Below are 144,179 nucleotides of genomic sequence, written 5' to 3'. Positions count from 1 at the left end.
AGAATCCCAATGGGTGGAATTTCACCCCGTCTCCTCATTGACAGCCTCAGCTCCCATCGAGTTTGAAATCAAAGGACAGCCCGAAGATTACATCGATCTGAATAGCAGTTACTTGTACTTGAAAGTCAAAGTTGTCGATGAGGATAATTCGCCCCTAGAAAAGGATGAGATAATAGCTCCCGTCAACAATTTCATGCATTCCTTGTTTAGCGGAGTGGACTTGTACTTGAACAACAAACTGGTTAGCAGCAGCATGGATACTTACCCTTATCGAGCGTACCTGGAAAATCTCTTGACGTACGGAATAGATGCCAAGAACACTCATCTCAATGCCTGTGTGCTATGGGAAGCTGACGAAGCAGGCCAGTTTGAAAGATTCGAAACTGATGAAAGCAAAACACCAAACAATGATGGATTTATAGAACGAAGAAACAGAATCAAAGATGGACAGAGTTAGAACTAATGGATCGTTTGCATTTGGACATGTGGTTGCAAGAGAAGTATTTGCTGAACGGGGTGAATGTCCGCCTGAGACTGAATCGTAGCAGTGCCACTTTCCATTTGATAGGTAGTACCGCTTGCAAAACTGTCATCGAGGAAGCCAGGCTCTACGTACGACGCGTGGAAGTGTTACCTAAAGTGGGAAACGACATCAGTCAGACGTTGAGCAGAACGACCGCCAAGTATCCCATACGACGCGTGGAAGTGAAAACCTTCACCATTCCCAAGGGGCAACGATCCATGATCGAAGATCATCTGTTCCAAGGACAGTTACCCAAACGTTTGATCGTTGGTATCGTCGAGAATACAGCCTTCAACGGAGATTTGGGTAAAAATCCTTTCTACTTTCAACACTTTGGCGTGTCCAAGATCGAAGTCAGTCGCGATGGCAAGACCTTGTGTACCTGACCCTTTGAGCCTGACTTTGAGAAGAAGAATTACTTGAGATCGTACTTGTCCCTGTACGAAGCCACGGGACAGTTAGGAACCAACACCAGTCACGGCATTACGTACGACAATTATGCAGGAGGCTACGCTTTGTGGGCTTTCGATTTCACTCCTGACCAAGGCAGCGACGAGGGACATTTCCACCCTATAAAATCCGGCCAGATTCGTGTGGAAATTCAGTTTAAAGACCGAGTCCCTGATGAAACGGTGAACGTCATTCTGTATGCAGAATTCGATAATACCATAGAAATCAACAGTTTGAGAGAAGTCATTCTAGATTACTAGAAACCATGGAAGACTGTTATCGCTCTTTACCTAGTGGAGAAACTTTGGAGATGGAATGTGAGGAGACCGTGGAAAAAGAAGAAGTGATCATGATGAAGTCGAGATGGCCAGAACAAGAAGCCCATTTAGTCTCCTGTTTTGCCAAACACTTGGTCCAAAAAATAACGGAATTGATCAAGAAAAATTGCTATGGATGTCAAAACGATCATCCCAGTCAAATTCAACACGATAAATGCCTAATGTTAAGTCAAGAAGAAAAATTGGACGAGTATCTGGACGAAGCTTGGAGTCTCATCTCAAACAAAGACGTGTTGCACCAGTGGTATAAAGACTTGCGTGAACATTCTTGTCCACCATTAACCACTCAAGAGATCCATCGTATCGAAGCTCTCCTGAATCAGAGTGAGGAAACCGAACGAATAACCGTTTATTCGTCAGACATTTTCAAGCAAAAAGTCAGGATCGAATTGACGACTTATTATTACCTGTGAAGAAGAAGAAAAAAACACACACAAATCAATGGATACCTGGGAACTTTATTACCTTTTGAACCACAGTTCGTATACGGCTTCTTGGAATCCTGTCGTCTGTGCTAAAGATGAACTCCCTCATCGCAAACCTAAAGACCATCAAGCTTACGTGATCAAAACGGACGACAGTCATCTCCCAGGAACCCACTGGGTAGCCGTCTACTTTCCTCAAGAAGGATGTGTGGAATATTTCGATTCGTACGGATTGCCCCCTTTGGAAGACGATATCATCGACTTTATGAGAAGAAATGCTCAGACTACCCGATTCAATAACGTGAAATTACAAGGCACAGATTCCTTGGTGTGTGGACAGTACTGTGTGTATTTTCTGCATCATCGCAGCCTGGGTTATTCCTTAGAACATTTAGTGACTCATTTTGATCCTCGTTCTTTATCTAGAAACGATGTGAAAGTAGATCGATGGTTCTGTGACCATTATGCTTATCTTTTGTCTCAAGCTAGGAAACGTAGTGTCCATCAATGGCCTAATGATTTCCAACAGTGGAAATCACAATTTCATTCACAACGTTGTCAGCCCTGTTTAAAGTAGATTGTCAATTGAGAAAAAAATGTTTGTGATTTCAAAAAATTGTTTGATGTTATATTGTTGGATTATTGTTAAAAATGTTAGAGTTGTTGTTTAGTGTTAAGTGATTTTTGAATAAAAAATGTTGTGTTTTGAAAAAAATGACTCTGTCTTTTGTTTAGCTATAAGAATGTTGGATTGATGCTCTTTGATTTCTTACTATCCTTCTCATGGCACTCACTGAACGTTGCGACTCGAAAACCGTGTGGGGGATGTTTTCCTTCACGTCCACGCTTTGACTTTAAGAACCGGGGTTGTTTCCAGTCTAACCATCCATTGTCGACTCATCCTCCTACGAAGATGTGCTCCAAACTAGCTAAGCTCAACGAAGCCTACGTGAATTTGCATAGGGTCAGACACAGTCTGATACCGAAGCCAGAAGAAATAGAGAATGTGAGAATGTTAAAAATCACTGAAGACCTGATAGAAGAGCTCTTCAGAGAAGAAATGAACAGGGAGAAAGAAGAATGGACAGAGAAGTACAGACTTCAGAGACAGCAACAACAGCAGCAACAGCAGCAACAACAGCAACAGCAGCAGCAACCTGAAGCTGATAGAGGCTTTGTCGATTGCCGTATCGACACCAAAGAGTTCTTCTTCTCTTTCCGAAGAAGCAGACCTATCGCCAGAAAGTCTATCCTCAGAGGACATCGCATTCTTAGAAACTAAAAAAGAATGCCATAGCAAACAAAAAAACAGCCCTTTTCAGGGCTACCCCAATACTCTAGAAAAGAAATAACCATCCATTTGCCAATGTGTGTTGGTAGAGTAGAGTGAAAATAAACACTAACTCTTCTTTTAAAAAATGTGAGGGTATGTGTTTGTGTGTTTGTAAGTGCTCACGTACGTTGGTATGGATAGTAGATTAAAATGATGTTTGGTTTTTTTTGGCTGTTAGAGGTGTAGATTTGGGGGTTAGATTGGATTGCTTTGCATATGTAAATAGTCTATTGAAGTGATTTATAAAATAATTTAAAATAGTGATGAGTAGCATAAAAAAGTGAGTGAGTGTTTCTTTTAGGTCCGCGCGTTGTTGTTGTTTTTGGTCATGATCTAGGTAAGATCAATTTTATGTTTTTCAGGGGGATGTTTTCCATCACGTCCGCGCTTTCAGTATAAATTGAAACTCGCTCGGCAGTCTAGCTACCCTTGTTGATTGATCAACACCACCAGAAGAATGAACACCAGAATTGTGAAACTGTTAGAACTCCAGATGCACCTGGAATATGCCAGGCGCATACTAAATGAACTGGCCGCGGAGGCCATTGTCGAAGAAGCAAGAATGAAAGAGGAGGAGGAAAGAAGAAAAGAAGATGAGGAGAGAAGACAGAGGGAAGAGGAGGAAAAGAAACTAGGAGAGAGGATGTCGTACAATATTCCCGAGACAGAGGATTGGGGTGTTGAAGCGAATCATCCTCCCTCTGCGCTGCCCAGAAGAAAGGTGAAAGGAGACTGGGGAAGAAGATGCGTGTGTGGCGCCAGGCCAGGAAGGTGCAACCATTAGATAGGTGCATCTGGAGTTCAAAAAAACCAACAGCCCTTTTTAGGGCTACCCAATACTCTAGAAAAGAAATAACTATTAATTTGCCAGTGTGTGTAGGTAGAGTAGTGTGAATATAAACACTAACTCTTTATTGATAGTGAGAGTGTATGTGTTTGTGTGTTAGTGTTTGTGTTTGTAAACTACTCACGTAAGTTTGTGTGAATAGTAGATTATGGGTTTCTTTATTGTTTCTTAGCGTATGTGAAGAGTATAGTTTGGGTTTTATTATATGAAATGAGAAAGTAGGGGATGTTTTCCTTCACGTCCGCGCGTTGTTAGGTCATGATCTAGGTAAGATCAATTTTATGTTTTTTAGGGGATGTTTTCCATCACGTCCGCGCTTTCAGTATAAAACTAACAGTGTTGGTGATTGGAGCCCATTCTACGGAATAGGCAAACAAGAAGATGCCAGCAGCTTCAGCTTTATACAACGATCTTATGGGAAGTTGGTATTGGATGGTAGATGGATTGAGTGTAGCAGAAAGGGTTGAACAGGAATGGAGGTATGCAGTGACAAAAGACTTCGTCTCAAGACAAGTAACCAGCCTCCACTTATCCGTAAATATTGTAAAAGAAATGATAGAGGATGAGGAGAAGAGAATCAGAGGTTTAATTAACCCACCGTATGTGAAAGTGGGTAAGTTAAAAGAAGCAATAGATCATGTGACGAGTGCAAGGTGCTTTCTAGAAGACATTGCAGAATGGACAGATTGGTGTTTCGCGAAGTGGGGGTTAGAAAAACTTAAGAAAGCTGAAGAACTAATGAGGAATGTGCTGACCGAAGAGGTCAAGAAATCAAAGAAAAGTGGTCAAAGGAAAGAAAAGAAGAAGAAAATAGAAAAAAAAGGATGAACTAGAAAAACTGAACACAAACTGGATGAAAATCCAAGAGAAGTTCCGGGCCATGAGCCACCCGGACTGGATGCCGGAAACAGAAAAGAAGAAGAAAGGAATGATGGACAAAATAAGAGGATGGTGGAAGAAGTTAAGAAGTTAAAAGAAGAAGAAGAAGAAACACCCAAAGGCCCTTTTCAGGGCCAGCCATATTTCTCGAAAAGAGATAGCCTTTCAATTGCCTACCCCTTTTTTTAATTTTTTTAAAAAAAAAAATCCCATGTTAAATTCCCCTTGTACGTATATTGACCCACGATTTATTCCCATGTTAAATTCCCCTTGTACGTATATTAACCCACGATTTATTCCCATGTTAAATTCCCCTTGTACGTATATTGACCCACGATTTTTCGCCATGTTAAATTTCCCTTGTACGTATATGTTCCCAAGGGGGGTCTGTAATGCTAATTCCCATTGTACGTATAGTATCCACCTTAACTACTCCTAAAGTACATCCTCCTTTATAGTGACCAATATATAAGAAATAAAGCAACACATACACCGAGTTTCTTGATATGTGGAAGCCTGTAAAACTGACAGGATTATACAATTTTGGAGAGACAATAAATAAATAAATAAATAAATAAATCTATTTCTTTTTCTTCCTATTATTATTATTATTATTAGAAGAAGAAGAAGAAGAACAAGAACAAGAAGAAGAAAAGCAAGAACAAGAAGAAAATGAATTATCTAAACTGATATAATGGTATGGTGATGACAACAATGATGATAATGCTGCTAATGGTAATGATGATGAGCTGGAGGTTGCTTATTTTTTGCTTCAACATTATTTTTAACCTGATTGTATATATTATTTTCAACCTGATTGTATATATTTGTGATCATCTAAAAAAAACTGTTCTGCTAAAACACTTTTGGGAACCGATGAAAACTGGACTTAAATATTTGATGAAGATGTACAGTGCTTTTGTGGAATTGGTTTTTATATTTGTGTGTATGTGATACAATTACACAAACGTGTCAATTTTTTCTCTCTCACTTCCACAGATTATCACATCATCAGCTAAGGGTGATTTACCCTAACTACCTTATGTTTCATCGTCTAGGAATACACTACGATGATAATGTCCTACTTTAATTCTAAGTTTGAATCTCTTCTGACTAAAATGGAATATTTTAGTAGTAAACTAATATCGCTCATTCGTTTTATCTGATATTAAGTGGCATAACAAGGAGATCAAACCTGGGGTGGGTGGGGGTGGGGGTGGGCTCAACTGAGTTATAGGGCTTGACTTATATTTGGAAGCAAACGATTAAGAAACGTTGATTTTAGGTCTAATATGATGTCAGGAGAAGGAAGTAGATAATATAAACTTGCATGCAATAGTGTTGTAAAGAAGGGTTTGGGGTACGGACGGAGTGTTTGCTCCGTACGTTAGTGGCATTGGGGCACCAAAACCATGGATGGGTGCCAGAGGTGTTGTGGCGCCAAAAAACCCTTGGGCTATCATCGTCGTCCCGACGCCATTTACCTTTAGGACGCCAATGCTTGCATACAAAGTTAGAATGTATTTATGCTTTAAAACAAACATTGCTCTTGTGGCAGTGACAATATGTTACTTTTGACATGACATATAATTATTATTATTATTATTATTATTATTATTATTATTAATTTTGATGTTTTGTTCTTGTTGGCACTGCCAATGACATCAACGTAGAAAAGTGATAAAAAATGCATCGCTTCTGTAAAACAAGATTTTGAGAGTTCGAAACTCGCTGTGGCATCCCAATTTTTTTGCAAATACCTTTTTTTTTTTGCATTTCTTTCAAATTCGCTCATCCCAATTTTACTTTTTCAAATTTTTTATCTTGAAAATTAATGGCTTTTTTATATTGATACCCACATTTATCTTTCTATGTGTCAGGCTGTCAAACAAGAGGTCGCACTTTTTTAAACACCTTTTTGTATTTTTTAATTCAATTTTTGTTAAATTTGCTCATCCCATTATTATTATGTTTTTGTTTACTTTTTGAGATTTTTTTAATGTTGAAACAGGCAATTGAGCTAAGTACAAAACATACCAAATAGACACTACTTTAATCGATGGATATCAGGTAAAATCTAGCATTGGTCCAGCAGTCAGCAGAAAGCAGAAAGTACAAGCTTCGACCGTTCTATTGGAGAGAGAGAGAGAGAGAGAGAGAGAGAGAGAACGTCTTTACCCTAAGGGCTACGTGGTATCACTTACAAATCGCTGATGCTGTTTTTTTAATTTTAAATTCTCATAGAATCCATGGCCTTTCCTTGTTATTTTCATACATCATTTGCTAAATTGTGGGCTTATTCAAACATGATCTATGCTTCTTCTTCGCCATAAAACACTCCAAAGGAGGTAACTGTTTTTTGTTCACGTATTATTCTTTCAAAATATATGACTAAGTTCCCTCGGCCCCCCCCCCACCAATTTTCAATACGTTTGGAAAGGAGAGTTGTGTGTTTGAAGTACACTAAGAGTCGTGAATAAGGGATTCTAAGAAAAATGATATTCGATATCAAAGAGGAAATATAAAAGAAGAAAGAAAAGCACTAATATGTCGCTGCAAACTGGAATCAATAGCGGAAAAAGAATTGATAACATATAGACCTTTGACGAATAATGCGTATGCACGTAGGGCCGGTAATGTAAAATATACCAAAATTGACGGGAAACACATTTTTGGCTTAGTGTGTAAGGTCATTAAACATGGTAATTAATATTGGTCAAACAAAATCAAGATTTAATCTCTTTAGTTGATAGATCTAGCTTTGTTGAAGCCTAAGAAATTCGCGCAGTACAGGGCAGAACTTAAAAAAAAAAAATACACGCACATTCATTAATGTGGATAAAATCACTTTATGCTGATTGGAAAACACTGTTCTTGTTTATAAAATACGAAAAGAAACACTTACCTTTGCTTTGCTGTCCAGCTGTCGTCTGCAAAAATCTCAGCCGAATGCTGTAAATACGCCCGTCGATTATGTTTCGGCGTGCTGACATCATACGTCATAGATAACAGCGCCCCCCTGTGTTTGTTTGGATTTACGCTAGCTGATTTACACTTTGATCAGACCGTTTACATTCCATACATTTCATTTAATACCACATCATTTGGAATATGAGCTGATCATTCCATTCTGTTCTTCAGACCATTTCAACTAATGCCAGATCATTTGGAATCTGAATACATTATTTCCTTTGTTGGGTTAAATCATTTCATTCTAGGCTACATAATTTCATTTAATACTACGTCATTTGGAAGTAAATTTCATCAATCCGTTTTGTTCTTTAAATCATTTAATTTAATACCACATCATTTGGAATCTGAATTCATCATTTCATTTGTTGAGTTAAATCATTTCATTTCATACTTAGTAATTTCATTTAATAATATGTCATTTGGAAGCAGATTTCATCAATCCGTTTTGTTCTTTAAATCATTTTATTTAATACCAGATCATTTGGAATTTAAATTCATGATTTCATTTGTTGAGTTAAATCATTTCGTTTTAGACTACATCATTTTATTAAATAGCACGTCATTTGGAAGCATATATCATCATTCCGTTTTGTTCTTTAAATCATTTTATTTAATGCCAGATCATTTCATTTAACGCCATATCATTTGAAATCTGAATTCATTATTTCATTTTTGGGGTTCAATCATTTCATTTCAGGCTACATCATTTCATATCACACAACATCATTTGGAATCTGAATTCATCATTCAGTTTGATGGGTTAAATCATTTCATTTCACTCTACATCATTTCATTTAATACCACGTCATTTGAAATCTAAATGCATCATTCGGTTTTGTTCGTTAAATCATTTCATGTGACACCACATCATTTGGAATCTGGATTGATCATTTCATTTGCTAGGTTAAATCATTTGATTTCATACTAGATCATTTGATTAATGTAATTTTGGCGGCGACGGCTGCCCATAGAAAACCCGACTTATTACAATTTGAACCATACATTCATCATCATCATCATCATCATCACCCTCTCTCTCTCTCTCTCTCTCTCTCTCTCTCTCTCGTATTGCTGTACGAGGAGACAGTACAACGAGTTTCTGTCTCTAAATGGTCTAAAAGAGACAACTCAAAATGATGCTGCCCCGTGAACGAAAAAGAACAGATTTGTGTCCCATTCATAGTTTCTACAGTAACATCAGCTTCTCGCCGTCCTAGTAGTTGCTAGTTAGTCTGACAATATATTTGAGGTCATATTATTTCACTAATAAAAACACACAAATATAGGATATAAATAATTTAACAAAATTATTTCAACTATGGCTTTTATCCTCGAAAATGCACCAACCACATTACTGATTTAATATATCAACATATTTAATGATAGGCACGTGTAGCTACATACAAAATGCGCATATACATGCAAATTAGCTACATCAAACTGTGCATAAATGATTTTCTTGGTACTCTCCATATTGCAGCTTGCTGTGGTATTAATTTATCAATCTTTATAGACCAACATACTGTAGTAAAATAGAGTAGAGCGTAAATATTCTATATAAGGGACAAAACTCTACCAAAACTAGCTTTTAGATATATTTAATTATTTTGATTTATCTCCTTTTGACCATTTGTAGGAAATTGTCTTAAGATTAAATCAAGGAAGATGACCTCATTAAAGAACAATTCAAGCAATTATATACGTGTATGTGATAATATCCAGGGCCGTAAAAAGCGATCACGGGACCTGGGGTAAGAAACACCCTGTCCTCTCCAAGTTCGTGTTCAAAAAAAATTTTTCTTTTATAAAATTAAACACCTGTTCGGCCGGGGCCCCTTTACATCCCCGGTTGCACTCCCCACCTCCCTTTGTCTGCCCTGCATATTTTATTAAAGCTTTTACATAAAAACTGGACTGCTTAATTATGAAATATGTTCATTCTCAAAGTTAGGTGTGAAGATTTTAAATGAGCGATTAACGAATAATGACAAGGCTGTGTAAAAGGTTTGCGCTTCTTTAATGGGCGCGACATTGTCCTTTTTAGTTAGAATAAGAAATGCGATGAAATAATGTGTCTGCAATTAATTACAAATGAATTAAGTAACATAAAAAGAGATGAATTAAACTGATTTTCACCGTCTGTCCTGGCGATTCTAACCACCATATTTTAAATCTATATACTTCTTAACCAATACATACATGCAGGGGCGTACCTAATGTATTTGGCACCCGGGGCGGATCCTTCCTTAGGCACCACCACATTTTAAAATATAAACACAAAGAACAATATAATATGTTTGCAAGTAGGCTTTTAAACAGTACAGTGCTGTCATAAGCAAATTGGAAATAACTTTTACTTTGGCGAATTTGTCATTTGGTTTGAAAACTTGTACTGGTATTTTAACTCTCCCGATTGAAACCCGGTTTCTGGCTGTCGCCCGGAACGGACCGCCACCACCGCACCCCACTTAATACGCTACTACATATATGATACATAGACCGAAAGTATGTAAATATATATTTCGTCTACTCTCAATCATAATCTCATTCTTGCATATACTAGATTATAATTTATGCTTGGAACGAATCGCCGTTTATAAACACCTGTAATGAGTAAAAAATCATGTACAAACTAGTGACGTAAATTGTGCTTAAGTTGGTACAAATAATTAGTATTAAAATCAATTAAATCCAATCTTTGTATTATTTTAAAAAGAATTACAAAGGATAATTTTGGTGTGTACACAGAGATATAAACCGAAAACAAATATTTCAGGACACACGATACTAATTATATGGAAGAACTATGAAAGTCTAGAAATGGGTGGATTTTATACGGGTTTGGTGGTCCATAATTTGTTATGTGTTTAGACTCAAATAAACAGTAACCCAGAAAGAGTGAAAACAACAACCTTTTTAAAATTTAACAAATAATTTATTTTCCTGGAAAATTCTGTAAAAATGATCCACGAATTAAATTGCAAAAGTCTCTGTAATAAATGTTATAATAATTTCAAGTTCGAATCCTGATAGAAAATCCAAGATGGATGACGATGACGTATGTTGTAGTCAGTACTGTGCTTTCTACAGTTCCTTGTAGAAATACAAATAATGGCACTCCGGTGTTGTAGATCCAATTTAAAAACAAATCGACCGTTAATTTAGATAACCTAATTAAAATCCATATTAATTCGTCAATCTTTGTGTCAACTATCCAGATACCTCTGCGTATTGCATTATTCAACGCCCAGTCAGTAGGACCACTGGAAAAGCGCACAGAAATCGTTAATTTTATCAACGACCAGAATATTTACCTCTTTTTCCTGAAAGAAACATGGCTAAAAACATCAGACGATGAGCCCAAGTGTGCGGAAATAACACCCACTGGTTACTCCATCAATTCGTTCCCCCGTAATTCTCGCGGAGGTGGAATTGCTGTCATCACAAAGAACACCATGATAAAATGTTTTAACCACACCACAACATTCAATTTCGACCACACATCGTTTGAACTAGTCCAAACCATACTCACAATGGAGCAAAGGTCAGTCCATTTTTTCTGCATATACCGCCCTCCTCTTAGTAGGAAAAACAAGCTGGCTGACTCTCTCGTTTTGGAGCAGTTTCCGAATCTTCTGGACTATGGAAATTCCATAGGTGGCAACCTGGTTATTCTTGGAGATTTCAACTTTCACTTTGACTGTCCCGGAAACTCAAATACATCAAAACTCATAGATTCCATTAATGTTTTCAACCTTAAAACAGTCAGTTAACCTACCCACCCATAAGCACGGCCACATTTTAGACTGGATTCTTCATAGACCTGATGATAACATTCGACGGTCCTCCATGGTATCCCATGACCTTGCATCAGATCACCTCTGCATTATATGCCATCTTGACGTATCAGTCCCTAACCCTCCACCTTTATCTGCTACTAAGAGAAACCTCTGTATGATAAATAGAACCAAACTAATGCACGACATCCAAGCAAACCTAACAACTTGCTTACCTGCTACCGCAGAACAACTCGATAACTGCCTGCGTTCATTGCTTGACAAACATGCACCGGCTACCAACTGCAGAGTATCAATTCAAAAGTGTTCTCCATGGTATAGCAGTGTTAGGGACCAGCTTCGCACTGCTAAAAGAGACCGCCGTAAAGCCGAGAGGCTCTGGCTTTCCACCAGACTCACTATTTATAAGCAAATCTATGAAGCTGCTAAGAAGAATGTCACAAATATAGTCCATGCAGCGAAATCAGCCAACTACACTACTAAGATCTTGGAAAGTTGCAGCTGCAAAGAGCTCTTCGAGATTACTAACAAGCTAATGTCAAGGAACAAATCTACACCACTTCCAACTACCTTCTCTCCAGTCGACCTTCCGGACACGTTTGCAAATTTCTTCCATTAGAGATAAGCTTGACACCACAGTTTCAGTTGATTCGTCGTCACCATACAGTTGAGATACAGAATTTGAGCGGCAACCATTAGCAGCATTTGAACCTGTCTCTATGGATTTCGTACGTACAATCGTGATGAACAGTGCACCAAAGTCATGTGAACTTGATCCAATTCCAACATCACTGCTGCTTGGGTGTTAGATCCAGTATTGCCTTCACTAAGTGATGTTATTAATATCTCTCTCTCATCCGGGGAATTCCCATCATTTTTCAAATCTGCCATTGTAAAGCCTCTGCTGAAGAAACCAACACTAGACCATAACGATTTAAAGAACTACCGCCCAGTTTCTAATCTCCCATTCATATAAAAAATCTTAGAAAAGGTTGTTCTATCCCAGCTTGTATCTCATCTGAATTCAAACAGTCTTTTTAGCAATGTACAATCTGCATATCGCCCTTGTCACAGTACTGAAACTACTCTTCTAAAAGTAGTTAATGGCATTCTCTCTGCGTTGGATAGTGGAAAGATTACAGTCCTCATCTTCCTTGATTTGTCTGCAGCATTTGACACAATAGACCATGATATATTACTTCACCGTCTCCAGCATGCATTTGGCATTCATGATACAGCCTTACTGTGGTTCAAGTCCTTCTTGGTCGACAGGACACAAATTGTATCTGTAAATGGAGTACACTCCAGCCCAGTTGATCTATGTTGTGGTGTTCTACAGGGGTCTGTTCTTGGACCTGTTCTCTTCATTCTGCACACTTAGTCGCTCTCAAGGGTCATAGATTATTATCTAGTGTCTCACCAACTGTACGCTGATGACACCCAGATATACAAATCTAGCCACCCAACTGAAATTGATGCTATCATCCAAGGTGTAGAAAGGTGCATTTCTGATGTGAAATCATGGATGACATGTAACAAGCTGCAGATGAATGATAATAAAACTGAGGTCATTCTGATCACAACACAAAGACTTTCTCATTCACATCCTTTACCTCAAACAAACAATATCAGCAGCACCAACATTAAATTCACACAATCAGTACGAAACATAGGTGTTACTCTGGACAGTACTCTCACATTACACCAACATGTCATAAACATACGTAAGGCTACATATCTTGAGCTGAGACGCATCAGCTCAGTTCGCAAATATATTTCAGTTGATGCCACTAACACTTGTGTGTTCATTAGTACTTTCAAGACTTTACTATTGTAGCTCAGTTCTGTCTGGTTTATCTCGATATCTGCTCCAGAAACTTCCAACAGTTCAAAACACACCTGCTCGGATCATACTTAGAGTACCACGATCAGAGCACACCTCCCCGCTGCTCTGTACCCTACATTGGCTATCCATTCGATCCAGAATCAAACACAAAAATTGTTCTCTGTGCTACGTTTCACTGTCGGAATCTAGTCCAACATACCTATCCGACCTCACCCACGTGTATACACCAGCAAGATATTTACGCTCCTCTTCTGACAATCGTATACTCATTATTCCCACTATGAAAACAGTCATATGGACAGCGTTCTTTTGCATACCAGGGCCAGGAACGTGGAATGAATTGCCCACTGAACTTCGACACAAAGACACAGTGATCACATTCAAGAGGGCTCTCAAAACTCACTTATGTCGACTGCAAGAACAAACTTAAGGACCTAAAAATGTTTCCCACCTTAGCAGCAGGGAGGGCGAACAGGCTCTAATGGGTTCACCTGTATTTTCGCAAATTAAGACCTCCTGGAGGATCGCAAAAATCGTTTTAAAAAAATGCGCGATCGTCGGTGACGCGTTGAGAGCGTCGCCCTCCCTGCTGCTCTGAATAAATAATTGCTATACCAAATAATGGTACACTCGGAATCTTACAGAGCTAGACTAGCTAGAAAGCGAGAAAAAGGACTTAAAAAATATATCCCTGTAAAAGAGGATTTAAAAATAAAAGTGCAATCGCGGCAGGAAGCACAAGTTGAGTACGCAGCGAAAACGGAACAGTTGTTTAAACCTATTACCGCGGTTACTGGAGATGTTTGAACTGCTATCAGGGGACCTAAAAAGGAACCAGGTGAGAGACAAGAAAGTCTTATTCAAGTATTAAAAGAAACTGCTGAAAAAATGGCTGCGGTCCAGCCTCAACTTGAAGGTGCTGTCGGAGAACCAGAAATAGTAAAAAGGGGAGTTGATTTTAGGGAGAAATTTACTGAATCGGGTATAGCAACAATAGAAAAACAAACAGCTGAAAGTCGTGATGAACTAATCGAGTTTGGTACGTTTGGTAGTTATAATTCAAGAAAGGATTTGTTAAAATCCAACTATGTCAAAACTACAGGTAGTAATGAATGGATTGATTGGGTGTATAAAGTAAATAAAGATATTGATCGATTAAACACAACAAATTTGTCTTATCAGGCATATTTATCAGGAGTAGACAAATATTACATAATGATGCAGGAACAAAAAAAGAAAGAACGAGAAGCAACACTGGAAGAAAAAGAGAAAGAGCGAGAACAAAAGAAAAAAGAAAAAGAAGAGAAAAAAAGAAAAAACCTGATATTGTTGTTCTGCATAGTGTTTCTGCTACACCTGAAAAAAGAAAAAAGTGAGAAAAAAACAGGAGGAAGATTCCTCCTATCGACTTCCTCGGCCACTGCAGCAAACAGAGCAAGAACAGTTCTGGGGTGATTTACCAAAGAATCCCGCAGAGATGTTTAACGAACGTCCTATAAAAGATCTTCAAATGTATCCAATGCCTCGTTTGGTTACTATTGCTGAGAGATATGGGTATCAGTCTTTTTTAAAATCTGATTATTTTGGAAAAGTAACACGTGAGCAGTGGCCTGCTGCGGTATATTTTACTTCTAGAGGATTACCTGTTGACCCAAATGATCCCGATTACTTGAAATTTATGAAAAAAGTCGAAGAACAACAACAACCTACAAAAAAAAAATCCGGCAAGGGTTTAGGAAGTGGTTTTATTCCTTGTCCTGATAGTATCTTCAATGATGTTTTGAGGTTAGAAGTTCTCATAGGAGGAAAACGAGCTGGAAACAACTCACCAGAAATAATTAATGAAGCAGCAGATATCTGTCGGCGATTGTTTCAAGGTGGTGTCATGGATGCTGATATTTATCGAGAACTCGTTGATGAACTCGTTGATGATTATAGCGATTAAACAATAGTAAATAGCATAACATGGTCATATATAACAGACATACACCTGTGCAGATCAGAGCAGTAAACTCGCGGTTACCAATCTACAGAGCAGCTTACGGAGACGGACTTGGTGATGTAACTCAACGATTATTTGCAGGGTTAGCACCAAAATTGGGTCCTCTTGCAAAACAATTATCGATGAAAGCCATTAATATTGTTAGTGAAAAAGCTCCTGGTGCAATTGTTAGTGCTGCTGGTAAGGCGCTCTCGGCGTTCAAAGAAAGACTAGCACGGTTAATAAGACGAAAATCAGCACCGGTGAAATTACCGAGTACCGAAATTATGCCGGCGGATGTCAGTAAGGTAATAAATCAAGCTGCAAATCAAAAACTAGCAGCGTTAATAAACCAGGAATCTGACGCACAAAAAATATAACAGCAAATTTGATAGCAGGAAGTGGACTTCGTGTTCGACGAAGATAATCACCATTTGGAAATACGCGCAATAGTATAAAATGTTCAAGCGTATATCCGACACAGCATTTAACATAAATGAGCCGGTCGAGCGAGATTACTCAGTGCGTGATTATCAATTTTATTCCTATGATGCAAAAGAACCAAATCAACGAGGGCGTATCGAACTTCAAGTTCATGATACAAGTAGATATTTTCTACCTCATGAGGCTTTTATTGAAGTGGAAGGTAAACTTGTAAAGACGAATAATAATAACTACAATGCCAATGACCGAGTTGGTTTTGTCAATAATGGGATCATGGCATTATTTAGCAGCGCCACTTACATGATTGATGGAAAAAATATCGAATCAGTTCAAAGTGATGTTGATATTGCTACAACAATAGTTGGTCTAGCAAGATACTCTGACGATTACACAAGATCGGCTGGCCCATCAATGATGTTTGCTAAAGATATCACCGACAACGCTGACCATATTCAGTATACTATGAGACGACCAAAAAAAAATCTCTGCCGCTGCTGATGACGCAGATGTGGAGTCGGTAGTTGTAAGTGTTAATAACACTCAACGTAGGATTTGCAACACGCCGAGCAATGTTGTCAGAGCTCAGTAGGAATTTTTCATGTGCAATTCCACTAACCCATATCTTTGGATTTTGCAGGGATATTAGAGGGGTCCAGCCCGTGATCCCTGCAAAGCAATCGCGGTCATACTCAGTGATAAGGCAATGCTACTTGAAGGTGTTAGTGGCCGAATGAGACTCGTTGATGCACCAGTGGAAAACATGTAGTCGAAAACATGTAGACAATTAGATCAATCGCGTTTATTATAAAATGTCATATAGTCACGTTAATGTCACTTTGATAAAGAAATTACAATCGAAAAACGCAAAAGTATGTGGGGCGGCGATAACACTAAAAAACGATCAAACTGTTAATGGTGGTCCAAATAAGTTATCGCTGACTAAAACCCAACTAAAACACTTCAATAAAGCAAAGCAAGCAAAAACCGGAGTTCAACTTGATTTCGCTCCAAAAGCTATCAAGGATATGGTTAAAACCGGTGGTATATTTCCTCTTCTCGCAGCAATACCAGCACTGATAGCTGCTGCTGCCCCCGCAGTCGCTAAAGCAGCCTCGTTGGGAGCTGTTGGAACAGCTGCCGGAATGGCATTAAAGAAGGCAACTGGAAAAGGATACAAAAAAAGGACGGGGTCTAAGACTTCCAGGAACTCCGCCTTCATGGTACCCAAAACGGTTCTGATTAAACACAATGTGTTTTCACCGATGTCAAATTTTGATTTACTTGATGCAGTCAAACAATTAAAAATAAGAAATTTCAGAGGCGTCTTCATGCGAGATCAGTTACCACAACTACCGAATAATCCAGAAACAGGAATTATTAATCTCGATAACAGTAACGGTCCAGGAACTCACTGGGTTGCTTACGCGATCGATCCACGTGGAATTATCTATTTCGATTCGTATGCGTTAGCACCGCCAGTTGAAAATCTCAAATATACAAAAGACATCCCCCTGTCAAAGACAGGGACGAAAGTTTGGTATTCAACGCTACCAACACAAACACTGACCGATCCACCGATATGTGGCAGTGAGGTATTAAATGTTCTCGACGCGATACCAAAATCAACCAAACCGCCTCATAACGTCGTGCATGAGTATACCGCGAGTCAATTTAAACAGTTTCCTTTCAATTAATGGCTGATGTTTACGCAAGATCTCTTCTCAACAGAAAATTGAAGCGCACCGATATAGATTTATCAAAATATGCGACCAAAGATGAAATCGATAATCTTTTAAGCCTGACCGGGATAGACCCAGATGAGGTTGTTATTTTTCAGGACAGATACGGAAAACTAAAAACCAGCAATATCAAATGGAATGACATAGTTCGCAGGGTTCTTGGAGCTGTCCCGGATAACATTCCTGTGTTTACTGACAGCGGAAAAATCAGAGATTCAAGTATGTCGTTTACAACCATCAGAGACCAAATCGCAGCAAGTGTGACTAATCGCCTACAAAATACCGGTGACACAATGACAGGCGAACTCAACATGAACGGGAACAAAATAGTTGTTTTAAGAGATCCAACATCCGGCGAAGATGCTGCAACGAAAAAGTATGTAGACGTTAACTATGGCACCGTAGATAATAAATTATCCACGTTACGGGCTGAATACGACGTTCACGTAGGCGCGTTTTCAAGACTTCGTGAAAACTTTCAAAAATTAGAAGGATTCTTCGGCACTCCGCTCACCGTTAACATAAATCTTTCTGATATCAAAACCAACATAGACACGATCAAACAGACACAGCAAAATATCGTAGATGGAATTTCTGAAATTGTTAATAAAACCAGTTTGATTAAAATCCCATCTGGAGTTACTCCTGGGCATTTAAAAAACATAGTATACACGGTATCATCTGATTTCGCAACATGGTCTAAACAAAATAATACTATCAAATACACCGCAACAGTTCTTGGTGTGTATAGGTTTTCTGTGTTCAGTGCTGCAAAATTTGTGATTTTCACAAAATATTCCTGGCGACATTCCACCGATAAGTTTTCCAGGGTTGTGACTGTAAATAAATAGCGGAACCGAAGAGGAATTTATACTGGAAGCAGCCGATAAGACATTAAGCGCAACATCTTACTGGTGGTGTTTGGAATTTGTAGCTGAAACACCTAAATTGTTTACTGCGTAAGATAATAAATGACATCCTTAACAGCATCAACGACAACATTGGATGCGCAACAATATAGATACGATCAAGTACGCGAATGGCAATCAGAGTTAAAAACCCCTCATCGATAAATATAACCTAAAAGTAAAAAAATATAAACGACGAGCAGTCATCCTGGATGCGTTAGTGTACTCGGTACCGGAGTAGTATTATCAGCACTAACACCAGTAACAATTGTAGTAACAATCGTCTCTTCATCAACTGCCATCGCAGGGGTTTTTAATATAATCGCGAAAAAAATATCCTCGTACACGAGCACAAAATACCACGATTATGTCATACAACTAAACACAGCCACAGCCGCATACTCAAAATTATCGTCGTTGATATCATCAAGCATTGATGATACAACAATATCAGATTCCGAATTCGCGTTAATGGTTAAGATATACGAAGACTGCACTCGCCATTTAAAAACAACCAAGATAGATAGTGACAGAATTACTTCATCGAGCTCTGCTCGACATAATCGAAAATACAACCCCGAGAAGAATTTCGATGATAACGGTAAGTTCGACTAACCCTGAATTTAGTATTAATTTTCCAACTGCAATTCCCGTAAAAGAAATCGCACTAGCACAATTACGAGTATACCACAGTTGGCCCAATATCAGATCAAAATCGTTCGGTGGATTACCAGCGAATAATTCGTTCGTGTTTGCACATAAAAATAAACCCGATGGCACTCCCGGCTGGAACGTCATTGGGATACCAACCGGGTCTTATCAAATCGAAGAAATCAATGAGGAATTACAACGTCGAATAAAAAATATCACAGGAAAAGAATCCAAGATAGCAATAACTGTTCATGAACCAACTCTGTCTTCTACGATCGAAATAAGCACCCCAGACTACGCTGTGGATATATATCAGAGTTCGATCAGAACAGTATTAGGATGGCCTGAAATACCACCACCGGTACCATCGATACCACCAGAACCGAAAACGTCTGATTATATCACGGACAATAAGTCATACTACGAAATTAAACCAAAATATACACAACAACTTTTAGATAACCTAAAATATGCAACGTCTCGTAGTGATTTTAAATATTATTCCTCGAATGATATTTGGTGGGAGTTTGCTCTTTAAAATCTTCCGGGGGGAGGAAGTACAAATTGGGGTGTTAAAATGGATCGGATACTTGAAGGTTTTAAAGAAATTGATCAAGAGCATGAAACACAACTACAGCAATTACGACAGAGTTTCCAGGAGCATCTTTTCGATATAACACGTTCACGAAGCGAAATTATTAAACATATTGAGATAATAAATCAGCTTGTATCTGATATGGATTTTATTCACCAACGATTAATTCGGGCGATAGTGAGTATGTTGATGACAAATATAAATATAAACAACAGTTTTTAACTTTCTTTAGAATACGAGAACCAGATCTGCAGAATTTTAAATTTCCCTGGTATAATGCAGCCGAGTTAAGAAAATCCGTTACTGACCTCATATGATAAGTTTTTTGATGATACACTTGCTGCGTGGAGAAAAACACTGCCACCAGCAACTATTCTCCGACACAACAATGACATGGAAGGGACAGGCCGACATGTATCCCCGGAAATCGTAAATATAACCCCTGTGGTCGCGGTCAATCTTGTGTGTGATGTAATCGATGGCAGCTACAGCACGGACACAGCAGTATCAAATCAAGCCCAGCAAGGGTTTGTTCTTTATTCATTCACCCCGAAAGACCCACCTGGATATCTGATTGTGCAAGAGCCGATCAATCAGGTTTATCTGCAATGTTATAATCCACTGTTATCAAGAATAAATTTCAAACTAACAGACCAATCTAACCACCTTCTTGATTTAAGACACGAAACTCTACATATTAATCTGCTTGTGAAATCCTAAGGATTTTGTCTTAAGACTTTTATCCTAAGGATTTTCAATCTTCAAAAAAAAAAAAAATCCTGACAGTCAGGGTGTTTTACTATTGCTCAGAATTATAAGAAATTTATTTTTTACTGAAAAACTGTCAAATTTCTCAATTCGGAAGGGTAATATGCCTGTCAAAATCATGAAAATCGTCCGATTTTTTTACGCGGAAGGGTAATATGCTTTCTAAATCATGAAAATCGTCCGATTTGCTAATTCCGCAGGGTAATTACCCTACCAAAATCACGAAAAATCAGTATTTTTCATAAAGAATAAAATTTCTTATAACAAAAAAACTTTGATGATGTTGACGCTGACAGGGATTTTTTACTGAAAAATCGTCCATTTTGCTGATTCAGAGGAGCAATTACCCCTGCAGAATCATGAAAATCGACCGATTTGCTAATTCCGTAGGGTAATATGCCTGACAGAATCATGAAAATCGTCCGATTTGCTAATTCCGTAGGGGTAATATGCTTTCAAAATCATGAAATTCGTCCGATTTGCTAATTCTGCACAAATTCAGTAAAAAAAATATACCTGTGAAGAATTTTATTCCTGACAGACCCTGATTTCTAATTAAATCAAACGAGTATCATATATGTACCAGCACGTGAAAGTTTTTATTCACGACAAGCAAGCACTTGAAAAATACATCAAGAAGGTGTTTATGCAGTCCTCGGTCAGCACGGTTGATTTGGTTATTGATATGTTCGGTAATGAAGACTTTTTATTAACGCAGGAACAGTTAGATGAACTGCAGCAAAAACATATCTGTGTGATCACATGTGATAGAGATCAGATTTTAAAATTCGCGCACTCCTGCATTACACTTAGTCAACCTAAGAAAATATTATTTAACCCTGCAGATGCAAATGCAGATCCAGATGTAGATGATACAAGTGAAAATAACTTATCAGATTGATGCAGGTCAGATTGATATGGGTAAAAAAATGTGGGTAAAATATTTTTTTTCTGTGAGTACGAGACTTTTACTTTCCATTGCATTTCCACGTACCTGACTTCATTTCCCAGTAATCACCTTGATGTCATCAAGGGGATCTAACTCACGATCTGATATAATTTTTCTCAGCTGTCTTGCACGCGTACTAATTACCTTCCTGGCATCATAGTCTTCTGATAATGCCAATCTAATTTTTTCGATTGCAAGGGATAGGGGGGCAAATTCATCAAGTTGATGTTCTTGTATTGTAGCCAGTGATTTATCCAACGCTGTCTGGATTCTTTTTATAAATTTATACTGAGCAGGCAAAATATACCGACCTTCCAATTTAGCCTCATATAGTGCTTCAAAATCAGACATGCTTTTTTCAGGATTTAATTCATCAGATATATTAATTTTGTTTTCTTGTAATTTTTTAATAGCAACAATTACTTGGTTGATATTTTCGTAGTTCATATTTATATAATTATAAATTTAAAAGAAAAAAAAATCCATTTATGTCAACTCCTAGGTTGTATTATAACATCCTACCAAGTCCAGAAATGGTTTTACATTATACCGTGCCCCCTCCAAATTGCCAATCTGGCATTTTGGCAGGTTTGACGGGTAGTGTGGGACAGCACAAACATATATTTACACTATTTACAGTGCCCCCTCCAAATTGCCATATAGCGGGCGTGATGTTTCGTATTTCTTATCTTAAATATAATCGCAGAAAAAATGCAAATGAACCAAGAAACCAAACGAATTCAGTAAAATAAGTATATTGCTTGTGAAAAAAAAATTGTAAATAAACGATTACACCTGCCGTTATTAATAAAATCCTTTAACTTGTGTCATCTTGTCAGGGGAAGTAATTACAGATATTTACTTCCGTGTTAAGTAGCAACGGAGAATTGTTTACCTGTTGTAGTGTGTTTTGGTGTTAAGTAGCACGGAGAACCGTTTACTCGCTGTGGTGTGTTTCATTGTTATTTAACACGGAAAACCATTTACCTGTTGTAGTGTGTATACGATTCGTTACAATTGACGTTTTTGGTTGTTGCAAATTAGTTCTACTTTTCCCGCAGAGGACAATGACATGTGTTACGCAATTTTCTGAAATTCATGAGGAGGGAACTGATTGCATGACACATGCTTAACGGAGTTATCTCCCTTAAATGTATGTAAAAAAAAAAACAAAAAAAAAAACCTCGGATTGATCTAACAGTAATGAAAAACAATTTTTTGATTATGGTTTTTGGACAGGGCGGATTTGGTTATATTTTCTGCTACTTTCCATACTGAAGCGTGGCAAATATCAAAATACTTGCTAGCTGCATATATCGAATGAAATATTTTTGTTTCATTTGTCTTTAGATTTATAGATACAACGGTTTTGGCGCTATTATCATTGCAGTCAGTGTTTCTAAATTTACAATTTTCGCTCGGTGTGACGATTCTCAGATTGGATAAAGATTATTAAATTTATTATTATCTATATGATCGATCACAAAATCGTTTTCGATCACTCCGTGATAAACCTCGAATACAAATCGATGATAGAGATATTTTTTCTTCCCAGCGGTAAACATCAGATAGCCAGAATTAATAACAAAACCAACTGGTTTTTTTAACCTGCAATTTCTAATTTCACCATTACGTGACGCTTCGTAATTCTTGATGATGGGGTGTCGGGCAAATTCCTGGGTCATTATAATAATGTCATTTGTCTAATTTATATTTGTCTGAAAACTTAGTTATATAATCGCGCTCACATTTTAACATATCATTTTTTTTTTTTTTTTGTTATAATATCTTTTAAGTTCGCGGTATTGCTTACCCCCACAACCCGCGCATAATTGTGTTTTACCCCTGACTCCAATACCACGTTGCAGACATGGTATTGACCCTGAACACCCTCTTCGGATACTTTGGGAATGTTCTCCGCAGAATTCTTTTTTGCATGATTTGTTACAGACAGTCACAGACCCCAATTTGAACCACCTGCAATGGTTCATTATATATATATTTCTTATTTAAATGTTTGCCTTAAATATAATATGGAGAAGTTTGAGAGATTATCTGCAATCAAACCCAGGAAAGCTTCTAGATTTGATCTTGACAGACTAACCCCTGATTCGCGAAGGCGAGCCCTGACTGATCTGTTTGATATTATCAGAGATGCCAAAAAAGAATTTCGTAATGATGGAGCATCTCACGTGTGGTCCACATTCAAAATTATACCCGACACCGAAGGTGTCATTGATGAAGGCAATGTCGACTCTGTCAAAGACGCTACAATGAACGATGCGCGAGCAAAAATAATTATCGATTACCTCAATCAGAAATACCATTTCAGAATAAAGTTTATTGTGCGCTCGGATGATGATACTTGGATTATCCGTGACAAACGTGACCCTGTCCTTGCTGGTGGAAAAACCGCTCTGTTAAGTAAAGATTCCAAACCAGGAATGCTGACTGGGATTGACAGACCATATTACGCTCGAGCGTATCCTGTGACCGCGGTCATTTATGGAATTTATCCGATAAAGAAACCTAACATAAATGATCTCGCCCCGATGAGATTTCCAAAGCTGAATTGTGTAGCCGAGCGAGTAATAGAACATTTTAAAAATGCGAAGCGTGGAAACGGTTTAACTGATCTGCGACGTGAAAAAATAAACATATGGGCCGCGTCGGTTAAGGACACAGGAGCGTCAATAAACGATGTTGCTGAGTTATCAAGTAAATTAAAATTTCCAATGATAGTAAAAACATTAACGGGGGAGGTTTTATATGAATCAGATAGTAAAACAAGACGAGCGCCGATTGAAATTATTGACCATAACTCTCACGCTTGGACCAATGCAGTCACAATATTTCCACGAAATCGTGTTGTGAGATATTACTCGTCAGAGAGTTTTTGGAATTAAATGTTTGATGCTATCAGCCGAATAAGCAAAAACGACCCTGTGTCAGTGTGGTTGTTTAAAAGTTCCGAAGAAGGCAAGTGTGATCAATTTGTAAGACCTAACGGCGAATTATATCGTAAAAAATCTCTTCACGAAGAAATGAGAAAACTCGCACAGAAATATTCAGAAAATACTGAGCAGTTATTAACTAATTGTTTTACAGTCCCGTCAATTGCTGCCCATGCCGCGAGAGAAAAAAATTCATGGAGACCAACACACGCTGAGTTCCTTGAAGCTGTCCAGAATAGTACTATCGAATACGGACACGGCGGTTTGTGGAACACCAAGTATAATATCAGCGAGATGATTTCCGTGGACATGACCGCGTGTTCTCCTGGAAGTTTTCTTGGGATGGGCGAGTGTGCTGCATATTTTGCGAGATTTGGTCATCCTTGTCATGAGATGGTAAGAGGATCAATTAATGGTCCATTACCCGATTTTCCCTGACAGGATTTGCTCGTGTAACGTCGTTTGAATTCACTATGAATCTTCATCCGTGCTGTTATGTTTGGTTTGGCAGACATTTCTCGGAGAAACGTTGGGCGCCAATAGTGTTATTACGATATATGCTTGATAGTAAAATATTGATATCGTTGGTTGTCAGTGAAGCAATTATATCGTACCGAAAACAAACTTCGGTTTGGTTATCAACACCGGAGTGTATCAGTCTTGAAGAATGCAGACAGGAATATCCGGACCCGTCCACGGATATCATTGTTAATATTTTTAAGATTAAACTCAACAACAGTGAAAAAACAGCAAAAGATCTCGGTAGAAGAATAATCGGTAAATTTACTCAAGGTGGTGCATATGATCATAAACGGCATCACTCACGACTGATTATGGATGATGCAGAATTAGATTTTATAATTAATGATGCCACTGCGAGAGATATACTTTGTAATCGGGAAGACGCTTACTTGTCTGACGGAACAAAGTTGGATACAATTGTTAGTTACATCGAAGGAGAATCACCTCAGTACAACATTTAAGATCTTCAATGCTCGCTTATGTTTCTATAAATTTACTATCGCAAGTAAATAAATTTCCTGACACTGCAGTTAGAGTTGCAACGGATTCATTTTATATCGATAAAAAATATTCAGAATTACTGGCTTGTTTCACAAGCAATGATGAATCATGGAGTTCATGGAGAATAAAAAAGGAAATGTTACATTGTTATTGTGAATCCGCTGATATTGCGGTTAACGATAGTTATTGTAAATTAGAATTATCAGAAAGGTCGAATGCACCAACTGTGTACGATCCAGTATCCAGACACAAAACTGTTTATTTGAACGGGGCGGGAAGCCCTGGTAAGACAACTCGAGTGATTGAATTATTTCGTGGAAAATCTTCAGATATGATTGTGCTAACACCAACACACAGACTTGCCAGGGAGAAGAAACAACGAGGAGTCAATTCTAGTACTTATCACAGCTTTTTCAAATACATCGGTGGTGTGTGGACTTCAGATCGAATGGGAGAGAAATATATTCCAAAAGTTATTATCTGGGATGAAATATGTACGGTACCGTTAGAAACATTAAAAACATTTCTCGATTGGTTATTAACAAAAAATACAGCTGTGATAATGTGCGGCGATCACGGTCAGCCACCTCCGATTGTTGGACCATCTCCACACGATTGGTAAGAATTTTGCTGATTATTACGAAGTAGTGACTGATGATCATAGATCTCTCGATGCAGAATTAAAGGAATTTAAGAAATTAATCAGACTGCAACCGAATAAAATTCAGTGTGAAATTATACGCGAGGTGATTTCAGAAACTTCCTTGAACGACTTTTGGAAAACGTGGAAACCAAACGATTTGATAGTGGCAAGTAGAAAGGTAGTCAGAGACACACTTCAACGGCAGTTGTTTCAATTACACAAGAAAAAATTTCCAACAGTGCCAGTGCCATTGTGTTATAGACCAGCTGATACGCGGTTACAGAATATCAACATTGATATACCAGGACAGGCCGAGAAACAGAATTTAGTATTAAATGATGTTGTTACAGTTGATATCAATGTTGTTGAAGATGCACTGCGCGCTGATAAATCCCCGTGGACGCTAGGATACGCAATGACGATTCATTCATCTCAAGGACTAACTATCTCTGATACAGTTGTTTGGATCGTTGATGATCGTATCGAGTGGTCAAATTTAGTTTACTTGGCTGTATCCAGAGTCAGAAGAATATCTCAACTGCGAAAGATTGTCTTGGATGACTCAATGGCTGATGAAATTAATAATGAAAACAACAGTGACATAATCAGAAAAAAATTAGCTGGTTACTAACAAAGTGACAAAAATAATAATAGAGAATTTGACCTTGATGTTGAATTTATCATGACACTGAAACAACAGCAGAATAATCACTGTGCGAGCTGTAATTGTATGATGTTATGGCAGCATTCGGATAAACATTCAAGACAATTCACCGTAGATAGAAAAGATAATTGTCTTGGTCATACACGCGAAAATGTGATGCTGACCTGTCTTGAGTGTAATCGAAGTCGTGGTGCTGGCACCCTTGGTGCTAGTTAAGTGATTTGGGCGGTAATTGTGTATCCTCGGGAATTACTTGTAACACTGGTCAACAGTGAAATCATTACTGACTTGAAAAGGCCCTAATCTGTAGTATTTTGGTGTGCCGAACACGAATATAACCGTGAAAAATTTGTATTGGCTCTCGTTTTGAAGATATTCATATACCTCATTTTCTATGTTTCACTGTGTAAATTTCTCCAGTAGGACTGCAGCAACATCCGGAATAATGATGTAACATTGCATAATACCATCATGCTCACATCATCCACAGTTGATTGCATCATTTTCTGAGGCAATGCAATACTAATGCCATGCGGCTGCTGAAGTAAGTTGACGTCAGCAGTGTACTATACATGTGTAGGCCTATTATACTAATGCCAGGCGGCTGCTGAAGCTGACGTAAGCAGTGTACTATATAAAGCCCAATCAGATAGGTTCAGCATTTAAAATATTTTAGACGTTGTGCGAGACAGTTCAAGCTACTGTTACATAAAACTTATTATTTTATCCATTTACGTACAATAAAGAACAGTAATGCCTCGAAAGTGTGTTAATACCGCGGACAATTTTTGCTATATTTGTGGGGAAGTGACATTTGCCAACCAGAAGAAAAGTATCAATTCTCAAGTGAAGAAGGCATATCATCTTTACTTCGGATGCAAGGTTGGTGACCAAGACAAGCCTTGGGCTCCGCATATATGCTGTGCTACATGTACAACACAGCTTTCACAGTGGTTGAATTGCAAAAGGTCATCAATGCCGTTTGCAGTCCCAATGGTGTGGAGAGAGCCAAGCAACCACCTAAATGACTGTTACTTCTGCTTGGTTCCTCCTCTTTCCGGCGGAATAACGAAGCGAAAGAAGTCGAGAATAGTCTACCCAAACATTCCGTCTGCATTGAGACCAGTTCCACATGGTGAGGGACTTCCTATTCCAGAACCTCCAGCAGAATATTCTCTTGATTCATCTGACGAAGACAAAGGTGAGTCGACCTGTTCTTCTCCTGGTCCATCAGCATGCAGTGATCCAGATTTTCACTGTGGTGCATCATCAACCCCACACAGAATAACACAGGAAGAACTAAATGACCTGATTCGTGATTTGGACTTATCAAAGAACAAGGCAGAATTGCTAGGATCAAGACTCCAACAATGGAATCTTCTAGAAGAAGATGTCACAATTGCTGCATATCGAAAGCGCCACCAGCAATTGGAGCCTTTCTTCAGAAAGGAAAGTAATCTGATATTCTGTTCCGATATTGAGGGCCTCATGAATGCTTTAAAAATCACTCATGACCCACAAGAATGGAGACTATTTGTGGACTCTTCGAAACTGAGTCTCAAGGCTGTGCTTTTGCACAATGGAAACATTCTTCCATCTATTCCAGTAGCGTATGCTGTCCACATGAAAGAGACATACGATAACTTAAGGCAGCTACTGAATTCCATTGAGTATAACAAGTACAGCTGGCACCTCTGTGGTGATTTGAAGGTAGTTGCCCTTTTAATGGGACTGCAGCAAGGATATACAAAATACATGTGTTTCTTATGCGAGTGGGATAGCCGAGCAAGGGAAATGCACTACATGAGGAAGGAATGGACTCACAGGCAGAATGTAGCCATTGGAGAGAAGAATATCCAACACCCAGCTCTGGTTGAGGCTCAGAAAATCTTGCTACCACCCCTTCACATCAAACTAGGTTTGATGAAGAACTTCGTGAAAGCCATTGACCGGACTTTGCCAGCATTCCGATACCTGCATGAAAAATTCCCTCGACTCAGCGAAGCAAAGATTAAAGAGGGAGTTTTTGTGGGTCCTCAGATTCGAGAGCTTTTCAAAGATGACCGGTTCAACAACTTGCTGGAAGGTGACGCGAAACAAGCATGGAATGCTTTTCGCCTAGTTTCTACAAACTTCCTCGGAAATGTTAGGGCAGAAAACTATAAGGAACTAGTAGAAGACATGTTGATGAAGTATAAGAAACTTGGCTGCAATATGTCTCTAAAGATTCACTTCCTTCATTCCCATTTGGATTTCTTTCCTAGCAACTGTGGTATTGTTAGTGATGAACACGGCGAACGTTTTCATCAAGATATCGCAACAATGGAACAAAGATACCAGGGAAAATGGTCCACTACAATGCTGGCTGACTACTGCTGGACACTCCTCAGAGATGCTCCCGAACAGCTGTACAAGAGACAGGCGAAGAAATCTAAGATGTAGTCAATGACTTGATTTTTTATAGGTAGGCTATTACAGTTGACCTTTTACTATTGGAATGCATTTCGTTATGTAAACATTAATTTCTTGCAGATTACAAAAAAACTAGAGCCAATTTTGCAATTTGACTGTCATATTCGTGTTCAGCACATAAAAATTGATAAGAATTGACTAATTTTATTTCAGTAACATGACTTTTGTAAAAATTTGTTGTCCAGTGTAATTGTTCACGTGTAAACCCACGTTGAGGAGCAGTTGAATCCAGTCTGTAGATTGCAGGTCTACCAGTAGATCTAGTTATGTTAGATATCTTGTGTGTAGTGATACTCCAGATAGGATCAGTCGCTCTTTTTTTACCACCTTCAAGTTCACCTGGTTCATATAAATATCTCACAGTGACATCATCTAGTATCGGCTGTGTTAAAAAATCACGTCGTTGTGGTATATTTTTTTTTGGTAATTGCGTTAATAGGTTTCATGTTGGTTGTTCGAGTAATTTCATTATTTAATGCAGCTATCACGCTTGGTAATCTTGCGACCCATTCGCGTGATCTCTTGTCCTGAATGAATTCCTTCTCGTATTGATATCCAAATAACCGCTCAGCAAGTGTTCGATTAAATCGCTCAACAATTGCCTGATCACGATGAATTGCAGTATGCCCTCGTCTGATGGTAACGTTATGCTGTTTCATCAGTGATGATACTGCACCCTGAAATTCTTTGCCAGGATCAACTTGTAATAGATTTGGCCATCGTAGACCACCTCGTTGATACATTCGTTCAAAATCTTTGGCTACTTCAGATGCTGTTTTAGTCGTTAACGGTTCCGCATCTTTGTATCTACTTGCAACATCAACTACAGTTAACGCGTATTTGTATGTGTTTTGACGTCTTCGGATTTTAATGGTATCGTGTGGCAGAAATAATATATCAGCCTGGTGAACTTCATTTGGCACACTGGCATTGAAATGTGCAAAGTGAATTTGTTTAGGCGGTGGTTTGTAAATTTGCCATATTGCCTGTTTGGATAACCAATTTTTAGCAGTAAAGCGCGTAACTTTTTGCTGCTTCATCGAGTTTACTAATTGCTGCGCTACCCCTCCAATATCCTTTTGGGGAATAATAAATCGACTCCATTATAATTAATTACCAGCACCTAGCGCTAATTTACCTTTATTAACCAGCTAGCTAATTTTTCCTTGAGAGATTTATCAGTGATGGAATTTAACGCGTGAATTAATTTTACATCCGCTAGATGCCTATCTTGTAGATTTTTACTTTTATAAGCTACATCATGAGCATGACACGCCTTATCAATAGCGTTTATCGGATACTCACCTGATTTTGGTTGATCTTGGTCATCAAGTCTATATCAAGTCGGGTTCCAGGGCCGCAGTAACTATATCCTGGGAGGTGTTTTTCTCCTGGGTATTTAGCCCACGGAGTACCGGGTAGTTTTGTTAATTTTGCTGCAATATCACCCCCGTGTTGCTTTTTTTTTTAACTCGATTTTGACTTTGGCTTTGGCTTTGACTTTGACTTTGGTTTTGACTTTGGTTTTGGTTTTTCACCTGACTTGCCAGTGGAAATAAATTTAAATTTCTTTGTACCGCATCGTTCACACTTACCCGTAACAGCAGATCTATTATTTTTTGTTGTAATGGTTGTTAGATCACTTGTCGGAGTGCGCGCCCTACATTTCACACAATATAAATCCATATTCTTTTTATATATTTTCTAATGGAAATCACTGACTTTTCTGCTACAAAACGACGAGAACCAGTTAAGCATCACACAGCGCTACCAAATTTTGTTCGTATGATTATTATAGGTCCATCTGGAAGTGGCAAAACACAGTTGTTACTTAATTTAATAATGAAATGGATGAAATGTGATAAATTATATATGGTAGCACCATCTGTAGACGATCAACGTTGTTATGATGTAATAAAAGATTATAATGAAAGCGCAAAATCGTTAAGTGGAGATGATGTTGTTGAATTTATAACTGACATTAATGAAGCGCCAAGTATCGATTCTATTGATGGGTCAATTAACAATTTGGTCGTATATGATGACGTAATGTTGGACAAGCAGTCAAACCCTGCTCGGATATTTTCCAGAGGTAGACATAAAAACACTGATATAATTTATGTAACTCAACGATACACACAAATCGCTAAAGTGATCAGGGATAACTGCAATATCCTGGTTGTGTTTAACGGAGTTGATACTCATACACTGAGAACTATTCATCACACTTGGTGCAGCGGTGATATGGATATAAATAAATTTAAAAATTTCTTTAGTCGTGCTAAAATAACCCCGCACGGATTTGTAACAATAAATTTACATGATCCTCGAACACGGTATCGAATCGGGTAAGATAAAATTTTTAATTGAGCAGCAGGGAGGGCGACGCTCTCAACGCATCACCGACGATCGCGCATTTTTTTTTAACGATTTTTGCGATCCCCCAGGAGGTCTTAATTTGCGAAAATACAGGTGAACCAATTAGAGTTTGTTGGCCCTCCCTGCTGCTGCCTTAAATATTCGCAGCATGTTTTTTAATGTTTTCTAATTACATGGTGTTTGTTTTTGTAATCATATAATTATGTTTTATTATCTTATAGGTGTTGTCTAATGTTGTAAAGCGCTTAGAGCTTCTAAAGATTAGGTGCTATACAAAGTCCTCATTATTATTATTATATTATTATTATTATTATTAACATATGCCGGTTTCTCTATTAACCGGGCCAGGTTCATTGTGTAGTGCACTGATAATGACGCGGATGCTCACGCTGGTAAAAATAAAAGTCGGTACATTTGTACTGTATATAACCAAATTCCAACGGCTATAACCAGTACAATTTCAAAACGTGGCAAAATTACAGCAAAAATATTCTCTAAATGATAAAAATGTTATCTATTTATAATATAGACTTTATTATTTACCCAAAAATTACTAGCCACAATTCCAGAAACGATTTAATCAAAGTGAAAGTAGGAATTCCACAGGTCTGTGTTCTCTAGTAGGAGAATGACCAATGAATTGTAGTATAACAAACGGCAACCAATCAAACGAAGTATAACAACCTCTTCGGTTTGTGTCACCTGACGTTTTTACCTGTTTCTTACTGCGAATACAGATACAATTTTCTGTTGAAACCGAACCTTTTATTGCTTAATCATGCTTTAGAAGAATGGCAGATTTTAAGCCTGACGATGTTGCAAGACGGTGTCTATGTATAGACGATGTGCCAGGAGATGTACAACCCGAAGAAATTCTGGGGTACTTAACAGGGCTTTTAGACTTCCATGTTGCAAAGAGCGGAAAACACGTATTTCTGTTTGAAGACGAACAAGGTAGCTGCGTTTTTGAGGCGTTTATTTGCGATCTTATGAAAGGCAGTTTGGACTTGAATTGTTTATTAAGTAACAAGACTTTAATCTTTGTATTTAGACAGAGGAAACCACTTCCTGTAAGTACACGTCACACTCCACTTTCGTTTTCATCCCATTTGACAGTTAAGGATGGGCATTGGACATAAATAATGAAGTATCGGCTTTTGCAACCAAACCACGCTATTTTTATGGAGATGAAACCAAACATGATAAAATTCAGGTCGAGAATATTTCTTATGTGCTACCTGACGTGATTTCTGTATTAAATAAGTGTGTGTGTGCAAATCTCAATGCACTTGTCTGTTACGGATGATAATGTAAAGTAAAATATTATTGGCAACTTATTTAAAAAGTAGTAGGTTAAACTATCTATATATCTATCTATCTATCACACACACACACACACACACACACACACACACACACATAAGAACATACAAATTATCAACACACCCTTGTTCTAACACTAATATACAGTGATATGTATATGCAGGGCACTCAGGGACCTGTAGTTTTAGGTCAAATACAATCAGGGACCTGTAGTTTTAGGTCAGATACAATCAGGGACCTGTAGTTTTAGGTCAAATACAATCAGGGACCTGTAGTTTTAGGTCAGATACAATCAGGGACCTGTAGTTTTAGGTCAAATACAATCAGGGACCTGTAGTTTTAGGTCAAATACAATCAGGGACCTGTAGTTTTAGGTCAGATACAATCAGGGACCTGTAGTTTTAGGTCAAATACAATCAGCCACCTGTAGTTTTAGGTCAAATACAATCAGGGACCTGTAGTTTTAGGTCAAATACAATCAGGGACCTGTAGTTTTAGGTCAAATACAATCAGGGACCTGTAGTTTTAGGTCAGATACAATCAGGGACCTGTAGTTTTAGGTCAGATACAATCAGGGACCTGTAGTTTTAGGTCAAATACAATCAGGGACCTGTAGTTTTAGGTCAGATACAATCAGGGACCTGTAGTTTTAGGTCAAATACAATCAGCCACCTGTAGTTTTAGGTCAAATACAATCAGGGACCTGTAGTTTTAGGTCAAATACGAGCGAAATTCTCAGGCTTTAACATTTCTCCATTTTCCCCCAGGTCACTCCTCCTCTTTCCTATTTTGGTCAGATGTGGCCAGTTTGCAGAATAGCTAAATACTAGACTTGTGTAAACAGGCATGAAACCAGTATGACTAATTAAATGTTGATCCTTAACATTGCAATTAGCACTGACATACCTAAGGAAACCATGTATGCAGTGTTTCCCTTTAACCTTATTTGTGCATCAGAGACCCTCACATTTGTTATTTGACCCCAAGTTTTGGTACCAAGGTTTGTTTTTTATTTGGTCTGTTTGGATCTCTTCAGTTCTGACACCAATGGAATTTGGACTTTCAATCTTGCACTCATAGGGGATACAGTGCTTGTATATGAGCACCTTCAGTTGATTGGCAAATAAATTATGTTCTAATTTATTCTGGAATGGTGTTTAAATTGAATTGGTGAAGACTTTATATAAATCATAAAGTTATCAAAGCTTTCACAGTGTTTGATTTTACAATATTGTCAAATTATCAATATGCCATAATAATAATAATAATAATAATAAATATTTATTTAAGTATGTTTGACTAATACAGGTCACTATAGTATCAGTAGACACTTTTTAAAAGAGTGAAGAAAAGGATGTTGCCTCAATAAAATGAATGGCAAAATTGTTTTTCATTTTTTGGGTAAAAGACTTGTAATGAAAATGGCACCGATGCCAACAGAAGGAAAGAAATGGGTGAAATTTAATTTTTTCTGGTGATATTTTAGTATCATTACCTAAAGCTTGTGTGAATTCTGGTGATATTTTAGTATCCGTACCTAAAGCCTGTGTGAATTCTGGTGATATTTTAGTATCAGTACCTAAAGCTTGTGTGAATTCTGGTGATATTTTAGTATCCGTACCTAAAGCCTGTGTGAATTCTGGTGATATTTTAGTATCCGTACCTAAAGCCTGTGTGAATTCTGGTGATATTTTAGTATCAGTACCTAAAGCTTGTGTGAATTCTGGTGATATTTTAGTATCCGTACCTAAAGCCTGTGTGAATTCTGGTGATCTTTTAGTATCCGTACCTAAAGCCTGTGTGAATTCTGGTGATCTTTTAGTATCCGTACCTAAAGCCTGTGTGAATTCTTGTGATATTTTAGTATCTGTACCTAAAGCCTGTGTGAATTCTGGTGATATTTTAGTATCAGTACCTAAAGCTTGTGTGAATTCTGGTGATATTTTAGTATCCGTACCTAAAGCCTGTGTGAATTCTGGTGATATTTTAGTATCAGTACCTAAAGCCTGTGTGAATTCTGGTGATATTTTAGTATCCGTACCTAAAGCCTGTGTGAATTCTGGTGATATTTTAGTATCAGTACCTAAAGCTTGTGTGAATCCTTCACAAGAGCTCTATTCAGCAGTCTCATGCTGCCTGTATTTAGATACTGTACATGTAGCCAGATTAATTCATTCATATTTTTTACTAATCTCATGATATATCTTACCTTTATTTCTTAAGGCCAACTCTTGGGGTATTTAACACTGTTCAGTGATTAACAATTATTTTTTCATTTTTTCTTTGTTTCGTTTAGTTTTTTGAAATAGTATAACCCAAAGGTCATGAGTTATGAACCCTTAACTACTGCATTATTATAAAGGGGCGCTGAATATATTAATCACATACATTTTGGGAAATTGTAGAATTTGTTACCATGCATTTAATTAATATTTATATATTTTAATATTCTCATGTTATGCCATTGCCTTACATAATGCCTTTGCATGTCTCTACTGTATTTCAGAGGAAGCAAGTTTCAATGCCTCTATCATATTTGCATACAACACATTTGGATTCAAGGCCTATAGTAAACATGGGCTATTTTAAACTAGTTTTCATAGTGCTATCTTTGGGAAACACCAGCTGTTGGAAATTATATGCACTGAACAAAATTACTAGTTATTATGTACATTACTATTGCTGTTTAAAGTTATTTAAGTTGTAATCTCCTAATATTATAACAAATAGTAACTGAGTCAGATTGTCTAGTAATCCAAAATGCATGCTGTTTTTTTTTGAGAGTTCAGATAATGACTTTGAAGGCTTCATTAAGCTCTGATATCATTGTATGCAATGTTTATTTGGATGATTTAAGAGATCTGGATGATTTAGCAATACAGACAGGGGCATCAAACTAATCATTTTAGGGACTGACCATTTTAGTTGTTTGTTTTTGTGGGGTGGGGGTGGGGGTGGAGGGGCATGCCTGGGATTTTAATTGTGAAAAAAATCAGGCTTTCATGAACCTTGTAAAAATAAATTAACCCTGTTTTATCCATTATAGTTGTTGAAAATAATTATTTGAGGTAAAAGGAAACAATATTCCAGCTTTTAAAAAAATGTTTAGCAACACTGCTCAAGTTTCACAGGATGGCTTCTTGGTATGGAATTGTCAAGGTAACATGTTCTATTTATAGCACACTGCACATGTACAGCTTACTTAGCAACATGTTGATAAGTTAATGGGATATGATATCACACACAAAATGGGATATGATGTCACACACAAAATGGGATATGATGTCACACAAAATCTAATTTCACTCACATCTTACAGATGGCATGAATCAGATGTTTTTGGTAGAAATTAGAATCACATATCCTATATAAATTTCAGCATTACTTGAATAAAGCAAATTCTGTCTATAAGAAATATGAAAGAGGCCATAAAAATGTATCATTTGTTTTCAGGGAGTCTTTATGTAGATGTTAAACATATGAAGAAAAGGGATATATGTTGTACTTTATAAGAATATTTCCTTATTTGGTGGTGTCTGAGGCAGGTTTTGTTGTAATTGGTTTGTGTATTTGCTGATAATTTATTTAAATTTTATTTATTATTCATGTGTGTTTGAGTGTTATTAAGCTTTTTAGTGTAGCTTTAACAATGTTTAAATTATATCATTATGATGTCTGCAGTGTGGCAGTTTATAGTGATGTCTAGCACTGGGGCATTATGCTGCAGACATGTAGCATGGTGTCCCATCCAGTCACCTTATCCTGACACCAGGCCGACCAGTCTTAAGACTAACCTAGTAATGCTGAGCACCAAGCAAGGCAGCTGCTGGTACCATTTTTGTAAGTCTTTGGTATGACTCAGCTGGGATTCAAACCTGTGATCTCCCACATTGGAGACAGACACTCTAACTACTTTTCCACTGGAGTGGCATATTCTTGAGTGTTTTTATTTCTCACTGAAATCATGTAGAAACATAGCATAATGTATTCTTTTGTCATTGTTTAATATTTATCACCTTTCTTGCAATATGGCAGCATGTTTAATAAAAAAAATTTTTAAATTAAAGATGCAGTTTTGTATTAATGTTTCCACAGAGGTTTTGTCATTCCGATACAGTGATGGATATATACACAATGTACACACCAAGTTTACATGGAATACCTGTTGGTATATAAATGCTTCTTATAAATGACATTATGCAGCTCAGACATGTTGTATCTACTTCTTAGAAAGTATTAGTGCACACCTCATTTAATATTGCCATATTTGAGGAAACGGTTGATTTCAACTTTTATTTTGCAGGAGCAATTGTTTATTCTAATGACATCTTAATTCCTAATTTTTGCTGTTGAGAAACTTTAAAAATTGATGTCATTTAACCTGTATTAAATAAGCAACTGTTTTTCAGCTGCCAAGTTACAGCTTCAGAAGACTCCAGAAATCATCCTTAAACATGGAATGGCACCAAATAACACTGTTTGCCTGATAGTGAATTTGTGTGATGTGTGTGATATCAACACATCCTGGCTTAACCGAAATCAGGTAAGCATATATTAATGGGACATGAACCACTGGTCAGTTGTTGAACTTTACTTTTCATGTTCCTCAGTACATGTGCCATTAAAATGTTTTGATTAGGACATAAAAGCTAAGTACAAAATTATGTACATTTTAATTTTCATATATAAACATTTTTAAAATTTACCATGAATATCAGCCATTTTCCAAGAAAACTGTTTCTCATGTGATTATTATACAGGAAAACATGTCTATCATGACCAATCAATTAATTATTCATAAAATGTTGGCTTTTGTTATCAGGTTTGCTTTATTTGGAGGTGTACATTAAAGCCAATTCCACTGTATTGGTGATATTAATTTAGGAATGCTATAAAATAATATTAGTGAATTTTTATAATACAGTAAATGAAATATCAGATTCACAGTTCTAAAGGCCCATACAAATGTAAATTGCAAATGATCTCATTTGGATTATAATAATAATATAAAAAAAGTTTTTTTTAACTTTTCTAAATGTTTAGTTTAGTGATTACCCATATTAATATATTTCATGAATTAATTTAATGTTTCAGTTATAACTATACAATTATGGGTTAAAATGTAACATTAAAATCATAATCTTGAAAGAATTTGCAATATTGAACAGAGAGAGGTGAATTTTTAGTGATTTTCTTTTCTTTTACAAATTATAAAAGCCAATGGAAGAACAAGGGACAATTTATGTCAATGTACCTACTGCTGAAGAGCCTCTTTATCAAAATCCTGCCCAGGTTGGTGCTAATAACGAACAAGCATATCATTGGAATTGGGGAAATAATCCAAATCAGCATCAGCATCCTATGGACACTAGTGCTACTCATCTACCACCAGGCATGGGCCTGTATGGTCCTGGATGGGGAGAGTATCCACACCCCAGTCAGGGCTATCCAGGACAACCTGGCTTCCCACAGTCTGGATCTGGCCAGAGCGCTTACTCTAACCAAGATGGAAACCAACGGAACCCGCATGTACCCAATCCTTCACAGTTTCCACATGGTCCCTGGTATGGACAAGGCTTTCAAACCTACCTCCCACCAGGTATGGGCTATCCTTCACCAGGTGGTATGCATGATGGAAAAGATCAGCAGGTACCCCCTCAGTTTAACACTTGGGGCTGGATGCGACCATCATTTGGGGTCCAGATGCCAAATGCAAGTGAGACATGTCAGGGATCTGGTTATCCCAATCAACAGGCACCTTGGATCCCTCCAAACTTTGGACTACAGTTTCAGCAACAGTTTCAGTATGGTTCCCCACATCCATATGAGAGTAGTACAGGAAGCAGTAGTAAAGATCAGACAGAAGTGAAATCAGAAGTTTCTGATGACTCCCACACAGAAACTATACTACCACTTCCTATGACTGCAGAAAGACCACCAAAAGAAGGTACATTGAGTAGAATCATTTTAAATTTATTTGTATTTGATTTTTGTTTCAAGCATCTTTGTTCTTCCATGCTTTTTGATCCAACCCCCCAAACAAATACTGAGTGTATTTCTGCTCTGTGTTTGTCAGCAGTAATGTTTAATTGACTTTTAATATACAAGACTACATGAATTAAGACATACCAAATGTATAGTTGTAGATAACTGAAAGATATGAGAAATAATTTTGAACATTACAATTCATCATTCATTTTTATTTTCCCAACTTTAATACGGGGGATTAAAATTTTAGATGAGCACTGCTAATTCTGGGATTATGAGTATTTTTATTCCTATGTCAAGAAGGTCACTAATTTTTTTATGTCAAAAGAATTCATTTCTATCCTAATGAAATTTCATTTGAAATAATTCTAATTCAGTTTGCATGTATTTCCTTCTCATTCTCCAATATTTACCAGTGTTTACTAGAGGCAGTCCAGACTGCTTTCAAGTTAATTTTTATATGCCTAATGTGTACCATGTTATTTTGCTGTCCATCTGTACATCAGTCCATCTATTCCAAATTTAATTTCCACACAATAACTTGACTTTTCTAATATCAACCATTACCACACTTTGTAAGTATCTTGCCTTTGGGGCAAGGAAGAAGCCTATCCATTTCATGTTCAAAAGGTCAGGGACTGGAAGAGGGAAAATAGTTTCTACATAATAACTTGTGTACCACATACCTGGCTAAATGGCTTCCATTGCAGATAAGGAAGACACCTATTGATTTTGGGGTCAAACGGTCAGTTGTAAAGATCACAGTGACACTAAGAAGAAACCTGGTTATATATGATATCTTGAGTTCTTTATCACCTACTTAGACCAAACTTTGTGGATAGCAAGAATTACATAAAATGATGACATGTTTGATTTGGGGTCAAAAGGATGAAGGTCAAAGTCACAAGGACTGAACGAAGAAAAACTATCAGAAGAAAACTTAAGCCTTTTACTATATGCTTTGACCAAGACTAAACTTCATATATGGCTTGCATTTGAGACAAGAAAGGAACCTGTTGAATCTGGAGTCAATGGATCAAAGGTAAAGGTGACGGGGACTGAAGAAGTTCTTTCAAAATAAATGTTCTGTTTTTTCACTGTGAGAGAAATTTTGTGGATAGCTTGTATTCAAGACAAGGAACACACCAGTGGAAAAGACAGAACATGTCATTTTGTATTGCCAGGTAACATTAGGTAGCGAGAGTGACATAGTACACAAGTGAAACTGGCACTGCATCTTTTAGTATATGAGCATCTGACTAATAAAAGGAGTATAATAATACTGTTTACTACATGGGCATGTATTGTTTACCACATGGTGGGCATATTCTGTTTACCACATGGTGGGCATATTCTGTTTACCACATTGTGGGCATATACTGTTTGCCACATGGTGGGCATATTCTTTTTACCATATGGTGGGCATATTCTGTTTACCACATGGTGGGCATCTATTGTTTACCACATGGTGGGCATGTATTGTCTACCACATGGTGGGCATATTCTGTTTACCACATGGTGGGCATATTCTGTTTACCATATGGTGGGCATGTATTGTTTACCACATGGTGGGCATATACTGTTTACCACATGGTGGGCATATTCTGTTTACCACATGGTGGGCATATTCTGTTTACCACATGGTGGGCATCTATTGTTTACCACATGGTGGGCATTTATTGTTTACCACATGGTGGGCATGTATTGTTTGCCAAATGGTGGGCATATTCTGTTTACCACATGGTGGGCATGTATTGTTTACCACATGGTGGGCATATTCTGTTTACCACATGGTGGGCATGTATTGTTTACCACATGGTGGGCACATACTTTCATGGTACTCTTATTATCACTAGAAATCATATTAGATGATGCATATAAATAAGTCCCAGAAAATCAGGTTTTAATTCTTTGAGACTGTCATTCTCTCCAACTTTATTCACTAGACCAGTGAAGTTTATAACGTCACAGTTACAAAATGAGTGCATGAGGAGATTTTTAAAAATGCGTGGAAGACAAGAGTTAAGGAAAAGGTTCTTCACTGCATGAAAACTTGTTATATTTATGGCCTAAATGAGTAATAGGAAAATATAAATAAATCTGAAAGTCATTTAGACAGCTTCCTCCAAATTGGAAAAACGATATTTACATAATTGCAGGATGGGTATGACTTTCTTGTGGGGAAATAAAATATGTTGAAACTTGCCACACTGGACATTCAGTAATATCGATGTATTGATATCCACCCCTCATGAAATGTGATCGGGGTGAAGTATTGATGGGTATGAGGTAATAATAAATGAATAACTATTTAGTTCTGTGATATTGTTTTGACTTTTCTGGTATCATGAGATTAAAATCTTTAAAATTATTTTACTAACAAACTTCCTTTTATTTGCAATATATTAAATTGTATCTTCAGAGACAAAAATTGTTTGCTTTTTCCAGACAGTATATTTGTTGATTTAAATGCTGTTTAGAATTTGTATGCAGTAATATTTTGTTCAGAGATATTTTTATGTCACATGTACCAAGATCAGGAGCAAGCAGGTCAAAATAATCTTTCTTATATCCTCTTGGTGGGGATCTAGTATTTGGGTTGTCTTTTTTTGTGTCTCCTCATATGAGTGTATTGGTGTGGATGTCAATGGACAGCTTTGGTTCAAGATTTTTACAGCACTTGCAGCTTAGTGAACCCTCACATGATTTGCTTCATATTTGGAATAAAATTTAATTACAATTCCCTCTTCCTCAGCATGACTCCGATTCCTAGACCAACATTAGTGTTAGGACTGGTCAGCCTGGTGTCAGGATAATGTGACTGGGTGGGACATCATGCTACATGTCTGCTGCATGATGACCCAGTGCTATACATCACTATAAACTGCCACACTGCAGACATTGTAGCAGCATGACTGAAAATTAAAAATCCAATACACACATACACTCACCTTCATAATTAGGTAATTCCATTAACTGTGTTTTATTAGTTAGACAACCATGTAAACTAATGACACTATCATGCACAGAATTTATATACCTTACAACAACCCCTCGGTTATGTACATGGTGGAGCGCAAGGGTCAAACCAGAGGCACAGAAATCATACAACATACAGCAACATCATGCAATATGCCACGTGCAAAGTGGATTGAGTATTTTACATTCATGTCGGTGAGTAGTGATGTTGACTGTAGTTCGGTACGTGACATGCACTGTTGTATTTCAGACATTTGTTGTACTTTACTCACTGGGTGCTAATTTCACTTGAAAGTGACAGAATTGATTTGTGTCTGCCTGGTCAGTTAATGAGATGACCTTGTGTGTTTGGACTCCATCTTCAAAAGTCACTGCAGGTGATAAACAACGTGACATAATTCTGTTACAGTTTAATATAATTCCACATTAAGGTGGAGGGCATGCCTGACTTCACTTGTTACAATGTTAAGTGGTGTGTAATTAGATGACAAATGAAAAGATGGTCAATACATACTGTACATGTTTTATGCCTAGTATAGCTGTGACCCTCTCAATTCACATTGTGTTAGGACTATACTATTAGCACATTGTTCACTTCCTACCTTACCACTCATTCCCATGGGTCATTTCCCTCAACATGGTGATGTAAAAGCAAAGCAGTTTTGTCTCATCATTTTATTAGCAAGGCCATTTGAGTTTATGGTACAGTCCTGTGTCATCCATTGTCCATGAACCAAACAAAATTTTCAGCATCTCAAAATTCACTTGACCAAATAGAAGACTTTGCAGAGAGTATCTTGGGATGAAGATTGTCTAAGTTTACACAGATGGCACTGATCTGCCATCAGATATCCACACAATTATTAACAGAAACGTGAAAAACTTCCAAATAAATTTGCAAAAATGTTGCCCAAAATTTAATAATTTTTAAGAAGTTTCTGGGCATGAAGACTTTTAAGATGTATACAATTGATGCTGATCTGTCATCAAAGGCTGCAGTCACTAAATATAGAACAAACTGTCACCTTCAAATGACTTGTCTAAAAAATGCTGAACATGATTTGGCCAAAATTTGATGGACAATATCCTGGCATGAGTTATTAGTTTGTACAATTCATGCCAGTCACTGACAGATACAATCATCAATACTGAAGAAAAGAGAAATTGTAAATTACTTCTTTTAAATAGGTCTTCAGTGGAATTTAAATAATTATCTGGCAAAAAGGTCTTCATATTTTATACAAATGATGCTAATCCATTGTTATAGCTAGCTGTTGTTACTAAAAATAGAAAAAGTGTTTAATAACACATTTTCTAAAACTGCATAATAGAATATGATCAAATTTTGCTGAAAGCATTTTAGCATGAAAATCATGGAACTTTACAGACATGTTCATCCAAGTGTAGCAGGTCCTAAATGGAAATGGTGCTTTGCAGACATCTAGTGTGGCAACCACATCAGCCATCTTGAAAATCTTATCACTACCCCTCCCGAACAGATGGTCATATCAACATGAGATTTTCAATAAAAGTACTTCTTATGATGTCCAGTTGGTCCTAGATGCAAATTGTGCAAAATTAACATCCAGTGTGGCCACCTAGGAAACCATCTTGAAAATGTGATTGCTGCTTCTCTTGTATGGAAAGTCATATTAACTTCGGGTTTCACCAGAAGACTTCTTATGATATCTAGTTGGTCCTGAATCAAAATTGTGCCATGTGGACATCCATTATGGCCTTCACAAAATCCATCTTGACAGTATTTTTATTGCTTTCTACTCCTGAATGGAAAGTCACAGCAGCATGGTATTTACATTGGATGACTTTTATGGCATTTGGTTGGTCTTAAGTAAAATTTGTGCTAATATAAAGCCAGCTTGACAGTTTTTACATTACTGCTCCAGGAAAGTCTCATTAATGGGTTTTCAACAGAATACTTCCTATAATGTCTAGTTGTTACTACGGTGGCACTCTACAGTTTCGTATTTTGCATAGGGTTAGGATTTTAAAGTAAAAGAATTTCCTCGGCTTTCCTCACTGGTTATACTGGCTATTTAAAAAAGACCTTGTATATCTTAGGTATAATGCAAACATTTAATTTCCTTTATTTTGGTATATCATTGTTGGGTGTACTATGGGTTATAGAGTATACAGCTTGGCCTTATTTCAGATATGCACCTTTCAAAAAAGTGCTAGCTCTACTTGGTCATTTTCACTTCCTGAACTTCAGAGGTAAATTGTATAAAAAAGAGCTGATAACTTTTTTTACATTTTATATATTTGGTAATTCATTCCTTGCACTTTTAGAAGCTGGTATTGTCTAGTCTGGCAAAATTCATTTTCCCTATTTTAATAGCTGCTATGTATAGTGTACTTTAGGCTAATTCAGGCTGATTTTTTAACACAAGGGAGCAGTCATTTTAGTTAGCAGTGTGCTTAAATCATGTAAAATTTCCAAAAGTACAATATCCAAAAGAAATATCATCCACATTACATTACTGTAGCATAGAGGTATGCCAACATTCTCTCCATTGTGCATGTTTTAAATGCGAACTACTTCACCTTACATACATCACTCTCTCAAAAGTACATATTATCTGGTGAGCGCCCCCTACATTAAAATGATTCCTGTCTAACCTCCATTTATGGCCACCTTGGTAGCCATCTTGAAAATTTTGTTGTTGGTACTCCTGAATGGAAAGTAATATTGATGATGGAGTTTTCACCAGAAGACTATTTATAAGATCTAGTTGGTCCTGAATGAAAATGGTTATGACCTGACCTCAGATATGGCTGCCACAGTTAATATTTTTAATTTTTTTCACTAATTCTCCAAATGGAAGATCATATTGCCATAGGGTTAAAATGGAGCTGATCTTACATCCAATATGGCTGTCATAGTGGCTAAATTGAAAATTTTATTGCTCACTAATATCACAGATGGTTTTAACATTCAGCAGGTAAACAGGAGAAATGATGATATCTTAAATTCTCAGAGCATCATTCCCTTAGCTTTGAGAGACTCCTGCTACATATGACACTGATCTGTTGCAAAATATGGCTTAGAGACAAACATATGGGGAAAGCTTAAAACAGCTGTTTTCATAAACAAACAACAAACAGTTGACATTTTACAAACCCATATTTTATGGCCAGTTGCACTTGTATTTGACTATTAGGCAGGTGTCATTAAGATGAATAAATGTCTGGCCCCCTTATGCTTTGTATGATTATGAATTTGACTGTTATGGTAGTCATATGTCATTGAAATAAATAAATCTCAATCTCACTTTGGACTTTGTGTGGTTATAAATTTGACTGTTAGTCATATTTCATTGAGATAAATAAATCTCAGGCCCATTTGGGCTTTGTATGGTTATATTGTATTTGTTAGGCACATATCATTGAGATGAATAAATCTCTTGTAAAATGCAGCAACTGTGTCAGCTGAAGATGTTGCCACAGAAGAGCAGGATGAGTTGCCAGAAGCAAAGAAAAAGAAACAAGAAGGACAAACAGGAACAAGTGGTGAGATGTCAGAGAAGAAAGAAACTTGTAAGAATTTTGATTAAAAACATTAAATTGTATAAATCACTTTAACAACAATTTCACAGAGGACTTCCAGCACACTTTGTAATGCTAACCATATGGCACAGTTTAATTTTTGAGGTGGAGAAACTAGAGGACAAAATCACTGGTCTTGAATAAACAATGACAGAAGTAAGGTTAGAACTCGGAACAGAGGTGCACCATTGTTTTATCCATGCCGGACATGCATGACTGTGTCATGTGAATTAATACTGAATCTCAGGATGGATTTCAGAGAACCCTTTAATTTTAATAAGAGATTCTTAGATTTTAATGTAATTTCATGTATATTTTGTCATTCAGTGTCATCTATCTTCCTTCTTCCTGATGACTCTTTTTTTGAAACTTTTAGGTGGTCAGAATCGATGCATGCATATGTTTAAATTCTACAACAATGAGAAAATTGTAATTTCCATTATAGTATAACTTAAGCAAAGGATGGGTATTTTTTATGCCCTGCTATGACCTTGGAAGGGACATCAGTGTTATCCTTGTCATTGTGTCCATCTGTCTGTTACATCTTGGTTAGGTTTTGCATTTTGGTACGTACCCACATTGGTTGAGATTTAAACCCACATGGGGATGTTTGAGTACTCTGTGAATGCCTGAGACTAACTGACCAACTGGGGCCTTCATTTTCTTAGACACTTACTTGGAGACTCAAGCAAGTTGGTATTTTATTTATGGTCCAAAGAAATATGTCTTAAAGCTTCAAAGGATATAAATACAAATCTAGTTTTAGTATTCATGCTTTTCATATTAGTCATACTACCATTGGTGGTTTTCTTGTTGGAAATATATTTCCATGAAAGCACATTTTGTTACATTGTGTTGGTTCTCTTGGTAAACAACTATGACTTTGTAATAAGTGGGTAATCCTGTTTATGGGTAGAATAATGATGAACTTATGGGTATATGTATTATTGGTAAGCAAATTATAGTAAATATGGAAGTGTGGTATTTATATATACTGGTATATGTAGTATGCTGCAAAGTATGTACAGTCCTTTTCTCCTAAGCCATAAACCTGTATATGTGATAGGTGCCCTCTTACTGTCTACTAATCAGCATTCTGTAATTAGAATAGTTGTATTTATGGTTATTATCCCATGATGGTTCTTAATCTGAATATGATCTTTATAAATGGCTACAAAATTTATGCTTGACTTATTCATATAAATGTCTATTTTATTTTTACTAATACTTTAAACAAAATTAATGACAAAATCATGCCATGGAAAATGGATCTAAGTGCCTTTCCTAAGGACACATCAAGTGTTAAAATTCCAGTTTTGGATATTTACTTACTCAGTTGTGTAGATAGAATTAAAGGAACTAAAGTATGAAATCAAAATCCATTAAATGCGTATTTTCTGTAAAACCATTGGTACTGGCATTGAGGTGTTTGATTTTTTATTTTCTTTGTTCAAACTGTTGGGGAGACATTGATAATAAGCTTAATGCTTTCAACTAAATCCTCCAAGATCATATGTTTGTAATTGCATTGACAAAGTTTCTCACTAAAATATAGAATCAAAATCCATTAAACTCTCCATTAGTTTTTGCCATTGAAACTGGATGATGCTGGAAAATAACAATTTTTCAGTCACTTGCTTCAGTTAGAAAAATTCTTCAAGCAACACATAATTCTTAATAATGGATAAATAAGTGAAGACTATAGAACTTGTGTTGTAAGAATTGTCAGAAATTAGTTACAGTTTCAGTATTCTTTATTGGGCTTGAATATAAGTAAGACATGTTTGAAGGATGGTTCGGTGAAAATTTGCAATCATATTTAAATTAAATCCTAAATTCATCTTTATTGTTAGGGGTGAAGCAAAAGGAACATGATGAACCCATCAGGAAGATCAAGGTGACAAAACTACCTGAGGGAACAACAGAAGACACAGTGAAAAACTTCTTTGAGAATAGGCGACGGAATGGCGGTGGACCTATTGAGAATATTGAGTATCATCCAGCAACATCAAGTGCCATCATAGAATTTCAAGAAGCAGAGAGTATGTGTGTCAACATTAGATTTGTTTGTTTTACATTAAATTTCAAGATGTTTGTTGCATTATTTATTCCTGTGTAGGTTCTTTTGTTGTTATAACTCACTTTGCCATAAAGCCATGAGACCAAGTGAGCTTATGGTATAACCTCATGTCTGTCATCTTTCTGTCTTGTTTCCATGTTGCAACTTTGGAGGCTATATTTGTGACACAATTTTGGGATGAAACTTGGAATACACACTTATATCATCAAGATCTTACCATATTTCACATATTTTTCCATACCCTTTAAATTTTCATACACAATCCAAAATAACAAACTAATCATTTTTCAAATGTATCAATTTTATTTTTACATATCACTTTGTATTTTTCGAAAAATGCTTTAAATTATTGGACATAACATTTCTAATAAGAAGATTTATGTTTGCATAAAAGATCAAAGATACTGTATGGCCATTTGATTTTTACAAAAATTAGTGGGGCCCTGAGTGGCCAAGTGGTCTAATGTGCTCTCCATTACGGATCACTACCATCTCACCTCTGTCTGTGTAAGTTCGAGTCTTGGATTCGGCCAATGTGGATATGTGAGAAAGCTTGCCAGTAGCTTCTCGAGGGTCGGTGGTTCTTTCCGGGGTTTTCCCGGGTTCTTCCTCCACCATTAATACTGGCCGCCATGTATAGCCTATCGTGTGCTGAAAAATGGCGTTAAACCCAACAACAACAACGACAACAAAAATTAGTAATGAATTGTTGCTGAGAAAATACAATGATTGATGTATAAGACTGCTTATTGTCATTACAATATCTACTGGTGTTTATTAACAACTGGATAAAGGCCTTCACAGAAAATAACCCTTAATTATCGTTAATTAGTTCTCCTTATTAAGTCCATCACCATAACAAAACACCACGTGAGTTTTAAATTAAGTTTGGAAGCTTGGTGATGTTTTCTTATCCAACGAAAATTATGTCTGAGTACATGCTAAAGTGAAGACCATAAACCAATGACGAACTAATCTTATTGTTTCATTATAGTCATACAAAAATAAATTATAAAAACCTTGTCATTTTCTATTGTCAGTTTGAAAGTCATGCACTAGTCCATTAAATTGATTCATATGTATACAATATTTTAAGTGCTTCTACTGTTTTGACTTGGATATAGTTAACATTGTGTTATGAATCTATTCTACGATATACCCCTCTATTGTTATCTTTATTGGTGAGTTCGAATAACAAGTCCCCTCTATTGTTATCTTTATTGGCGAGTTCGAATAACAAGTAATGTGTATGATGGCTGGACTTTACAACATCTGCTGTATGGACAATGGCCTCAATAGCACACTGACATATTTTCATTTCCATAAAGAGAGACTCGTTTCCCTGCTGGCAGACTTACTGATTTGACCTCTTCTATTGAATTTTGCCCTGTATGTGGTTCTAACTGGAATAACCAAAGCTCTAAGCATTTTTAGTTAGTGTGTAAATAGCACTGCATCACCATGTGGTTATTGTTACAATGTATATCGTAATTAAAACAAGAATGAATTGTTGATGTAGAGGTGTTTATTGATAATGGAATATAGTTGTATCCTAATACATGAGGATTTTCACAATTGTTAGATAACTGGAAATAGTCTTTTTTTCTCTTAGCAAAAGCTACATCATTTCCTCTTTTGAATGTAATTTTATTCTAGTCATGTTCAGTTAATTCATATTTGATGTCTAACTTGAAAAACTAAGTAAAGTTTAATCAAAATACTTTGGTCTCTAAAGCTATAAATTTAAACCATACTAAACAGGTATTTTCTTACAGCTGTAGAGAGAGTGCTTAGGAAGGTACCATTCTTATTTCTCAAGAAACAAATTAGTGTTGAGGAATATGTTGAGGATGTTGAGGAAGAAGAGGAGGAGGAGCCATCCTGTCGTACAATTGAGGTTCGTGGATTTGCTGAGAACACTCAGGAAGAGGTGCTTGAGATGTATTTTGAGAACACCAAGCGATCTGGAGGGGGTGAGGTCACTAGTGTTGTAATTGAAGGTGGTATTGCTCTTGTCACCTTTACAGATGAAAATGGTAGGTATATGCATATTTCTTTTGCCTATTTATTTTTAACTCCTACACTGTAGTGAAGAGTGGGTATATTCATTGCAACCATGCATGTCTCCCAGTCTGTCCATTTATTTCTGACAAAGCTTGCCATTGCTTCTCATCTGATGCAAGTTGGAAAATTGTGTTTCAACTTTGTTGGCTAGATATGTATTTAGTTAAGATGTAAAGTTCTATCATTTTGAAAAATTGTCATCAGAGGGGAATTTTCAGAAGCACTTATTATTGATTCCTCTTCTTATCTGTTTGCAGGTTTTGTTTAAATATAGGGACAAGATATGTCTGATTGGTGTTGATCAGGGCTGCATTGATGCACAAGCTTTATAAAAAGTCAAGCTGACCGGTAAATTGAACTTGCCCTAGGGAAATTTGAGCCTGTCCAAAAATATAACATAAAATAGTAGTTAAATTGCAAAAATAAAATATGATGTTTTCTTGAAATTGTGTTATAATTTATCTTCAATTCTTTTTTTATTCTTTTTTGCAAAAATATAAAAAAAAACTTATTCCAATAATTAATGTTATCATGTTAATAGTGAGAGACTGGTGGTTTAAAGTTTGACAGGAAATCTTCAGATTTAGCATGGAATACACTGATCACCAGTCTAAGTTTGATTTTCATCAATCAAACATCTGTTCTCAACCATAGCTAATGCAAGCCTTCATTAGTATTGGATTAACAGATCTTGCAGATGAATTTGTTTAAACATAGTGGACCACAAGAGTCAAGCCCAGGAAATTTGTCTGCTACAAGATGATTTGCATTGCACTAGGGTGTCAAACATTCCAGGTCCAAAAATGATGGAAATTATGATATAAATAAACATATTCAGATCCATGGAAAAAGGCTTGGCTATGGGTTGAGTATGGTGACAAGAAGTTTTGTATGTTTTAATGTTCAGCATGCATTGCATACAGTCAGCCAATCATTTAAGTGCCATTTTCAATGGCACATGCAATTTTATAACTGGTCTGCTAATAGCACATGAAACAAACAAAGGGCACAAGTCCGGTTGTTGATAGTAAATAAACACATCTCTGTCAACCATCAAGGCCCTGATTTGCAGATCCTTTGCAAATCTGAGTGCACAACATGTTATTCACCATGTCTTGATTACTGTCCTGATAAGACCACTTCCCACTGATTACTGTTTTCTGAGAAAGCATGGCATTAACACATTTGATACATATATTCTGAGGACCAAGGCAAAGTTCATGGGAGGTTGAGCAATCTGTCAAATAGTCTGTGTTAAATTTCTCTGACTTATCCCCCCCACCATTTTAGATATTTTGACAACCAAAAAGTTAAAATATCTTAAATGGGATATGAATGGTCAGGGGAAACTCAGAATTTTGGTAAGTGAATCGTTACATTTGGGACTACTGATTGCATACAGATTGACTTTCTCGATGTTTTCCTGTATGTTTCACTGAATGGGCTTTGAATGGCAAACATGTTCTATTTTATTTGGGTGTTTGCTATCTTTTAGTTTGAGAACATTTAGAATTAAGTTTTATCTAAACGCAGCACCGAGATTGAAAGAGGATCCACCAGTAAATGGTGTGATCATGTGATTTGAAAATGTTACAACGTTATGGTTAGTAAATTATTTCCAAGATTATTAAGCAATAACATAGTTGTCTGAATTTTGTGTTTGCATTAAGATTTCTATTTTTCCTGGGTTTCATTGATGGTAATGCACTGTAGTAAATATATGCATGTCAGACTTTGTAGTTGGATCAGTCTGTGGCTAATAAAGACCTGGGCAGTTTAGGGTCCTACTGGTCCTGATGCCTGGCTTAGTGTTTTTTCCAAACACCTTTCCTTGGATTGACAATATTCAGTCTCACAATGATGGACAAGAAAGAGCTAGATGTCAGTAGTCTAAAGAATGTGGAAAATTAAACTCAATGGCAAATGCTGGTTCTTTTAATCTGCAGAGTTCCACATTTTCAGAGAGGAGACTGCAACATTTGCCAGTGGGACTACTAATTTTACCAAAATAGGAGTCCTGTCCTCTTTTTAAAACCATAGTGAGATCTGTATTTAGCACAGGGCGAGCATGTAATGTACTGTTCACAGTACTCCTGTTTGTAATGGGAACATGCTTTAGTCAGCATTTCAAAGGAAATGTTGATTTTTATGCTTTGAACTATTTGGTGGTTAGAAACACAACACCTGTTTACCTGTAAGGATTCTCTGTATTTTGTACAAAATGATTAGCCTGAAAAAAATATTCAATATGGATCGTTTAGGTAAAACTCTGTAAAATGGCAGAATTGGGGGAAAATTATATCTTAACGTTTGGTTCCACTTCTAAAATTTCATTTTGCTAAAAATAATAAATATTTGATCAATGTCATTAAAGTACTTATTCAATGGTTCCTGCGCAAACTGGTCAACCATATGCAGGCATCAAATGGAGCAAATGGCAGTTGTTTATGAAAATGTTTAACCAGCATTATGTGAAAGGAAAACTGGAAAAAGTTTAAAAGTCTAGTGCTAGCCAGAAGTTTCTAAAGATTTATACAGATATTTGGGCATTGATAAAACAGTGTAACAAATGAGTTCATTGTGTTCACTAAGGTGTGTGTAAATTGGATCTTTCTGTTGCACATGGTGGCAGAAGTGACATTAAAAGACATGTTGAGTGTGAATTCCTAAAGGAATGGGCCAAGATACAAAATACAGTTAAGTTTCTGTTTTCATTCTTTAAAGCACAGTAGCTAGCAGTGAGGAAATGCACATATTCTTTGATGAAATGATGATGAGTCATTTTTTGGCAGTGTTAAACTTGCCATTGAAAACAGCTGATTCATTAAACTGAAATTTAAAGAAAATATTTCCTGACAGCAAAATCACAATAGGGAAGGTACACTATTTAAAAATATAGTTAAAAATGGTAGAGAGATACTGGTTTCAGGAAAAGATGTTTATTTTCTTGGTAAAAGAAACATAATTATGTATGTTGTGATTGTCATTAGACAATAAATTTATTTCTTGATGAAGCTTTTTTAATTATTGAACTTTATAGCTATACTACTGACAGCTGTTGAAAACTATGGACCCACTGCTTTTAGACTACTGATGGAGCCGGGAAAGGCTATGCAGGTCTGATTATGCATGAAACCAATATGATGCTAAAGTTAGTTCTCTTTTATGATAAATGTATCTTTAATAACATTTTCTTCAGTTGTGTCAAGTGTTCTGGAACTAAAGCATACTTTGGATGGTCAAGAGCTGAATGTGACAAAACATTTACCAAAGAAAAAGATGTCTGCAATGGAGATAGAGGAAGAGGAAGAAGAAAAGGAGCCTGTTTGTACAGTAGAGGTCAGAGGTTACAAAATAGGATCAGAAAGCACAGTGGAACTGTATTTTGAAAATGGTAGGAGATCTGGAGGAGGCGAGATCAGCAAGTTTGATATAGTTAAAACCGATGGGGTCATTTTCATCACATTTGCAAGTGAAGAAGGTACAATTTTATTTACCTTTTTCGAAAATTCTAGTACAGTCATACCTAACTTTAGTAACACATGAATCCTTCATCAAAGCAATCTGGCTACAATCTTTGATAAAACAAACATACCTTTCATCAAAGGAGGTCAGCATTAAATTTTAATGAAAACAATGGAATCTGATTAATTGTTGCATTTTCCAACTTTGGTTGGAGCATGTTTATTATGCCATGAAACTTTATTTTTGCAGGAAATAAGTTTATCCTTACCATTGCCTCCAATGACAACATTAAACACAAATTAAATTTCCAATCTTTTGAAACCATTAGATATCTGGCTGTCAGGTTAATTGTAGGTGAGATATCTTGCAAGGGTATTTGTGAAATTTTTTATTTTGTTTACATGTTTTTTTGTGCCTATGAATAGCCTTATCTCCTTGGTAGTTTCAGCAAGATGATAGTTGTCCCAGGCAGACCAAAATCTAGGCCAGTATATTTAATGTACATGTAGCATGTAAACAAACAACTATACAGTCATGTTCTACCAGTGACAATGAATATTGTAGGGAATTATTTAGTGACGTGTTAGTTCACAATGGGATATAGATCAAATGAGGGCTACTATATGTGTGTGTGTGTGTGTTATTTGTTTTCTAATGGGATGTGCTTCATACGTGAAATTTCTAACATGTGACCTATACTCGAATTCATGTAATTTACATATACATGTAGAGTACATTAATGCTTTATGCTATACAGGTGTTGTCAATATACAAGTGTATTTCAGACAAGTTTGGTCTTCATTTAATCAGGGGGCCCCGAGTGGCCGAGTGGGCTAAAGTGCTCAACGTTCCAGATCACTGCCATCTCACCTCTGTCTGCGTGGGTTCGAGTCCAAGGCTCGGTTAGCGTGGGTATGTGGAAAAGCCTGCCAGTAGCTTCTTGTGGGTCGGTGGTTCTTCCCTGGGGTTTTCCAGGGTTCTTCCTCCACCAGTTATACTGGCCGCCATGTATAGCCTATCCTGTGCTGAAAAATGGCGTTAAACCCTACAACAACAACATCATTTAATCATAATTTCCAGTGTTTATTTCCTGTCAGTTAAATCATACTTGCTGATGATTGGTCACCTCTATGTAGAATTTTATTTTTCTAGCACCCCTTCCCCCTGCAAACACTTATGTTGACAATATTACCTTGGTCCAGGGGATGTTGAGATCAGTATGTAGTACTGTAGTTTTAAGATTGTGTGCATTAACACTGTAAAAAATTAACTTTGCTTAAATTACTTTCATTTGTTTTGAAAAACCAGTAAAATAAATCTCAGAAACAAGATCTTTAATGTCATAGTTATTGAGACAGATATGAGTATATACAGCCTCTTCAGAAACGGTAGGCCAAATCTGGTGTATAAAAGTTTAGGGTAATTTTACACATCTCCATTCTTATGTTACTTGTTTAGGCTCTAATAAACAGTAATAAAGAAAGAGTGAAAACAACAAGCTTTGAAAAATATAATTAATAAAAATTTATTTCCCTGGAAAAACAATGTAAAAATGAAACAATAAGAACTTACGGTTTTAAGAATCAAATCCAAAAATAATCCAAGAATAATCCATGAATTAAATTTTAGAAGTCTTAATAATAAAATGTTCTAATGAATTCAAGTTCGAATCCCGACGCAAATTCCAAAATGGCAGGCAATGACATATTTTGTACTATGTATAGTTAGTATTGTTCTGTAGTGTCTACAGTTCTGTGTCATTCACAAACAATAATCTGGTGTTTGAATTTCCAAATAAAATTTAAATAAATGTCTTTGTCCAAGAATTCTGATTGAGCACTCATATATTTCCAGGAAAAATAATTAATCTTTTAGAATCCAATTAATTTGAATAAAAATTAAAATATAACTCCAAACTGTCACTACAAAACGAACATCTTTACGTCCCATGTTTAGAAGCCCAACTGAGAAATATCTTTATAAACAAAGGTTATACAGTAACTTCAGACGCAGATCAGATTCCCGTATGAGGGTCAACTCTCCAGAATTTTCGAGAAGTATTTATTCCTAAAAGCATGCAGTCCCAGTATGACATTGACAAAAACCAATAATTTTACTCTAAAAATAAGATAAAAATAGAAAGTTGTTTATTTGACTCACTGATTTGTGAATCAAGGTCAGGAACTAGGTCAGCTTAGGATACAAAGTTTTTGGTGTTTACAACGAACAGGTCAAACTAATTTCTGGAAAATTTCAAATTATAGTGAACAAAATTACACTACTTTGACATATAATGAAATTAAAAATAAAACGATTCTAAACCTTACAAACAGTTTAATTAAATCAAATATAAATTAAATCAAATATACATAACACTCATAAAATCATGTTTACAGCACACATACTTGGGCAGTCCTTTTCTTGTTCATCCATTAAAAATCGAATGCTGAAATATTGACTTCCAAGACACCCATTGGGTAGATCATAACTTGAGATCCTGCTCTGGCTTTTGCATCTAGCAGTGAGTCAATCAAATTCAGGAATCCTGACATAGATGTTGACATGTTTATTTGAGATCATCAGAATATATGTGTTTTGCTAATGCTTAGTTCTTATTATCATCATATTGGCTGACTTCCCACCTTGTCAGACATTATGAAACTTCAGATATTAAGAAATTGTATATTTTTCTATTTGTGGATGTTATTTTAAACAATATAAATGTAAACTTTATTTTCTTGAAAAGATTGTCTTTTACATTTAATTTGCAAAATGATCATGAGAGTTCTACTAATGCACTAGAAAGAACCGGCATTCATAGAAATGTCACAAAAATATAAACATTTCCCATGTATACTTCTTATCTCAACTGGTAATAGATCCAGAGAGCTTATGGGATGATCTGTTGTAAATTGTCCATTTGTCATCAGTATGTCCTTTGGTGCAAGTTTGTTGTTGCTGCTGCTTCTAAACTCCTTGAGGAAATGCCATGAGACTTTAGACACACACATTTATTCCAAGGTCCAATTGATCTTAAATGAAAATGGTGCCACTTGAAGGTCCAATTTGGTTATCATTACTCCTCCTGAATGGATGGATATTTACTTGGGATTTTCCTTAAATAACTTTTTGATGTCTGGTTAGTCAGAAAGAAAAATGCTGCCAATCTAATATCCAACTTGACTGCCATAGCAGCCATCTTGAAAATTTTGTTATTCCTACTTCTGCTGAACAGAAAGTCATATCGACATTGGATTTTCATCAAAAGACTTTTTATGATGTCTAGCTGGTCAAAAACAAATTTTGATGTAGATCTGCCACAAGGGCCATCTTGAAAATTCAGTTATCACTAACCCTCCTGATTAGATGGTAATGTCAGCATGGAGTTTTTCCTAAAACTCTTTTTATGTCTAGTTAGTTCCAACGAAATGGTGCTAATAATCTTGTGTCCAATATATACACCACAGTTACAGTTTTGAAAATCTTGTTATTTCGACTCCTCAAAAACAAAAATTGACATCGCTATAATATGGGGCTTTCACCAGCAGACTTCTTATGATTTCTAGTTGGTCCTGAATGAAAATTGTACCAATCTGACATCCAAAATGACCACCTTGGTAGTTATTTTGAAAATCTTGTTATTGATGAAGAATGTCTGATATCATTTTAACACTTTGCAGTAAAAATGAGGAAATGATCTTATTTTGAATTTCTGAAAATTGTTTTTTATCAGTTGAGTGTCAGTCCCTCTAAAATAGAAAGGTACCCTGTTGTTGTTGTAGGGTTTAACGCCATTTTTCAGCACACAATAGGCTATACATGGCAGCCAGTATTAATGGTTGAGGAAGAACCCGGAAATGCCCGGAAAGAACCACTGACCCATGAGAAGCTACTGGCAAGCTTTCTCACATACCCACATTAGCCGAATCTGAGACTTGAACCCACGCAGACAGAGGTGAGATGGCAGTGATCCGTAACGGAGAGTGCTTTAGACCACTCGGCCACTCGGGGCCCCAAAGGTACCCTGTCATTATCAATGACTATCAATTGTTACCAGTGAAGAAGATATCTAGATTATGATATCTAGCTTGGTCCTCATTGAAAATGATGCTGATCCAACATGAAGTCACAATGAACATATTGAAAATGTTATCACTAATTTGCCTTGATGTAATACCAAACAGATATGGATTAAGTGAAAACAACAAACACTATGTACGTAAATGAGATGTTTATGATAATGATTATGAGACTCTCTACCAAAAATACTTAATTAAACAACAATTAAATGAATCAAAATAATAATGAAAAATTTAAACCAACAAGAACACTGTGTTAAGCCTTAAAACCAATATTCATTGCCATACACTGTGTTAGTATTCTTTCAGTGGGCATGCTCTCAACAAGACATTATAACACCAAAGCTGGAGCTAGACACTCCCATAATATATACATAAATTCAGTGGATAATATTATGATATGCTAAAGGTTCCTGAAGTTATAATATGAAACTTATGTAGTTTTGCATTCACCGTGAACATGATTTTAATATATATGTAGATGTGGTTCATATTACTAGATGAATTATTCAGTTAAAAATATAAAATTCACAGTTCAAAATTGATATACTTTGAAATAAGTTATCATGGGGCTTCTCTACCCTCTTGACAAGCTCAAGGATTCTTTGGAATTCCAGCAACCTAAATGCAAAATGCTGATATCTGTGGAATATCAAAGTACACCACATCCATGTAGACTTTGTGGTAATGTCACTTGCCAGCACAATGACTGATTTTACCTGTCAGACCACATTCACCAAGCCATTATCATGTCACTTTTGCCAGCTGTGTTGTTCATTTGCTAGCTCTCTTGCTTTTTTTCCAACTTTTGAGTCCACACTGCCAGCTATGTTGCCCAGTTGCTAGCAGTATTGTCAGCAAAAAATGAGCAAGCTTTATTTTGTAATAAGGTTGCATTTAAAAGCCATCCTCCTCCACCCAGAAAAAAATTAGCCTTGCAAATGTTGAAGGAAGAGCCAATTATGTATATAAATAGAAAATGACAATCAGTACTTTGCCAGAAAGGTTGCATTTTAAAGAAGAACTGGTCTTACAGAAACACAAGAACTATTTTATCTTTATGCAAAATTCATTTTTGTCAGCATTCGATGGAACATAGGTAATGATATCCAAAAATATGTTGATCCATCTGTTCATTTTTAGTTCCCTGTTTAATTTCTACAAAGTAATTGAAGTTTTCCACCATCTACCATTCCCAGACTTTGAAGGCTGGTTGGATTTGGGACAAGGAAGAAACCCGTCAGTTTGGTTCCAAATATCAAAGGTCAGGGTCACAGAGACAGTAAGAAGGAAAACTGTTTCTCACATTAACTGGTTTACCTGTTGCCATGACCATCCTCAGTAAATAGCCTGCATCTGAGATTACAAAGACATCTGAGATTCAGTGGTCAAGATCACAGTATCTCTAAGAGGAAAAATTGTTTCCTCACAATATTTTGAGTTATTTATCACCTGCTTTGACTAAATTTTGTGGATGGCTTGAATCGGAGACAAGGAAGACCCTATTAATTTTTAGAGTTAAAAGGAAGACCCTATTAATTTTTTGAGTTAAAAGGAAGGCCCTATTAATCTGGTAATTAAAAGGTCAAAGGTCATGGTGAAAGGAAATCCATGAAGGAAAATTATTTCCACGACATAACTCCAGTTTCATGCTACAAACCATGACCAGACTTAGTTGATGGCTTGCATTTGAGACAAGAAAAGAACCTTAATTGAATTGATATAAGGGACAATGAATTAAATGTCAGGGTCACCAAGATGGAAAGAACAAACATGGTTTTGGCAAATGAACTTGGGTTCTGTGGTTTTTTTTATACCTTTACCATGTTTTTTTATATAGATAGCTTGCATTTGAGAAAACAAAGACAACTATTGATGTAGCAGAGTATATCATTTAATATTCACCACTGAGTGACATTAACATACCATAGCACACATGTAGCTATGAAATTGGTACTTTACTTTTGACTGCCAAGTCTCTGATCAGATATGAGGGTTATAGATAAAAGAATTATAATAATATTATTTACCACATGGTAGCTAATATATCTGTTATGGTACTCTTATTTTCTACTTTTAGCTTACTGTGTGTTACAGTTAAAAATGAACCCATTTAATTTAAAAGGCAAATTACAAACTATGAATAAGGGTGCCATACCACAGTAAATGGCAGTTCATTTTTAAGCTAGATAAAACTTTCAATGAGAAAGTGTAGCTGTAAGTACTCATTACTTGCAAGGTTATTTGTAATGTTTTTGTTCACCAGACCAAAAGCCATGTTTGGTATCATCATTTGCACATTTAAAATCTGTCCATCAACACTTACTTGCATGTGAACAAGGGAAATGGTTAATTTTTTAATAGATTGTGATCAAACTTGGTGTGTAAGATTATAGTACTGAGCTCTTGGATGAGTTTGATTGTAAGTGACACTAGTTGTTCTTAATCAGGCAGTCTTGCATGTGATTGACTGAGCTTATGCACTGTTCAACAGTTGGTGATCAAACTTTCAAATTTGCTATGTAACACTTATATCACAAAGATCTTGCATGAGTTTGATTAAAAGATTAAAGTTGTTTTAACATGTTCATCAAATAATTTAAAAGCTAACTGGTATCAGTCAAGTTTTCTTTTACTTTTTTAAAACTGGAATCAATACTTCATTGGATTAATTCACAAGATTTTAGTAGCTTTTGACCATTTCAGTTAACTTCAAGGTAAAATTCTCAGATACTTTCATTAGATTATCACATCTTGATTAAAATACTTCCATTTTTCAAGAAAGTATATTGTTTTTTCCATATTATTCACAAAGCCTAAATTTATGACCAAAATGTTCTAAAATATCAGCCTCAAGCTTGTTGTGCTAGCCAATAACTAATCTAAAGGCAATACACATCATTTCAAAGAAAACATTTATAGTTTTTCCAAGAGATTCATATGAACATAGAGTATAAAAGCATTTTTACCCTGAATGATCACTGACTTAATTGAAGAATGTGGAATTTTAGTCTCTGTTGAAAGCTTCTGATAAGTGTTTGAAAACTTTGCCATTTTATGGCATGCAGATATTACTCTATTGAATTTGAATTGTCCTTTTACCTTTTAATTATAAGATATCATTTTAATTCCTTCTGGATTGTAATTTTTACTCCCAAACTTTTATAACGTGATTGTTACCACAAATATGGCAGCATCAATCATTTTCTGGTATACGTCAGATAAATGAAACTTTTTATTTAATATTTTCAACATTTTAAATGGTTTTTCAAAAAATGATACATTTTCTTGATATTTTTTGTATCTAATGTAGTTTGATGCTGAAGATAATTATTTCTCAACCATGTTTCAGTTGCAAGAAGAGTGGCAGATTGTAAGCATAACGTAGCAGGATGCACTCTTGATGTAAAATTGTATGAACCACCCAAACGTAAATCTGTCCGAAATTTGTCTCGGACTTCCAGCAAAGAACCTGAAGAATCTGTACCTCACTGTACGATTGAGGTTAGAGGTGTGACCAGTAAAATTGTTGGGACCCTTCAGCTTTACTTTGAGAACAAGAAACGTTCAGGAGGAGACGAGATTGTAAAGTTTGAGTACAAAGAGGAGAATAAAATAGCTTACATCACATATGAGAGTGAAGAAGGTAAGTCATTATTCCAACCAGCATTCATACTCAGTTGTATTTTCATTTACGAATTAAATCTGTTTTTTGTTGTTGACAGTGCTAATATGCATATGGTATGGCCTTGCATATATTATCATTCAGTTTTCCTCCATCTGCATTTCTGTTTTCAACTGCGATGGACTAATTTCAACTACATTTTATGGTAATTCATTGTACCATTTTGGCCTTTCATATAAATGCAATAAACTGTTGCAAAACTAGTTTCTCACTAGCCTCAGTGCTTTTGACTCCACCCAAACCAAATCGCAAGCTTATTTTTTAGGTTGCAGCAATCTTGCTACAAGGTTGTTATGTAAGCTTGCGGCAAGCTTAGATTTGAAACTGTGGCAAGCTTGCTTAATTGCAAGCTTGCACAAGCTAGTATTAGAGAAGCTTGCAATAGGTAAGCTTGTGTGAGCTTGTCATGTAAGCCTGCAGCAAGTTTGCATGAGCTTGTCATGTAAGTTTGCACAAGCTTACTAATTACAAGCATGCAAATCAAAGCTGAACTAGCTAGCTGCATCAGAAGAACTGATATGGCATCGATTAAATTATTCTATACATGGTCACATACCTCCATTTTTTTAGCCCTTGATGTGCAAAAAGTATGTAATATTAAATATTAAAATGAAAATGTTAATATATGGTGAACATTAATTAGCATGAGATCTTACTGTCACAATGAAAGAAAAGAATGAAGTCATCAAATCATTTAATATTTAATCAGATACAAATATAAGAGCGTATGAACTTGTTTGAGGAAACTCCTTATACTTTTTTTCTGTATGGCTTTAGAAATGTGCTACTAATTTACTTATGTGAAAATAAATCAATTTGGGGGAGGCTGGTGTCAAATGGTTAAGTTCCCTCTCTCATCTGTCAAAATGATAAACTATTAGGTGAAAACAAGAATGTTTGCCATTTGAATTACTCTGAACAATGTCTTCTAAACAAAATCCTCAGAATACAATTCTGCATCCTCCTCTGCTTCTAGTGTGATTCAGGATAATCCACTGAAATGGATTACAGCAACATGTACTATGAGTGTATGTAACCAGGGGGAGAAAACCTGAGTATTTACCTCATTGGCAAAAGCATTTCATTTCAAGTCCAACAAATATCAGTAAATATTATTAAAGATCATTCTTTAATGAGCTCCTAAATTTTACTTTTACCATCCATTTTGAAAGGCACATGTCAAACAAATGGCACTTCAGAGCTTTACATAAAAATAAAATCAGATGAAACTGATTAGGTACCTTATGAAATTTTGAAATAAAATAACTTCCATTGAACAATTTTTGAATCTGATTTGCGAGAGGAAAGAAAGACCCTAAGAATAACGGAAATGAGATTCACAAGCGTGCCTTTAATTTTAAAATCTCATAGCCCTATTGTCGATAACTGACAGCACTGCACCAATTACTGCAGTTTGGCAAGTGCAGAAATGAATAATAATGATCTTCAGAGTTGTCATCTCAACCATTGGATGAAGCAACATTACAAAGTCATTTTTGATGTATTTAAATCACAAAAATGAAACAGAACACTGCTGCCAATCTACAGTCCCGAAAAATGGCAAAATACAACACACTCTTAAGTTTACTCAGCAACATGATAACTCAGTGACTTCAAATTATCTCTCCATTTATATAATCGGTTACAACACAAATATTGCATCAGCAGGCAATGAAATTCACAGAATTAATGTGCTAAATTGTGACGGTTCAACTTTGAAAATTGCGCCTAATTTTTAATGCAACACTACAATGTATGTTTTGTGTTCATGCGACTCAAATATGTTGTGTGTATATTTAGAGGTCATAAACCAGTCTGCTGACCATAAACAGGGAAAGTAACTGCCTTTAATGACTTGATATGGAAAACCACATTTCATCTTCCATGGTTTGATTTGATTTCTTTTTAAAAAAGCAAAATGCACAAAGCTCAATTCTTTATAGAATGTTGGCAGAATGGGATGCAGCTCTCTCTCTCTCTCTCTCTCTCTCTCAGAAAAACAAATATTGTATATATGTTAAACTTTTAATTAGTAAGTAAATAACTGACAATTTTCTTTTCTTCTGGCAGCAGATTGTCACTGAAACAAATATGTGACATTTCTTTCAAAAACTGAATGCGAGAAGTTAATATTACAAGAGTTACTGAGACTATATTTGATGGTGCAGTTGGTAAATAGCATTTACAAGTACTTAACATAAAATATCTTGCTGTATTAAGTTAGTCTGTAAATAACTTTGCAATCAGCAATTACTATCTATTTTACAGGATTTTACTAAATGGAATTCTTTATTCAGTCTTCCATATATGTTCTACATTAAAGTTTATCCACTGTGCTGCTGCTTGATGAATGACTGCAGATGCACTCCTTCATTCTTTGCAATTGTAAATAAATTCAAAAAAGATGTGCATTTGTAGATGAAACCACATTCAGGTTCATGCATGTTTGATTCACATTTATACTGGGAAATTGTATGATAATTTGTAGCCATACCTCTTGAAGACATTGTTGGTCAGGGTTTATTTATTAATTTTTTAAAAGATAAGAGCTGTATCATACTAAGACCTAATACTGTGGAAAGTGATTGAATTAGTTCTATAGCAAACATTGGATGGGATGGCTTTGTTAATATACTGGTTATGTGTATTTGTAAGGAGAAGTTTTTGTATAGTTTAAAACTGTTTTACCTGTAGATTGAAATATTTGTATTTTTAGGAACATAAACAGATTAAAGACAACCAATAGTTATTTTATGATTATAATCCATGTCACTCACTGACAAAATAGCCAATTCAGTGTACAATCACTTAACACATTAACCCCTAGCGTCGACTTAACGGGGCAGAGATAATTGACTAATGCCGAGCTCTGTACCATCAAGGTCATGCATGATACACTAAAATGGGTTGTATTATACAAAGATAGACAGATGTAGCTCTACAATGATACCAAATAATCTGGAATATCTAGTTGCACTACAAAATACAGATAAAAAAACTCATTTTTTGGACCCGACTTTTTTCTACCCAAAATTTGCCTGTGGTCGGAATCCAATTTTGTATCTGGATTTTAGCCTTTTTGGTTTCGGATCTAAGGCAAACCGGTATGAACTGCAAACAGACAGATGAGCCTTTGCAAAAAGTAGGATTAGATGGGCATTTGGAATAAAGAGTGGTCTCAATACAAAAATAATGGCTCTGTTTAGCAAATTTTTTTATATAAAAATCCAACTTTTACCCTTCTGCTCATGCGCAAGTCAAATAGCCAACGAAAATCGATGTTTCTAACATCACTAGGCAGTATGTTATTGAAAGATTACTGGGGATTTGGTTTTTTCGGATCTATTCAGAAATAGCTTTCAAAATGTGTTTCCTACTCGATTTTCAGGCAAAAATGACAAAATCCTCCAGGGGTTATTGTGGTAAAGAATTTCTTTTATATGCAGAAAGCTCAATTGTTTATCTAAACTGGCTGATATATTAAACAAAATATATCATTAAATTGGAAAAAAGATATTTGTAGAAATAACTTACATTTTATATTAAACATTATGATAAGAAATATTTTAATTTGAAATATATATTAATAATGTTTCTATTTAAGTTCAGACAGAGAAATGTTGAAATAATACATTTTATGTATGTAGCAGCTAAGTACAACTGTTTAGGATTTCTGCAAGAATTGAAAATGTGATGCTATGAATCAAAAACAAAATAACGTTTAGATTTGCCTTGTTTCCTACTGCAGTCATGATATATAGTCAAAATGTATATTCAACGTTTCAACAGGAACTGCCTGATTTCATGCAGGAGCTATAGCTAGCTGCCAACTTTCAACTTTCATGACTGATTAAATTACTGCAAGGTTGCATGCAGGCTTATGTAGAATTTTAGATTTTGCAATCTTGCAGACTTAATGAGAAAATTCCTTTTGCAAGCTTGAATTTTAGATTTTCCAAGCTTGCAGAATTGGAGAAATTCCTTTTGCAAGCTTGTGCAATCTTGAATATCAGATTTTGCAAGCTTGCAGACTTGGAGAAATTCCTTTTGCAAGCTTGCGCAAGCTTGAACTTTAGATTTTGCAAGCTTGCAGACTTGGAAAAATTCCTTTTGCAAGCTTGTACAAGTTTGTGTGAGCTCTCTTACTAGCTTGTGCAACTTCAACTAGCTATTGTGGTAAGCTTGCAGCAAGCTTGTGGTAAGCATGCATTTTGGTTTGGGTGCAGTTGAGTCTTTTTCAAAGGCAGGTACAAAAATCTAGAGAAGACAATAAACACAAAAAAACATTAAAGTTATGAAAGTTCACATGTTTATTTCTACTGGAATCAGAGCTTGAAAATGTTTTATATTTTGACTTAAGTTAACTTGACAATGTTTTATGTTTGGACATAAGTTGGCTTCAGGTTGACTGATGATGATATGTATCTAATTTATATCAACATACAAATGGATGAGCCATATTACCATCTGTTATTTTATGTAATTTGGTGTAACGGTAAATTATATCCTGGATATTTTATTGTTTTAATAGTAATTATAGGTGGCATGACTAATGAGCAAAATGAAAAGAAATATTTAATTTAAAAATGATGGCTGTAAAAGATGATTTTATTTTTGTGTCCATGTCTTTCTGTAGCCTGCTTTATTAAGGATGCATGGTTTGTGTGTTCTATGGTAGCAAATATATCCAGTAGGATTCCTTTTCTCTCCTGGTTCAAGAAAACTTGTTACAGCATGTTAAGTTAGATTAACCTACTGGAACCTTGGCTACTGAAGATGCCAGAATGGATGGACATTTTATTTGTTATAATTACTTTATAGTAACTGTTGTTCCAGTTTAAAAATGATCATGTTAAAGTTTCCAAACAGCTTTGATGGCCATCTTGAAAGTCTTTGTATGGCTAATTCTCCTTAAGGGATGGTCATACCAACATTGACTTTTCCCTAAAACAATAATAGCAATATATAGTTAGTTATAATGAGTAAATGGTGGCATTATCATAGCAATTTCAGTTAAATACTTCTTGAAATATTTACTTGATTTTCAATTAAAATAATGCAGTGTCAAATTACCAACTAATCTGCACATTTGCAAAGGAGTTTTAAAACCATACCATTTCACCTTTGCAGGTTGGTCTCTTTACTTTCACATTCACAAATACTCCCAATGATTATGACTCAATGATCTTCTTGACCAGCTGGGAGACCAGCGCTTAATATTGCCTCAGAGAGAAGAGAGACAAAGCTTTGTTTCTCCTTCAAATACGTTCCCCGATCACATTAACATTAGGATATAAGCCTGCTACCTCTCGAATCCAGCCCTACTAAAAGACGAAAATTCGTCTTTTCGGTCTATCTCATATAGACCAAAGGGCAATGACTCTTGCCCCTTACCTCCCCTTGCCACCGCCAGGTGTCACTAGTTTTTAAGCTTCGCTTGTACTGATAACACGTACATTATACCTCCAAACAATCCAAGCCATCTTAGCATTTGTACCAGCGACACGAGAACGTCGCTGGTACAAAACTCATTCAGACGCCTTCAGTACGGATCTTCTGGCCCTGGACAAAAATATGGAAGCAGTTTACATGTCCACTCCACTGTTTTACAAAGTGGACAAAAATGTATTCCATGCCACGTCAAATCTAGTCCGGAACATAGTCGCTACGTCTTCAATGTTAGACTTGGCTTCATTAGCCCTTTTTCCGACTCGCAGAAAAATCTGACAATGACCACGCTTGGGAAGCGACGGCCCGGATTGCTAGAGTTATTAACAGGACAGCTCACCATTCCATGGCTAATGCGTTGACTACTTCTGCCAACTTAGACCTGATACGACGTGACACATGTCTGTTGTCCACGTCGCTCAAGCCCCATCATACTCTGGCTTTACGGATGACTCCGTTTGGGTCGCCTTTACTCTTTGGAGGAAAAATTGAAGAAGTTCAGAAGCATGCAGCTCAGGAACTGTTCCTCCAACTCGCCGCCCAACCCTCACAGGCGTTTAGAAAAAATCAGCCCCTGCCACAGCCCTCGCAGGTGTTTAGAAAAAATCAGCCCCTGCCACAGCGGAGGGATGATTGGCGGACCAGGGACAAGGGATCCTTACAATCAAATGTGCAGTATAGATCCCAACCCAATGCCAGGAGACAACGGTCTAATCAAGCTAGGAGGCAACCATACAGAGGCGGTAAGAAACAAAGTTTCTCCGTCTTCAAGCCTCCTAACTCTAAAAATTGACATACCCTCTCCACCACCCGCGGCCAGCCTACCTGTGGGCGGCCGCCTCCTGCAATTTCAGGACCACTGGACTGCCTTTTTTCCTCAGAACGATTGGGTGATCCAGGTCATTTCGGAGGGACTTCGGATTCATTTATCCAACCCCCTCCCCTGTCCTCCTCTCCCCTCTTCACGGACGTACCATCCGATCGGGAGAAGGATACCTTTCTACAACAGGAGATACGGTCACTCATAGAAAAACGGGCAGTGGAGATTGTGAAAAAAAAACGCAATCGCCGGGGTTTTATTCCAGGCTGTTTCTTATCCAGAAGACAAAAGGCAAGTTGAGGCCAATCATCGACCTGAGTCGTTTCAACCAATACATTTTACCACCGAAATTCAAGATGGAAATGGCAAGATCAATCCGTCTTTCCATCCGGCGGGACGAGTATGTCGTCAGTCTAGATATGACCAACGCATATTTTCACGTCCCTATCCACCCCGCGTCACGGAAATTTCTCCTATTCGCTTACCGCGACGTGGTTTATCAGTTCCAGGTCCTACCCTTTGGCCTCAACATCAGCCCTTGGGCTTTTACCAAGGTTATAGATTGCGTCGTCACCCTGTTCCACTCGACTTCATCTACAGGGATGGCAGTGTACTTGGACGACATCCTCCAGAAACATATGGTAAGTTCTATTCTGCTCAAAGGCAGAAACGATCTTTTAGCACTTTTAGATCATCTAGGCTTTCTCGTGAACTGGGAAAAGTCCGATCTCCGTCCATCTCAGCGTTTTGTCCATCTGGGTATGGAGTTTCTCACCGATCTGAATCTGGTACGGCTTCCTCGCGCTCGCGTAATCCGGATCGTCGAACTCATCGAGTCCGTTTCCAACAGGACATGGATTTCAGCGAGAGAATTCTTGCAACTCCTCAGATTATTCAATGCGGTGGCGGACTTGATCCCGCTTGGCCGTCTTTTGATGCGTCCCTTACAAATGACGTTACTGGCACAATGGCGCCCCTTTTCAAGTCTCCTCAATCAAACAATAATGATCACGCCCGAGATACGATCGTTCCTACGTCAGTGGCACAACCCGTACCGACGCCAGTACCTACGGTTGGGGTGCCCACCTGTTGCCGAACTTCGCTACAGTCAGTGGCACATGGGAGCCAGGAGAGAGGCCTCTCCACATCAACCTTTTAGAAATGAGGGCTGTCATCAATGCCTTTCATTTCTGGAAGGATCAACTCTCAGGAAAAACTGTCCTCATTATGTCAGACAACTCTGTGGTGGTGACTTACCTCCTCAAACAAAGGGGCACCAGATCACCAGACCTGTGCATTCTGATCTAGCAGTTTCTACATTGGTGCGACAACCTCCACATCAACGTACAAATCAGACACATTCCCGGCAGACTCAATGTCTTGGCCGACACTCTATCAAGGAAAGGTCAAATCATTCACACGGAATGGTCACTCCATCAATCAGTCTTTCTTCGGATTTGCACACTTTGGGGGCGTCCGATGATCGATCTTTTTGCGACAAGGTGGAATTGCAAGGTGCCCACCTTCGTCTCTCCGGTTCCAGACCCAGAGGCTTGGGCTGTGGACGCTCTGTCAATCAGCTGGGAGGGGTTGTGGGCATTCGCCTACCCTCCCACGGTTTTGGTACCGAAAATAATCCAGAGGTTAAGGGGTCAGAACTGTCAGATGATTATGATTGCCCCTCTCAGATGGAACAATTCCTGGGTCACTGATATACTCGATCTAGCGATAGATCTACCCAGGAAGATTCCAACCAGCCCAAATCTTCTCAAACAACCACGGTCACAGGTGTTCCACCCCTGCCCGGACCATCTTCTTCTTCACACTTAAGGCTCTTGTCCGGGCAGCCTTGCAAGACAAACAATTTAAACCTTCGATTGTGGAGAGAATCTCAAGAGCAAGAAGGCCCTCCACTCTGAAGGCTTACGAGGGAAAGTGGCGTGTTTTCAGGGACTGGTGCCATATCAATAACATCGTCCCTTTGAGTGTCTCAATCCCTCAACTGGCCAACTTTTGTCTCTGGCTTTTCGAGGAGAAACAGTTGGCCCCAATTACTATCAAAGGCTACCGCTCCATGATATCAGACACATTCTGCCATCATGGTAGATGTGATATTGGGCATAACAAAGATCTATTAGATCTTTTAGCCAATTTTGATTTCAATCGACCAAAATCCCTCACCCTGTTTCCAAAATGGAATCTGTCCTGGGTTTTAACATGGCTCAATTCAGACAAATTTGAACCTTTAGCCCACACTTCGTTAAAGCTACTATCATACAAAACATGTTTCTTGATAGCCTTAGCTTCAGCATGCAGGGTGAGCGAGTTACATGCCCTTTCCAGTGACCCGAACTTTCTTCAGTTCAGATCAGATGGTTCGGTGGTCCTCCTGATGCAACCAGGCTTTGTAGCCAAAAATAGGTTACCATCCATTGGCAATCAAAGAATCATCATTCGCTTGCTCTCTTCCATAGATAAATCAAGAGCAGCAGCCATGCAAGATCCTGTTCATGCACTCAAGCACTATTTAAAACGCACAGAGGCATGTCGGGACACACGTAAGTGCCTCTTTCTTCTGGTCAAAGCTGGTAAACGGGATATCACCCCTCAAGCCCTTGATTCATGGCTGAAGTGGGTTATATGCTCAGCGTACTCTGAGGTCTCGCAAGATCAGAGTCGCCTCATGAAGATTACGGCTCATGAGATTAGAGCAATCTTGGCGAGCCTGGCATTCGAACCCAATATTTCGATCCGAGATATAATAGAAGCTGTTGGCTGGCATGCAGAGTCAACCTTCTCCAGTTTTTATCTCAGAGATTTGGCTTCGCAGACGTAAACCTTGAATCTGGTAGGTCCGGTGTCGGCAGCCCAGATGACCACCAGACCCATTTAAAACAATCAGCACAGCCTATCAGCTTCGCTGGATTCGCCAGTGAAATTTCATAGGTAAGAAGATTTCAATAACTATCTTCTTAACCGTATATAGGGGTCACATATAACGGGACCCTAGGCTGTGTTGCTGATGAAATTAGGAGAACGGGTTATCGTTCAAATGGGGAATCCAGTCATCATTCCCTAGAAGGTACCCGGAGTGGAGGTAGGATGCTCAGCATTCCCTCCTCCTATTACTTATTTTCCTAACGTTAATGTGATCGGGGAACGTATTTGAAGGAGAAAGCAAATTTTTAGTAAATTGTGTTTCTCCGAGAATACTTACCCAATCACATTACTTAAAAACCCTCCCAACCACCCGCTATGCGAGCATCCTCATATAATATATATCACTCAGCTTAAAAAAACTAGTGACACCTGGCGGTGGCAAGGGGAGGTAAGGGGCAAGAGTTATTGCCCTTTGGTCTGTATGAGATAGACCAAAAAGACGAATTTTCGTCTTTTAGTAGGGCTGGATTCGAGAGGTAGCAAGCTTATATCCTAACGTTAATGTGATCGGGTAAGTATTCTCGGAGAAACACAATTTACTAAAAGTTTGTTTTCTACTATTAAGGGCTATGGGGCAGCCCTATTCAACAAACTTGCATTTTCAAAATGTCCATCCTTCAGTTCCGATTCTCATATTGCTGACTTATCAGGCATTTTGAGCTGCAGAGGCTGTTGTCTTGTTCTTTAATGCCCAGATGGAATCTTGCACGTATCTTGTGGTCCTAACTAAAACCTTCGAACCATCAGGTGTTGCTTGTTTTGAGAACCCATAACCTTGCAAATGGTTTTTTTGCTCTTCATCAGTAAGATGAAGGAATGAGCTTCATGCTCTGTCTATTGAACAGGGTTGTCTATGGTTCAGTGTCAATTAAAAGTCAGTGTCTCTCCTTTGTCAAACAGTTTTCTTTACAAGAAATACAGCATCTGTCAGAAGCACTCCTTATTGAGATCGCCAGTTTGAGTTGTATCTCTCCAGTGGTGAAAATATATCAGCTCTTATGCCTACTCAGGGTTTTATGATTATATCTGGCCACTTATAAAGGGAGAAGGAAGTATCGGAAGCATCTTTTCCTTACCTGAAAGGGCACTGCTGCTGTTTTGTTATCCACTATTTGAAGGTAGATCATGCTATTCACTAGAGGTTATTTGTCCCTTGCCATCAGGGGCCTGTTATTATGAAGCCATTGCGACCACAGGGGTCTATCTAACTCAGCAGTCATTGGAAGATGTTATGGGGGCTGTATTTTTTGTTGTCACGCAACACCACATCATTCTACCTTTGTTCCCTGGTGTACAAGAGTGAAGACGTAAGTTCTCTAGGGCTGATAGTCACGGCACAAAAATAGCCCAAGCAGATACCAAGTTAAGGTAGTGGTCATTCCCACACTAAATGTATTTCCTTGTTTATACCAAAGCCATCAGCCTCCCACCTAACTGGCACATTCAGCTATGCAATATTGCTGGTAACATATTACTGATATTGAAATGCAGTTGAGGTGGGTGTCCAAATTAATTTTTAACAATGTAATGTTTACCTGCTACTATTGCCAGATTCCTTTCAACCACCCCACTTTGTTGTCAAATGAGTAGACTTGTCCTGAGAAAATACATGTTTCATGGGTAGCAGACTGGGTCGGTGTTCTACTAGTCTGAACCTTCCAGAACATTCTTAGTTCATCCATTGGATGGGGAATGAAGGTTCATTTGTTGGTTGGTTATACAATACAAAGTGACTTAACAATGATCAATAATGATGTGTATCATGCAATTTCTCCTTTATTTCTAGTTGCCAAGAGGGTTGTTTCTCATGGTCAGCACAAAGTGGAAGGCCAGTCATTGGAAGTAAAACTGTACATACCTCCTCCACCCAGGCCAACCTATGAAGACAGGATTCTGTTAGTAGGGCTTAATAGTAAAGTGACCCAGGATGGCTTGACCAATTTTCTGGAGGCCCGAACAAACCTGACCCCAGTTAAATTTCTCTATGGTGAGGACAAGCAAAGAGTTATCATCACATTTGAGGAAACCATTGGTAAGTTATAATTAGGAACAAAATAAAGACAAAACAATTCAAACAGTCAGGCAGTCATAAGAAACTATTCAAGTGTTAGAGGGAGCTAGTTTACATATTTACATGATGATGATGATGATGGTTTTTAATGGGTGCAAAAATTGGGTAATGGATTCCAAACCCCAAAATACAGTATTATGCTAATGAAAAGGAAATAATTCTTATAAAATTGTTATGTTGATATTCCTTGGTAGGAGCATCTTTAGAAAATCTCAGCCAAATAAGTTAATTATAAGCAATATGAAATGAATCCTTTACATCCAGAGTAAATGGCAATGTAGGCCTATTTATGTATAACTTGTCATGTTGCCAATAAAGTCTGAAAAAATCAGCTGTTACAGATTAATTTGATCCATTTAAAAATATTCTTGTACAATATGGAACCCCACATCCAAGTATTAATCGCTTAACTTTAAGAAATCCCAAAATAAGCAGCTTCTTTTCTTACATTTAGTTGTGACTTCATACCAGGAATTATAATCTCATTATTGAATATGTTGTCTTGGAAACCCATAAAAAAGTAGATTTAAAAATGGATGAATTAGCTTTTCAGGGTTTTAAAAATCACAGCAAACTACCCTGTTACAGCTTGATCAAATCAAAAGATCCAGTCGAAGTCTGCTTTAATATACCTGCAAGATACACACTATTCAGACTGAAAGTTAAAAAATGTTTCTTTATTTTACTTCTAAGAACCATCAGAGATTGTAATTTTTTTGTCACCACTATTAATCACTTTTACTGAATCTACATAAAACCAAACTGATACATTTTTGAAATTTAATTTGATCAAGTTCTGTCTGAAACATGGCATCATGATCATTACACCAAACTAATCAAGCCAACACTTTCAAGTTTATATTTATGGACCAGGAAGGTTCATAAGCAATCATTCTCACCAGGATGGAACAAGACCATATTATTAATAACTATTCAGTTTTATGGGGATAGTTAGGATAATGTATGATATAAATATCTGTGTTCAGCTGTCATTCAAAAAAAAAATAGCAGCGCAAGAAACAGATTTTGCCAAATAAAAAATAATATCAGAGCCATATTAACATACTGATTAATTGAAAAGGTTGGGCATAGAAATGGATATCCTACTTCCCTTTGAAAATATCTTGTTTGTACCCAGGTCTGCTGTGTATCCTCATTAAGTACATGTATAACAAACAGTATTGGCTGTGCATTTATATATTAAACTGCTTATCTCATGGTAAGAGGAATTAATGCCAAAGCAAACTTTATTTTTTAACAAAATTGTTTGCTGTACATGCCAAAATGGCAGAAATGGTGCATGCTGAAGTTAAGGCAACATTAGATGCAGTGCTGGAATTAAAAATCTGCTAGAGATTAGAGATTCAGATTAATTGGCTTTACCAAAAGCATGTTACATGTCTAAGCTCTTACAGAAAGTAACAAGAAAAAAGCAAAGACAGCAAGCTTTCTAAAATTTAACAATTAATTTATTTCCCTAGAAAAACAAGGTAAAAATGAGAAAAAGAACTTAGGTTTTACAAATCAAATCCAAAAATTTTCCAAGAATTAAAAAATAAAAGTCCTAAATGAAACTATTGTTTCAAACCCAATGAAATCCAAAATGTAAGACGATGACATCAGTTGTAATCTGTGAAGTGCTGCAGTGTCAACAGTCTCTTGTTGAATCACAGAAAATATTATTCCAGCTTTTGAATTCATTATAAATTTCGCTGAATGTCCTTGTCCAAGAATTAATTTAGAGCACTAGTATTTCCAACGAAAAGAATCACTTTTCTTTAAAATAATGTGAAGAAAATTATATAATTAGCCTAAACTGGACACAACATAAAACACCTTGACCTCTCAAGTGTTAAGGCATGAATGACAATTCTTTCTCAAAACATTAGTAATAAATCTAACTACAATGTAAAACAGATTCCTGGATGGTGGTCAAGAGTTCATCCTTCTGGGAAAACCAAAAGTTTGTAACAATAAACACATTATTTGTCATGTACTCCAGATATGGCCTTGATTCCACTTTTTTGATACAAAGTTTCTGTTATTAGTTGTTTAATTTGAAAAAAAAAATAATCAGTCAGAATTGATCTCTGTTCCAGTAAATAAAGTTACATTACAACAACATGTAATGGAATTAAAAAATTTAAAACTAACAAACAAACAATTAAATTAAATCAGATATGTATTTAGGATGTTAGAAAGAAGATCACCTTAAATGAAAAAATGGGAACCATAGTGTCATCGCATTATAAGCAGATTCCCGTTATAACAAATCCCATTACAACTGGTTTTGCCTGTGTTAAGATTTTATATTTCATAATAATAATTCAGTGACATTTACATCAGTTATTTTATTCAAATGATACTATTGTAAAATGTCATTTCATACTACATAAAATTATAGCAGTGGTGTCTTACAAACTGTCACTTATGAGAGAAAGCATTCTTAAGAACCCTTGTCATGGGCAAACATTATTCAGAATTGATTGTATTTCCAGAATTATTTTGAAATGATGATGGTTTTCATGAAAAGAAACTAACTGTAAAAATAGTTTGGAAAATTCAAATGGCCTTAAAGACCAGAAGAGCTTATGAAATGACTTGTTATCCATCTCCCATCATGTGTCCATCATGGACTATAAGAGCTTATGGGATGACATGTCTGTCTTCTGTTGGCATAACTTTGTTAATGCTGCTTATTCTAGACTACTCTGAAGGTTGCCATGAAACGCTGTACACATTTATTCCATGGTCTAGTTGGTCCTAAATGAAAATTGGGCCACGGGACTATAACAATGACCATATTGAAACTTTTATCATTACTTCTGAATGGAGTGGACTGCTTCAGTGCCTTAAGTGGTTAAAGCATTTGCCTCAGATGTGAGGGGTCATGTGTTTGAACCTGGCCGAGTCATACCAAAGACTTAAAAAATGTTACTAGCAACTGCCTTGCTAAATGGCAATCAGCATTAAAAGGTTAGTGTTAGGACTAGTCATTCAGGATAATGTGCCTGGATGAGGCATGATGCCCTGTAGTGCTCAGTATAAACTGCCTGAATGCAGACATTGTAGTGATATGACAAAAATTGATAAAGCTATGCAAAAATTCCAAATAAACACACACCTGAATGGAGGGTCACATCAGCAAAACTTTGCATAATGTCTAGATGGTCCTGTTTGAAAATAGTGCAAATCTGCAATTCTCACTTCTGCCCTTTACTTCCAAATTATATATAATATGTTCTAAGACATTTTGAATGGTCGACTGCATGGTACACAGAATTTAGTTTGTAAAAATAATACATGTCATTAGTTTGGAAAATAGCTGATGAGAATGCCTGCAGGTGACACTTGGTGGTAGAAATATAGAGGAAAAGAAGCAGATGATAAAAACCCATATTTGTGTTGTTGATTGGGTCTATAATGTTGAAGCTAATGATGCTTCGGGAATTTAAGTGATGGATGCATGAATTACTCTCTTATACAGGTATTCATTAGGTCATCATTGTAGAAGTTTGCTTTTTCTGGAAATAAAGGTTATGAGTTTTTAACAGGTTGTTTAGATTCCTGAAAATAAACAATTCCTGTTAAGTGTGCTTATTGGGTGGTATATCTGATTTATGTTCATGCATACCTGTGCATTCAGAAAAATTGTATTATTTTCTGTCTTATCAAGATTTTGAAAAGCTTGAAGAAGCCTGCAAAAAGCGACCTCTAGAGAACAGTTATCTCCAACCATCAAAAGTTCATGTTTCAAACTGCATCATAATCTTCAATCTGAACATCACCACAACCAAGGACACAATTGAGCTTTATTTTGAAAACGAGAAACGATCATTGGGAGGACCTGTGGAGAAAGTTGAATATTACAGAGAAGAAGAATTCTGCCTGGTGTTTTTTGAGGACCATACCAGTAAGATACATAAATTCTTCTGTAATTTACATAGATTTAGAAATGACTGATACATTATATCATTTTGAAGTCATTGACTTTGTCTTAATGATTGGTTCACTGTATAAATTATACTGATTTCAGTTCTGTTTCATGCTGGGATATTACTTCTTTTTGTCTTTAAACCAAATTGGATAAAAATAATGTTGTTACCTGTTACAAAAATTTAAATAATACATCCTTGGAGCTGCATTTTAAAGTAACTTCAAAAATATTAACTTCTACCCTTGTTTATTGTGCAATGGATGAAAAGTTTACTATCCCTTGCAATTCTTGAAGTCTCTTAACCCTTTACCTCAGAGAGTGTATAGCTTTTTAGCCCTCCGATACACATGTAGCAAAGTTACCCAGTGCAATGCACTATAAATAGAACACCTGTTACCTGTTCGACTCCATACACATAGGCCTGCCTGTTAACTGTTAAGCAGTGTATGGAAAAATTTAAGAGTAAAGTCCAAAATGTTATAGCTGTGTAATTATTTTTAATGTAAGAATTATGTGCTTTAAAATCTTGAGAGAATTTGTTCACCATCAAGTCAGTGAAGTTGCATGACCAACCGTAGTTGCCATTTCACATACTCGAAATTTACAAGTTCTTTGCCTGCATCTACTGTTCACTAAGTCATCTGAATTTGATAATTTATAAACAGCAGTATCAGAGTTATTGAAGCTTTTATAGTTGTGATTCTAATCATGAAAAGTACTGAATAAAATCCATGACCTCCATTACATTAAATAGCAGATATCGACCAGAGCATAAATAGTTACCACGTGATCTGACATAATGGTCATTCACAGCATTGAATGAGGTATCTAATAGGGGATTTTCCCTGAAGGTAGCCTACAAAAGCGCACTAAAAATGGCTGATGTTTACAGCAGGCGTCAAAAGGTGCTTTCACGCGAATGGAGTATAGGCATCAAACGGTGCTTCCATATGAATGGAGTAGAGGCATCTAAACCTGCTTCCATGTGAATGGAGTAGAAGCATCCAAAGGCGCTTGTATGAGGTAAAGGGTTAGTACAAGGGCTGTTGCAGAATGTATTGACATAGTTCTGAATTTATATGGTTTTATTGGTCACCAGTTTAATATTCTATAGGAAAAATGATTATAGGAGATTACACTGTATTGATTGTCTGTGTGAATCATATTTATGTGCATTTTTCAAGTACAGTATTATGTAAACTACACCATTCAGGATACTTGGGATGGGATTTTCTTTGTTATAAATATACAAACACCCCCCACCCAATTTTTAACTGCTGATTTGTGTTGGGGCTAATAGAAAGTCTCATACTATCCAAGAGGTCAGAAAGCTAGTAAGAATTGAGTAAAGTGTAGGAAATGTATACTTTTAATAAGATTTCTATTAATGCACCTTTAAAGTCAACCGATCAAGCATCTGTCATGCATGCATTGTCTACTGTTCACAATATATAACCGCTCCGGTGGCCTTGTGGTTAGAGCATCCATCTTGTGTCTGGGAGGTTGTGGGTTCGATCCCTGGCTGAGTCATTCCAAAGACTTACAATAATGGTACTAACAGCTGCCTCGCTTGGCGCTCAGGATAATATCCCTGGGTGGGACATCATTCTACATGTCTGCAGCATGATGCCCCAGTGCTAGACATCACTATAAACTGCCACACTGCAGACATCATAGCGATATGACTGAAAAATTGTTAAAGCTATATTAAAAATCCAAAAGACACAAACACACTCACACAATATTGGAATCAGATATCTCAGAGATGTGAAACTTATACAAATATATCATCAGTTTTGGCCAAAATGTAATTAGGAAAACCTTTTTAAACCAAGGAATTGAACCAAATTTTAGAAGAATTTGTTTTGAGAATGGACTTTCAGAGTTAAAAAGTATGCTGATTCAGCATAACTGTGGCCACCATTACTAAAAAAATGTGAAACACATAAATTGCATTTCTTTATACAAAATTTAATCAGAAGCATTATGGTAAGAAGGCCTTTCAAAGTTGTAAAAATTGCTGTATAAGCTCATTTACATGTAAGCTGACCCTCCTCCCTCAACTGAATAGGTATAAACATGGAAAAATACATGACCCATATATAAGCTGACTAAATATGGAAAATTTGTATTTGGTTTGACAAAAAAAAACAAAGGAAATAAGTATGAAAGTAAAGCAATAGTAACCTGCCATAGTTATAGTCTGACTATACATCTCTGTTTGTTTGTACCCCCCCCCCCACCAATTTCAATCATGGAAACCTTTAATTTGGTAAAAAGTGCAAGGATACTTAGTCAATTCATTCAGTGATTTGCTATTTCTAACCTGACTCTGAGTAGTGTCCCAAACATCGTCATCATCTGCATGTTTCACGCTTAATGGAAGTTTGCAATATAATAGACATGCATGCTCGAGATCCATTTCCTGTTCCTGGACAAGTCCATCTCTAGCAAATGGGTGTATGCATGACTACCAGTGTACATACATATGTCGTCTGCTTCCAATATTAGGGGCCAGAGTGTCCAAGTGGTCTAAAGCACTCTCCATTATGGATCACTGCCATCTCACCTCTGTCTGCATGAGTTCGAGTCTAGGATTCAGCCAATGTGGGTATGTGAGAAAACTTGCCAGTAGCTTCTTGTGGGTCGGTGGTTCTTCCCGGGCTTTTCCTCCACCATTAATACTGGCCGCTATGCATAGCCTACCATGTGCTGAAAAATGGCGTTAAACCCCACAACAACAATAACAAAGCTTCCAATATTTACAATGTCAAATCAAGCAAAGGAAAATAATGACAACAACAAATTTGCCTTTCACATGGATTTAATAAGTGGTTTAATTTCTATGTTCATGTGTGCAAAGGGATGTAATTCTAAACTCTCAATGTAATGGTAATTTATGGAATTATCTGGCAGTTACTGAATGGGATCAACTACGTCAATATATTGTCTGATAGAAATAAAGTACCGCCCATAATGTACGCAATATGGTGCCATGTTAGTATGGAAAGTCTGTTAAGCATGAAAGTTGCAGGGGATGCCTGTATTAGTGCCATTCTGGTTACAGTCAGGTTAGAAATTATAAATCAGTGATTCAATTGAGTTAGTTCTGTGCACTTTTTATCACATTAAACGTCTTCATTATTGAAATTGATAGAGGGGTACAAACAAACAGGGATGTATAGTAATAGCTCTCAGTCTCTGTATTAAATAGAAGGGTCATGTGCAAAATGCTCTGCGATGGTGCATGTGTAAAGTAAACAGCATTATTGCCAAGTCGGGTTTGGGAAAGGTATTATGGTATCTATGAGGAAGACAGTGACTGAAGAAGAATTAACTTCAATCAAAGATTGAAAATCTTGCAATTGCTATGCCTTGTGATTGTATTTTGGTATCAACATGGGGTTTTCACAAAAAGACTCCTTATGATGTCTGAATGGTCCTAAATGAAAGTAGTACTGATCTGAGATCCAATATGGCCACCATAGCAACCATCTTGAAATTCTTGTTATTCTATTCCTTATGAATGGAAATTATATTAGCATACATATGACAAATAAAAAAGAAACAAGCTATGGACAGATCAGGAGATTTGCAAATTTGGTCAGGATATTTGACTTCAAAAGAGGAATTATTATAAATGAAAATGGGAAAGTTTTCATTGTGGCACATACCTGCAACTTTCTTATCTTAAGTGACAGAGCTTGTGTCACTATGTGAGCAGTTTTCTTCTGATTGTATGAAAACTTTTTATGTGTTTTCCAAATCAGGGAACATTATTTTGATTACATCTGAGAAAAAAAATCTGCTGTCTTAAAAGGGAGATTGCATTCGGCTATAAATTTGGCAGACAGTGTCTAGCCACATATATCTTTATGCATGTTTGATTTTGCATTCATGGAATTCATTGTTGGTCTGTTTATTGGTACATTTAATATGCTTTCATGAGATGGGGTTCCTGTATGAGTTGTAGTGTCATTCTTGCCACCATAGCAGATGTTTACAGAAATGGCAGACTGCATATTCTTGTCCTTTAAATTTGATTGCATCCACTGAAATTGTTTCCATTCATCATTGAATTTCATGTGATATTACAGTTGCTTTGATATTTGCATTTTAGAATTGGGTGATAACACACACAGTTAGACCTCTCAAAAAACTTTCACCACCAGTACCTAACTGACCCTGTTTAGTGCTACTTGAGCTCATTAGTAATCCAATCATAATCAGTTAACATCTTTACTCCTGTCTGAATTACTTTTAATCACATGTAATATAGACACTCTAATTCATCTCAACAACTTTAAGCACCAATTTAAGCAGAACCTATCCAGTGGAGAGAATCAAAGTCATGTTAATGTTTTATGCTGATTGAGCTCTTCAGTAACCCAACCATAATATTTAATATCTTTAATCCTTCCAGAATTATTTCTCATCACACATTGTATAATCCATGACAACAAACTTTAAACACTGAAACCATGCAACCCTGCTGACAGAATCAAAATGAAGTTAATTATTTTATGATGCTTCAAATTAGCAACTAAATTGTCTTTCCCAGTTTAAGTCAGTTTACAGTCATGTGATCACCGGCAGTATTACTTTAATATACTACACTGGAAGCAATTAAGGTTTGAAAAAAGTTTAATGTCTGTATATGCAGGATATTTCAGTGAGTGATGGTAGGGATGGGAGACACCCCTCCTCTCAGGAGGTAAACCCTCCAAGCTGGAAGGTTTACATGTATGTTTCAGTATAGGGTTTAAATTCACTGGACGACTTCTCATGGTGTCAGGTTGCTTTTAAATAAATATTGTGCCATATATCTAACACAATGGCTTTTTCAAAATCTTAAAACTTCCCCTCCTAGATGGAAGTTGTATCATTACTGGGTTTTAACCAGAATATGTATGATGTATAGATTTTTTATAAATGGAAATGATACCAAGCTAATATTCATTATGGCCACTGTGGTGGACATTTTGAAAATCTTATTTATGCATCCTTTCTGGTATATAGAAAGTTGTATTGACATGGGATTTTCACTAGATAACAACTAATTATGATATCAAGTTGGTCTTGAATGAAAATGGTGCCAATTGACCACATATATAGCTGCCATAAATAACATTGAAAATCTTGACACTTCTTTATTTCAATGTGTATGGAACCGCAATCAGTCAAGTGTCACTTTTTATGTATTGTAAATACCTAAAGAAAGAAAATATATCACTGAGTATATGTTGAATGAATTTTATGTAAGACACAATAATTTGACACAGTTGGTAATATTTAGTTGAACTTCACCCAAGTAACAGAATACATTACTACTTTAAAACCAAAAGGCTTAACTATTAATATAAACATAGTCAAACAGGGCTTGTTAGCTTAAACTCTGTTTCATCTAAGTAATGGCCCTGATACAGTGTAAATTCTGCATAGAAATCTTGAAGTATCTATTTTAATTGATATTTAAATTCCTCATGGAAATCTTACAGTATATATTTTAATTTATATATCCCACCTGCATCATCTCTTTTATTGTAAATTGGCAAAGAATTCCATTGAAGATCAGCTAATCAGTAGATGCTGGTTGTTTATATTGTAAACTTATCATATCCTGTTCACTTGAAGATAAGTAGAAGAGTGAATTTCATTGGTTGCATTGGTAAACTTTGACCAGTGGCAGTTTGCTTTGGTTTGCTTTGTGTATTCAAGTATGTGTGCATGCAAATAATGTTACATTGCCACTGCATGGATTAAGAAATTTGGTATCAGTTATCAATGAATAATCAAGCAGTGACAGAAAATGAGAATTAACAAGTCCACTGAATATATATTTATGAGCAGATTTAGTTGACATAATACAAATTTACTTTTATACTACCACTGATTGCAGCCAGGATGTCTTGTTTTTGTTGCATTTGTCCATATATCTGTTAATCTGTACAGAGAAGCCTTTATGCAAAATTTCACAAAAACCACTCAGTGTATAACAATTATATTTAGTAAACATATTTGTATTCATATGCAAATTGCCTGGTTTGATTACATGGCCATTATAGGTTTTTCAATTTTTACAAATATTGATACTTCTGGGAGACACTTTTAAGAAGAAAATAAAAATCACTTGCTGTAGACCAACAAAGGTTTGTTGACATATTTATATTCATATGTAGATGACCTGATTGGATTTTCAGACCAGTGAAGTAGTTTTGCAGCTTGTTACAAATTTTATAAATTTTTGGACTCATTTAGCAAGGACTATTTTGATGTAAACAAAGTAAATTTGGTATTCTTCGTTCTATTAATTTTTTTATATGGCATATGTATCTTACAATCACAAATCTAGTTCTTTCTTACATTTTAAAACATTGTTTACAACAGGAATATATTATGTATAAAACTGTTTAATTTCATTTCAGTTTGTGACCGAGTGTTGCAACGGAAACATAAGATAGACGGATCAGATATACAGGTTTCGATGTACTATGAATGCCTAGGACGTATTTCTAATGATAATAATGGGCCTTCCTTCAAGACCCCCAAGCCAGTAAAACTAGAAGGACTGGAGTTTGCAAAGATACAATTTCTCATGAAGTCAGAGCCCAACAGAACAGCTGTAGAAAAACAACTCCAGGATTGCTTCACTCAGATTCAATGGCCACAGACAGAGACAGACTGCACAACACTGACTTGCACATTGACATCTCATGTCCAGGATTGTAAAAAAAAGGCTCTCTCTTGGGCTAAACAGGCTGAGCAAAACTTGCATGACTTCTTGAAAGTTATTTCTGTCCATGAACTCAGGGTTTTCCAGGACGTTTTTGAGACAGTTCTTCAGAACCTGCAGAATATTGTGATTGCAAATCCTGATGGTGTTGCTTTATTTGTCAAGAAGGCAGTATTCTGTATTCAAGTTGTGGGTCATAAAGCTGTGGCTACAGTTGTTGTGAAGGATATAGAGGATATTATCAAGAAAGCAGAAGCTGACTTTGACAGGAAGAAGAAACAGACCAAAGAGTCATTGACCAATTTGAAATATCACCAGTTGAAACTACTGCTTGCCCAGAAATATCCAAACAAAATGGAACAACAGTTTAATGGATTAAAGGTCAAGATAAACCTAAATAAGAATGAGATTGTGTTTGAAGGTCTCATGGAAGATATTAGGACTGCACAGGTTGCTATGTATGAAGCAGTACACAATGCTGCAGTGTCAAAATTGAACGACATACCTGAGGCATGTTTGCATCTGTACAAATCCAAAGAGGTCAAGGATTACATTGTTGCAAAATTAAAGTGCGAGAAACTGGTTGGGGTTTGGGAAATAGAAGGTACCAACCTGAATATATATGCTGATTCAGATGAAGCTGTTGTGAAAAGTAGTCATATCATTAAAGACAGTGTGAAAGAACATCAAAGAAACTTGGAAGACAACCAAAGAGCTGTAGTCCAATCACAACAGTGGAGGGACAAGATGAAAGACCTGGAGAAGCAGTATCAGGGAAAATTTAATGTAGCATTGGCCCAAGATCTCTCCAAACTTTTTCTTTATTTCACAGATGATATTTTAGGTGCAGTTATTGAAGAAGTCAATGATTTCCTGTCACGAAATACTATTTTTGAGAAGATAGTTACTTGCAAAAGTGGCACTATGCAGTTGATTGAGAAAAAAAATAAGGATGTGATTGACAGAATTGCAAAAGACCTAAAACATTATTATGTACAGATTATCAGCCAGTCAAAAGGAGGATTTCTTGTTCGGGGCAATCAAGATGGTATCAACCAGGTTACTTATAGACTGCAGGAGCTTATTAATAAGGTTCAACATCGTGAGCATGAATTAAATAAACCTGGTATTGCTGGGTATATGGAAGCCAAAGGGCAAGAGCATATTTCTGCAGTGGAAAACCAGGTTTCATGTGTGATCAAGATAAGGGGACAGGAACAGTATGGCTTGAGGGAGAATGAGGAAGAGACAAACAGTTTTGGTATGTATAAAATTGGGATTCAATTTATGGACTTCAGATAGTACAGTTTAGTTGCCAAACCATCCAGTTTGAAATATGGGGTATCTTGTTCAGGTTGCAGATTCAAATGAGTATACAGTCAAACTTGCAACAGTGACAACTTGTATATAAAGAACATTTATGCATAATAAGTTCATAAGATATGACAGGTATTACCATCCATGCATTGCTATGTATATAATGCACCATCCCAGTTATTGCCATGTATATGCACTACCCCAAGCATTGCCATATATATGTACCATCATAAGCATTGCCATATATATGCACCATCATAAGCATTGCACCATCCCAGGTATTATCACCTTCTCAAGCATTGACATATATATATGATTTTTTTTCTTCAAGATGACCGATTTTGCCTAACCTGCTTGAAGCAGCTGTTCTGTTTTTTGTGCCTTTTTTCATGACATATGTGCTTGTTGCCTGTCTTCGTCTGTGTTATTGTGTTCATCATGCATTGGCTGTTCAGTTCGTATGTGTTTCTTCATCTCCTTGTTTTGGAAATGAGAACAATTAGAGTTTTTCTCAACTGTCTTGCTCCACTTCCTTTGTTGTTGAACAAACCATCATCACATGATACTAAATGCCAGTCAGTTCGTTCATGCTATGATGAACCCTCATTAATTGATTTAAATGTTCACTCCTTGGCTCTCCACACTATGTTGTGCTCTAGACTAAATGAACTGGGACTACATTCATCATTACTTAAATGTAAACAGAAGTGAAAATAGAAATGTTTCAAAGCTGGCCAGTGCAGAACAGGAAGAAGAATTCCAGTTATCTCCCTTATACCCTTTCCAGCTCAACAATTTAAAAATTTGACACAAAGAACTCCATGATCAAACGTCTTAACCACACCAAAACTTTTCATTTCTACCACACATCGTTTGAACTAGTCCAAACCCAGAAACCCAAACAAATCAAAACTCCTAGATTTCATTAAAGGTCACCGGCCGTACTTCAACATTCTCCATTTTCATCAGATTTGCATTACATGATTAAAAGTATTTATGCTAGCACAAAAAGAACAAAAAAAGTTATCAAGGATAAAGAAGAAATAATAATTTAATTACTCGAAATAGAAGTATAAAATGCTGTTACTTCCTCTTAGTTACGATTGCCCACCTATAGAGGACACCAACAGGAAATGACGTACATTTATCCCTACAAGACAAAGTACATGCTTGTTGTTGTCGAAAAATAAAACACTATAAACTATGGATAGGGAATATTTAGATGAAACTAATGAAAACTAAATTACTTTTCATCCTTATATCGGTAAGCGTGCACAATGCACTAGATTGTGTCGCTTTCAAAACTGTTCCATTGTTTCAATTTATTTTGAAAATTCCGGTTAATACAGGTAAAAAGGAATCAAGGCTAGCTTCCCTATATTGGCAGACTTTATAAAAAAAAGAAGAAAAAAAAGAAATTGGCACACTTAAAGAATCCAAAGGAACCAAACATGACTTCCTTTTGTCGGCCGACTGCATAAGAAAAAATCGGCACACTTAAAAGATACCAAAGTCATTTTCTGGGGTTGGTTTGCTTTGTAATAAAATAACCTATGTATGTGATATCCTGTCGGTAAGTTTAAACAATGAATTTATTGCTCCCTGCCAGTTGTGTTTATCACCTGGGCTTCTATTTGTTTGCCATATGTAATCATAATTGATGTTTGCTGGGCACATAGTATACACAACAATAACTTGCTTTAATAATACTTTTGTAACCCATGCTAGTGAAAAGATAATCATTTGACACTCAAAGTGAATGTATTTTAAAATAGATTTTTATTTGCAAGATACCATCTTATATTTAACCTAGATACAATACAACCTGGTTCAGTTTGCATCCTGTAACTTATCATGTGTGAATGGCACATGCCTTCAAGCAGTTGGATATATTCATCTCATTTGCAATTTTGTTATTTGACATAAGTGATACACACTACACTAAGGATGCATACGAAAACCGGCATCCACTACATATACAGAATTTGTGGATATATATTTTTTAAAATAATTTTCGCATGATGAAAAAAAAATGAATACATGATAACAATGCAAGATTAATTTCTGTCATTTAATTTTCAAATAAGTGTATTTTTATCAATTTCTTTTGTACCCGGGCACAAACACAAAATTATTTCCTTTCTAATTTGTACGGAATAATGGAGCAAATATGATTGATGATATTGACTAGTAATGACAAGCTTTCAATTTATGCAGGCACACATGAAGACAACTTGAATAATACAAACAATAAAATTAACTGGTAAGAGCTTCATATTGCAGCAGCTAAACACTGACAAAATGCTCAACATTATTCTCTCTCTCTCTCTCATGTGTAACCAAGTGTGTATTATATACAGCAGTGTTACAACCTGAAGCCTAAAATTAAGTATATTTGTTATAATATCTCATGTACACTACCCTTAGCAAAATGTATACATATTCTGTAGAATATTACCTGTTAAGTATTATTGTTTTATAAATCATTATTGTTAATTTGACCAGAAGACTTAAATTGAGAATGTCGTTGTGCAGATGCATATATTTTCTAGCATCAAATAATGTATATAAATATTTTAATTAGAACAAGCAAGATATGTCAGTTTTTGTTTTCTCTCATAATTATGTGTGTTACGAAGTATGATTATTTTCTTTGAAAGAACATCAACATAGTTTGTTTAAATTTTTTTTTCTTCCTAAAACCTATCTAACATAGTATTTACTTGTTTTTTTGAAGAAAAAGAACATGTACAAACTATTGTTAAGTTGGGCTGAATTGTCTTTTGAGTTGGACCGAATTCACTATAATCTAACATACATGATACAACTTTCCCATCCCTCCCCTATTCGATCCCACAGATTAAATCCATTCTTTTTCTGGTAAACATGGTCTTACGGAAAAAGAAAGAACCCTTTTTCCCATCATCACTCTTTTCGTTACTTTCGTATGCAACACAGTGCACCTTATTTGCTGTACAAAAGCATCATCGTACACTATATTACATAGACATTTACGTGGGGAAATTAAACACTGGAATGGCTAGGTTGAATAAAAGGGATAAATGTACGTCATATCCGGTTTTGGCAGATGGAAATTACTGAATGTTTACGGAGATTGCCAAATAATTTTTTCGTTTAAAAGAGCAAAGTTTTAAGTCCAATGAAACATTTTTATGGTGTGCATACATAACAAATGCATTGTGTTTATAACTATAGTAATATCAAATGTTTGTACAATATGGGTGGCCAGTGACCTTTAATGTTTTCAGCCTCAAACAGTCAGTTAAGCAACCCACCCATAAACAAGGTCACATTTTAGACTGGATTCCTCATAGACATAATGATAATATTCTACAGTCCTGATCCCTGCTATCCTATGAACTTGCATCAGATTACCACTGCATTAAATGCCATCTTGACATATCAATCCCTAACCCTCCACCTTTATTTGCTACTGAGAGAAACCTCCGTATGATAAATGGAATCAAACTTAAATGCATGACATCCAAGCAGACCTAACAACTTGCTTACCTTCTACAGCAGAACAACTTGATAACTGCCTGCGTTCATTGCTCGACAAATGTGCCCCAGCCACCAAGTGCAGAGTATCAATTCAAAAGTGTTCTCCATGGTATAGCAGTGTTAGGGACCAGCTCCAAACTGCTAAAGGAGTCTGCTGTAATGCTGAGAGGCTTTGGGTATCCACTAGACTCATTATTATTAAACAAATCTATGAAGCCGCTAAGAAGAATGTCACAAACATAGTCGATGCAGCAAAATCAGCCCACTACACTACTAAGATCATGGAAAGCTGCAAAGAGCTCTTCAAGATTACTAACAGGCTAATGTCAAGGAACAGATGTACACCACTTCCAACTACCTTCTCTCCAGTCAACCTTCTGGACCTGTTTGCAAATTTATTCCGTGACAAAATACAAACCATTAGAGATAATCTTGATAACACAATTTCAATTGACTCGTTGTCACCATACAGATGGGTTACAGCATTTCAGTGGCAACCATTAGCAGCATTTGAACCTGACTCTCTATGGATTTAGTATGTACAATCATGATGAAGAGTGCACCAAAGTCATGTGAACCTGATCCAATTCCAACATCACTGCTGCTAAAATGAGTGCTTAGATCGCGCTTTCACTAACTGATGTTATTATTACCTCTCTCTCATCCAGGGAATTCCCATCATTTTTCAAAACTGCCATTGTAAAGCCTCTGCTGAAGAAACCAACACTCGACCATAACGATTTAAAGTACTACCGCCCAGTTTCTAATCTCCCTTTCATATAAATAATCTTAGAAAAGGTTGTTCTATCCCAGCTTGTATCTCATCTGAATTCAAACAGTCTTTTTAGCAATGTACAATCTGCATATTGCCCTTGCCACAGTACTGAAACTACTCTTCTAAAAGTAGTTAATGACGTTCTCTCTGCTTTGGATAGCAGAAAAGTAACAAAGGAAAAACTGTATTGGCATGATTAAGCAAAACCCACTCGAGACTGACAATGAAATTTGGTAGACATGTTTGTATACATATCTAGATGACCTGATTAGATTTTCATGTCATGATGCAAGTTTTTCAAATTTAAACCTGGGCCCGTACTGCTACCCTTCTGGTCATGAGTCCTCACACATAACCACTGAGTTCCCTGTCTCAGGTTTAAAATGTGTGCAAGACCCGAACAGTCTGGGTTCTTTCAAAAACGTTATGGGTGGGGCTTAAGATGTTGGAAGCTGATGAAGTATGTTAGGTAGGAGTGAAAAGGAATTTTAAAAAGTGTTCACATGAGTTCCTACACTGAAGATTCAACATAACATTTTGTTATTTATTTTTTGCACAGATGTAGCTAACATGGAAACGTCAGGCCTTGTAATCCAAGCAGAATGCAAGTCATTTAGTGGAGAAATAATTGCCACAGCTTTAGGGGATATAACAGATATAGAAGCAGATGTTTTGGTGAATGCAGCTGATCCAAAGCTAGAACATAGAGGAGGGCTTGCCAAGGCAATAGTTGATAAAGGTGATGTTATAACTCAATACATACATGATAAGATTTGCATGTATGGAGGTGTAGGTCTTCCAAACAAAATTATTAATTTTCTAAAATGAAAATATGTATGTAAACATATCCATTTCATGCCAGTTGTACACAAAGTTCTATTTACTTCTGTAATCAGCTTCTGGTGACTAAAATTTAACATCATATGGTGCTTGAGGCAAGCAAATCATGGAACATGGGTAGTCAACCATCTGTCCATGCACATGCCTGATCCAATGATTGAAAAGGTGAAATGAATTAGTTAATTGTGATTACTTTCATCTTTATAGCATAATATTCTGTTCTAGTCAGAAGTATGAATTGTACCATAATTAGTTAAAGTTTCAATAACAAGAATTATTTTATTTCTAATTTAACTTTTCATTGGATATAGGAGGAAGAGCCATTAGTGAAGAATGCAGACAGCATGTCAGAAAGAAAGGACAACTAGCTGAGGGTGAAATTCATGTCACATCAGCTGGTAGTCTACGGGCTAAGATTATCATCCATGCTGTAAGTCCGGTATGGAAAGGTGGTAATAATAATGAGGATGAAACATTGAGAGAGACCATTTGGCAATGCATGGAAACAACTGCTAAACAAGGTTTTAAGTCCATAGCTATTCCAGCTCTGGGCTCAGGGATCTTTGCATGCCCTGTGAAACTGTCCACAAGGGTTATTGCTGAAACAATTAGGGATTTCTTCCGAGAAGAACAGGGAAGCTCCATCACTAAGGTCTACTTGTCTGACATCAAAGTAAGTAACATGGTTTTAGAGCATGAATTTTCTTTTATTTTCTTCAAAAGCAGAAGCATGAATTTAGTATATAACATTTGCAGATACTTTCATATATTCCTATCTCACGCTTAAATTTCATTGGCACAGTGTAATCATGAACACATATTTAGGTCACATTGATCCACATTTTGATAATAGATGATGACTATTCCTTGGGCAAGATTGTATGAATTAGAACTTACTTTGGCTCACTTGCCAGCTGTAAAGCCAATTGAGGTTGTGTCATAGCCCTACATCTGTCATACATAATTCGTAATGTTTTCATCAGCAATTGATATTTAGAACATTCTCCTCAGATCCACTGGAATGAAATATAGTACAAAGCATACCGGCATGAAGAGCTTTTAGATTAATACAAATGATGCTAATCCACCTACATATACAGCCATTGTTGTACTGAAAATAGAAAAGCTTCTGTTACACTTAAATAAAAAAATCTTTTAATGACTTCTTGAAAACCAGTGACAAGAAAAGGTCAAGTTTGAGAGAAAGCATACTGGACTATGGACCTTTCAGATTTGTACAAATGACGGTGATCTGCCATAAGATATAGCCCCCTGTAATAGAAATAGCATATCCTTTCAGTGGTACAAAAACCATAGAATAGGATTTGGCCTGTCTTAACAGTAAGTATCCTGGCATGAAGACCTTTCATACTTGTACATATGATGCCATTCTGACATCAGTTATGGCCACTGTTTCTAAAACTTGAAAAACCTTAATTAAATGCTCAACAGAATTTGACCAAATTTGAGAGGTGATGCTGATACACCATGAAATATGGCTGCCACCATGGTAAGAAAATTACAGATATTGCCAGTTTGTTTATAAAAGCAAAGGAAGCACCCTATGATGGCTGTTGTGAATGGCAGGTTTGTTGTTATATTGAGGTCCTCTCCTTGTTTTTATTTCCCAAGCTAACCTTATCTATATATTTAAGGTTAGCTTGGGAAACAAAAGCAATGAAATGTATGCAGTCTTTAAAATAAATTTGTTTTGTTGTGTCTCTTTTTTGCCTTTTAGGCAAAATATCTTAAAGTGGGCTTCGCCCAACTAAACCAAGTATTATTTGCCAATCTCTTGTTCATACCAACAGCCTGACATTGACCAACAAAAACTATTCATGTCTGCTAAATATTTTAAAATGGTATTGCTATGTTAAAATTTCTGTAATATTTGTTGTATGTTATGTTGTTAGATATATGTGACATTTTAAATGTATATTTTGTATTTTAATAATGCATTAATAATACAATTGCCTAAAGTTGTTTTAAGTTTACATTATGTAGTTTTAGCTTTAAATATGTTGAAAAGGCAATGTTGAATTGGATGTTTCTTTGGTATTGATCATTAAAATTTATTTTATCATTAATTTAAAAAATAATTAGTATTATTGTTTTAGCCACAGACTGTGATGTGCTTCACAGAAGCTTTAGAGAACATCTATGGGAGGCAAAGCATTAGGGATGTCAAGCAAAGACCAACACCTACACCAAGAAGAACTAAAGCATCTAGACTACCAGGAGCAATTGCAGGTTCTTAGACATACTGAGCTTTGTTTGTGACAGAGGCGGTTGTTGCGGGAAATTAATAGAACTTTGGTGTAATGTATTTAAACAATATACCTGTGCCTATGGATTATTGGTTTTTCACAAATATATGCTCCTCCAATACAGAAGAAAAAAGTTTCCTGTATTGTCTTCTCTTAGTGTCCACATAGTTGTATATGTGATGCTTTACTGTTTTTTACCTGTACAGAATGTCATTAGGCCTTTCTACACTGTCTTGTAATTGATATTGTAGCATCTTCTTTCTGAGTATCAATAATAGTGCTTCAGTGCCTGTTTTAATTGCAGGTTTGGTGTGGGCTTTAGAAAACTCATTTATATTACTGTATATCTTTGTGGTCATATATATGTGGGTTAAGTTTTCTGTAGATTGTTTACTCATAGCATCCACGGGGCCCAGAGTGGCTGAGTGGTCTAAAGCGCTTACTGTTCCAGATCACTGCCATCTCACCTCTGTCAACATGGGTGTTGAGTCTCACACTTTGCTAATGTGGGTATGTGAGAAAGTTTGCCAGTAGTTTCTTGTGGGTTGGTGGTTCTTCTCAGAGTTTTAAATTGTTCTTCCTCCACCAGTTATATTGGCCACCATGTATAGCCTATCTTCTGCTGAAAAATGGCATTAAACTGTACAACAACAACAACAACAACGCCTCCACTTCATACCTGTAGTTATACTAAATGGTGCTTCATTGATTTTACCTACAGGTAACTTAAGTTACTAAAACTGATTAGTTATCAACTTCTTATCAAGCAGGATGGCCATGTTCTTTCACAACTGGACTTGGTCATAAAACAATGATCACAATGGGCAATGACCACTATTGATCATACTGCATCAGCCACAAGAGAAACAAACTTGCCCAGTTCCACAACCCACACAGTGCTGCTAGGCACTTTAGGAGTAAAATATGAAGTATAGTGGCTCAGTAACCAAGAACCCAGTTATAAAGCAGTCTTAACAGGCATAGTGCTGCCAGACACTTTGTGTGACAACATCCAGTTTATAGAGGTACTATCATGGATCAGTTTCACCCATATACTGCTGCTAGGAACTTCTTGTGGACAACATCCAGTGTAGATGATGTCCAGTTCATATAGGAACTCTCATGGATCAAGTAACCCAGATAGTACCTCTAGACACTTCCAGTGTATGATACCCATTTTGGTGCCTCTGTTTTCAAGAGTTGTCACTTCACTTATACACAAGCCGTTGCCACCCCAATTGAGCCTCTACTTACTGACACCTTGGAAGTAACAGGATCTAACTCATAATGTGCTACAAATGTAGTTTATTAAACCACAATGCTTGACATTCTTCTCCAACTACATTGCAGGTAGCACAGGAGATATCAGCTTCACTACTTTAATCCAAACATTATGAAAACTGATTCTCAAGTTCTCTTGTCATTATTAGATCTTACCATGATATGTGAAACTCAGCCTGAGTTTCAATGTAGGTGATTGTCTCATGAAATAAATGTCGCTAGTTTTTGAAACAAAAGAATCTTGTTTGGTGATCGATGTATAAACAGCTGGTTAGTTCCTGGATATTTTGACTCCCGACATGGCAGTATACTATAAAATACCACTCTGGGAACCAGAATAATGAACAAAATGAAGAAAAGTAATGTAATACACAGATGTTTTTGCATACATTTCGTGTTTGTTGAAACCAGTTGTTATAATCTTTCACATTTCGAAAATAACTGTTATTTATACAGAATAATGAACAACTTCATTAGAAAAAGTGCATTATTAACAGTTATTATCAGCATGATTGTAAAATGAGTATTCAGTCATTAAACAGCCCAAAAACAGATAAAAGATCATTGAATTTGAAAGTATTCAAAGTCTTTAAAGGAAAATGAATTGCTTGTGACAAACCAGTTTTGTACCAACCATATCCTAGAGTGTGGCTGTGAAGTCAGAAACCATCATCAGCCCTTTGTATTAAAATGTATTTCATATTAAAAGTCAAAAAACATGCACTGTGTTGTGTTTTGCAGGCCACATATGACTTACCACAGAACCATTGTATATATCTACCTGTTCACAAGTAAATTTAAAGAAAACAGAGAAACAAATTTTCACCACTGAGTTTTAAAGTATTGAAATCTTTAAAGGAAAATGAATTGCTTGTGACAAACCAATTAATGTAAATTGTGAAAACAATTCTGCATTCACTAAGTTTTGCTTTCTAAATGTCACTGTATTTGTAATCTCTTTGAAAGATAAATTATCAATTCTCCAATCTAGTTATACAACAAGATTACAGTTGGTTGAAATTACCAGAGCTTGTTAAATTTGTTAGAAATTCTGGATTTAATTTGAAAGCTGTCTGACTGTGTATGAAAGAGTATACATCATAGGATTGTCTCCTAACTCTCGATAAAGTTTGAATTGGCAGCACAAATAATGCAGGTTATCTCACTTTGGTGAAAAGTGGTAGGTTCTTGGAGTAGCTTGCACAAATCTGACAACATTATAAACTATAGTTCCTTGTATATTTTCATTATCTGAATTTATCTTTATCATTTACCTTTGTATATGAGAAAGCTTGCCTGGAGTAGCTTCTTGTGGGTTGGTGGTTCTTTCCAGGGTTTTCCCCGGTTCTTCCTCCACCATTAATACTGTCTGCCATGTATAGCCTATCGTGTACTGAAAAGTGGCATTAAACCCTACAACAACAACAACAACAATAAAATCATTTACTTTTAAAATCATTCTGTGTGATCTTTTCAACATGAACTTTATGGCAAGAATATTGGCAGACTAATTAATCGGGTATAGATGGAATGTGACGCGATGGTTACATTACAACTATATTCATGATGGTGACATTTACTGTCCAGACTTTCAGTGTAAATGTTTTGTATTATTTAGTCATATATTTAAAACTGCTTAGTGGAATATATATATATATATATTCTTATGTTAGGCTCTAATAGACAGTGACAAAAGAAAGAGTGAAAGCAACGAGCTTTTGAAAATTTAACAAATAATTTATTTCCCTGGAAAAAACACCGTATAGAAATGAAAAAATAAGAACTTATGGTTTTAACAATCAGATCCTAAAAAACCAAGAATAATCCACAAAAGAAATTTTAGAAGTCCTAATAATTAAATGTTCTAATGAATTCAAGTTCGAGTCCCGATGAAGAATCCAAAATGGAAGGTGATGACGTATACTGTAGCCTTTATGGTGTTGTATCGTCTACAGTTCTTTTTTATTCCACAGTCAATAATATTCTGGTGTTTGAATTTCCAAATCAAATTTAAATAAAGGTCTTTGTCCAAGAATTCTGTATGAGCACTCAAATATTTCCAGGAATAAAATTAATCTTTTAGAATCCAAATAATTTGAATAAAAATTATAACTCCAAAGTCTCAAAACAAAACAAACATCTTTACGTCCCAGTGTTTAGAAGCCCAACTGAGAAATGTCTTTATAAACAAAGGTTATATAGTAACATGAAATGGAAAACAAATTCCCGGATTAGGATCAACTCTCTAGAATTTTCAAGAAGTATTTGTGTCTAAAAGTATGTAGTCCCAGTATGACCTTGACAAAAACCAAACATTTTACTTTAAGAATAAGATAAAAATAAAAAGTTCTTTACTTGTCTTAGTAATTTTTGAATTAAGGTCTGGAGCTAGGTCAGCATAAGATACAAAGTTTGGTGTTTACGATTAGAGTCAGGTCTAACTAAATTTTCTGGAAAAGATCAAATTCCTAGTAAACAAAATTACTTATTTTGATTTGTAATGAAATTAATTTTTTTTAAATAAAACTTACAAACAATTAAATTTAATCAATTATAAATTACATCAAATATATATATATATATATATATATATATATATATATATATATATATATATATATATATATATATATATATACATATTTCCATTAGTTTCCATTTTATTCATCACTTTTTTTGCTTGTTCTTCATTTGTTCAGTGTTGCCAAGCATGCCAGCCAACAAAGTATCTGTTGAGTCATCTAGCTTTGGAAACATCAACATCAAAGTTGTCAAGGGGGAAATGGCAAACCAGAAAGTGGATGTTATTGTAAACACAGTAGCTAAATCCTTAGATCTAACCCATGGAGCTGTATCCCACTCACTGCTGAAGCAGGGTGGACAGAGTCTTCAGGATGAGTGCAAGAAGAAATATCCCAATGGAATCAAGGATGGGGACGTTGCTGTAACTGGAGGTGGAAATTTAACCTGTCAGATGGTGTGCCATGGGGCATTAGCACAATGGAGTGATGCATCTGCATCTACAAAAGTAAGCACAAAAACTTGTTGACTGAAATATTCATTATGTATGACTCAAGGTGGATGACTTTGGTTAGAAAAAATTGGTGGATAACTGCTTACAACAAAAACTGTTTTGTTTAATATTCATCTTATTTACATAGAAGTGTTGCACACTGGGACATAAGCAACTCATTCTATATCTTCTTCTCTTGCAACCATTGAACATAAACATCTGATCCAAGGTTTTTGCACAACTTTTGCTGTTTACTCCAGAGCACATTTTAAATATTTGGCACAATTGATATCAGGCATGAGGCAGTCATGATTTTAAGTGTCTTTAAGGTAATGCGGTGACATTGATAAACAAAGTGTGTTATGCTGCACACTAATTATCGACAAATGTTTCAGTGATAAGATCAATAAATGATGGAATTGCTTCGATTAGTTTGTACTTGCTTTAAACATTTTGCTGTAATTATTATGTCAAAATCGTGATAGTGATTGTCTCAGCTTTTTTTCATCTTCTCACAAGAAAGTGAATTTGAATCACTGATTTCAGAACTACAACAGTGCAGTTAATTTTGGAACATGCTGAGTCTAATGTAACTAAGAGTTAGTGTTTTCTTCTTTAGATATGTTCTTCAATCACAACAATGTTAGAAATATGAGCTTCACTACTAAGTGAATCCAGCAATTCAGAAAGACAAAAATTTGTTTTTCATATCTATATACCATCCTGAGAAATGGAAGAAACTCTTACCCAATACTCCCCTTTCCTGCACTAGGTGTTGCTAGTTAAGTTTTCAGGTGACACAAGTATCACTGTCCCATATGGCCTTACCGAATTTATTCATGGATATTAGTGATTTTGAACCCTCTATTAATAATTGTGATGAAATTTTATGTGATCAAGGATTAGCAAGCTTAGTTGGGGATTTTTTGTGTAGATTTTCATATTTTACTAAGTTTGTGGACTTATTGTTTTCTGATCTGGTAAGTCACACACAGTAGCATCACATACATGTATGCTGTGGTTTTAATTGCAAGCACAAGAGTGCAGTGTGCTTTAAAGAGAATATATGTTAACTAAGTGACTGTGTGATTAGACCTGATTGGACAAAATCATGGGTGAACAGTATACTCAGAATAGCTCAAAATAGCAATAGACATCATTCCCATGGAAGAGTCCAGCAAAAATGTATCCCTGTTTGGACTAACTTCTTCTTCATGCCTGCCCTCCACTTTGAAAGCATATGAAGAGAAGTGATCAGTATTAAGGCACTGATGCAAAGATAACATTATAAGTCCCTTAAATGCCTGGACATCTCATGTGGCTAACTTTTATCTCTGGTTCTTTAAGGAGAAACTCTGGTTAATGTCAGATGATAGTACTCCATAATTTTGGACATGTATAAGCTTCACATTAGAGTGAATATAGGTCAGAACAAGTATATCTGTCAGACTTGATGGCCAGCTATGACCTAAATTTCCTAAATCACTCTTACTATTTCCAAATGAAATCTGGGTTTTGACATGGGAAATTGAACCCTTAACCTCTGCGAAACTAATTAGCAATTACAAGACAAGCTTTCTGATAGCACTATCTTTGACATACATGATGAATGAGTTGTACTCCCTTTCAGTGAATTGAAACTATTGCCAGTTCAGATTGGATGATTCCATGGTCTTAATGAAAAAAAGCCAGGTGGTTTTAGTTAATTTTGCATTGCTAAGAACTGGTTATCCTCTGGGGGTAATCAAAAGGTGGTTATTTGGGCTCTCTCTTCTACTGACATATTGAGAAAAGCAACTAAACAAAACATGGTCTGTGCTCTCAAATTTATTTAAAATGCACTGCAAAGGGCAAAAGGTCTTGAAAACATCTTTTTCTGACTATTAACCCATTCAGCCCCAGCACCATTATCAGTATCACTGTGCTGCTATGCCCCAGCAGCACTATACTGTGTCTAGCTGCTTGTGCCCCAGAGAGTTTTTAATGATTTGGAATATTTTGTAAACATCATGCCCATGCATTCACTCTTACCTTAATTTCTCTTCTTATATCCAAAAAAAATCTACAGAATTTTCACCAATTATTCCAAATGAATTTGTCTACAGTGATTTATTTTTTTCCAATTTATCCAAGTCTTTCACAACTTATTTATACAATATTTACAGAATTATGTGCAACATTTTTAGAAATATGTCATCAGCCTTATCATCATTGCTATCAGCATCCTCTTATTCTGACGATTCAGTCTCAGAAACTTCTATATCTGAATCTAAATCTCGCAAAGTATCCAACTGCTGAACATATCTTTCCTCTGCTTGCTCAATATTTTTGATATCAAACCCAAGAAACACCTCATTGTTTTCACTCTCATTGTCATCAAAAATCACTCTTACATCTGCCATTATTTACGATTTTTCATGAACAGAACACGTGTTGTGAAACTGCTCTCAAATAGTAACCTTGGCTTCTGAACACTTTAAATTTGCACAAATGAAAGTAAAATCATTTCTTATTGGCTTAATATTGGTCTGATTCTTGCAAAAAACACATTTTTAACCAATCAGAGATGTTGTATCTAACACACATTCACCACAACGGGAGACGGGATCGGTCATTGAATGCAGTAAACAAACCACGACTACAGGCGGGATCAGACGTTGAATGAAGAAACCGGATGGCTCATACAGACGGGATCAGGGCCAAATGAGTTAAAACAGAAAAAGAGAATATAACCCCAAGCAGCCCTGACATTGTGGCTGAACTGAGTGCTGTATTTGCCGGCCTACAAGACATTGATACTTTTGGACCATAAAATCTTAGCTTCATCTTATACTCTGACTTAAATATAGATTACATCATCCGAATCACTTTATCATAATTTTCCTATGGAAAATAATTCTCGGGGAAGAGATCATATATGAACAATTATAGGATCCCACAGTGAGTATTTTAAACAATCACATGATTGTCAGTATTAAAAATTAACATAGATCAGATATAATTGCGCCAAAGCAGCATGCACCAGTAATGTATGTTGTTTGTAATATATGTTGTTTAAATTTAACTACATATACATGTATGTGCATTAGAATTTACAAGTTAGAAGATTAAGAACTATGACAAAGACATATTCCTTCACAATTTTCTTCTTGCACCTAGTGATCAAATAATCCTTATGCCCGGCATTGAGAGATAGAAAGAGATAGACAGATAGACAGAGATGTCTTCACGATTGTAAATCTGTATTGTTCACTTAACTGATGACTGATTTTACTTGTGTAACAAAACAAAATCTTAATTGTTGGTAATTAAGAGGTCTTGATACTTGCAAAGAAAATTAGACAGCATGTAAAATGGTCATTCTTGGGATTTAACATCTTGGAGACTATATGGACATAAGTATTGTGAATATTTAAACCCTGAAGGAGTCTGGTATGTATTTTCTTAGTTTACATTTACTGTTTCATTTATTAATGTTTTCTCTCTTTGACAAAAGCTTAAGCAGCATGGGTGCAATAAGTTGAAAAAAAGAACTAAAAAATCCATGAAGAGCTGAACTTTCTCTCTCTCTCTCTCTTTCTTTCTCATATATCGGACCATATTTGATTTTGAACACAAGATGCAAAAAAGAAAAATGTGATGGAATACGTATGCATCCTTCTCTTTTTCTCTCTTCCCCTCCCCCTACCCCCACCCCTGAAAATCCAGTTTAGTATTAATGATGCAATTTCCCTATTGCTGGTAATCTGAGATAGCATACAGTGATACTTTTAATATTTATGAAACTGGAAGTTATTATAATTTAATTCCACACAGCATCACAAGTTTTATCCTATCTGTAACTCAATAAATGTTTGGGTCAGCATCATTATATGTAGCAAAAAGTGCGTAATACATTTAAAATACGTTCTTCTTGTGAAACAAATTCGGTACTTTAATTTGTTGCGTTTCATGATCCTGACTGGAAAGGTTACTGAGTTACAGGTAGGATAAAAAATTTCACGATGCTGTGTGGAATAATGTGACAAATACAACCCAAGGTGTTGATCTGGCCTCGTCTTATATTCAGCATTGACTTATATAAGGATGAAGAAATGAAATTTTGCCAAATTTGCTGATTCGATTAATACATCGCATCGACTTATAGGCCAGCAAATATGGTAGTATGCTTAGTATATTCTTAATTATTTTGGGATTATATTGCCTCATAAGAATTTTATCTGCTCATGAAAATAGAGCAGTCTTTGTGATTCTTATGTTCCAAAGCAATGTTTTGAGCTGAGATATAACAGAAACCATCAGCTAGTATGCACAAATTTTATCTCTGAGATCTAGAATCAGAAAGATGTGAAATAAGTCCAGTCTTCAGCCCAGATGGTCACAAGACCCTTTTGAGGTCTGCACAATCTTTCAAGGGTTTTGTCTTCTTCCTGGTATTGTATTAAGTAATGGACTGAGACACCCTTATCTGAGTGTTGTTGACACAGGTTACATAACCATCATTCTGCTACTGCCTTCTAAAACTTATTAAGTGACTTGCTTATCCTTCACTTTTGGGTATTTAGACATTCTTTCCTCAGAGGAGGTCAGTGGTAAGGGTTGGAAAATCATATATTTATTCTATTTCTTACCTATTCTACTAACCTTGATATTAGTGGAGAATGTAACTGAAGGACAAAGCAATTTTATTTTAATAAATTATAATTCTTATAGAATACTTTCCTTCCTATATTTGTAAACCCTTCCACCTGACCTGCAAATTCTAGCATTCTCACTCATATATTGCTCGACTTAAACTAGTGCCACTTAGAAGGGGAAGATATTTTATGTTATGGTAAATTTGCAAAACATTTAGCCATGGATTCCTATTGATAAAATTTTGACCATAAGTTCTGAGATGGGGGTTATCTGAGGTGTTTGAGTCGTCTTTGGTGGGTTCATGTGCTGGTGTGTGTGTGTGTGGGCAGTTGTGTCTTTGAACATGTTTTGCTAAAGTTTTCCTCCAGTAATTCTGTCTTAGTAACTTGCCCATTTCACTTCATTTTGGGAATATAGTATCATTCCATGATCTACTTCAGGCAGTACTGCTTAGGCCTCAGGTGGTCCATTGTCTCTTGTAGTAATTTTAGTAGGTAAGGGTTTTTCACAACACTTTCTTTGCAGTGACATAAACAGCCTCCAAGGTGAAATATCTGAGAAGAAAAAAAGCTGTGCAGTCAAATAAATTATAAAAATAAATCTTTTGAGGGCAAAGCAAAATATGATTCATGTAGATAATTACATATTCATATAGTGATGTCTAAAAAAAGAATTTAATGACACAGTACAACATCTAAGACATTTCACAATTCTTTCCTATATTAAAGCATGATGTAAGTTGGCCTTAACCAGTTTAGTAGGACTCTTACCCATTTTTTTCTGCACATTCACAACATTTTCTTTTAATATCAAGCAAGTTTTTTTGATCTTTTTATTGATGGGACCTCAGCTAGATTAAATTGTCAGCATTGTACATCATAAGCCTTTGCAACTGTACCTTAACACGTGTACTATGCCACCATTGTCACCTTACATGCCCCTGCCTTTACCTAACTACACTCTATAACTCCAATCGAAGGTGGTGGGTATGTTCCTAGAATTTCCCGAATTGTATGGGAAATATCTTTGGATGAAATTTTTTTACCAGGATCTGCCATGTGAGCAGCCTCTGCAAGCTCACCCTTAGCTTTTATCTGCACCAGAGTATTTTCAGGACTTATTCAGGCCTTTTTCAACACAATAACAGTTGAAATCAATATCACATGGAAACCTTCTAGCACCAAAACCAAGAACAGAGCAATTTAAATAGAGCTTCCAATACCCTGGTACAGTTCTATGGAACAAGCTTCCACTACATGTAAAATCTGCTGAAAATATTAGAGTATTTAAGAAGAGATATCATGAGCATGTAGGTGCTTCTAACAGATAATGGAATTTAGTGTTTTAATACTAAACATGTTAAAATAAACAGTAATTATTGCTATCTTCATATAATGTGCGTTGTTATACTCTCCTTAGAGGGCCTCAAGGGAGAATAGTCCTTGACTAATGAGTCACCCTCTATAAACAAAGAATTATTATTATTATTAGTTTTCGTCACTGTTGTTAAACTTCGCATGATTCCATCCTGTCCTGCGAGGAGGAATAAACAGTTTAGCTGTTTTTATATGAAAAAATAAATGTACATTTGTACAACATTAAATTGGTAAGGTCTTTTAATTTTATTACAGATGCTTCATGGACTGATGAAGCAGTGCCTGGATCAATGTATGAAAGGTGGTTTTACAAGTATTGCTTTCCCAGCCCTCGGAACAGGAAATCTGAATTACCCAAAAGATATCGTTGCTAAGGAAATGTTTAAGCATATTTCTGCATATAGCAAGGATAATCCAACTTCATCAGTTACAGACGTCAGATTTGTGGTCTACCAAAAAGATGATCCAACAATCAAGGTAATGTTATTTGCCAATGTAGATTATGCCATTGAAATATAAAATAGAATAGAATGCAAACAAAATAAAGTGCAGGGTGAATGCTAATTAATGAACTGATAGATGCATTTCATTTAAAGTGAGATCAGACTGATGAATGATAAACAGACAATAATAAAGGTGAATTCGTTTCAAGAATAGACTCCAAATAGGACTATTTTCAAGATGTCACTAAATTTTCTAATGTCGGATGGCCTTTTGCATGATAATCAATGATATGACACTGTGCAGGCTGTGACAATGTTCTTGTCAGTGCAGACAAAACCTAACAACTAATGATGTGATTACATTTTCATCAGTGGTAGAATCTGTACAATCTTTATTTGAATAAAAAACAAAACAGGAAGCATTTGCTGATGAATACCTTTCAGCTACTTACAGGAATATAATATGATCTGCTGCTTGCTGTTTTTATTCAAGTTTTGAAATCAGGAGCTGTGGTAGCTCAGTGGTTAGCATGTCTGACTCTTGACAAAACGGGAGTGGGTTCAAATCCTACCATCAGGTCAGCCTGGGTCAGCTACCGTGGTGTGTACTTGGGCAAGGCACTTTAGTCCAAGTGCCTCAGCACTAAGTAATGTATTTGTGTTGCTGTGCTGTAAAGCACCACATCAAAACAATTTTGCAATCAAGTAAATGCAGACCTGCTTTGTAACATCATGCAATTATGTCTTATGTATCATATCAAAAAAAGGGGTTAGAATATTAAAGCGAAAGTTAAAAGGCAAGCAAATCTTAAACCTGCATAAGAGCTAATGGTCACAGTCATGACCATCAAATCAGCTCATTTCACTTGACCAATCAAAAACTATTTCAAAAATTAGTAATGTAATATCATGCAGGTAACATCAATAAAGTATCTAACATACAGTATACACACTATACCACCACAGTGGACTTTAATCCTTTTCACACTGTCTTGTCATAAATTGTAGTGGATAGATTATTAGTTTTATTTCCCCAGATAGAAATCAGAGCAGTATAATTATGTATTCATGGTCATCCACCACAGCGCATGAAACTTACTTGTTGGCTGAGCTGCAGTACACAGTGCTGATTACTCTTTGAAAGTTTTAGTCACAGTGCCATTTAATATTCAAATTCTTGTCCATTTAAATGCAATCACATACATGTATTTCAAGAGATTAAAGATTTCCATGCAATGAATGCTGAGACTATTTCAGTGTTTCACAGAATATACAAAGTATAATTATAGTAATTTTACCATGAGAGAGAGAGAGAGATTCTACTTTTAAACTAAAAATAAAAGAGGAAAAAGAAATCACATGTAAGTATTAGTGGGTTTCATTCTGACGATGACTTTTAAATTGTTTGCCTAACATGTTCCCACACAGTGAATTTACACAGTGCTATCCAATGTGCAACTACTGTTAGGCCAGCCTATTTAGTACCACTGTACTTGCAACCCAAATATACATGTCCATGCAACACATTTTCTCAGGAACTAGACACACATTTACATCAATATGATTAAAATCAGGTCTGCACTGTCGTATGTGAAGCTGCAAGATATGATTTTAATCAGATTGGTGTTTACTTTTTCAATTGATCAGCTTTTTTTTACACAGGTTCCATGAAGCACACGATGCTGCATTCCATGACTAACAGCTTAATAAATATACTTAGAATTGCTGGTTTGGTCATCTGACAAGTTCAGATGTAATATTACCAAACAGACGGAAGGAAGTGATGAAAAAATGTAATCACTTAAGTATTTTAGGTAGGAGATGGACTTGTATGTATATTTTCATTTAATACAGATTTAATTTATTTGACACAGTACGTTCTTTCAGTCCACATGACAATTACTGCAAACTGTACCCAAATGTCAATCAATATTGATTATTAGTTTAGTTCAAAATTTGTTCCAGTTTGACCCAATTATCCTTTATAAGAAGTTGACATAAATATAAATAAAACATTTTGTCGCCAAGGAACATGAATTCAAGTGCATATTTATACAGGAGTTAACAATTAGGCTAACAATATGAAATTACTGAAATTATGTCCATAATTTCCCAAATGACACTGAATCTTTGGGAACCACAACTAACCTTTGATGAGTTAAAAGTTGGACACATTTTGGACAAGTACAGTTAAAAGCAATAATAAATGAAGGTAAAATGGGTGGGACCAATTAGCATGTGCTTATGTGAAAAAAACTTTTCTCCATGTTACAGCAGTGGTTTATTTTTCCTGTACATCTATCATATTATCATCTTTTGCAATTCAGCAGAAATGCCTACCATTATGCAAATTTAGTTGTGAAATGGGTATCTGTGGTAGATATGATTGTATTTTTGATGTACAAATAAAAATAACCTCCAGTTTTGCATGTCAGTTTGGTTTAAGCTTTATCTGTGTGTAATTTCTTCTTGTTCTTACTTCTTGCCACCCACACCCCTCCACCTGATTGTTTAACTTGTATTAGGCATAAGCTAAACACATCATATCTATAAATAATGCCCTGTAAATTGCCAGAAATGGCAAAACTTGGTGTTTGCCAACACTGTAAAATCAATCTCTAATTGCACTGATTGATATTATTATGTGGCTTTGTATTTCTCATGGCTTTAAACAGATATCCCTGGTAGAACTTCATTAACTGCATGTACTCTCGACTGGAGGTTGGAAGAGGTTTTGGCTCCAGAGGTTGTAAATCTCTATCATTTCCTGTTTATTTTGAACTGTTCATATGTATTCTAAGGTCATTGCAAATATTGTCACTGTATTAACTTTTGATCATTGTAGTAATGTAGTCTTTCAGTCTATGTTTCTGGAGCTTTTAGTTTGTATATGTTAATATTGATAATAAGAGAAAAAGAAAAAACATTGATACATGAAAATATCACAAATGAACTATATTGCATTTCTGAGTCCATAAGTTGAAAATTTGTTTTACCTAGTCAAGATAAAAAAATTTGCATTCAGAAATTAAGGTTTCTTTTGAAACAATCGATGCTAAAAAGTAACATCAAAGCTCAACACCTTCCTGACTTGCCATTGTTGACAAACTTAGAGGTAGACTTCAAAGTAAAAATGTTTCTTCTCAGCTGGTGATTGATGATAGATTCATGAAAAAAGTGATGAAGCCAGTTACCTTTTTCATAAAAATTACTTCATTTGTTGCATGGACAATGACACTGATAGCAAACAGACTTCAATACAGTATAGAAGAATTTGGCACATTAAAACAGTTATCATACTCCCAAATAATCAGTCATGTTCTATGTCTATGGAAAAAGGTATTTGCATAATAATAGCCAGGCATTGGCAGATCTGATCCTGAGTAGCAAAGAAAGGAGGCAGACAGTGTACTTAAAGTGCATGAAAAGCTTAGTTTTATATGGAGTGGTTTATTCTAGAGAAGCAAGATCTAAAGTGGCTATTGAATTTAAAATTCCTAAATTGGAACTTGGAGGTTTACTTAAGGATAAGCAGAAACTTCGTGATTACCTATAGTAAAATCCCTGTAAGTATCAATATTTACTGATAAAACAAAACAAAATTGAGTTTTTGGATAGTTGTTTCTTGAAATGAATGTCCAACCATAGATTTTTTGAAAAAAGAAATCTATTCTGAACCAACAATGACACGAGAATGTTAAAACAATATTTTTTCTGATATACATACATATTGAACCTCTTGGAGTAATGTTTTTAACAATCTTTAAGAAATTGGTTATTTAATATAAAGGTAATTTATAAAAAAATAATGAACAACGTTTTTGTTAGAATAAAGCTATTTGTCAATTATTCTCAGTATGACTATTAAATGAGCATTCAAATAATTAACACCATCCACCCACACCAATTCTCTCTCTCTCTCTCTCTTCTCATTGTTGATGTTGATGCCTCTCAGTTTTTCATTGGTACTTCAGAAAATTGTGCCCATGTTTATGCTGTTTTAGAATCCCCATTGTATGTGATTTATCAAGATGGTTTGTAGAATGCCACATTGGGGGTGCTGTCTTCAAGGTCAAGGTCACAACTCAGTATTTTGTTTTCTATTACACTTTCTCATCCACTCTTTAACTGTAAACTTTAAGAATGTTTTTGAATAATAATGGATGAGACATGTCTTAATGTAACAGAGAGAAACCACAACAGCTGACATACCTTTTTTCATTTCATGGCAAATGGATGTCACACTGACTTGAGCTGAACATTGTATACTTCTCTGCTGTTAGATTTTGTCATCCTTGTAATTATCAGTGATAATAATAGCTAGTTGTCAAAAGAACACAGAGTAGTAAGGATAATCAGATTATCTCTTTGTGTGGATTAAAGTTGGGTACGTTTTCAGCCCATTGGAACATATGATAATCTATTTTATGTTATAGAAATCAACAAATACCTGTGAGATTTCCATCTATGAACTCAAGGATGTGTCCACTTATGAATTTAAATTTGACATTATTTGCACAAACTCATTTGAGTTCCATGGGATTCTGGCCATCAAAAGAGGGTGGCTGCTTGTCAGTAGGGCCATTTAAGAGGGGTCACCACAATATCGTCCGGTGAATACCATGCTATCTTTTCATACAAGCATACAGAAAATGATTGAAAATTTTAATCTGAATGAGAGAAAAAAAATTAACTTTCTCAATGCATTGAATACACTTACAAAGAAAGAAATAGTTGATAGTATTATCATTGTCAGATATCAATGCCATACACACACGTGCAGCACTAACATAATCACAACCACACTGATATTAAGTAAATATACATCATGTTTCTGTCAATATGTGCTTAATTTGATGCAGTCTTTACTGCTCTCAGCAGTTCAGTTGGGGGTTTGAAAGTAATGCATTTGTCATTAGTATTCATTGTTACCATGACAAGAGACTGTATGGTATGGTTGTCCCAACTTCCCTGTTGAATTCTTAGAGAAAATCCTGGTCAGAACTAAGTTGTTCATGACAATGGTAACGTTTACTGAGCATTGTCCTAACTGTATCTGATGCAATTTGACTATAAGATATGCTTATCTCTATAGAAAAATGAATATATATGACATTTGGGACTGACCATTTCATTTTGGAACATGGAAGAATGTAATATTTTCAAGTTTAATGGGGTATTTACAGGTAATACGGCAGTAAAAAATGCCTCTGTCCAGTTCGGGTGTTCATGCTTTATCAACAGAAATCAACTGTGCAAAGACAAGTGTGTGTTTATTATTGTCTTTCAAATAATCTATTTCATGGCTAAAATCATCCTGAAAAGCATGGGTCAGTTAATAGTATTTTAACACGATTAAGGTAATGAATATAAAGAGAACTAATCTGAATGTTCAGTTCAGTGAGTCAGATATGTTACATACAGGTGGTGCATCTATTTTGATTGATGTCATATGCTTCAGAAGGACAAATGTCAATATGATGTTTGAAGTATGTGCAAATAATTAAATACCCCCTCTTGCTGCTATGCTTGACAGAGTAAAACTCTGTCTGCCTCCAGTTTTGAAATTTAGTTTTTCTGGGCTTTATTGATAGTGTAAAGCTTCCTGCATTACAAATGATCTTCAAAAATAACTCACACTTGAACAGCTATTCTGACAAATAAAATAATTTTGTTTTGCATTTTATATATGGAGTAAAACTATGACTTCAGAGAAATGTTGCCACTGATCACGAACTTTATTAATGTTGGCTTCTGCATTCACATTGAGTGCTGTGATGTTCTTCATGTTTATACTTAACTTAGGAATTTTGTTGTTCTACTTTGTGTGCTTTACTTATGCAGATTAGCTGAGTGGACTCTCTCACAGTAGCCTTTGACAGCTTAAGTAATCTATGAAAGTTAGCTGTTAATCTCTGGCTGCCTTACCTTTTAACTGCTGCCATATCAGCCTTAAACCCAAGGATAGGTTTAGCTGAACTTTGAGTAGGACTGTTTACTGTTCATACATACCACAGATTATAGGCATTTATCAATGTGGTCAAGAAATATACCATATATACTCACATATAAGCCCTTTTGCATACAAGCCGACCCCCAAACTGAACAGGTATAAACACTAAAAAGTGTGTGACCCACGTATAAGCCAGTCCACAACTCCAAGGCATCTCAAGATGCATTTGGTAAGTTTTAAATGCATTTATTTAGGCAAACTTACTTTTTTTTTTAAATTACATGTATACTCATCTTAAGTAATTTATTTAATTTTCTGTTTTCTTATTATTTCTGCCTAATTTAGATTTGTGTATAATCTGATCGAACAATGACAAGAATTTAGCAATCGCAAGTTGCGGTAACACTCCTCTCCCTTTTGACTTGATTATTGTTTGTTTATGCATTATTGCATTGTACTTTTTATATTAATGCACCAGTAATTATGTTTTTAATTTGCTTTAAAATTGTAAATACCTAACTCATTAGAATGTAATCCATATATGACAACACAATGAACAACAATACAGTATGATTCAATGCTCACAATTAGGCTACTGAATGTATTTGCATAATGGCCTCACCTCATGTACATTGTAGGTTTTATTAAGTGCTTAATTCAGCACATCCCTTGGAGTTGAATCATGAACAGCATTGCGCTAAACTTTAATGATATCTCCAAAATACAATAATGAAGTTTCAGAAATAATCCTTAGAAAACTATGCTATTACTGTACTCTAAAAGCTTAGTTGTTGTTTGATTTGGTGCAAGCGACCTTACACCATACCTGTCAACTTTCATGCCAGGAGGGGAAAAATAACTCCCAATTTTTGGGTCGCTCACCTTCTACCGCTCGATTTCATATCTTCCGATTTTAGCAGAGAACTCCCAGTTCTTGCATTATGTCTTCGATTTTCATTTCTTCTAAACAAGAAAAGTCCTACATGTTCTGTTGTATCACCTGTGAATTATTGTTGTGACAAAATAATTACTTTACTCAAAAGAATTTGCTTCTTCACTAAATAGACTGTTAAGTTTAAACAGTACTGACTTAAATTAATGATTGTTTTACCTTTACAACATTACAAAATTAAAAAGTAAACCAGAACAAAAAATAAACTGCAACAATGAAATCGTCCACAATTAATTTCAGTCACATGAGTGATCACTACAAAAGAAACTTAACCGAGTGAACAGCTGGCATTTTTATACCATATATACCAATGTTAATTACCATGGTTAAATTAAAAGAAGGAATGAAAATACATACCATGCAGCAAATGTGTGCACAAAAAACTAATTCAGAATACATGTTTTATAGGAAACAATACTAAATGCTTTATGAGTTGACAATAAGGGAATAAGGTCGGATATACAGTGAGGGGAAAATACTTGCCACATATATGGAACCATGAGTCTGCCTATTTAGGTACCTTTCATTCAACAAAATTTGGATTCCTTTATTTGCCAATCAGTTGCTGGTGCTTACATAATGCATAGTAGTGTAGAACGTGGTTTCTTTGAATTAAGACAGAGGGCCAGTCATTTTCACAAAATAGTTGCTTTGATAAGGATTAACTTTTAATTAGTCGCACTGGCTTTCTTGCTTGTTTATTTAAGACTAATCTTTAGCTATTGTGCAGTTTGGCCACAGCTGACCAGAATTTGAAAACAGGGCATGTCCTGGGGGAAAATAGGTCACATCACAGGGAGAAACAGCGAGTCTTTTTGCAAATTTCATGCATATTGGACCAGGAAGATCGATCAATATTTAGTGAAAACAAGGCTTTAAAAATGCCACGAAAAACCTCCCGATTTTAGGTCCCAGTCTTTTTTTTAATTCAGTCTCCCAACTTGGCTTTAAGCATTAATCATCAGAAAACATCTGCTGCTCAGAAAATTCTTAAGAAATGTGGTATTTTATGTAAATGTTGTATGTGACACCCATTTTGTAAACTTGGAACTATGTTCTGAGAATAGTTGATTTATGATTTCATGAATAATTCATCCCAACATTAAAATTAATTATCTTGTAATATATTTTTAACTGATACATTTAATCTTGAACCTGAGCCTAATTTATGTATATATATATGAAAACTTCAAATTGTTTACGAAATACAAAAGATGCATACCTTCAAAACAGACAAAGCAAACTCCAAGCAATGTTGAACTTGTAATATTTTTTATTCGATGGTTTTTTATCATTTGGGGAAAGCATGTTTTTACATGAATTAACCCAAATATTAAAGGTGTCCTTAAAATATTCTTTTTAAATCATCTTGAATAATACAATAATAATTAAACAAGAAAAAGAAAAAAAATTGTGTTTCTATCAAAATCGATTTTTCTATAGTAGGTGTCGCCATTTTATCTCCCCTTCACCAAATGACCACCAATTTTCATTAAAGGGTGAGAAGACACCATAGACCATCTTCAGTCCCTTTATTACTTGTAACACCTCTAAAAACATCCTGTACTTGGCCTCAAATTCCTCAAATTGCAGGAATAAGATAATCAATTAACGGCTTGCTGTGTAAACTTGTTAGCAGCAGTGTTCAACAAGGGTTTTGGAAATTTCTTACAAATTGTCAAGGAATGGAACATTTTTTAATTTACGTGAAATATTTATGGTCAAATGATCAAATATGAAAGGAATATTCAAATTTGGTGATGTCATCAAAATTCACTCATTAACAGTTCTAATCCTACTACTCTGACATGCAGCATCACACTGGTCATGGTACTGGTGGAACATTTCTAGTCTCCAGTAGACTAGTTACAGTGGTGTCTCTAAAGTGGAATTTATAAAACACAGTGGTTGGGGGTTTTTAATCACATTTTGTAGAATTATTCTTTTCTGTCTTGAAAAGTGATAGATTTCATCTATAAAACAGCATGTGCAGTAGATGGCCTTTAAAACATTATTTTTGCCTACCACCAGTAGTATCACATGTATGGATACCAATCTAATTGAATTTGTCATGAAAGATGTCAGAAGGCATCATTATAAAGTAATGGACTGGCATAAAAAAATCATAGTTGTGTAGTACAGGGTAAGTGCACATCATTCCATAAATAGGGTTGCTATACCACGTAGCTCATATTAGCTGGAATATTTGTTCTCCTTCTTCAGGCATTTGAATCAGAACAACAAAAATGGACCAGTAGTGGGGCCAGAGTTGGGACACAGACTAGTCAACACAGTCTGCCAGTGGAGGACAGTGGTAAGTTAGATTAATGATATTTAATATCAGATTTCGTCCAACTGGAATTTTTAGGTTTAAAATGTTTTCAATTTATCTGCCTCAGAATGGAAATTTAACACCTTGACCCTTTACTTCGTGCAAGCACCTTTGGATGCCTCTACTCCATTCTCATGGAAGCTCCTTTGGATGCCTTTACCCGATTTGCATGGAAGTTTATTTTGACACCTCTACACCATTCTCATTCTCTTTTAGTGCCACCTTTGGGAAAACCCCATGTTAGATACTACATTCATTAATGTGAATGACCATTACATCTGATCAGGTGGTTGCTGTTTAAGATCTGCTTGTAATCTGCTATTTAAAGTAACTGGGTCGTATTCTCCACTCTCCAACATGGAGGCTGCGGATTTCGTTCAGTACTTTCTTGAGTTTGCACAATTAGAATCACTACTATGAAGCTTCAATAACATAAGTAAAGGCTCTGATATCGATGTATGCAACAATTAGTTTTTATAAATTATCAAATTCAGATGATTTAATGATGTAGATTGCAGACAAAGAACTTGTAAAATTTGAGAATGAGAAATGTCAGCTACAGCTGGTTACACTGCTTCACTGGCCTGACTGTGAACGAGTTATCTCAAGATTTTAAAGCGCATACAAAAATTATTCTGTGAAAAATAATTATACAGCTATAACCATTGGATTTTACTCTTAAATCTTTCTACACATAATAGATGTGTACCAGAAATATAAAATGGTTAAAATTGATGTTAAACGTAACATATACTACACTGCTTTACAGTTAACAGGCAGGCCTATGTGTATGGAGTCAAACAGGTCAAAGGTGTTCTGTTTATAGTGCACTGTATTATGTAACTTTGATACATCTATATGAACTGGCTAAAATGCCATACACTCTGATGTAGAGAGTTAAATAATGTAGTATTTTATATCCTCATTTGGTGAAATATTAACAGTACAATAAAAAATCCCTCTTTTTGAACAAATTCTGCAAAATTTATGTCAATGAAAAATATGCTCTACAGTCTGTACTATAAGTCTTGATACACAATTAGTTTTCAAAAAGTTTAGTAATTATAATATAGACCCTAACTTTTGGACTCACTCAGCAAGACTATTTACAGTTTGCTTGATGAAACAGGCAGGCAGTTTAATTTACTACTGTAACAGCACAAGCTTTGTTGAAAAACAAAACTACAACCACTGTCTATAAAAAAAAAATTCAGGAGTTTTCACTTTATGTTTATCAGCTATAGTATTAATTTTAAATAATAGGAAAAATGTCTGACAAGGACATTTGGTAAGTTCTGTATCATATACATTGTTATTGATAACATTGATCATGGATATGATCCATTGTAAAATAAATAGTTTTCCAGTCAACAAAGCACAAAATTTGCTAACAAGAAAGGGTTGTGTGAATCAACATTAATTCTTAATATTTTTAATTAAACGTGGAAAATCATTTGAATCCATCCTATGCAACCTGTGTCCTGATTTCTCAGCCTAAGATGGATCCCTGCAAGTCACATTGTTGATGCCCTGTCTCTATCATAAAATGTATACACTGAATACATTTGCCCCATACTCTCATGGATATTCCAAGAAAAATGTTACTTGAGTTGCACAACATTTACATTTAAAAAATTTGACATTCCATTATTGGTCAATTTAATACAATACTCCTCCATTTAGGTAAATTACTTTTGTATTGTGTCTTTACCATTGAAAGCTGTTTCTTCATTTTCATTCTGAGAGTGAGAGAGATCAGTACTGAAAAATGTTCACTCTGGTTAATTCCATCCAGTCAAATCAGATTTTCCACTTCATTAGCTAAGTTTTGCCATCTTAAAATGTTGTTATTGCTTGTTCTCAAAACTATGCATTGAACATGAAAATTACATTAATTATGTACTTTGTATAAGCTTATACTGGTAGTCAATAGCCATTTTATGATAATGGTTTTTTACCATCTCTCTCTCTGCCAATCTAACAAGTTAAAATGTAAGAAATTGAGTTTATTTCAAAATGTAACTTTTTTATTAGAAATTCAAGGAGGTCATTTATTATTTTCATCTTATCTATGTGCAAGAAAATGAAATGCAGGATTTGGTCCATCCTGAGACCACCATTATATGAATTTACATGTAACTTGTGAAATATGTGAACCACTCTAGTTCTACACATGTGGTGAGAGGAAATATTCTATCCTCCATGCAACAAGTAGAAATAATAATAATAATAATTATGAGGACTTTGTATAGCACCTAATCTTTAGAAGCTCTAAGCACTTTACAACATTAGACAACACCTATAAGATAAGAAACATAATAATATTATTACAAAAACAAACAACATGAAATTAGAAAAACATTAAAAAATAAAAAACATGCTGAGAATATTTCAGGTAGGAAACATTATTAGGTCTTTAAGTTTGTTCTTGCTGTCGAAATAAGTCAGTTTTGAGAGCCCTCTTGAATGTGATCACTGTGTCTTTGTGTCTAAGTTCAGTGGGCAATTCATTTCACGTTGCTGGGCCTTGGTATGCAAAAGAACGCTGTCCATATGACTTTGTTTTCATAGTGGGAATAATGAGTATACGATTGTCAGAAGAGGAGTGTAAGTATCTTGCTGGTGTGTACACATGGGTGAGGTCAGATAGGTATGTTGGACTGGAGTCTGACAGTGAAATGTAGCACAGAGAACAAATTTTGTGTTTGATTCTTAATCAAATGGATAGCCAGTTTAGGGTACAGAGCAGCGGGGAGGTGTGCTCTGATCGTGGTACTGTAAGTATGATCCAAGCAGCTGTGTTTTGAACTTTTTGAAGTTTCTGGAGTAGATATTGAGATGAACCAGACAAAATTGAGTTACACTAGTCCAGTCTTGAAAGTACTAATGAACACACAAGTGTTTTAGTGGCATCAACTGAAAGATATTTGCGAATTGAGCTGATGCGTCTCAGCTCAAGATATGCAGCCTTGCATATGTTCATGACATGTTGGTGCAGTGTGAGAGTACTGTCCAGAGTAACACCTAGGTTTCTTACTGATTGTGTGAATTTAATGTTGGCATTGCTGATATTTATTGTTTGAGGTAAAGGATGTGAATGAGAAAGTCTTTGCGTTGTGATCAGAATGGCCTCAGTTTTATCATCATTCATCTGCAGCTTGTTACAAGTCATCCATGATTTAACATCAGAAATGCACCTCTCTACACCTTGGATGGTAGCATCAACTTCAGTTGGGTGGCTAGATTTGTATATTTGAGTGTCACCAGCGTACAATTGGTGAGACACTGGATGATGATCTATGACACTTGAGAGCAACAGAGTGTACAGAATGAAGAGAACGGGTCCAAGAACAGACCCCTGTGGAACACCACAACATAGATCAACTGGGTTGGAGTGTATTCCATTTGCAGATACAATTTGTGTCTTGTTGACCAAGTAGGACTTGAACCACAGTAAGGCTGTATCATGAATGCCAAATACATGCTGGAGACAGTGAAGTAATATATCATGGTCTGTTGTGTCAAATGCTGCAGACAGATCAAGGAGGGTGAGGACTGTAATCTTTCCGCTATATATCCAACGCAGAGAGAATGTCATTAACTACTTTTGGAACAGTAGTTTCAGTATTGTGGCAAGAGCAATATGCAGATTGTACATTGCTAAAAAGACTATTTGAATTTAGATGAGATACAAGCTGGGATAGAACAACCTTTTCTAAGATTTTTGAAATGAATGGGAGATTAGAAACTGGGCAGTAGTTCTTTAAATCATTATGTCTAGTGTTGGTTTCTTCAGCAGAGGCTTTACAATTGCAGTTTTGAAAACTGATGGGAATTTCCCAGATGAGAGAGAGGTATTAATAACATCAGTTAGTGAAGGCAATACTGGATCTAAGCACTCAAGCAGCAGTGATGTTGGAATTGGATCAAGTTCACATGACTTTGGTGCACTCTTCATCAGGATTGTACATACGAAATCCATAGAGACAGGTTCAAATGCTGCTAATGGTTGCCGCTCAAATTCTGTCTCCCAACTGTATGGTGACGATGAGTCAATTGAAATTGTGATGTCAAGCTTATCTCTAATGGTTTGTACTTTGTCACAGAAGAAATTTGCAAACATTTCCGGAAGGTCGACTGGAGAGAAGGTAGTTGGAAGTGGTGTTGATTTGTTCCTTGACATTAGCTTGTTAGTAATCTTGAAGAGCTCTTTGCAGCTGGAACTTTCCATGATCTTAGTAGTGTAGTGGGCTGATGTCGCTGGTGTTCTTAATAATGTCATATTTACTAAGCATGTAATTATGATGAGCTAGGTGAAACTGTATCTGCACATGTACCTAAGTTGGAGAACTGGTCGCCTAATCCCAACTGCTTCATTAATAATATGGCTATAGCATGTTTAATTGCTTCTTCTGAATGATCAAATTAGAAATAAGAGTTTTCATTTAGAGATTTAGAAACATGATTTGCATGTAAGTCTTGAAAAAGTATTGTATTGCTGGCAGCTAATTTTACATTGTTACTGAGGGTAATGAAAAGATAGATAAAGTAGCAATAGCTGTTTCGGGATGGAAGATTAAATACAAAAACTTAAGATGTTATAAAATTGCATGTTCAGTATAAACAGATTTCCCTTGTTATAACAGTCTTTATTATAATGCAGTTCTTGACTAAAATCATACCAGTGTGTAATAATATAGCTTGAAAGAATATGTAAAAGTTATGGAGATCATAGTATGAAAGTTTTAAGTCAAAAATGTTTTCTGGCTGGTGTTGGAATTTTAAATGATTTTCATTGTGGGAATGTTCCTGTGTGTCATTGCTGATTTAAGACCTTTATGCTGAAAATTTAGCACTTTGAGACTGTTAACAAACTTAGTTCAAGATAAAATGCTGTAGCAATAGTTATTGTTCTTTACATTATCTGTCCATATTGTTCTGTGGTAACTAGTATATACATGTATTAAGAATCTCTGGTTCGTAGTATGATCTATCCACATATAGGCACTGATATAAGTGTCTAATTGTACAGGGGTAATGTTGATAATTTTCTTTTTGTAGCTACTGTATGCCTTGAATTTGGAAATTGCTCCTTATGTCTTTTTTTTAATTACTGTGTTTGGATTTTGGTGACTTGCAATATAACATTTAAATCCCAGACCATAGTGGCAAAGTACTATGCCACTCATTCTATGTTTGGTGTCACTTTGAACAGAAGCTCATCTGAGATGTCATCAAACATTTTGTCTAAAATACTATTGTCAACTTCAACCAACTCTTAATTTCTCTGTGAAATGTCCATTAAACTCCTTATCATACTTTCAATAGTCCCCTGTTCGGCCACCAAGGCAGATTCAGCCATTTTCATAAGTGATGATGGCAAACAACAATGAAGATGTATTGTACAGAAAAATACCCACACAAGTCTGATTTTTTTGCCTTACAAATTATGCACACATTGTTGAGATTACAAACATTTGTTTAAATTTTTTATTAAAAATCCAGTATTTTAACTATAGACTTACTGAATATTTCAACTGGCAAAAGTAGTTCCAGGGTGTACATATGAGACACAGAACTTTGGGACACAGATTACACACCAGTATATCAAATGCAATGTAGGATTTAATGGATATATAACAACACTGTGCATTGGACACACAAATGATTCATGGATACCTTCATAAAGATGAATTTGAACAGAGTTCAAGTCTTGCCAGTATCTGCTTACAGTGTAATACATTATTGTTTAGTATATTGACTTCCAACCTATGAGACTGAAGTCTTTAAGATGTCAAATAAAATTCTGAAATATCTTTATGATTATCTAAAGCCAGAGAAAATCTTGGAAGTTATTGAGGGAATGCAGTTACTTGAAATAAATATGACCCAATATTTTAAGAAGTTTATGTACTTTACCATTTTTATTTTATATACCTTGTATTGAGTTTTGTTTCTTTTCTTTTTAATCTTGTTACACTACATGTTTACATTTAATTGACCTTGTAACACTGCATATTTACCTGTGAAACCTACACAGACAGAGGTGAAATGACAGTAATTGTTAAGACTAGAGGTTTAGACCAGTCAGCCACCCAGGGAGCCCTTTTACATTGTGAAATTTATTATAAATGACACATCAGATCACATTAATGGTGATTGTTGGAACAATTTTAGAGCTCGTAAGCGATGACAGATTTAATGTCAATGTAAAAAATAAAGAATCTGTTCCTGGATTATTGTGTAAAAGAGCTTATTTTTCAGAATATTAGTAAATAGTTTTTCAGACCCATTCATGAAATGCCTTTCTGTTTGTTTTTGTTTATCATTCATCATTCTACATTTTGTATTTTGCATTTGTGTTCTCCATTTCCTTCATATTGCATTCTTCATTTCACTGGTACATGTTCTGCATTTTGGTTTGATTTGATTCTGTATTCTGTTTGCATTCTATGTTTGCTTCATTTGTAATAATTATTATCCAATTTATGGTCTGTTTGTTATCCAGAAAAGAAGATGCATGATACCAACTGTATTTTTAATGCTTGTTTGTATCTATGGTAACATGTCAGAGGTTGAGGCCAAATAGAATGGGATAGATGGACAGCACAGACCTTTTATAAATTAATAGATCTCTTCAGTCTGTTGATGCTTTCACCACAAAAAGGTCTTATTTAGATTATACTAGCACAAAACAAAACAAATAAACAAATAAAATGTCAACACAGACAACATTCTGTTTCCTGGCTTATATGTGTTTTCTCACAAAATGGTGAAGTATGAAATTTGCAAGGGTGTAGAAAAATGTATATAACAGAGATGTGATAATCATAGCATGTTGAAATGTGTGTGTGTGTGTGAGAGAGAAAGATTTAGATTTTTAATGTAGCTTTAACAATTTTAGTGATATCTCAACAGTATCTGCAGTGTGGCAATTTATAGCAACATACAGCACTGGGGGCATCATGCTGCAAACATATAACATTTCCCATCCAGTCACATTGTCCTCTTGCAAAGATGACCAGTCCTCCTAACGTTAACCTCTTAATGCAGAGTGCCAAGCTTGGCAGCTGTATGTACTGTTTCTATAAGCCTTTGGGATGACTCATGGGGTGGTTATGGGTGTGGGTTGGAACCTGCAATCTACAACATCTAAAGTGGATGCTTTATGCAGTTAGGCCACTAGAGTGGTCACCCATTAAAATGACAGCAATAATAATAGTTTAAAGTAGCAGATGAAAATCAGCCTAAATGTTTAAATTATCATTTGTTCAAGTAACACACAAAAGTGGTAGCTTTATTGAGAATCAAGTCAAGGTTCAGAACCAGACTTTGGTTTGTGTTTTAGAGTTAAGTGTCCCGTAAATATATTTTTTAGGCACAGTTTGGAACCAGTTGCCAATAGCATGCTGCATGGATTGGATGTTACACAGTGTGTCATTTTGTAGTGACAGTGTGTCATTGTGTCATGCAGATTATTTCAACATTCAGACATTCAGATGACACAAAAACATCAAAATGGATGTATATTTGTGGCTTAAAAGTGAGTGGTAATTGAATAGGAAATTTGATAATGCCAATTGGAATACTGACGTGTTGATGATGATACAGTGACTGTTGTTAGTTAAATCCTTATATGGTAACTTCTGTCAGATATTAAGAGGGAAAAAGACATTGATAGACATTGAATTAACTTATAAGAATTATTATATATAGTAATAGTAGCATGTCTCAATGACAGTTTATATTGGAAAATGACTAATGACACAATGTTCTCGGCAATGTTTCATTCCACACAGCATCACGAATGATATCCATGTCTTTGTCTCATTGAATTTTTACATAATTGTTTTGAAATGTGGCTAAAATTACTGAATTTGTTTCATGGATGAATTAAACATAATTCATACTGACATACTGCAAAAAACATCGTTCGCTTGATATATGCTGAAAAAGACTGGTCTGTTTACATGTAATCCGCCATGTTCATTGATCCTGAGTTGTGCACGAGTCCATTTAACTTACTGGAAAAAAAAATTAAAGGAAGGCAACTAATAATAATAATAATGACCTTATTTAAAGAGGGTAACACAGTTAGCTAAAAACTAATCTACCTTGAGGCCCTCATAATATAACTACATTATGGCTGGATAGGAAAGCTGTAAACAAATTGACTCTTCCATAGGTCATGGTGGCATTGAAAATTTGATTTAAACATATCACCATTTTAGCATGTATTTAATGACATGTTACACACTATATGAATTTCAATGGTGTTGAAATAATTTGTAAGAGAAACCAATTCATTAGTTTTAGCTATATTTTACCACACTGAACTGAATTCACTGAGCTACAGATGAAGACATCATTCGCAATGCTGTGCAGAACAAGCTGCAGTGGTCAGCAATGCACTGAGCATGAAGACATATGAACGGTCAGTATTAAGTACTACTATAAGAATTAATATATTTTTCATAATTTAACATGTCAGAAGTAATGTGTCTACCTTACTGTTATAATAAAAAATTTAATAGTTGAGACTAAATAGATAATAATAATTTTTATTTTGATTTTTGGTTTTTAAACCTTAGTCACCAGATAACCTGTTGAACCACAGTTTCCAGAATGGCAGATCTCAGCCATTTATAGGTTTTGGGAAATGTAAGAAAACAGTTTTCTTGAATATAGCTGAATATGGAAGAAATCGAAAAAAAATTTACATGAGCACTTTCTAGTGGGAAGCCGAATGGCAATACACACAGTAGTGAAAATGATGCCCATTTTCAAATGGCAGGATTAGCATTTATCTCACAATTAATTGCAAGTGAAATAACACTTAAACATGGGCACTTTCATCAGAGTGATGAAGAAAAAATATGAAAATACAAAAGTATTACCTTAATCCTGGATTAAAGCAGATACAGTTGCTTATTTCTTTACTCAAAGTAGATGATTAGTGAAAACAGTTTACAATACTATCATGTACAAACTGGGCTTCACAAATATTTCCCCAGATGATGAATATTTGAATAGATCATTTTTTTATGATATGCTCATGACAAAACACATTTCTTATATAGAAAACTCACCGTTGTCAGCATTTGAAACAGAGATACAAACATTCTGACAGGGGAAATATAAACATTTATAGAGATTACCATATTTACCGTATGTTTTCGGACACCGTTTGGGGGGTGGGAAATATAATATTTAAATGCCTTGTAAGTTTTTGGACATTGCTCTGCTATAATTTTTTCTACAATTTATGTTTTCGGACACAATTTAGGAAGATCTGCTGCTTCAGTTTATTGTAAAATTCACAGCGTGTTTACCGTTAATTTAACTGAGACAAAATTCCCTTAATTTGGTAGCCGATTATTTATTGTGATCATGAACTTCCATGAACTAATATAATTTAAATTTTTTAATTGTATGTATATATTTATGTATGTATGTATGCAGATAGATTGATGGATAGATAAACATTGTTATATTAAGCCATACACAATAAGTAGCAATATCAAAGAATGAAAAGAAATACGATTTAGTACTGTAATATATTTAAATATATTATTCAGTATCAAGTCCATAGCCTTTTTAGGTCCTCAGGCAAAAAGCCCTCAAATTCTGTATCACTATCATCACCCATATTGTTTAATTGTTTGTCATTTCTGTTCAGCACATTTTCTCTTCTGCTCAGATTGACACTGATGCCGCACACCTTGAAAGATTTAATTATTATTGTGAGCTTTTCCTTCAATGTGTCCATGTCATTTACAACCCAGTCCAATACATTATGTTTGCTGGCTGTCTTGATCCATCTGTTGCTACTTTCATTAGATGATAATAATGCATTCATAACATCCCTGATGTATTCCGTCCAGCTGCAGCGGAGGTAGCTCTCGACAGGTTTATTGATGCTCACATCAAGAGGTTGCAATTTGGATGTGCAGCCTCCTGGTATTATTGCTGGCACAACATTTCCACGCCACAACTGTTTCTTTACGTCATCAGTGATGTGAGCCCAGAACGAGCCCATAACTGATAGTGATCGTTCTCTTCTGGTGAATGGCAAATAAATTTCTTCAATCCATCACAGCATTAGCATTTCATCCATCCATACTTTCTCTTGAACTGCAATAATCCACCCTTTTGGTGCCTTCAGATCTAGCTGTCTCCTTCCCTAGAAAATACTCATTGGGGGTAATATGTCGCCAGAACCTGCAACGGCTAAAACGACAGTAATGTGTCTCTTCTCCGCGTCAGTTATACGAATCAGAACGCTTTTCATTCCTTCTTTGTCCACCATTTTCCCTGGCACAACATCAAAGTACATCAGTGTCTCGTCCAGGTTAATAATAAACGTATTGTCAAACTTGTCCTCCTCATGTCTATCCATCACAAACTTGTGGAACAAAGCAATCTTTTCTTCCAAATCCTTGGGTAAACGTTGGGCAAGAGAGGTCCTGCTTCTGAGCACAAAGTCATGCCTTTTCATGAAACTCTCTGCCCATGAACAACTGGCATGGAATTTGTTCTCCGGAAATTCTGTTGAGACAAGCTCCTTGGCATATATACATATTCCCTCAACACTGAATGGAATTTTAAGTCATGCTGAGTGAGCACCCTTTGAGCTATCTTATCATCCATAGCTTGTCAATATGAAATGGGTCATCCACACTTAGACAAATGTCCTTTCAAGTTCATATCGGCAGAAAAGTCAATTTTCATACTCACCGAGGATTTCAGAATCTTGAATTTTTCTGCTGTAGGTCTAATTCCCAGACATTTTGCATTATTAACTATATCCTGCTTTTGCTTTAATGTATAATGTTTATAGTGACCACGTATATAACCGGGTGGAGCACTCTTGGGTTCAAGATAATCAGACTCGTCATCTAGAGCAGCTTTCTTCATAGGTGGTTCTTTTTGTGATGCATCCTCAGAATCATTAATTCGAGGTCGCTTCTGTGGCCTCTTTGGAGACGATTTTGACAAGGGAGAGTCCCTCCATGAACTAGGCAGTACCTCCTCACTTGTTGCATAACGTATGATAAACTTATCCATCAAAATTATTACAATACTAACAATATTATGTTTCACAACGACAGCTATCCAGTATATAAACTTTTGATAGTGGTGGGTATTTTATTTATACTTTATATTTTAATAGCTTGATTGGCTAACAAAAATATGATTGGTTGTCAGTGTAGACATTGTTATACATGAAACCACTTCAAACAGGTGTGCCAGTTATGGCTTTGATTAGAAACCATGACCCCTGCTTTATATCATTAAACAATACATGGGAGAGTTGGTATGGATTAGTAAAATTCATTGGTATTGTGCATCAAAAGAAACCCCTTATCCCTGAGGCATTATATACCAAGGTTTAAACATAGTTATTGTTCTTGAGGTAGTAAACCTCTTTGTGGACGATACATTTTGATTGTGGGTGCTAAATGTTTGGTACATCATGTGCTTTTTTAATGAAATCCAGATGGCTGCATTTTATTTCCAAACACACCTGTCTAAGAAATCCCACAAGTTTTGTTATAAAAAATTATCACCTAGACACATTGAAATCTCTGACATACATCAAAACAATCTCTGAGCAGTCGATTGTTTCGAGTCAGCAAGCTCTACTCATTTTGAAGCTACCCTCGGCTAGGTGGGGGAAAAAAAGAGAACCACAACAAATAGATCACCTTTTTTTTTATAAAAAAAATACCAACATAATAATCACGCCAACTCGTATATTGCAATTTGCTTGTTATTTTTACCCTTCCTATGCGTGCATACAACACTCACCCCATAAGGAGCCTCTCACCCATGATTCTCTAAGATTTTCCATCATACATGCACCGGTATTTCTACTCTCGATACTAAAATGTTTCTGTCATAAATATCTTAAAAATTATAATTCCAAAATCTTTTTATTTAGTTTGCATTAATATCTTAATTACACAGTAATTAAGCTTGTGCACATTTGTAATGTAGATTTTAATGATCACCGATTAGCAGAGGGTTAAACTGTGGATTGCAAGGTTAGTAATATGACGGTTCTTTTGGAAAATATGCACACAATCATGGCTCTAATACATGTATGGCTGTGTTTTCTGGTGGATGGACATGTATCACATAAGACAAAATTGGCAAGTAATGCCTGTTTTTCATTCATTATCCTTTCCGTGGTGCTTGACAAAATACTTGTTTTACTTCGTGGCAGCACGTCGTCATGTGAGCTAATGGTAACTTCGTTACAGACATAGGGGGGATAAATCTATCTTCACCTGTATGTTTTTGGACACCTAATTAAAGAATTTGATAGGTATTCAGATGACAGAAAAAGTAATTATTTGTTGCAGTCCGAAAACTTACAGTAAATACAGGTATGTATTTTATGTGCAAATTCACTTGAGGAATAATTTGACTGGTAGTCTATTTTTTTCTATATGGTGAACAATATCAGGTCCACTTGGTCCTCTTGTTTACACTTTTCTTTGAAAGATAGACACCTTGTTTTTCACTTCTTCCAAAATTATATGTAGTTGGGAGAAAAAATTGCTACATAAGATAACATTAACTATGGGCTATTTTGAAATAGAATTGAAAATGTATTTGAGTCTGTTGGAAATAAGATCTCATACCTCATCATGCCAAGATTCCACATCATTGTATTTGTTTTTTCATTTGCAATTAATGTTTATACATTTGCTGTTTCAAATTACATTTTTCATTTGAAGAAATTATTGTAATATCCTGTAAACGAATTCCATTTTCACACCTAACTTTTGCGTGTCATGTGAGCTGAGAAATGTACCTAATTATGCTACTTTGTAATGAAAAGTAACACAACTCAATCTGAATTGCATTTTATTCAGTTGATACTCAAGGGGCTAGATGGAGGATTATAAAACCTTTTTTTGTATCTATTTTAGATGGGGAATCATGGCATGATGTTATTTCCAAGCTAAGACTAAATCCATCAATGGAAAAATCCCCAAGAAAACCTATAGTAAGGTCAGTCACACAACCAGATTTTGGCTCCAAGGCCAAATATATCAGACGACTGAGCCAGCTCCAAGATTTTCAGAATGAAACTGACTTGGAAAACATTCTCAGTGAGAAGTTCTGGCTTCCTGATGAGCACATCGACATGGCTATGAAATTAATCAAACATACTTGCCCTGGTATTCAAGGTCTTGTAGATGCCTCAGTAATGGCAGTTGGATTAGTGAAGAAACATAATGCAGATTTTTTACAGATATATCATTCTGGAGAAAGCCATTGGATAACAATAACCAATATAAATTGCACAACACCTGCTACAGTTAAGGTCTATGACAGCAGGTACAGGATGGTCCGTAAATCTACACTGTTTTCCATTTTCAACATGTTAGAGTTCAATCCATCACAACCAGTTACAATTGAAATGCCAAAATTTCAAATGCAGAAGAGCGAGTCAGACTGTGGACCATTTGCAGTTGCTGCAGCTGTGTCAGTTGTCCTTGGCAAGGACCCTTCAGTGGAAATGTATGATGAGGACAATCTTAGGCCACATTTGTTCCATTGTCTAAAAACAAATTCGTTAAAGGCATTTCCCACTGCCCTTACCCGGGTAAAAGTTTTAGAACACACAAAATTTATATTATTCAAATGCTGTCAGTGTGATTTTCCAATATTTGAGCGTGAGACAAAAGGATCATGTGTGAATTGTAGACTACCTTGTCACACAAAGAAAGACTGCTCCATTGTAGGCAGAGGTTTGTGTAAGAAATGTGTTAAAGGATCTCCTTTTCTGCAGAAATTATAATGATGTTTTGTGCATGAATTTGTTAAGGAATTTAAAAGTGTACAATCATGCTTTCGTTCATCATGATATATATTCCAAGGAAATTAAATACAAATGTGATCAAAAAGATCCATTATGCATTGTCCATTCACAGTTGCTATTTACAATTTCTTTTTAAAACTGCTTAACTAGTATGCACATGATTTTAAATGGAATATACTGGTATCAAGACTTTTAAAATCTTTTCCTTGAATGCAGATTCATCAATCAGTATATAACCATTATTGCAAAATGTAGAAAAACCTTTTAATGACTTCTTCACAAAAAGTGCTGAGCAGATTTAACAGAAAAGCATCCTAGTCCTGAACTGCTTTCAAATCTGGTCAGATAATGCTAATCCAGCTGCAAATAAGGCCAATGTTACTACAAAATAGAAACAACTTTTATGATAATACACTTGCCAATCCACCATGAGATTTTTTTACCATTGTTAAAAATAGGAATCTTTATATGACTTTCCAAAAACCAGATAGAGTTTGACTAAATTTGACAGAAAGCATCCTGGAATAAAGACCTTGAAATTGGTTTCAATTATTGCTTATCTGCCTTCAAATATGGCCACCATTGCTAAAAACAGATTTAAATTACTTCTTAGAAACTACTCATCATATATAATTTAACCAACTTTGACAGAAAGCACACTGGTATAAAGGACTTTTAAGTTTATACACGTGAGGCCAGTATGCCATAAAATATGGATGCTGCTGTAGCAAAATATAACTAATTTTAATGGACAGAATTTAACCACTTTTGACAGAGAGCATCCTTGATTGAAAGCTTTTTACATTTGTTAAAATGATTCTTATTCACTGAATATGCCATTGTTAGTTATTTCAATAAAATAGAGCATTCACACAACTTTTATTTAAAAGAAAAATGCTTTTCAGAATGTTAAGTGACTGACAATATTATATATATAGAGAGAGAGAGAGAGACACAGTATAACCCTGCTGAAGCGCTCTCTATTATAACATGAATTCAGATATAACACGATAATGGCATGGCTTCCAAAATTTCATATGCATATATTTTTCTCATTTGTGAAAAAATATTTTTTTTCCTCTTGCAAGTATGAAAAATAATGTATAAAAGTTTGTCATTTTGGGGAAAAGATCATGTGTGAATTCTAATATGAGAAAATCATGATGTAGCTCCTGAAATTTCATGTACATGTATTTTTGTAGTACATGAAGCAATATCATTTCTTCTTATTAGTACAAAAAATAATGTGTAAAAAAAGTTTACTCTCATTTTACGGAAGAGATCATGTATGAATTCTAATATAAGACAATCATGCTGTGGCTCCTAAATTTCATATACATGTATTTTGTCTCTGATACACAAAAAAATATTTTTTCTTTTTTTATTTACTGTTGCCTCCAGCATTTGTTTGGTCTTTCAAAGTTGTTCTTTAGTGGTGATTTCAATAACATGTGCACCCTTCATCAAAGCAAGCTGACTACAATCTTCAATAAAAAATAAAGCAGTTTTCATCAAAGGAAGTCAGCACCAAAGTTAAATGCAATAGAATCTGATGGATTATTGGATTTTCCAAAATGACTTGAAGACTTTTATTGTGTCCTTCAAAGTTTCCTTTTTGCAGGAAAGAAATTTAAGCTTACAATAGCTACAAACAGTGGCATACAATGCAAATTAAATTTAGAATCTTTTGATACCATAGATGTATGGCCATCAAGTTAATTTTTAATTTGTTCATATGTTTTAATTTCCCAATGAATAGCGTCATCCCCTGGGTAGCCTTGACAAGATGATAACAGTCTCCCACTGACTGAAATCTATGCCAGTTTAAGTATATGCACATGTAGCATGTAAATCACTACAGACACATGCTACAGGTGACAATACCTGTGTGAATTGTTTAGTGACACCTGTTAGCTGAGAATAGGATTTAGATTAAACAAGGACTACCATTTGTTTTATCCATTTAATTTTGTTTTCTGACAAGATGTGAGTGATATATGATCTTATAACATGTCATCTCTACTAGAATTCATGGATTTTTTATATACATCTACAGTATTTAATGCATTATGTACTGTACTACACAAAAGTTAGTTGTCAATATGCAGGTGTATTTCAGACTAGTTTTGTCTTCATTTAATGCAAAGCATATATATTTGCGCCCACTTTTATCACACACACCTGCCCCATGTCATCTTTTTTTTGGACATGCATCATTTTCTTCAGCTAGCTGACTTGGTTGGTTATAACACGGTTCAATGTATAAGTCATTTTATATGGACCCCAGCCACTGTGTTATAGCAGGTATCACTCTATCTATCTATCTATCTGTGTGTATATATATATATATATATATATATATATATATATATATATATATATATATATATATATATATATATATATATTTTCTTGGCATCCGTCCGTCTACGAGAGACGATGGCATAGCTCCAAAGTACGCTTTTGCTTATCCTTTTATATATACACATACACTTGAGATGCCTTGAAACAATTGTTTTCATATCCTGAAGTAAACAGCATAGGGTAAATTGCTACAAAATCAACAAACCCAGATTTCTTGGCCAACTCTTGTTCTTAACATTTGGCTTAATTACTGGTAGGTAGATGTCAGCCAAGTGAGGAGTTTCAGAACAAAATTGGACCTCATGTTTATGCATGGAATTTCAATAGTGTGAGGAGATATTAAGATATATATTTTTAGATTATGCATGTATTTTTAGATTATATATATATGGACATGAAAGCCTTTGTGTGCTCACTATATCTAAGGAGGATGTATAGTGTTGTCCATTATCCATCCATCCCATCATGTCACATCACATACATCACAAATTTCTTTTCTCTCTGATAACTTTAGAATGGATTTGGATTTTAAAAAATTGGTAAAGGGTTTTAATGGATATTATCATAAATATGTGTACTGTAATTGATTTTTATCATTTATTTAATGTGAGTATGAATAATTAGCAGTTACCCATGTTTAGAAATGTAAATATAATTTCATTTTATTTTTTTATAGGCCCTTTTTATGTGGTCTTTGATCATTAATGGAGATGGAAAAATGCATATCAGTTGAATAGCGAATAAGACACATACATCATAAGCAGCATTAATTGTATAATTTCTTTTTTATAATCATTTATTTTTATATCAATCAGGAATTTTGTATGTGCCTGTCTCTTGCAGTGATTCTTGCAATGAAAATAAAATTACTTGGAAGTTTCTGATTTAGCTGACAGCAGAGTAAATTCTGATTTGTCAAAGTAAATAGCAGTCCTTTGTACAATGTAGTCTGCTGGGTTATAACCAAAGCTTAAAGAAAAGGAGAACCAGGTAGGGGCCAGCACTCTATTTGTGGGCTTTAAAGGCCATATTTCAGTACTCAGTGGTGGCAAGTATATTTTCTGTGGAGGAAGAACCTGGGAAAATCCAAGGAAGAGCCACTGACCCATGTGAAGCTACTGACAAGCTTTCTCACATACCTATATTACCCAAGCAGAGACTTGACAAACCCACACAGACAGAAGTGAGATATCAGTGATCTGTAAAGTGAGTAGCTTAGACTACTTGTCACCAAGAGTCCCAACAACACTCTAGGTATTTCAAAAATTGCCTATTACCTCATATTGAAAAGATCATCTATATCATATTGACATATTTCTTGTGTCTCCTTATGAACTTGAGACTTTACTCTGAACAGAAGAGAAAATTTTATAAACACCAAGTGTTGCTCTAAATCTGACCTTGTTTCAGAATCTGTAGCAACCTTCGTAAACAAGTTCTATTTTATTTTAAAATGATTGGTTGTTTCCAAGATCATGATGGGACTTTGTCTTTAAGATATAAATCAACTTTGTTTTTATTTCTATGAGTAAAAATGATTGGTTTTCTTCAGGGTCACACTGGGTAAACATGATCTGTAACAAGTACTTGCTTCTATAAATTTCCAGAAGATGATCATGTGACCCTTCTTTACATTTTAGAAAGCCCATATAACCCATGTTTTGGAGAATTAATCTCAGTAGAAGCTGGGCTGTTAAACTGATAGTTGTATGTCGTGCTGTTTGGAGTTATTTCAAATTACTTAATTACCTGGTTTGTCGTTATTTCAAATTACTTGGATTCAGAAGGATTAATTCTGTTATTTTTCTGGAAAATACATGTTCTCATGTAATATTGTGGAACAAGGATAGTTTTTTATAACAATTTATTCAGCTGTCAGAAACCAGTGATAATTCTTGTTTCTACAAGGAACTGTAGACATCAACACTATGGATTGCAGTGAAATCAGTAGAACATTTAGGTTAAGATTTTGTATTTGTCTAATTACTAAAAAAGTTTCATGCACCCTGTATACCACTGTAGCACTGTATTTCTGAACATACCATATGTACCATGGCATACATTCACAGTACTAAATTTATATCAAGCAAAAAATTTGCAGGGAGAGTGTGTTGGAATTTTTTTTTAAAGTTTATCAGACAGCTTGAAAAAAAATAGTCCTTATCTATTTAAGCAAAAACTGCTTCATCCTATCATCTCCATTATATTACTTGATAAAAATGAATTATCTTAAGGTGAAAGAAAATAAAAAATCCCAGTTCAAAATAAAATCATGCCATTACCCCTACCCATGAAAATTATATAGTTATTACCTTATAGTACATGAATTTGCTATGTGTATGTTAATTATTGCATAAGTTGTCATCCAAACACTGTAATTTAAGAAATGGGATGATTCAACATTCACTATAGCTGTTAAAGATGTTGTGCTGACATTAGAGAACTTTATAAAAAAATGGGGAAGTATCAACACTGGAGCCAACAATTTAGTAGCTAGATTGCTGATATAATAAACATGGAAACTTCTAGCAGGATGGCAAGTCCTAGGCAGGATATTTATCAGAAGGTCAGTAAATATAAAGCGAACACTGATTTGACAAATGTGAACCTATTTAGTGGAATAGAGAAATTAAATAAAATTAAAAAAGAGCAGCTGCTCCAGAAAATATTAGTGTGGTTCTCAGTCCAGTAAATGAATCATTTGCTTAATCATACCTGCCAACTCTTACGATTTTGCCATAAGTCTTACAAAATTTACCTTTAAAATACATACTTAATGGCATACAAGAAAAAACTATGGTAAAATGATCATTGCCAAAAATTCAGAAAAGTTGTTCATCAGTGTTTGATTTGGATCTAGGTTTCATATTAGAAGTAGTGAAAACAAATTCAGGGAACCAGACTAACTTTACAGCATCACATTAGATGATTTAAACTGCACATATTTATTCATTTATTCATTTGAAGCATCTGCATGATCAAGCTGTTGATCATAGAATTGTTTTTTTTAATGGCGTCCAGCAAGCAATGCATGTTTAAAACAAAAGGGGAAGTAAGCCTCTTGAAAAGTGTTAATAATCAACACAGAAAAATAAAAAAGGAATATTCAGATTCTTGTAAATAAAAACTGGAAGGGACACATTTATGTTTATTGGACATCACACTGAGTATGACTGATGGCGAGAAATACGATTGCCATCATGTGAAATGAAAAAAAGAATTTCCAAGAATTACATGAAGTTGAGACATAGCAACAAGCCACTGAGCTCCATAGCGTTTGGATCTAAAGTTTGTGCAACTGTACTAATGGTAAATAAAGTTTACAAACTTTTGACTTGAACATAATGTTTATCATCACTGCACGTTCTAAACACCGAACTTTTAATTATGTTTTCCGTCTTTGCAATAACAGTTTTTGGTATTTTGTTACAACTTACTAAAAACTGGTCAAACTTCAGGAAAACAATCAACTGCCTTCCTGAGACAGACTCGTCAGGGTTGGCAGGTCTGGTTTAATACATTTACAGATGCTGCTAAATAAGTGAAATTTGACAACATATATTTCATATCCCATTTTGACACTGTGTTTGTATGTGACACGTGTAAACGTGATTAAAGGTTCATAAATAGAATCATATTTGTGATATTCAATATTAATTTGTGACAAATACAACTATTTTGTTAAAAATAATATATAACTTTTGGAATTGTTTTGGCATGAAAAATGAAAATTTGTAATGAAATTCTTAACAACATTACTCAGAAATTTCTGTGAACTCCTTACTGACAGAAACTACAGAAGTACATGTATTGGTATAGTGGAAAAGTCCTAAAGTATGTAACACCAGAAATAGACCATCAGTAAAACAGTGCTGTATACCATGCACCTCTACTGTATATAATGCAGTTGCACTTAAAACTATGAAACATGGTGAAAGGATGCATCTTGATGAGTACCACACTCTTATAACAGAAAGGGTCACTGTGACTTGGATTTCACTCTCAAGGATTGTTCATGGTAGATTCATCAAATAAGGTGATGATACATATTAGTAACCTTAAGATTAAGGTTAATGCATTTACTGTAGGTCATGGCTCCATGGGGTTTGGATATTTTTTTACCTCCAGTATACATACACTGTACTGCAATCATGAAACTGTGGATGTATCTTGATGAATACTACTACATGTACCTTGTAAAGTAGGTCACAGTGATCCATCATCCAGGTGTCACTGACTGGTTAACTTTTGTGATTAACTGTTCATGCTTGAATAATTATACTAGATAATTGTATACATCTATATTAGTGCCACACCAACACAAATAAGGACTAACATTTCCAATTTTTCTGTTTTAGGTCAAGTTTTTGCATTTAGCTAAATTTTGGCCACGGGTATCTTGCATATGATATTCATACTATTCTGTCTAGAATCATGAAACCTGGGGGCATAGGTGGGGGAAGTCTTTCTTGTACTGGCTCTTTTCAATAATAGGTCATTATGGTCCATATTTTACACTTCAGTGTTTGATCTTCATTTCTCAGGCTCTGTTTATGATAGAATCAAGAAAATGATGATGATATGCTTCCCTCCTTACAACAAGAAAGGCTCATCATGAACAATATATGATCTTTGGTTAAGCACATGTATTTTTGCCTAGGTGACTTTTGTTTAAACTTCATTTTTGTTATATCTGAATTGTGAGATTTGAATTGTATGCATCTCTATTGGTAATTTGCCGTTTCAGTTAAAGGAGGCCTTCATTTTAGGCTTTAATATCATGTATACATATTGATTAGATACTTCATATATTTTTCCTTGCTTTGTACATACAAGTCAACTCAGTAGGTGCTTTCTGATCAATTTAGTTGGAAGTAGGGGTTAAATGTGTATTCAGTGGCAAACTTTACATATTAATGCATGCACTTTTGTATCTCATGATAAGTTGTTAACTGTTACATATGTGCATGAGCATAGAAATAAGATGAGTGGATTCCATCTTTTACATGTGAAGGGAAGATAATTACTGATACATGAAATATGCTTATAAAATTCTGGCTGACAATTTAAAGTTTCATTCTGTAAATTCTGACTTCTAAAGTGGACAATCAAAAGAAAATTTTAAGAACAATGGCTTAAAGCAAAACATACAAATAAAAAAATGTGATTCATTGTTTTTTCACTCTACTGGTCATAGGACTGGAGAGCTAATGTGATGGTATGTTGTCCCTTGTCCATCCATCTGTTAGCACAATACTACTCCAACTAAACTACTTGGAGGAATAAAATAAAAATGTTGCACACACATTCATCCCATGGTCTAGTTGGTCCTATTTAAAAATGGTGCTGCTAACACATCAAAATATGGCCACCATATCAGCCACCTTGAAAATTATTATTGTTATTCCTTCTGAATGAATGGTCACATTAACAAGGGGTTTACACTGATCTTAGTCTATTTGGTCCTACATTAATATGGCATTAATCTTGCAGCCAATATGGTCTCAGCAACAGCCATCTTTAAAACCTTTTATTGCTACTCCTCCTGCATGAAAAGTCATATTGTCACCAGAAGACTTCTTACAGTATCTAGTTGAAAATGGTGCAGATCATACATCCAGTATGACTCCCATTAGGTTGTCTTGAAATTGTTCTCACCACTCCCTCAGAATGGATGATCATATTGGCATGCAGTTTTCATCCAAAGACTTCTAATGATGTCAATTTCCTCATCCTAAATGAAAATGGTGACAATCTGATATCCAATATGGCCACACAATAGCTAAATTTTGAAAAACCTGTTCTTTGTAAAGAATATGAGATATAAAGTATCAGAAATACTATCAACAGTCAGAACTTTAAAGGAAGAAATAATATCTTGAATTCTTGGAAATTAATTCCAAACAGTAGAGCATTAGTCCAGTCAAGGGAATATGATGATGTTATCAACTCATTTTAGTGATTCTACTTTGATATTTTATTATGAATGTCCTTATGTTATTTTGTATTTTATTTTTTTATGTCTGTATGGTTTAACAGAATGTCAGAACAATATTGGCTATATAAGCATTGTTAAAATGTAAAGATAAAAAGTTATACAAAAGGTTTAAGTACACAAAATGGCCAACATTTCTTTGTCCAAATAACTTTTATTTGACAATATATGTTTGCAATCAATTCTGGGTACTTATTAAATATTAGCTTGATTTTTGTTATGTAGTCATATATTAAAATGTAATGCAGGATGCCATGAACACTATGACATCATGATATTGATGCTCTCAACACCTTCAGAGGGAATGAGGTAACAAGTATCAACTAGATGTCAGCAGTTTGCAAGGGGGCATACTTTTTGGCTTCTTTTTTTACATCAGACTAATAGCTATAATCAGTACTAATTAAAACAGAAAATTCATCAGAACATAAACTTTTGGAAACGAACGTGGTCATTTTAGTGAGTTGAATGTACTTAAATTTTTCCTGGCCAGTTTCTTCGAATCTATAGTTTAGCATATACTTTTAGAATCTTCAGATATTCAGTTATCTGTAATTTTGTATCAATTTAGAAACTTTATACATCTTTATGGGCGCCCCAAGTAGCCAAGTAATCTGAAGCGCTCACCGCTACAGATGTCTGCCATCTCACCTCTGTCTGTGTGGGTTCAATTCTCAGTCTTGTCCAATGTGGGTACGTGAGAAAGCTTGCCACAGTAGCTTCTTGTGGGTCAATGGTTCTTTCTGGGGGTTTTCTATGTTCTTCCTCCATCATTGATACTGGCTGCCATGTATATTCTATCTTGTGCTGAAATATGGTGTTAAAACCTACAAGAACAATACCTTTACGTTTTATTTTTTATCTTGTTCTACGTAGTTTATTTATTTGGAGGGTTTTATCACCTCAGTTTTGTGCAGTTCAATTGGACAATTTTCAGATTTAACCTTTGTTTGCATGACATAGCTACATTTGTACTGAGGTTCTGTTAAACACTTGACTACTGTATGTATACCATTACATTCATATCCTTTACAACTTTAAAAATAAATCACACCAGTTTAATTTCCGTGTGTATGTACATTTGTACATATTTGGGGAAAAGCAAACATTAAGCATTTTCAAAGTAAGTAGGATTGCATGAAAAAAATAATTTTCTCCAGATTTCTTTGAAATGGTTTATTTGTTCATGTATGCCTTTTTAGATTGATAAATTATAGATGCCATATTTTCTCAAATTTTTTTGTGCACTCTAATCTTCATATACTGTTGATCCATGGAACTCATATGTCCTTGAAATCTTTCTAGTCCTTTGTTATTGTGCAAATAATCATAGACACTTAATAAAATTCTCATAAGTATTTTACTTGTATTTATTTTTACCTCCCCCCAGACATAATAAAAAAAAAAAATTAAAAAAAATTCTACTTTGAAAGTACAGAGAATACGTTGCTTAAAATGTGTGAGTATCTCTCTTTTATATTGTATAGGTTATGTGTGTGTGTTTGATTAGGATTTTTAATGTAGCTTTAACAATTTTTTCAGTCGTATCGCTATGATGTCTGCAGTGTAGCAGTTTATAGTGATGTCTAGCACTGGAGCATCATGCTGCAGACATGTAGCATTATGTCACACCCAGTCACATTATCCTGACACCAGGCTGGCCAGTCCTAACACTGACCTCTTAATGCTAAGCACTAATTAGTGAGGCAGCTGTTAATACCATTTTTGTAAGTCTTTGCTATGACTCGGCCAGGGATCAAACCCATGACCGCCCGTTTCTGAGACAGACACTCTAACCACTAGGCCACTGGAGCGGTGTATAGGTTCTTAGTAGGGGAGAAGCAAAACATATATACTACATATCAATATGATTTGCAATACAGAGCCTACAGTATGATAGATTGTCAATGCACATATCAGCCTGATGGTCATTTCATCTTTTGAAGGACTGTCCTTGGTAGGGTAGTGCTGTCTTGGTCACCATGCCCTTTATTTTTCACTCTGGGAGTCCCTTAAAAACATCTTATTTCATGTCTTCCCTTAAATTTGGAAGGCATTACATTCTTATCTTCAAAAGAGAAGAAATATTACAGTTAACTTGTGCAAGGAAACTCTTAGCTAGAACAAGTCTGAGCATGTGATTGGAAATAACTAACAACCAAATCCATCATTATGTTGTACTAACTGCCTATACAAAATATTTCAATCATACATGAGGAACAAGTCTGGAATGTCTCCTTAATGTTGATATATGTTGAACATGCTGATAGAATGAAGTAATTAGCAGATCATTGGCACATGGGGGAAGATTTAAAACAATGAGTTCAAATTACCTTCATTAGGCTATGAGAGTTGTCAATATTTTTTTGTTAATCTGATAGAATTGAGTGCATATACATATCATTGTATACTAGAGATAGCTATCTTAAATGAATTGTTAACTTAAAGAATGCAAAAGTGAACAAATAATTTTAACTATTCACATCTGCTGAAAATTAATGTAACTTGTACTGGGTAAGTATTGTTTTGTATTGATTCTTCACCTCTTGTATTAATATTGATGTCAATATAGAAGTATTGACACAATGATATATCAATTAATCATTTCACCACTAGTACTTTAGCATGTAACCATGAAACACAAATTTTATATTATTCAAGAGCTTCCAAAGTGAGTATAATGTTTTGACATCAACACATGTTATGGTAGCAGAAAATATTTAAGGTTTAGTAAGTGCGAGTATGCTGAGAAAACACCAAATTAACATTAAGATGGACAACCATTCAGGACAGAGGTCTCACACTCAAATCACCATGGGGCCACATATAGATTAATACATTGGCTTAAGGGCTGCAACACTGTTGAAAAAAAACATTGCATTATTAATTACTTAAAAACCGCTCCATTGGCCTAGTGGTTAGAGCATCCGTTCTGGATGCAGGAGGTCGTAGGTTCCATCCCCCACTGAGTCATTCCAAAGACTTAAAGAAATGGTACTAACAGGTGCCTCTAGCTCTTAGCTGTCATCATTAAGAGGTTAGTGTTAGGACTGGGTGGGACATCATGCTACATGTCTGCAGCATGATGCCCCAGTGCTAGACATCACTGTAAACTGCCATGCCGCAGACATTTTAGCGATATGACTGAAAAATTGTTAAAGCTACGTTAAAAATTCAAATGACTCACACACATACACAATTATTTTACAAATTTGGGTGTCATTGCAGCGACAGAAAATAATGCCACAAGTCTCGTATTTGAGACCCATGTAATGCAAGGCCTCACAGTCATAGGAAGATAACAATCAAGAATATAACATTGTCAAATATTGGCCCAGAAAATGTTTCTTGCAGATAAAATTTAGGAAGTGTTAAAGATCCTTTTATTCTCCATGTATGCAGTAAGCCTATTTAAAGTACATAAAGTCTTGAAAAAAAGACACTTTCCAATGTTTACTCAGGATCAGCAATACATTGATGTCTTATGAATGCTTTTGCTGAAATTTTGAATATTTGCAATGTTCAGCTGAATATATTCAAGCTTGAAATACAGGATATTTTGAAATAATGTGTTTTATGCAGCAAAGTTTCATACATGCCAGCTTTTAATTAGGACTTGATAAAGTAGAAAGAAAACAAAATTATGATATGTATGATTGTCACATAGAGAAATTATTCAATCTCTGATTGGTCAATATTCTATGTGTAAGACGCAATAATATACTTTTTCTGTTTCCATAGAATGCATTATTAAGAAAAACTATGTTATTACAGTGCATAAAATTATGTGACATCTTAAAAAGATGCATAACCAGCATTCTTCGTTATAGGACTTTCAGAATGTACCTAAAACCAGTAAGAGTCATTTCAAAGTGATGATTTGTCAAATTAAGCATGTTGTTATCTGATATGTGTGTGTGTGATTTGGATTTTTGATGTAACTTTCAGAGTTTTAGTTATATCACTATGATATCTGCAGTGTGGCAGTTTATAATGATGTCGAGCACTGGGGCATCATGCCACAAATATGTGTCATCATGTTCCACGCAGTCAATTTATCCTGATACCAGGATGACCAGTCGCAACACTAACCTCTTAATGCTGAGTGCCAAGTGGGGCACCAGAGAGTGTTACAACCAGCTGATTGAACCTGTGACCTTGTATTGGTTGCTACTGGTGGTGGTGTTGTGAGGTTTTACCTTCTTTCAAGGTGTCCACTTTATTTGGCTATCATTATCTAGAGGGTGATCACCCTCAGTATTGTTGTCCGGATCAAGTAAATATTAAAATAAAATGTGAAACTTACAGATGGAATGGATATAGATCTGAGTAGATATATAGAACAGATTGACACGAGCCCCCATACATAGAAAACAAATTTTTTAATCAATTACATAAACAACTGTGATAATACATTACATTAGGAAGATATGCTTCTTTTTTAAATAAATCTTTCACTGAATTTCAAACACAAATATATTTATATAAATAGCCGATCTGTTTTAAATGATAGAATTAGCTCATCATATAATCGAGTGAATGATCAAAGTCATTGCCTTGAACAACTTCATAACTGCTTATTCTGGTGCACTCCAACTTCACTATGGTGGTTCCTCTAGGTCCTTTTGCTTTTTCCCTTTTCCTTCCTCTCTAACTGTCTTGCCTCTTTTTGGCCCTGAAACTTTTTGTGGGTAGGTGGATATGTGAGTCTGTGAAAAGAGAAGCAACCTAAATCTTCTATCAGTTGTCCTACTGGGAACAGATCATTACGTCTCTCTCGTTATGTCAGATACTATTCTGTTGGAATTGAAACAGACCAAAGGCATGGCAGACCATAAACAAACCTAGTTTCACAAGATTAATGTACTTCCTAATGGCCGTTTCATCACCGATTCCCATTAAAATTACATGATACATAACAGTTCCATTCAGGTCTCAATTACACCAATGAATGAAAGAAATTCATTACATGGCTTACTACGTTATTTTCAGCAAATAATCACATTCAGGTCTTTATCATACATGGAATCCTCTAAGACTGGTGAATTCAAATATATTCTCATAACTGATCATTCATATACAGAGAAGCTTAAGGTAATAGTAAGAAAATGTTTGCCTATTACAGAGAGTTTTGATACTGGACCAGAACCCATGGATACAGATGAACCATCAGGATCTGTCAACAGCTTTTCTTTTGGGAATATTGTCGTAAAAATTGATGAAGGGGACATCACTCTCGATGATGCAGACTGTATTGTTAACAGCTCTAATGAAGAATTAGATCTAACTCGAGGTGAGATTTTGTTGCTATTTTTTGGTCACATCATATTTACATTAAACTGCATGATTGCTCATGATGGTGATAATAATGATAATAAGGTACACAACACTGCATTTATAAAAATAACAGGAAATAATTTTTTATGATATAAAAACCGAAGGTCTAAATTATCATAAGCTTCCTTGCAGACAAATGGAGTTTTGTTTCACTTCAGTAATTTGTATGTTACTGCTGTTACTCTTTCAATTATCAACATGTATGCTTGATTCATTTTACAGTACAGCATTAACTTCCACATATTTTAGGGGTTCTTTTATGGCACCATATGTCTGTCACACATGGGCTGTAACTGGTGCATTCATTATTTATACACTGTGATCATACGTTTAAGATTGGTGGTATTTATGAACACATTTTTTTTTTCTTCATGGAAATTGATGAAATGAAATTGATGACAAAAAAGAAAGGCTGATGGATGATTATGCAAGTAGAATTCATTGTTTCATTGGGATTTAGTGCTCCCATTAAAAAGTTTTATTGTTCTTCAAAATGGAAGATGTCTGCTTGAAGTATTAAGGCACTTGGTTATCTTTTATCTAACACATGTGGCCTAGTATATAATACGTGTATTGGCTTTTCACTACTCAGTTTTTGACTATTTTGTCACTTCTTTTCACTACTCAGTTTTTGACTATTTCGTCACTTCTTTTCACTACTCAGTTTTTGACTATTTTGTCACTTCTTTACACTACTCAGTTTTTGACTATTTTGTCACTTCTTTTCACTACTCAGTTTTTGACTATTTTGTCACTTCTTTTCACTACTCAGTTTTTGACTATTTTGTCACTTCTTTACACTACTCAGTTTTTGACTATTTTGTCACTTCTTTTCACTACTCAGTTTTTGACTATTTTGTCACTTCTTTTCACTACTCAGTTTTTGACTATTTTGTCACTTCTTTACACTACTCAGTTTTTGACTATTTTGTCACTTCTTTACACTACTCAGTTTTTGACTATTTTGTCACTTCTTTTCACTACTCAGTTTTTGACTATTTTGTCACTTCTTTTCACTACTCAGTTTTTGACTATTTTGTCACTTCTTTACACTACTCAGTTTTTGACTATTTTGTCACTTCTTTTCACTACTCAGTTTTTGACTATTTTGTCACTTCTTTACACTACTCAGTTTTTGACTATTTTGTCACTTCTTTTCACTACTCAGTTTTTGACTATTTTGTCACTTCTTTACACTACTCAGTTTTTGACTATTTTGTCACTTCTTTACACTACTCAGTTTTTGACTATTTTGTCACTTCTTTACACCAGATTTGTTATAGCTGTATATGCATATACAGTGCCTGTGGAAGTAATAAACAATAAGCTTTATGTTTTTAATCTATATTCTTTTTATAACAGATGCTTTTCTTTAACAAGAATGTCTTTAAATCATAATGGTCATAATTAAAAATTTTCATGTAGGAGGGCCTCCATAAACAATTACATTTTAATTAAGCTTAAGAATTGTTTCAGTTGTTCATGTTCTTGCATGATATGCATAGTGGTTGGTAGTGATAATTTATACATAGTATGTAGCTGACTTTGGTGAAAGCTTACATGTATTTACAAGCCAGCACTTCTAAATTTGTATTGTCCTGTCATAATGAAGCTTTATCATATTTAGTGATGTTTAATTTTCTGTTAGCTTTCTTGGATTATTAGTCTAGCTTATTTGCATATAGTATCTGTAAGAGTTGTAGAAAGGAACATAATCTGTGTACCTGATGTAATTTATCTACATTTTTTCTCTGAGTAATAATAGTCTAGATTGTTTCCCAGTGTACTTTTTATTACCATAGTAACAGCTTACTGATAATACATTTTACAATATTCAAAGAAATCCACTTAATGTTAGATCATTTCTCTTGTGTTTCTAAGAAACGCACACTAGTGCTAACATTCATGCTGTGTTACTACACTTGTTTGCTATGCAAATGAAGATAAAATGCTTTGACAGTCTGTTATACAGTTACATGTAAATTTACATTTTTTTCTCTTCCTCATTTTCTATTTAAAATTACATTAAATCCCAAAAATGAAATTCATTCTGATCATCACAGAAGTTACCGGGTATACATTGTTTGGCCCTATGTGCTATCAAGGTTTTTATTATATTAACAATATCATGTTAATGCCCTGATCAGAATTTGTAAAAGGATAACAGTTTATTTTCATTTTTAACATGCAGCTCATGTTAGTGATAGGGATTTTGTTATAAAAATGCTGATATTGACTAATAAAAAAGATCAGATAAAGAATATGCGATCTGGAGCCAGATGTTTGAGAAAATTGAACCGTGGACTAAAGAAACAGCTTGGTAGTAAGAGCATACTTATGTTAAAGTTCATGAACAGTCTAGTCTTAACTGCATAGACATGCACTTCATGTATTCATTCAAATATTCAGAACACATAGTGTCATAAAAACATAAAAACTCATATAAATATTAAGCAAATTTCACATCTGTACTTGTTCACGTGAAATGGCTTCTTCTATAACTTTCATGCATGCAGATATCCTGCCCTTCCCCATCTCCCAACAAATCTTCTAATAATGTTAGTAATTTTTTTAAATATCATCATACAGACCAATATGTGAAGCCTTCAATGTATGGTAATCGTATTTAAGTTTTGTGGCTGATTTATCATTCCATAATTGAAAATGCTTATAAAACCACCTTTAAGACATGCTGCCAGTACAGACATTATGCATTTCAATTAACTCAACAGGTGCTGTTGCGAAAGCAATTGCTCAGAAAGGAGGCAAGGCTCTGGTAGATGAAGCCAAAAAAAAGGGTAACTAGAAATTTTAATCAAACCAGTAAAATGTTCCAATACTTTTTTTACAGTTAATGTTTCCTCTAAGTTAATTGTTTGGTAATAGAGGATTATGAATTCTATATTTTGGGTACAGATCAGACACCAGAGATAAACATATACATATATCTATAAACTATATCAATCACTAGCCAGGATTTGAAATCTCCATCTGAAATATTATTAGATCCAAAATAATGAGCCATGGCTAATTCTTTATTTGACATGGATATTCAGTCTATGGTATTCAATCTGTATAACTATCATTGCACATCATGCCTGGAAATATTAAGGTGTTTTTACTAATACCTTCATGTCAATATTCTTGAATGTAGCTGTGCTGAATTGAACTTGGTTAAATCCTAGTTTATTATGAATTCCATTAACACTTTATAAATCATTTGCAAAGAATAAAAATGTGATCATATAATAAGTACTAAATGGCATTCATGATTTGAACTTATCTGGGGAAGTAACTTATTTGATTCAGTATATGAATAGTTTTGGCCTAACAACCTTGACTTATCCCTTCAATGTATCAAACTTGTTCTTTCATCCAATTCAGAACAAAACACAAACATATTATTTTTGTTGAACCCACTTTGATGGAATGTCAGTATGTTATTCACTTTAGTGCCCATGTATATGGCTGCCCTTACATGTCTGTTCATCTGTCTGTCCGTCCATGGATATATTGTGATTGGTCCTATCCATCCATTTGCATGCATGCCTGCTCATCCATCCATCCTTCCATCTATCACTTGATTATCTTCTAACCAGACCTCCATCTACTATAGGAGGGTAGTACTGTTTGTTATGATGTTTGATAATGACAGGTTTGGGATTCTAGATGTAGCCCCCAGCTAAAAGAGAAAAGGAAAAAGTGTAGGGTCAGAAGTCATATCATCATATGAACATGTAATAACATTGAACTCCTTATTGTAACTTTAACTCTGTTCACATGACTTGATTGAAGGTAATCATATCCATTATAACATTTTATAAGGTTGAAGGGATGACAACAAAGATTTTGAATCAGCTTTCATCCTTGGAGCTCAATGATTAACGAATGGCAGAGGGGTTGAAGAATAAACAGTGTGATATTTGTGCTAGTTTCCATTTCTAGTAGTTTGAGGGTTAATTTTGTTTTGTTTGTTTTGTTTTTGGATTTAGTCCTTCATATTATATTACACTTCATAATAATTGTGCAATGTCATTAACTGTTATACCAATAAAGACTGATATACAGAGTACTTTAATTATCCAGTAATTGCATTTAATTGCAGCAGTTTATCTTGCTTTGTAGTTTTTAAATATCTATTGAGCAGCATCTAAGAAAAGCATGATATTGTTGCCTTGTATGATTTGTACATTTTAATTACACAGGTGTTGAATAGTTATTGTTGAAGTTCATTAATTTAGGAACAAATTATTTTCAAATAATAGCTGACTGTTTTGAAAATAAATCTGATTATAGCTGATGATATGAAGCGGAATGGTATTGCTGTGACAAAAGGCCATGGGTTGAATTGCAAACATGTAATACATGTAGTAGCTGCAGACAATCACCAGTGGACACCAATTATAGAAAAGTGTCTTTTGACAGCTGAACAGTTACAAGCAAAGAGTGTTGCTTTCCCTGCTCTTGGAACAAGTAATCTTTCTCTCTCTATCCCCTCCCCCACACCTATTTGAACATAAGAAAGAATATTTTCATGCATCCACTAGGAATGCTGTAAGAGGCAAGTCACGTTCATTCTATCCTTCTGTCCATTGTTCTCAAAGTTAGAATTTATTAGTAAAGATTGATAAAGACTGACATTGATATGCATGGTTAGAGCTGTGCATTTTTCTTCTTTTTCTCATGAAGTGTGCATGATCACACTTGATAAAAACTATCTACTGGTAATAATGGAAGGATGCATGCCTCGTCCCCAGCCTTCTAATTTCACAATGGTAATTATCACATGTCAGTACAAGTTGTTTAAATGATTCACAAACAATAATTCAGTTTTGTATTACTGAACTTCTCTAGATTCTTTCATAGATGACTTCACTTCACTTTTCTGCTTTTTGTACAAAATTGTATGACATTCTATGCAAAATGTTTCACTTCTTATCCATGACATGTCGGGTTAGAAAGAAACTTATTTGATTTGGGTCAGAGGTAAAGGTCACTGACTGAAATAATAAAATGGGTTCTACATCATAAGTTTCATTCTGGATGGTATACTTTGATTAAAGCTTGTGGAGGGCTTACACTTAATATATGGAAGAGCCCTATGGACTTCAGGGTCAATGGTCATTGTCATTATGGCTGAAAAAAAAGTGGGTTTAGTGGAATAACTTTTGCTCTGGGGG

At 35.5% G+C, this 144,179-nt stretch overlaps 1 protein-coding gene across 1 annotated transcript; it reads left to right on the top strand.

Moving 5' to 3' along the window:
• Positions 1–32,278: 32,278 nt before the first annotated feature.
• Positions 32,279–143,472, top strand: LOC149769845 (protein mono-ADP-ribosyltransferase PARP14-like; the record flags this gene model as incomplete). Its single annotated transcript, XM_089949753.1, has 20 exons — positions 32,279–32,535; positions 37,314–37,447; positions 38,122–38,851; positions 45,307–45,426; positions 47,289–47,477; positions 49,291–49,551; positions 52,779–53,060; positions 60,476–60,769; positions 71,803–72,048; positions 75,764–76,000; positions 82,450–84,018; positions 88,931–89,110; positions 89,523–89,884; positions 91,329–91,461; positions 95,459–95,787; positions 102,042–102,263; positions 111,358–111,448; positions 138,788–138,955; positions 141,732–141,797; positions 143,296–143,472. Coding segments are annotated over exons 1-20 (5,953 nt in total), but the record flags the coding sequence as incomplete, so codon positions are not given.
• Between the last annotated feature and the right edge of the window lie 707 nt (positions 143,473–144,179).

The sequence above is a fragment of the Sinohyriopsis cumingii genome, unplaced genomic scaffold (genome assembly GCF_028554795.1).
Source record: "Sinohyriopsis cumingii isolate HCF-2022 unplaced genomic scaffold, ASM2855479v2 utg003218l, whole genome shotgun sequence".
NCBI lineage: Eukaryota > Metazoa > Mollusca > Bivalvia > Unionida > Unionidae > Sinohyriopsis > Sinohyriopsis cumingii.
The sequence above is the reverse complement of the archived record's forward strand: the minus strand, read 5'-3'. Positions and strand labels throughout refer to the sequence as shown.